This window comes from Phacochoerus africanus, chromosome 6 (assembly GCF_016906955.1).
Source record: "Phacochoerus africanus isolate WHEZ1 chromosome 6, ROS_Pafr_v1, whole genome shotgun sequence".
In the NCBI taxonomy this organism is placed as follows: domain Eukaryota; kingdom Metazoa; phylum Chordata; class Mammalia; order Artiodactyla; family Suidae; genus Phacochoerus; species Phacochoerus africanus.
The window spans coordinates 85,199,841-85,315,455 of record NC_062549.1 but is presented as its reverse complement, the minus strand read 5'-3'; the positions used below and the strand labels follow the sequence as shown (position 1 = coordinate 85,315,455).

The window sequence follows — 115,615 nt, the reverse complement described above, 5'->3', positions numbered from 1 at the left end:
GTTTACCAGAGGTCACATAAGACCTTATATCTGTTGCAAATTTGTCAGCAAGGAAAATAACTTGATATAATGAAGCTTTAAGTAAATTTAAGTGAGATAAGAGCTCTTAGGTAAACTGTTATATTTGGAGTAGATGGGCAATGGGACCCTACTGTACAGCATAGGGAAATGTGTGTGATTGGGTCACTTTGCTGTACAACAGAACTTGAAGAAACATTGTAAATCAACTATACCAAAATAATAATAATAATTTTAAAAATAAACAGAACAAAGAAAATCCAAAAAAAATTAAAAATCCTAATGGGGAAAAGAACCTGATGGCATCATAAAAAGTTAACAAAAGAGTGGATACTGAGTGAACTGGTGAATATGGTTATAATTTTTATGGCTTTTGTCTAGAATATTACCGATTTTGATGTGTGTCTTCTGATATAGGGAAGCCCTTCCCCTCAAGGTAATTATGACTTAAAGCAATTTGGTAAACTATGCCTGTGGTAGAATTGGAACATTTTTCTCTTCTCTCTGCCTCATCCCTCCAGAAACTAGAGACTCTTGGGTTCCAAGCAGCCTCATCAGCTGAATGAGAAAGACTGTCTCCTGGTATGTGAAGAAATCCCAGTATTTGGGGGCCCTCAAGAAGAGGGGACTCCAACAGGCAGAGTCTGATGTCAGACCTTGGCATGGCTTTCCTGACCTTGAGAAGCCTTTGAGGAATTCAGTGTGAGACTCCTGAGGAATTCCACCACACCCAGTTTGGAGGAGCCAATGTAGTTAATTGACCAGATTTATTTTACAAACAAATTTGTCTTGATTTGGCTGTGTTTGGTGGAGATGAGAGTAATTTTAGAAAAATATTGTTTCAGTGGATAGTAAATTCTAGTACTATTAATTGAAGTCTAGGAGTTCCCATCATGGCTCAGTGGTTAATGAACCCGACTAGTATCTATGAAGTTGCAGGTTTGATCCCTGGCCTCACTCGGTGGGTTAAGGATCCGGCGTTGCCGTGAGCTGTGGTGTAGGTTGCAGATGCAGCTCAGATCCTGGGTGTTGCTGTGGCTGTGGCTTAGGCCAGAGGCTACAGCTCTGATTCAACCCCTAGCCTGGGAACCTCCATGTGACACGGGTACAGCCCTAAAAAAGACACACACACACACAAAATTGAACTCTAGATTTATGTAAGTATTTTTGTTAGCCACACTTTTGCCCTGATGTTCAGGAGGAAAAGAAAATTCTGTAGTGGGGAGTTCCTGTTGTGGCTCAGCAGTAATGAGCCTAGTATCCCTGGCCTTGCTCAGTGGGTTAAGGATCCAGAATGGCCATGAGCTGTGGTGTAGGTCACAGATGCAGCTCAGATCCCCCATTGCTATGGCTGTGGTGTAGGCCAGTAGCTACAGCTCTGATTCAACCCCTAGCCTAGGAACTTCCATATGCTGTAGGTGCAGCCCTTTAAAAAAAAGAAAAGAAAAGATTCTCTAGCGAAGGTGTCACAGAATGTAACTACTCGTGATATGTAACATGCTTTAAATCTCTTGGTAAAAGCACATGTACAATGTTTAACAATTTGGTATAATGGATAAAACATTTAGCCTGGAAAATGTTTCCCCATTAACATACCTCTGAGCTTCTTAACAATATCCAATCAGTTTTTTTTCCCCAAGGTGGATAACCAAGCAAATATAAAGGAAGCCCAGCACTGAGGGACAAGATCTGGACCCAGGGCAGGCAATATTCACCCTGGCTTCAAGGAACACATATTTCGGTCTCCTGAAAGCTTTGTAATCAAAAAGGGAACTGATGAGAAAAATCCTCACATATGAAGGTATGGGGGAGATCATTCTGGCTTATACATGCTTTAACTTGGAATTTACCGGCCAGAATGACTTGTTTCCTGGCCTATTGAACATGCATTGTACATCTGCTTTGGCCATTGTGGGAGGGGGATGCTTTTGAAAGTCAAAACGGAGTAGCTGTAGTTCAGATATCCAAGGTTAAACTAGGTGGCCATTGTACATGATTTTAGACATGTTTCTATATTACTGAAAACAAATTTTCTGAACTGTATTGCAGTTTAGTATAAAAACCACAGGCAGGTGTAATATCTCAGAATGCAATTATTGCTCATATTTTGCTTAATTGTCATAATCTCCCCTGTGTTGTACCTGTTAGATGTCTTACATTTCATCTCTAGCCTGAGCAGAGGAAATCTGTTCAAGGACTGAGCAGCAACAATGGCCTCACTGCAACATGAGTCTAATTGCTGTGTCTACAGTGAGATGCCATTGTTATCTTCCTCTGGACTTCGATGGAAAATTGACCTGGCTAATGCGACCACGTGGGGATGACTGACAATGAGAGGGGAAGACTTACCATCTTCCTGTACCACTTGCCAATACGTCAGAAGGACCTCTGTTGGTAAACGTTACCATCTGACACGTCATACACTTTGCCAGGCTGAGTGCCCATGAGACCCCCTGGGTTATGCTGTGTGGAGTGGAATAGGCTAGCTTCTGGACCCACTAGTGGGATTAACTGCTTTTTTGGAGACCTCATGGGTCCACACTTGATGGCATTCAACATAACATGGGGCGAATGCTGACTCCTGGCTGGGCCACCAGAATGTTCTTTTAGAGCCAGGGCCTTCTGCATGGTGATGGCTCTGAGTTTGTGAAAACCAGGGATGGCCTTACCTTCTTTATAACAGGACAGGGGGCTCCTGCTATTGACGCCCTCTCTGTTGACCTGGTAAGTGCTTGCTCCAAAATGTGCCCATATCCTGGCAAGTGACTGTTCTTAGAAAACTAGATATTTTTCTCCTGATATTCTTTGGCTGCTGCTGTCTGTGTTGTTTTTGCGGTACCTGGTTGCAGTCCCCCCTACATACCTGACCATAGGGATACCTAAGAAGAGAAGCAGACCAAGATTATAAGGGTTGTGCAGGGTATGTAGGGGTCAAGTGTATGGTCAGGCCACCCAAGATGGCTGTTCTCTTGCTCTCTGAACATCCCCTGCCTCACCTACACCTTACTCACATACTTGCTCCCGCCCCAGCTAATGACTGACTGTTCTAATCTTTAGATCAGAACATCTTCACCATGATAGCTTATCAGAGGGCTGGAGAGGGGTGAACCCCTCTGCTAATTTCCCCAGTAACTGAGGAGCCAATTCCCTCCATAACTTGTAACTTCCCCAGGAGCAAAGACTGCTATCATGTCCTGCCCATGATACATGGTGACACATGGTGGGGTGTCACTCCAGGACCTTGCTTCAGACCCGTAAGATCCATCTGTCAGCTAAACTATTGATATATGTCTCTGTTGCTGACTCTGGGCTCTTCCCCCGGTCTCAAAGATGGGCAAGTACAGGGCTTGTAGGCGTGCAGGATGCAACCCAAGACTTCTATTCTAAATGATACTCTTGCCGGGAAGACCATCCTAGGTTGCAGGTTTTTTCCTTCAGGACCCTGATTATGCCATGCCGCTCCCTTCTGGCCTGCAATGTTTCTGTAGAGAAATCAGCCGATACTGGTATGGAGGTTCCTTTGTAATTATATCTCTGTTTTTCTCTTGCTGCCTTTAGAATCCTCTCTTTAACTTCTGACATTTTAATTATGTCTTGGTCTAGGTCATTTGGGTTCATCTTGTTGGGACCCTCCGTGCATTCTGTACTGGACACCTATTTCCTTCTTTAGGTTTGGGACATTTTTAGCCCTAATTTCTTCAAATATATTTTCAATCCCCTTTTCTCTCATCTCCAGCAGTATCCCTATAATGTGTAGATTTTCTCACTTTATATTATCCCATAGGTCTCATATATTGCTTTAATTTTTTTTTTCATTTGTCTGCTATTCTGATTGGGTGGTTTCTATTATTCTGTCTTCCAGATCACTTATTCAATCTTCTCCATTATTTAGTTTGCTATTTATTGCCTTTGGCTCAGCTTTCATCTTGGCAACTGAGTTGCCAACTGGCAACTGGCAATTTTGATTGGCTTTCCTTTTTTTTTCTTTTTTTAGCCACTCCATGACATATGGATTTCCTGGACCAGGGATCAGATCCAAGCCGCAGTTGCGACCTATGCTGCAAATGTGGCAACACTGGACCCTTTAACCCACTGGGCTGGGCTGGGGATCAAACCTGTATCCTGGCGAAGCAGAGATGCCATTGTGCCACAGTAGGAACTCCCTGAATGGCTCTTTATAGTTTCTAATTCCTATCAATAGGCTTTCTCAATTCCTTTGGTATTTTTATTACTTTTTTGAACTCAGGCTCTAATAGACTGAAGAAATTGGTTTCCTCATTCTTTCAGGAGAATTCTCTTGTTCTTTTCATTGTATTTCCTCTGCTCCATTTTACTGTATTTCTCTATGAATTTAGGAGAAACAGTTATCTATTGTTGTCTTGAAGGGCTGGGGTTTTTGTTTGTTTGTTTTGGCTTTTTAGGGTATAACCCGCAGCACATGGAGATTCCCAGGCTAGGGGTCAAATCGGAGCTGTAGCCACCAGCCTACACCACAGTTACAGCAATGCCAGATCCGAGCTGTGTCTGTGACCTACCCCACAGCTCACGGCAACACCAGATCCTTAACCCACTGAGTGAGGCCAGGGATTGAACCTGCATCCTCATGGACACTAGTCAGATTTGTTTCCACTGAGCCAAGAGTGGAACACCCATTAAAGGGCTGTTTTTATGTGGGAGTGTCCCTGTGTAGCCTGGTGAGTCTAATATTTTTGGTGTGAGGGCTCTTTTTAGTGTGGATGCCTGCCGCATCGTTCCTCAGTGTGTCCTGCTGTTCTCCCCTTCTTGGGGGTGTGATTGGTGATTGTGACCAGAGCCTGTGCTGGAATGTTAAGTGGAGACTCCTCTTTCTGTGGTTGTCAGAGCCCTGCTGGAGGCAGGGTCTGCTCCCCAGTTGTTGAAGCAGACACCCCTCGATCCGTTTCTGAGCTGCAGTGTGAGGTAGTCGGGATTGGAGTGCTCCTGGGAAAGGAGTCACTGTCTTCCTCCAAGGGAGCTGTCCACCAGGAAGCGCTCTGTGGTGGTGCCTGTCACCCCTTGTGCAGGCTCACAGAGTACACTGCTGTTGGCACTGCCCTTGGCCCCACTTCAGCCATGGGATTTCAGGCAGTCAGCCTCAGGCACTGTGCCCACAAAGCCAGCCAGTGCAGATCTGCTAAGGTTGCACCGCCCTTGAGATATGGCTTGGATTTCAGCCCACCTCTGTGTGGGCAACGCCCTGGTGCTTACATGTTCCCAGCATTTGTAGAAATGGAGCTTCGTGTGCTGTGAGCGCTCCAAGAATGAGGCTCCTCTGGCAGACCCTGCCCCTCCCTCCACACCCGCACTAACAATGGGGCTTCTGTGCAAACCTGGGCTCTGCCCTATCTGTACCCCTGGATACGGCCCTAACCACACTTCAACCCCTTTGAGATGTTTCTGTGCAGCCGGCCCCTGTCCTCTCCCCACGGTCTGTCTGCTGAGATGCAAATTTCAGCACCCAGTCCCCGCGTGCACCAGCAGACATGCGTCCTGGACTAGGGGTGCAGGGAGGTGGCCAGGATCGTCTATGCTGCTCTCTCTGCCATGCCTGCCACAAGCCTCCTGCTGCAGTCTCCTCTGAGCCTCTGAAGCCCCCTTTCTGTCAAGGCTGATCTCCTGACTGGTGCGGGGTCTTCCCAGGGAAAGGGAGCCTTTGCTCTTTCACCCCTCCCTCCCAGGGGCACAGGTCCCATCCTGATTCTTTTTTTTTTTTTTTCTTTTACCCTACACTGTTACGTGGTGATCTCTCTTACAGCTCTGGTTGTGTAAGGTCTTCTGCCAGTCTTCAGTAGATATTCTATGAGAATTGTTCCATGTGTACATGTGTTTTTCTTGTATTTGTGAGAGGTTGTGAGCTCCATGTCCTTCTGTTTCACCATCTTCATCTCCACCTGTCCTAACTGTATAAGGTGTTTTTTAATTCTTCAATGAATTTATTATATTTATAGTTGTACAATGATCACCACAATCCAGTTTTATAGGATTTCCATCCCACACCGCCAGCACATCCCCCACCCCCCAAACTTTCTCTTCCAGAGACCATAAGTTTTTCAATGTCTGTGAGTCAGTATCTGTTCTGCAAAGAAGTTCAGTCTGTCCTTTTCTCAGATTCCACATGTCACTGATAGCATTTGATGTTGGTGTCTCATTGTCTGACTGACTTCACTTGGCATGATAATTTCTAGGTCCATCCATGTTGCTAAAAATGCCTGTATTCCGTTCCTTTTAATGGCTGAGTACTATTCCATTGTGTATATGTACCACATCTTCTTGATCCACTCCTCCGTTGATGGACATTGAGGTTGTTTCCATGTCTTGGCTATTGAAAATAGTGCTGGAATGAACACTGGAGTACATGTGTCTTTGTGAGTCATGGTTTTCTCTGGATAGATGCCCAGGAGTGGGATTGCTGGATCAAATGGTAGTTCTATGTTTAGTTTTCTGAGGAATCTCTATACTGTTTTCCACAGTGGTTGGACCAATTTACAATCCCACCAACAGTGTACTAGGGTTCCTTTTTCTCCACCCCCTCTGCAGCACTTACTGTTTGTAGACTTTTTTGTGAGGGCCATTCTGGCTGGTGTAAGGTGATACCTCGTAGTGGTTTTGATGTGCATTTCTCTAATAATGAGTGATGCTGAACATCTTTTCATGTGGTTTTTGGCCATCCATACACAGAAATCAACTGCATTTCTATATACTAACAATGAAAGATCAGAAAGAGAATTTAGGAAAGCAATCCCATTTACCATGTCATCCCAAAGAATAAAATACCTAGGAGTAAACCTACCTAAAGAGACAAAAGATCTGTACTCTGAAAATTATAACACACTGATAAAGAAATCAAAGATGACACAAATACATGGAAAGACGAACCATGTTCTTGGATTGGAAGAGTCAATATTATCAAAATGACTATACTACCCAAGGCAATCTAGATTCAATGCAATCCCTATCAAATTACCAAGTATAAGGTTCTTAAGGATAGAATGACTGTGCTTCTGAGACCAAAGGCCAGCTCAGATTCCAGCACAAGGCGTGGTAGGAAGCACGAGAGCCACCTCCTGGTAAAACTTCATCCATCAAAAGTCAGCAACCAGGTTCTCTTCTGTTCTAAACAACCACTCTTTGCCCTGTTTTCCCCACTTCCCTTTTCATCCCTATAGCTGGTGTCTCCAACGATGGCTCATAATCCAACCCCTGAGCTCTCTCAGTTCTTGAGCATCACTGTCCAACAGAGCTTTTTGACATGAAGGAAATATTCTACATTTCCTCTGTCCACCACAAAAACCCCGACCCCCTGTGTGGCACTGAGTACTTGAAATGCGGCTAGAGTAAAGCTGTGTTTCTATTTAGTTTTAATTGCATTCAAGTAGCTACATGGGCTTAGTGGCTACTGTACTTGGACAACACGATAGTAAAGCAGTGGTTCTCAACCTTCTCTGTCCCCTAGATTCACCTTGGCAGGGATCTTTTCAGAATCCAGATGAGAAAGCCATGCCCCCAAACAATTAAATTGGAATTTCAGTATTTTTAAAGTTTTCTCTGGATATTTCAAACATTTGGCCAAAGTTAAGAACCATTGCTTTCAAAGCAGTGTTTGACAAACTATTGTGCATAAGAATCACCTGGGGATTTGTTTGTTTGTTTTTGTTTTTGTTTTTTTAGGGCTGCACCTGCAGCATATGGAGGTTCCCAGGCTAGGGGGCGAATCAAAGCTGCAGTCGCTGGCCTACGCTATAGCCACAGCAACACGGGATCCGAGCCTCATCTGTGACCTACACCACAGCTCACAGCATCACCAGATCCTTAACCCACTGAGCGAGGCCAGGGGCTCTCGTCCCCCTGACTCCCCGTGGACACTAGTCAAATTCATTTCCGCTGAGCCCAATGGGAACTCCTCAGAATCTTTTTAAAATGCAAATTCAGGAGTTTTCTTCGTGGCTCAGCGGTTAACAAACCCGACTAGGATCCATGAAGTTGTAGGTTCGATCCCTGTCCTCACTCAGTGGGTTAAGGATCCAGCATTGCTGTGAGCTGTGGTGTAGGTTGCAGACTCGGCTCAGATCTGGCATTGCAGCGGCTACAGCTCCGATTAGACCCCTAGCCTGGGAACCTCCATATGCCACAGAAGCAGTCCTAGAAAAAGGCCAAAAAAAAAAAAATTAGATGGGAGAGGGAGAAAGAAGGGTGCCTTCTGCTTCCCTTTCAAAAGTGAAACAAAATACTAGTGGAGAAAAAAGGAGACTCCAGGAGAATTTAGACAAAACTTCTTGGTTAAGTCATGTTTCCTTAAGTGCATTTTGTACACAGTATTACTCTCATATAAGATCTTCATTAACAAACAAGGATCTTCGTTCAGGTAAATCTGTGAAATACATTCGCTGATGACATCCTGGGACACACCTCGGACCTACTGAGTGTGGCAGGCTGAATAATGCTCCCCACCAAGTATGTCCGTGTCCTAATTTTCAGGACCTGTGACTATTTCTTTAGATGGCAAAAGGAGACTTCACAGATGTGGTTAAGGATCTTGAGAGATTTTTGTGGACCAAGCCCTGGGCCTTCACAAGTGTCCATGTAAGAAGGAAGCAGAGGGAAGTCTGCCTACATAGAGAGGAAGACAGCAATGGAGGTAGAGAGAGACCGGAAGATGCTACGCCTTTGGCTCTAAAGACAGAGGAAGGAGCCATGGACCACAGAATGCAGCTCTAGAGACTGGAGAAAGCTGGGGAAGAAAAGATGTTCTCCCTGTGAGGTGGCCTGGCCCCGCCGACACCATGGATTCTGCCCAGTGAAGCCATTTTGGACTTCTGATTTCCCGAACTACAAGATAATGATGCCTTGTTTCCAAGTCCCTACATTTGTGGTAATTTGTCACATCAGTCATAGGAAACAGATACATTGAGTTCTAGAACTCGGGGAAGGATAACAGAAAGCACAAGAATTAACATTCCCCGTACCTGGGTTGGAACCCTGCTCCTCAACTTAGTGACCTGGCTTCAGTTAAGACTTCTCCAATTCTGTTTTTTCATCCAAAAATCGGGGCTGAGAACTTCCTCGTGTTTAGTGTGAGTATTCAGCGAGAAGAGACGTGGCAGAAGGAACACGGTGAGTATTTAAATGTCGGTGCCCTTTTCCTTGCTGTTTTCTATTCAGAGGAACTGCCAGAAACTTGGCTCCGCCCAGGCAGTTCCTACTACTGAAGTCACACAAGGGTCCCCTGAGACACGGGGTGAGGTCACTGGGGGCCTTGCTCAGGACTGTGCATGCACCCTCTGTGCAAATATCCATCAAGAGAGGCTGATTCACGTGTTCCCATGCTCGAATACTGCTATGGTATTTGTCCACTACGATACACAATTAGATGCGGGCCTAGTGACAGCAATCATCCCTTAGCTCTTAGCTACTGTGGATTTATGTTAATTAATACAGGTTAATTTTACACATCAGCCAGACAGGGCTAAGGGAGTGCCCAGGTGTATCTGTGAGGGCGTTTCCAGAAGGGATCAGCATTTGAATTGGTGAAGTGAGTAAAGCCGATGGAGGTGGGGCGGGCCATCTGCTCTACTCACTTCACCAATTACTCACTTCACTCAACCAATCCGTCTGGGGCCCAAACAGAACAAGGTGGTAGAGGAAGGGGACATTCGTTCCCTGCGCGGGTGCAGGTGTCTATTTTCTGCCCTTGGACATCAGCGCTCCTGGTTCTCAGGCCGTGGGACATGGACTGAATTACATCACCAGCTTCCCTGGGCCTCAGCTTGCAGAGAGCAGATGGTAGGCCTTCTCAGCCTCCACGATCAGGGGAGTCAATTCCTGTAATAAATCTCTTGCTATACAGACCTATTCAATTCTATTGGTTCTCTTCTTCTGGAGAACCCTAATACCCCTATTAAATATAAAACATTCCCCTGGAAGGAAGACAAGGGGGCAAGGAGAGGATCCCTGCCGTCGTCTGAGAGGTCACTGTGACCGGACAGCTCTTCACGGACAAGCAGTGCTTATCGGGGCTGGAAGAACACAGAGCCTAGAAGTGTGCAGGGGCTATTGAAAGTTCTTCACAGCAACAAAGACTGCCCGTATGTGCTCACTTCAAAGAAGGTTAAATCCTCTGCCTTAAACATTTATTTATTTTTGTCTTTTTATGGCCGAACCCATGGCATATGGAGAGCCCCACGCTAGGAGTCAATCGGAGCTGTAGCTGCTGGCCTACACCACAGCACCTTGAGATCCGAGCCACATCTGTGACCTACACCACAGCTCATGGCAATGCCGGATCCTTAACCCACCGAGCGAGGCCAGGGATCAAACCCACAACCTCATGGATGCTAGCCGGGTTCACTTCCACTGAGCCAAAACGTGAACTCCTGCCTTAAAAGTTTAACTTCCGTCCTGTTCCGTATCCTCCTACAACTCTGCGATGTGTTTAGCTTCCAAATATGAGACTGAAAGGATTGAAGGTAAGATTTATTTCATTTCAGTATACTGTAGTAGCATAGAAATAATTTGTACATTTAAAAGATAACTCTTCTGTCATAAGAGAACAAGCTATAATTCAAGGACTGCAACCCTCACTGAAATAGCTCAGCTGGGAGAACATCAGACTTACGGACTGGAGGCCAGTTTCCTCACCGATGTGCTGGCTCTGGTCCATCAGCATTCACACTGAACTGAGCCCTCTCTCCCCGACTGTCAACCTTCTCAGTGGAACGACAAGGGGGCATGGCTTAAGAAATGCCAAGGAGCAGAAATCACCTGCACTGATCCCACCAGGAACTTCTAAAGGATGGGTTCTTTAAAGCAAGCTAGAGAATGAGCTCGGCAGTGAGTAGATTCTGGAAGAACAAAATCCTGGTCCCACCCCCTGTTCTCTGGAAGTGTGTCAGTGGCTCTCAAAGAATTCAGAGAAATGTGCTTTGAGGGAAACTACAGCTTTCTTGATTAGAATCTACACTTGATCTTAGCCAAAAGGCCGAGAAGCCATCTTGATTAGAATCTAAAAGGCACTTATGCACATTTTCACTTAGGAAATTGACTGAGTAATGAAGAGTAACAGTGAACCACTCTCTCATCCTGAGTGACCAACATTCTGGATGTAAAAGGGTGGGCAGCTGCACCTCCTCCATCAAGGCTGCTGGTTCTCATTCCAGCCGTGTTCACTGGTTTCACTGAAGGTTTTTAAAAAGCAGACTCCACATCACCCATTTCCACGCACACAGTCTTCAGTTGTGAATAATATTCAATGGTCACACGGCCATTCTCTCTGCCAAACCCTGAAAGGAAGAGAAGGGTGAGTATCGCTGCAGTCCAGACACAGTGATCCTTAATCAGGGTTGGAGAGGATGGCAGAGCTGAAAAGTCCTGGGATCGAGTCCCTAGCTGCCTGTACCAGCTGTGGAGCTAGACATGGGAACGTGACCCCTCAGTTGGCAGGGAAATATCCAGGTCTCCTTTCCTACCTGCAGAATTTTAACTTCCAGGATCTATACTCTAGGCTAAGGTCTAAAAATGTTCCGACTTTCTTACCAAGCATTAAAGCAGTCTCCACAACTACCAACCTGATGCCTTTGAAAGTCAGTGTCAACTTAAAACTCTCCAGAATTAATGAAACAGAGCTTGGTTCCTAGCCTGCACTGAAGCCTGTGTGTACAGTTCCTCTGGGTCCCCTGTAGGGACAAGGTGACTAAGAATGGCAGGAGAAATACCAGAGTTCCCATCGTGGTGCAGTGGAAATGAATCCAACTAGGAACCATGAGGTTGTGGGGTTCGATCCCTGGCCTCGCTCAGTGGGTTAAGGATCTGGCATTGCCGTGAGCTGTGGTGTAGGTCGCAGACGCGGCTCAGATCCCACATTGCTGTGGCTGTGGTGTAGGCTGGCAGTTGTAGCTCTGATTTGACCCCTAGCCTGGGAACCTCCATATGCCATGGGTGCAGTCTAAAAAACAAAACAAACAAACAAAAAAAGGCCAGGATAATAGAAAATGAAATACCAAATAAAAAACTGTCGATTAACATCCACCATCTCATCATCATTCATCAGTGCTTCCATGCTTGCCAACTCTGTGATGGCCGTAAGTATCTGCCAAGAGACTGGGGTTGGGACTCTCAGGATGATGCCTCTATAAGAAAGTCCAAACCACTTTTCATACAGAAGAACCAGTGAAATTGGCAACAAGCTCCAAAGAAAGGACTTCAAAGTAATGGCTACATTCTTGATGCCTCGAATCTTCTCCTAACAGACTAGACTTACACACTCGCCATGGTGAGAAGGTCTAGGACTGGTTTTATACTTACAGCAATCACAGATTGCAAGGAAAAAGTAACCCCCACCCACAAGACAAACCTCTTTGAGATGTACATCACTGTTCACAAGCCAGTCTACACATCAGAACCTTCTGGAGAACATTTGGAAAAAATAAGATGCTTGGCTTCCATTTCTAGAGACGAATACAATGTGCAAAGGAGGACCAGGAATTCATGTACTTTTCCAGATGATTCTGCTACACAGACAGGTTTTAGGAACCTGGTCTCTAAGGACTGAATTATGACCAGGGTCTCTGGAGATGGAGGTTTGCTTTCACAATTCCCAGCTCCTCACCTGACTTCTTATATCCTCCAAAGGGCAACTCCACAGGGCTGACATTATAGTTGTTAATGAAGCACATTCCAGCCTGAAGCTCAGCCACCACTCTGTGGGCACGCTGGATGTCCCTAGGAAGAAAGCAAAATGCATTGGTTATTCACAGTTCCTTTTGCTATGACTTTAATAGGAAAAGTGAGACTCACTTCTAAGGGTCTCAAAACATTGCCAATTGTTTCTTCAGAATATGTTTTAAAATCTTATGTCATCCAGGCAAAACAGATGAGGATTTGAATTTTATAGTCGCAACCAGAAGCATCTACAGATGCTTCAGCAATAAGGGTGTCAAAACAGTTCAGTGGGGAAAAAAAATAGTCTTTTCAACAAATAGTGTTGGAACGACTAGATATCCACATACAAAAAGAACGAAGGAAGATCCCTTTCTTGCACTATATACAAATATTAACTCAAATGGATCACTGACCTAAAATGTCAGAGTGAAAGCCATAAAACACTTTAAAGCAAACAGGAATAAATCTTTATTACCTTGGGTTAGACCAAACCTCTTAGACATTGCACCAGAGGTAACAGATAAAGAAAAAACAGAATTGTACTATCAAAATTACTAAGTTTGGTGCTGTAAATGAGACTATCAAAGTAAAAAGACAACTCATAAAAAGACAACTCATAGAAATGCAAATCAAAACTACAAGACGCTACTACACATCCACTAGGATGGCTAAAAATCAAAAGAACACACAATTACAACTGCTGCCTAGAATATGGAGAAACTGAAACCCTTACATGTTGCTATGGGAATGGGAAACTGTGCTGCCACTTTGGAAAAGAATTTAGCAGTTCCTCAAAAAGTTAACCACAGAGTTACCATATGATCCAGCAATTCCATTCCTGGGTAAATATATATATATAGCCAGCAGAAACAAAACATACAAATATCCACACGAAGACTCATATACAAATGCTTATAGGAGCCTTATAATAGCTGAAAAGTAAAAACAGCCCAAATGTCTATCAATGAGTGACAAAATGTGGTATATCTATACAACAGAATAGTACTCAGTAGTGGAAAGGAATGAAGTAGTGATACCTACTATAATATAAATGAACTCTGAAAAGAAGCCAGTCATGAAAGGTCACGTACTGTATGATTTCATTTACGTAAAATATTCAACCAAAGGCAAATCTATAAAGACATAAGGTAGGTTAGTAGTTGCCAGGGGCTGGGCAGGGATTGGGGGAGAATGCAGAGTGAATGGGAATTTCTTGGGATGATGGGAATGAATCCTTAAAATTAGATTATAATGACAGCTATACAACTCTGTAAATATACAAAAAACTACTTGTGCACTTTAAATGGGTGAACTGTTCAGCACGTGCATTTTCCCAACAAAGCTATTTAGGAGTTCCCATTGTGGGGAAGTGGTTAACTAGGAACCATGAGGTTGTGGGTTCGGTCCCTGCCCTTGCTCAGTGGGTTAAGGATCCGGCGTTGCCGTGAGCTGTGGTGTAGGTTGCAGACGAGGCTCGGATCCCGCGTTGCTGTGGCTCTGGCGTAGGCCGGTGGCTACAGCTCCGATTCGACCCCTAGCCTGGGAACCTCCATATGCCACGGGAGCGGCCCAAGAAATAGCTAAAAAGAAAAAAAAAAAAAAGCTATTTAAAAAGTTTATCCTCCTTTTTGGTTGGCCTATTCTGGTGGCACAGGAACATAAAAGACAACCCACTCAATCCTCGAATCACAAAAAGCAGCTCCTCAGAGAGCACTGTCATGGTGGGTACTTGTCATTATCTATTTGTCCAAACCAGAGAATGTACAACACCAAGAGTGAACCCTAAGGTCAACTATGGACTTTGGGTGATAATGATGTGTTCAGGTTGGCTCATCAGTTCTAAGAAATGTTCCACTCGGTGAGGGATGCAGATAAGAGGGGAAGCTGTGCATATGTGGGGGCAGGGTACTTGGGAAATCTGTACTTTTCACTCAGTTTTGCAGTGAACCTAAAACTGTTCTAAAAAATAAAGTCTATTTAAAAAAAAAAAAAGTAGCTCCTCACTCTTTTCTTCAGAACTCAGAAAGAAGCTATTATATCAGGTCCTCAAGGCAGACTTGAGTCTTCCTTCCCCTAGTTTCTGACCACAAAACTGCAAAAAAAAATTAACCTTGCATATCACCGAAAAAACAGTATAATCCCAGGTGTTAAGCAGTCTTAGAAAACTGCCTACTACAGCCAAAGCTAATCAGTTTGTTTACAGTCAGTCAATCTACAATATTTTCAAAGAAATTTTACTCTAAATCACTTTTTGCTTTTCTTATAGTAGTTAAAATTTATGAGCAAAGGTATTAATCACATTACTTATAATAACTGAAAACCATGTGTTATAATGCATTTCAATTAGAGATTACTACGAAGCCATTAAAAATCATGTCTTTGAAGAATACTGCCCAACATTTATAAGCTTGTAGGTTCTAAATTCCTCGACATGTATGTTTTTAACAGGCACCTAATATGATGCTTTGCATAGATCAGAACCTTAAATATTTATTCAATGAATGAATAAAAAAAGAGTAGACCTTTCAGCTTAAGGTAAACTTCAACAGCAGGGTTCTCTGGCTATTCAAGCCTAACTGCAAAATGCAACTTTGGCATCCTCTGACTTTAGCTGAAGCAAACAGAAACTGCTGATGGAAATGGAGTGATGGCCAACTCCAGGGAGGGAAATAAGATCAGTTAAGCAGATACTGCAGCCCCATCTCTTCAAAGCCGCACGAGGTGTCCTTCCCCACCTACCTGGTGAAGACACCGGCAGCTAGCCCGAAAGTGGTATCATTGGCTCTTTCCACAACCTCAGCTTCAGTGTCAAATGATAAAATGGACATAACTGGCCCAAAGATCTCTTCTTTCACACAGGTCATGTCATCTCTGCAGTTGGCTGCAAACATTATTAAAAAAAGCAAACATCAGTGAAGGAATTATTATTTCTGGCACATGGAAATTTCTTGTTCATTGTAAACGGCTTTAGAGAAATTTCAATGTGATGTTTCCAGTGTGAATATAAATCACAGTATCCTTTCTGCATGACTATTTAACACTATGTATTAAGGTCATGGCCTTTAGTTCTAATTCTACTCTGCTTGTTCGAAACAGCTACTGAAGTGAAGTGGACAAGGACGTAAGTACAAGGACTTCCATCGCAGCACTCCTTGTACGAGAAGCAGCAAAACAATATCCAAAACAGATGGAGTGAGCACGTGAACAGTACACATCCCAAGCATGAACTGCTATGCAGCCTCGAAAAGTAATGTTTTTGAAGAAAATTTAATAACTAAATGTAATATAAATAACTGCATGTATCTTCCCAATTTCTGCAAAAATGTTACACATTTTCACACTTTTTCACATTTTCTTAATGACTGTGATATACAGTTAGAATCAAGAACTACTTTTAAAAAAAGAAAATCCAATGTAAAAACATAAACTAAAAAATAATTGAAGGGGTGATCACTTTACATGAAAATGGACCTAAGTTTTTAAGTGCCTCATTCCCTAACATGATTAAATACACACTTGGCATTTTTAAATATGCATATATATATCTAAAGAAGCTCATATATTTATATTGCAATACTGAACCCCAGGGATTCGAGAGAGAGAGTGGTGCTTTTATCTGCGTGACAGCTCACCTCAGCGCTGGCAACCACTGCACAAAGGGAGAAGAGTGGTTTGCAAGGTTGTGTTACACACGTAAACAATGTGGAGGCAGAAAGCTGCTCAGGAACCCCCCTATAAACAGCAGCTTTACACTAGCCACAGCTAAAAACTAACTACTGACACGTCTAAGATGAAGACTCTAAAATCTCAAAAGAGGTGGATTGAAGCTTATGTGTACAAAGTAAGAACAGCACTCTGGTCATCTTTATGTTACCTTGTACTTTGAAGACAGTTTAGGTGTCCCCAAAGGTATAGTAAATAATTTTTAGAATGTAATAACGGTAGTTTATTACATTCTATATCTTTAAAAACTACTAATCCATATATAATTTTTAGGGAAATCATTAGCCAGAATATTTTAATTTTTTTTTTTTTTTTGTCTTTTGAAGGCCACACCCACAGCATATAGAGGTTCCCAGGCTAGGGGTCTAATCGGAGCTATAGCTACCGGCCTATACCACAGCCACAGCAATGAGGGATCCGAGCTGACCTACATCACAGCTCACGGCAATGCTGGATCCTTAACCCACTAAGTGAGGCCAGGGATCGAACCTGCAACCTCATGGTTCCTAGTGGGATTTGTTTCCACTGTGCCACGACAGGAACTCCTAGCCAGAATATTAAACTACTCAAGACAACACATCACCCAAGAGTCCCAGAATATAGCTTACACAGGCTAACAACACGGTGTGGCTCTTTGTGCAGTGAGTTCTATACTGGAGAGTCAAGAGGGATGAGGCGATAAAGCAGCAGCAGACATACAAAGAAAGGGAGGGCTCCTGCCCACAACAAAACACTCACTATATTCTAGCCCCATATCTCAGGTAAACAATCTAAAGATTGAGGCCCTGGAGTCATTCTCAAATTTTAACACATAGAAAAATGAACTGAGGACTTATCAACATGCAGATCACGAGGTTCCAGCCCCCAAGAGTTACATTTGGGGGTCTAGCATAGGGACCAGAAATCTGCCTTTTTAACAAGTTTTCTAAGTGATACTGATGCTGTGGACCACAAACCAGGCTTTCGGAATCACTTGAATGAAGTTAAGGTAGTGCTCCCTGTTCTCTGTGCGGGTTCATAGCTTGTTTAAAATTAATCTGTTTTCCCAATTGTAAAACATTCTCGATAGAACATCTGTAATATTCAGAAATGCACAAAATATAATAAAAAGAACCTTAATCCCAACATCCTGAGAAATCCACTATTAATATTACGATGCATACTCTGTTCCCTTTTTCCCATGGACGTATGTGGTTCTTAATAGATGACATAATAGCATACCCACTACTGTTTAACCTATACTTTCTATTTAAAAACATACCGTAAATCATCTCTCTTCTTTAATAGCTACAAGCTAATCCATGGCATGGACGCTAAATTCGCAGTCCCTAAAACATCAGTGGATCTTCTTTGGGCAAGGGCTTAAAGGTTAAACTGCATCACATATCAAGTGACACCACTATCAACCTCAAGGACAAAAATGAGCTGAATCTGTCTTCAAGATAAGGTGTAAGGAATTATACAACATAATTGCCTCTATATATAGTTTTTTAAAGCCAAGAAAACCAACAGTATTTTTATAGGAGATACTAACATACTTTATAAAACGACAGAGAAAAGTACATGACAACAACAGTGACACCGACAACAACGACATCTAGGAAAGTGTCACCCCGAGCAGAAGAGAAGGAGATGGGTGTGAGAACAGGAGGATGACTACAGACTTGACCAAACCCGATTTTTAAGATGGAAAATTATTATATCACATAATTTTTTAAAATGTTAATATAGTGTCTGACAAATTGGTTTTATAATATTGATGACCTATAGTTCAATGAAATGCACATTCTTTACCAACTTTCTTCAGAAATGAAATTCATTACTTAATTTTTAATCAAACATGCACGTTCATTTTTTTAAGCTCCTTGCTTCCAAATCAACAGCTTAAGTCCCAAGTAAACTGACACATACCATCGTCCAGGAGGAGGGGGCACACGGGAGAACATTTAGTGCTTAAATCTGAGTTGTGGGGACACGGTCTGCCAACCCTTGCTTTACACCATATACATAGTTTAGAAATATTTTTTTCTATCTGATATTTGATTCGAACTGTTAAAGCAGACATAAAGAGGACATACTTAACACACAAGGTCTCATGTAATACCCCTCCTTTAATTTGGGATCTTCGGGTACATATAGGTCTCCACCACATAACACTTTAGCACCCTGCCAGAAGAGAAAAAAGAATGCGTATTTTGTGTTACACGCACAACCTCAACATGCATGCACGAAATGCTACATGATTCCTGACAAATGCATACTTGGTCACTCCACTGCAGGTACCAAGCAGAATGATGCTCCCCAAAGGATAAGACCACAGGAAAAGGATATGGAGCAAGGAACCTAGGAGTAGCTACCCCTCTCCTCATCATCTCCTCTCTACTTGTTTCTCACCTGCTCCTTCGCCACTTTAACAAACCCAAGGATTCGCTCCAGATGTGGTCGGTTGATCAGGGGACCCATCCTTGTATCTTCCAGAAGGGGATCTCCAATTTTTATCCTTTGGGTCTGTTTCACCACTTCCTCTGTAAATTTATCAAGAATTTCCTTTTGCACAAATACCCTTGTACCATTACAACAAACCTGAAGAACAAACACAAATTTACATGTAGGTAAGGGGAGAAAAAGGAAAAGGGAAAAAAAAAAGTACAACAGCTTTACATTTAAGAGAGACAATGCTTTCGTTAAAGATTAGTTCTATTTCTAAAAATTATCACCACACTGAATAGGATCACACATGTAACTGTGGACATATTACCCTACAGGCACAAACTAGCTGCCCTTTGAGATAAAAGCTGTATCTTTGTTTTTGCTTATGTTTCTCTAAGGCAATTAACTGATCCATATGATCCACAGGACGTCTTCTATTTCCTCATTTCCGATGCTCAATTTGGCTGAATATTTTGAGAATAGGAGGTAAGAGTGAAAGGGACTAAAGAGTAAAAATAGGTTAGGAATTGAGTCCTTGAGTCTGAGAAAAACCCAGAGCATTTCACAGTCCATGTTTGTCTCTAAAACCACAAATAATGACTATTCAGATAGGAACATAAATATGAACATAAATACTGCTCAAATGCGATCAAAACCGGGTAAAAGAAAGTCCAAAACCAGATATCCAAGTACTCAGAGAAATTTAGTTTATGATAAAGGTGGAGTCTCAAGCCACTGAACAAGGATGACCTAGTAACAAACAGACCTACAACTGGTTAGCCATGTTGTATACAATCTCATACCATAAACAAGAACAGACCCAGAGCTCCCATCGTGGCTCAGCCAAAATGAACCCGACTAGTATCCACGACGATGTGGGTTCAATCCCTAGCCTTGCTCAGTGGGTTAAGGATCTGGCATTGCTGTGAGCGGTAGTGTAGACTGCAGACATAGCTCTGATCCCACGTGGCTGTGGCTGTGCTATAGGCTGGCAGCTGCAGTTCTGATTCGACCTCTAGCCTGGGAACTTCCATATGTAGCAACTGTGGCCTAAAAAAAAATCAATTACTAAGAGAAAATGTAGGTGAAATGTATAAATTAGGTATAGGAAAAGGTTTCCTACTACTCAAAATCTAGATGCAGGGGTTCCCATTGTGGCTCAGCAGTAACCAATGCAACTAGTATCCATGAGAACGCAAGTTCAATCCCTGGCCTTGCTCAGTGGGTTAAGGGTGTGGCGCTGCTGTTAGCTCTGCTGTAGATCACAGGCGAGACTTGGTTCCTGTGTTGCTGTGGCTGTGGCATAAGCCAGCAGCTGCAGCTCTGATTCGACCCCTAGCCTGGGTACCTCCATATACCACAGGTGTGGTCCTAAAAAGCGGAGGGGAAAAAAAAGTCTATATACAATGAAAGAAAAAAATGATAAATTTGACTACATAAAAGTAATAATCTTTTGCATGGCAAAGACGTCCTAAATACAGCCAGGGCAATAGACAAAACAGAAGAAAATAGTTGCAATGTACATTATAGATAAAGGGTACTATCACCAATATTTAAATAACTTCTAAAACTAAGGGAAAAATCAAAACTGATATATAATACACTAAAAAAAGCTAAATTTACTGTATGTGAATAAGAACAAAAACTCTAAAAAATTGAGGGAAATGACTAGAAGCTCAATATAAAAATGAACAAGGGACAATTCACACACACATATAAATAGTCCTTAAGCCTAAAAAAGATGTTCAATCTCATTCATAATTAGAAAACGGAAATGAACACTTCAATGAAATACCGTCTCTTACCTTGTGAGGAAATAGGTACACATACATTGTCGGCAGGAATGCAAGCTGATCCAACCCATTTGGAGGAGGATATGGCACTATCTTATAAAGTTATATATGCATTCACCATCACTGATCGTAAGGGAAATACAAGCAAAAACCTACAGTGAGATACTACTTCACATCTATTCTGAAGGCTACTATCAAAAAAACAAGATTATAGCAAGTATTGGCAAGGATGAGGAGAAACTGGAACCTTTGTGCATTGTTGGTGAGAATGTAAAATGGTACAGCTGCTGTAGAATACAGCATGGCAATTCCTTAAAACACTAAACACAGAATTATCCTATGATGCAGAAATTCTATTTCAGAGTATATACCCAAAAGAAGTGAAAGCAGGGGCTTTAGCAGGTGCATGTACACCAAAGTTCACAGCGACACTATCCACCACAGCCAAAGACAGCAATAACCTAAACATCCGCTGGCAGATGAATAGATAAAGACATTGTGGTACCCATGCACAATGGGATACTGGTCAGTCTTAAGAAGGAAGAAAATTCTGACACATGCCACAACATGGATACACTTTGAAGACCTTATGTAAAGAGAGATAAGCCAGACACAAAAGGACAAACCCTGTATGATCCCACTTATCTGAGATACCTAGAAGAGTCAAATTCATATAGATAGCAAGTAAAATAGCGGTTACCAGGGACTAGAGGAAGAGGCTAGAGGAAGTTATTGTCTGACGTGTACAGTCTCAGTCCTGTAAGATGAGATGAAGAGTGCCAGAGATGGAGAGTGCTGATGGTTGCACAGCAGTGTCAATGCACTTAATGCCACTGAACTGTATGCTTAAGGGTTAACAGGTCAGTTTTGTTAATATTTTACCACAAAAAAAAAAATAGGCCTAGGAAACTACATATGCATTTACCACGTCTAGAAATTGACTCTGAAAATATATTTACATCAATGTGAACACACACATGCATGAGGTTATGCGGGGAGCCGAGAAGATGCAAGGACTCAAAAAAAAAAAAAAAAAAGGACCTTGCCTGATGGCAGAAAAACCTGAAGGCAAGTTCCTAACCAAGGAAGGGAGCTCACCTGAAAGGTACATGCCGAAGGTGGGCCTCTGGACAGGATAAAAGCTCACCTGAACGGTACAAGCCGAAGGGGGGCTTCTTGTCAGGATAAAAAGCCTACCTGCACGGTACAAGCTGGGGGCAGGCCTCAGGTTACACAGCTCTCATTTTGATGTTGATGGGGAAGAATTGGGGCTTTCCTGGGAAAACAATTTCCATGTTTACACTGGAGAACCTGGATTGTTTCTCGGGTGACCTAGTCTTTTCTGCTGTTTTATTTGTTATTCAGTTTTCCTCAGTCTTTCCTGATTACTTGCTTATTATTCTTCTTTTCCATTCTTGTTTTCCTATGGTGATTTGTGATTTAACAAAATTACAACAATAATATAATAAGAATTTCATCCTGAAGGACTTTTCCCTATTCATATCCAACTTAATTAAAACATAGTGTTTATCTACTAATTAGTTATACAGTAAACTTTAGAGTTAGGATTTTAATGAGGTTCATAGAAGTTTGACATATATTATTCTTGGCCAAAAGACAACTAGCTATGAGTTACAGAAGCTTTTAAGTGATATCCAGTTAAGTTGGTTTATATTTCTTACACTGTCTCCCTGCCATAACGCTTTAAAGATAAGCACCAATCTAAAAACAAGATTTGTGAATGCCCAATTCTTGTGTCCGTGACCTCTTCAACTTGTGGAGACTTGCTGGCCATGGGATGATTTGTACTGAGTCTCCTCCTTTCCACATGATGTACTGTACCTAATTGCCCCTAAACTGTACCCACTAAATTTAGTTAAGACAAAGATGTTAGAACGTGATGTATAGCTGCTGTGCCATGTAAAAGTTAACCAATGTACTTTTAACACTGTGATGTAATCTGTAGCAAAAAGCTGTCTATATAATCAACCACTGTTGCCAATAAAATTTGAGCAGTCCAGCGCCCTGAAAGAAGGGACAAAGAGGCTGTCTCTGTTGCAAAAGCCGACGTCTGTCCCTCTTCTTTGGGAAAAAGTGTACACTCCCTGGCCGCCGGAGCTGGCCTCCAGCAACAAGGTTATTCACTGCAGCATCGTCTGTAATCACAAAATACTGGAAACAACTAAGTGCCCATCCAAAACAGAGTAGTTGAAAAAATTAACAGCGGTACAAAGAATTATACTATCTACACAGCTATAGAAAAGAAAGAAGATTTCTATGAAATGAAATGATTTTCAGGACATATTAGGTGAAGAAAGCAAAGAAGAGAGTATTTCTAATATGCTTTTAAGGAAAGGAAAAATAATATACAAGGACCTGCTCATCTATGTGAAAAGGAACAGGAAGGAAAAATGAGAAAGAGATTTGGCTGGATGGAGTGGATGGGAAGGAGGAGGGAACGGGAGTGGGGCAGAAGCAAAAGAAGAGTGACATTTCTGTGTGCCTTTTTGGTAAAATTCTGACATTCAGAACCAGGTTAATATTTCACTTAAAATAAATAAATTTGTTTAAGATCAGCAAAGATAGGGCAAAACAAACCCCAAGTGAAAAAAAAAATAGAAATTTTTTTTTTTGTCTTTTTGCCATTTCTAGGGCCGCTCTGGCAGCATATGGAGGTTCCCAGGCTAGGGGTCTAATCGGAGCTGTAGCTGCCAGCCTATGCCAGAGCCACGGCAACGCCAGATTCAAGCCGCATCTGCGACCTACACCACAGCCCATGGCAATGCTGGATCCTTAACCCATTGAGCAAGGCCAGGGATCAAACCCACAACCTCATGGTTCCTAGTTGGATTCATTAACCACTACGCCACAGCGGGAACTCCAAAATAAACTCATTTTTAAAAATGAGTATTATCTTTAAAAATGAGTATTATTGAAGGGGATGGTAAAGGAAAAACCAACTCATTAACTTCTTCTTCCTTTTTTTTTTCTTTTTAGGGCCAAACCTGCCTCATATGCAACGTGGGATCTGAGCCACGTCTGCAACTTACACCACAGCTCATGGCAATGCCAGATCCTTAACCCACTGAGCGAGGCCAGGGATTGAACCCATGTTCCCATGGATACTAACTGGGTTTGTTAACCACTGAGCCATGACGGGAAGTACAGCCAACCCATTAACTTCTGAACACAGAATTTTAACTATACCTTCAGGCTAAAGACAAAAAGAACTGTAAAAAAAAAAAAATGCTGAACTCTAGTTAAAAGGTTTATTTTTCATGGTAGTGTAGGTCCACAAATCTGAAACTATTATAAATAGATTCTAGGACTGAGAAATTTCATATACTGTGAGTAATGGAAGAAAAATGTCTCACTGTCAGAGAAGGAAACTATAAACATGGAAGAGAAGAGGCTAAATAAACCTTGCAGTATTGAACTGGCTGGAAATACGTGTATGAACTTGCAGTTATTAATACAGATGGATATAGAAATAGATATGTATGTATACATAGTACACATATGCCAATCATTTTTCCTGACGCTGGCCTCTGAGAAGACATAGAAACCATGATACCCTAGCAGAAACGAGCACACCTGGCACTTAGATCTTGGTTTCTAAATACCACTTACCTAACTGGAACCAAGCCTCCTTAGAGAAATGGCTGGTTCCAGACCTCCACCAGAGAGCTCCTTGCTGTGCCAGGAAATAAAGAAGTGCTCAGAGAATAATGAACATATCAAAATGTCACAAAAAGAGACTCCCGTTAACAGAATCTGCAATTATTTGAGCATCAAAATCAAGAATCATAGTAAGGGGAGTTCCCATGTGGCTTAGTGGTGAACGAACCTGACTAGTATCCATGAGGATGCAGGTTCGATCCCTGGCTTCGATCAGTGGGTTAAGGATCTGGCATTGCCATGAGCTGTGGTATAGGTCACAGGAGAGGCTCAGATCCAACACTGTTGCTGTGGCTGTGGTGTAGGCCAGTGGCTGCAGCTCCAATTTGATCCCTAGTCTGGAAACCTCCATATGCCACAGGTGTGGCCTTAAAAAAAAGACAGAAAAAAAAAAAAAAAGAATCATAGTAATGGATTATAACCCACAGAAGGAGATAAGAATCCATGGGTCCATGCTGATAGAAGTAAAGGAATTAAAAAAAAAAAAAAGAGAAAGAGAGAAGGGAAAGTCCTTTCTTACAATAGATAGTAACCAAATGTAGAAGGAATAATGGAAGCATAAAATCACCATTTGGTGACCACTAGGAAAAAATGTTTCCAGCAAACACCATTTATGAGTACTAAAACTTAGGTCAAAGTTTAATAAGGAACAAGATAGTTTCACCTTCCCTCCTGTAAGAGACTTATTAACCACAGAGGAAAAAAAAAGTAACTTTACAGTAAAGCCCCACCTTAAGCAAGTGATCAAAGTCAACACCACCACTGGAAAATATAAAACATCATTTTCGTAGTATTTGTTTTGCCAAAAATGCACAACCTGAATCTAATTTTTTTTTTTGTCTTTTTGCTATTTCTTGGGCCACTCTCACAGCATATGGAGGTTCCCAGGCTAGGGGTCGAATCAGAGCTATAGCTGCCAGCTTACGCCACAGCCACAGCAACTCAGGATCCGAGCCATGTCTGCAACCTACACCACAGCTCACGGCAACGCCGGATCGTTAACCCACTGAGCAAGGGCAGGGATCAAACCCGAAACCTCATGGTTCCTAGTCGGATTCATTAACCACTGCGCCACGATGGGAACTCCCGAATCTAATTTTTTCAAAAAACTAGAGAGACCCCAAATGAGGGACACTCCACAAAATACATGGCCTGTATTCTTCAAAAATACCAAGGTCCTGGAAGATAAGAATGACTTTAGAACTGTTCCAGATTAAATGAGTTTGAGGAGACAGGACAACTACATGTAATGCATCATCCTGGATTAGATCTTGGACCAGTTTAAAAAAAAAAGTCTTCTTTTGCTAAAAGGACATTAGTCAAACAGATGGTGAGATCTAAATAAAGGCTATAGGTTGAATAATAGTACTACATTAATATCAAGTTATTATTATTGAATTTACCTAGATATGTTGTGCTTATTTAAGAGAATGCACTTGTTTTTAGGATATACACTGGTGGAGGTCAGGGATCTCCTGTCTGTAACTTTCAAACAGTTCAGAAAAAAATAATATGCATATGTATGTGCAGACAAACAAAAGGAACAGTAAAGTTAATGAGATAAAATGTTAACATTTGAGGAGCCTCATTCTAAGGTACATGCAAATTCTTCGTACTATTTGTGCAACTTTTCTGTAAGTCTGAAATTATTTCAAAATAACAAGCCTTAAGACATGCTGTGAGATGAAATGATGGAGATTCCTTTCAAACCTTTTCCAGGTCAGGTACACACCTCGCCTTGCGTGAGGAAGTTGGCCATCAGCGCCCCCTTCACCGCATTCCCCATGTCACAATCTGAGAAGATGATCAGTGGAGATTTGCCTCCAAGTTCCAAAGTCACAGGTTTGATTCCTTTAGCTGACATCTCCATGATCTTCCAGAAGAAGAACAAAAGCATTCAGAAGTTTAACACAATTGAGATTGTACAAGATGTTAACTAAACCCTGACCCTCCAAAGTCACCTTGAACTTGGCCTGCAGCCTTGCTCTTCTCAACGTATTTTGTCGTTTACTTGAAATATTCTTTTCCAGAACACTGACGAGAACCCACAGAATTGCACCTGATATTCTGAAGAGGGAGTTCATTTAAAAAACACTGACAATTTACCTCATTGTCATGGGCAAAAACTCTTTTATATTACTATTATGTATTCAAGGCTGACAGAGCCCAGAGCACAAATTAAGGTCAAAACAATGAAAGTGAAATAACCTGAAAAAATACTCTTCCTTAGGAGGTTGGCTGCTATAGATGAGGAAAGTCACCAAATGGCATAAGTGGCAGCCCAGGGCCTCCCCTCTCAGACACAGGCAGGAGATGACGACTCCCATCCCCATTGGGCTGCTGTCATCACCCCAAGGGTGCCCCCTTCACCCCCTCACACTTTAAAGCACATTTGAGAGCCTTGCCCAGGAACACCTAGAGTCTCCCTCCCAATACAAGCTAGGTAAAATGAGAGGATGAGCCTCCAGCATACACCCTGGGGAGGCCTGACACGGCCACATCGAGATGCCACCTGTGTTCACCTACACAGGTTTATCTTCACCTTTGAGCCGGTGGGCACACTTCCAGTGAAGGAGATTTTGGCCACATCACGATGCTGACACAGAAGCTGGCCTGTGGCGGCCCCTCCCTGCACCACGTTGAAGAGCCCAGGAGGAGCGCCAGCCTCAGTATAGATTTCGGCCAGCAGCAAGGCGGACACAGGCGTGAAGGGAGAAGGTTTAAAGATCATGGCATTACCTGCATCACCAAAACACAAACACAGGGAGATCTGTTTGGTCATTCTTTCTCTTTTTTTTTAATTTATTTTTTATTTTTATTTTTTAGGGCCGCACCCTCGGCTGCGTCTGCAACCTACACCACAGCTCACAGTGACACCAGATCCTTAACCCCCTGAGTGAGGCCAGGGGTCAAATCCGCATCCTCATGGATGCTAGTCAGCTTCGCTAACCACTGAGCTAGGATGGGAACTTCAGAAAGATTTCTTAAGACTGGGAATCCTCTGAGGATAGGACCAGAGAACAAAGCAACAACTCTATTCCCCACCAAATGCTCGGCCAAAGATGCTATTATTAAGTAAACATCCTGTTCTTTCCACTTTGGTTTCTCTCATTAAACAGACTCCAAACTACATACTTGCACAGTCTCAACCATGGGTACCTTATACTTGCAGATCTGGACCGTTTTACATGTATTAATCTCATTTAACATTTGCAACAGCAGTGTGAAGTAAGCATGATTAGTCCCATTTTATAAAAGGTGAAACTGAAGACCAGAAAGCTTAATTTGATGAGAGGCCCCAAAGCTAGTAACTTAATTTTATTTCTCTATCACATAGGAATATGCAGGAAGACGAATATGAAGAGAAAAGAAAAAAAGCTGCATTTCAATACAATGTGTGAATAGCAAAGCTTTTTTAATCTGAGAGTTTTCTCCTAAGATACAGGATTCTTTTCCCACAGATAGCATGAGAAAACTTTCTGTCAATCAGCCGAAGCTTTTCTGAGGGAAACTTTATCATTTCTCTTAAGACACAAATGAAGGAGGTTTGCCTTCTGCTTCCTAAATGAAGTCAAACTCCTAAGTGCTACCCCCTACACAGAAATTCAGGTCCACAATCCTTATCCAGAGAAGAAGAAAACCTACCAGTAGCACAAAGCTAGTATATTCGACAGTAAAACATAAATAAATAAATAAGATCTCCAAGACCAAAATTAACTTTCTTTCTTCTATAAACAAAAACAAATTGGAGTTCCTGTTGTGGCTCAGCGGAAACGAACCTGACTGGTATTAATGAGGATGTGGGTTCAATCCCTGGCCTCGTTCCATGGGTCACAGATCTAGAGCTGCCGTGAGCTATAGTGTAGGTTGCAGACACAACTTAGATTCCGAGTTGCTGTGGCGTAGGCCAGCAGCTATAGCTCTGATTGGACCCCTAGCCTGGGAACTTCCATATGCCACGAGTGTGGCCCTAAAAAGCAAAAAAAAAAAAAAAAAAACCCAAAAAACCCCAAAAACAAATTAGATAAACAAAAATGGGAATACTGTAGACATGAGCTGTGTGTCTAACCTACAAACTTCCCAGGGGCAGACAGGAGGAAACCGTGCCCTCAGAGAAGAAGAGGTGCCCAGGTGGAGACGTATTCATTCTTACCACAGGCCAGCGCTGGAGCCGACTTCCAGCAGGCGATCTGAAAGGGGTAGTTCCACGCTCCGATTCCCACACACACCCCCAGTGGCTCTCTTCTGGTGTAACCAAAGGATCCGCCAGGGAGCTGAATGTGCTCTCCTAAGGGGACAGAAGAGAGTAGAGTGCAGTGCTGCCTATCCCAAGACTCCACCAGCACCTGGACTCCTGTCAGATGGGCCCCCTCGCTGCCCCCAGCACACTGAGCTCACTCCATCTCCGTTCTTCTGTTCATTCTAGTCATTCTGACACTGCTTCTGCATGTTCTCTCCACACAAAGAATCCCTTCTATCCTCCAAACCCATGTCCATTCAACTTGATGTAATTCTCTAAAAATTCACCAAGCATCCACTAGGTAACTTACTTGAAATTAACAGAAATGGGGGAAAGACAGAGGCTGAAGGGTCTGAGGACCCTGAAACCTCAGACTTCAGGCTCCCCACAGCCCTCCTGGGCCCTAGTAGACCATCCAACATGAACTGGTATAAACTTCCTATATGGCCAAAGAAAATTCCTTACCAAGTACATAAAATTAGTAAGTATGAATATACTCCCTGATTCTTGCAAGAACTGGTTTTTCAACAACTTGGACTACAGCTCAGGTACAAGGCTAGGTGCGTTATATACAACATCTCATTTAATTTTCATAATAACCAAGAAGATAGGGATTATCATTTCCATTTACATAAAGAGAGATAAACAAACTCCCAGGGTCATCCAAGTAGAGTGATGAACCCATGATTTTAACCTTAGGTCTGCCTTAATCCCAACTCTGTTCTTCTGTCTTCTTGTCATCTGGTCATAGAAGGACTTACCAGCCATGGATCCCGCCAAGCCTGCATAGTACTCCAGACACTGCCAGGAAGTGTCAATGTCCAATCGGGCCTCAAAGATGGACTTGCCATTGTTGATGGTCTCCACGGTGGCGATCTCGTCCTTCCGTTCCTTTGGGTGAAAGAGAAAACCAGATTTAAGACCTATTACCATATACCTCAATATAGTCAACATTCAAAACAGAATACATTGCCCAATCTTAAAAAATTAAAACAGCTTGCACTTTCAGTGAAAAAAAAAAGGAATGGCAGTGTGATATTTGGAAGAGAAATAAAAGCTTATTTCTAAGCAGCAGCTTTGTTCTCTGCCTCAAGTAACTGTCACAGATATAAGAGCAATACCTCACTTAGAAAAGGCATGGGGTTTTTTTGGTTTTTGTTTTTTTTTAGGGAATTTCCCAGGATAGAGGTCAAATCAGAACTGTAGCTGCCAGACCACACCACAGCCACAGCAACATGGGATGCAACCTACACCACAGCTCACAGCAACGCTGGATCTTTAACCCACTGAACGAAGCCAAGGATCAAACCTGCATCCTCATGGATCCTAGTTGGGTTCATTACCGCTGAGCCACAACGGGAACTCCAGAAAAGGCGTGTTTTGAGAAATATATGTGTATACCTATATTAATATGTATAGATATAGGTACATGTGTTTCTAGTCCCTAGAAAAATGACACAAAATAACCAAACACACAATTGACCTTTAAGAGGTTATACAAACCCATGGCTTTAATTCACCCAAAGAAATGCAGCATGTTAAAATTATAAGGTAATTATCTTTGAATGCTCAGTACTCATTAGTCTCTTTCCAAATACTGTTTCTAGTTGTAGTTTACACAACTCAGGGGCACTCAAGATGGTCCAGGGATGGACAAAAAGGTTTGGGAAATTAGATCTGGAAAAAAAAGCACTGAATAATGCCTTTTTTCCCCAAAGAAGATGAAAAATTGAATATGTGAGAAATAGATATTTGCTATTATGGGTCCAATTTAAAATAAACAATAGGGTCAAAATCTGAACATACATAAAAGCTGAATCAAACAACTGACAAGGAGCATTCTCTCACTAAAACAGATAAGGCTAACCAGAAGCAAAGTGAAATGGCAACAGAAATTAATATAAGCATTTATCCACAGTCCAAATCTCGAAATGACAGAAGGAGAAACATGAAAACCAGTATGAAATACAGGAAAGGACAGTTTGATAATGATATTTAGGCATATTCTACTTATACAAAGCCCAGAGGTATAAAGTGCTTTGATTCATTTATTCCACATTCGTTACTAAGAAAAAAGGATAGACCCAGTCTCTGTCTAAAGGAGCTCACTTAAAAAGGAAACTAGTAACTTCTAAATAAATTTTGCAATTATTAAATGTACATGTTCCTTCAAAATAATCTGGAAAGGACAATTTGAAAGAACAATCTGTTCATATTCAGACATGGTCTAAATTAAATTGCCTTCTATTTTATCTTACTTTTTGGCCACACCTGTGGCATGCAGACGTTCTCAGGCCAGGGATCAAACTCCTGCCACAGCAGCAACTCCTTATGACAACTACTTTCATAAGGAGACTGCAACTAAGAAAAGATTAGGACTTACCATTAAAATGGAGTTCCTGTCATGGCTCAGTGGTAACAAACCTGACTTGTATCCTTGAGGACTCAGATTTGATCCCTGGCCTCACTCAATGGGTTAAGGATCTGGCATTGCCACGAGCTGTGCTATAGCTTGCAGAGAGGCTCAGATCCTCTGTTGCTGTAGCTGTGGTGTAGGCTGGCAGCTGCAGCTCCAACTCCAATTAGACCCCTAGTCTGGGAACTTCCATAGGCTGTGGGTGCGGCCCTAAAAGACAAAAACAAAACAAAGCAAAAAAAAACAACTTTGTAATCTGGTAAAAAGCATCAAGAGTCAAAGTGAGAATGGAACATAAGACTAAAAAACAGGGAATTCCTGTCATGGTGTATCGGAAACAAATCTGACTAGGCGGCTACAGCTCCCATTTGACCCCTAGCCTGGGAACCTCCACATTCCACAGATGTGCTCCTTAAAAAACCAAAAAAAAAAAAAGCAAGATAAAGAGATCCAGAATTGATAGATGATAGAGTTAGTAGACAGGGATACTAAATGTTATCATAACTATATTTCATGTGTTGAAAAAGACAGAGAAAAACAAGAGCATATTAAGGAGCAACATGGAACATAAAAAAAAAAAGATTTTAAAGTTCAAGTTAAACTTCTAGAGATGAAAAATACACTGGATGGGATAAATAGTAGATTAGACACTACATAAGAAAAAGTGGTGAGATTGAGGCATTAACAATGGTAATAGTCAAAATAAAACACACAGGGGAAAAAAACTGGGGGATAAAATGAACAGGGCCTCAGTGAGCTGTGGAATAGTTTCAAGGAGGCTGACATATACGTAATTGGAGGCTCTGAAAAAGAGAAGATAGAAGAAAGGGGAGATAAAAATATCTGAAGAAATAATAGCCAAAATTTTCCCAAATTTAACTACATTATAAATTTACAAATTCAAGATCAATATGCTGCAAGCAAAAGAAATATAAAGAAAAATACATCAAAAGATAAAACTGCTTAAAACTAGTGATAGGAAGAAAAGTCTTAAAAGCAGACAGAGGGGAAAAAACACATTATTTACGGAGGAAGAAAAATAAGAATGACAGGAGATTTCTCTTCTGAAACAACACGAGCCAGAAGACAGTGGTTGCAACATCTTTAAATTACTAAAAGAAAAAACTGACAACCTAGAACTATTTGCACAGAATTCTTTCAACAATGAAAGCAAAATAAATATTTCTTCAGACCTACAAAAGATGAAAGAATATTACCAACAAACCTGCACTATAAAAAATGCTAGTGGAGTTCCCGTCGTGGCACAGCGGTTAACGAATCCGACTAGAAGCCATGAGGTTGCGGGTTTGATCCCTGGCCTTGCTCAGTGGGTTAAGGATCCTGCGTTGCCGTGAGCTGTGGTGTAGGTTGCAGATGAGGCTCGGAGCCCACGTTGCTGTGGCTGTGGCGTAAGCCGGCGGCTGCAGCTCCGATTCGACCCCTAGCCTGGGAACCTCCATATACCATGAGAGTGGCCCTAGAAAAGGCAAAAAGACAAAAAAATAAAAATAAAAAATAAAAAAATATTAAAAATCCTAGAGAAATTTCTTCAAGCAGAGGAAAAAAAAAAAAAAAACAGAAATTTGGGTCTACACAAAGAAATGAAGAGCACTAGAAATGGCAAAAATGTGGGTAAACATAAAATATTTTTAACTTAGGGGCATTCCCCTTGTGACTAGCATCCATAAGGATGAGTGTTTGATCCCTGGCCCCGCTCAGGGGGTTAAACATCTGGCGTTGCCGTGAGCTGGGGTGTAGGTTGCAGACACAGCTCAGATCTGGCATGACTGTGGCTGTGACATAACTTCAATTCGACCCCTAGCCTGAGGACTTCCATATGCCATGGGTGCGGCCCTAAAAAAATACATATATATTTTAACTTATTTTAAAATTCTTTTAAAAAGATAATTATGCTTAGTTAAAAAAAAAAATGGGGAGTTCTCGTCATGGCTCAGCAGTTAATGAACCCAACTAGCATCCATGAGGACGTGGGTTCAATCCCTGGCCTCGATCAGTGGGTTAAGGATCTGGTGTTGCTGTGAGCTGTGGTGTAGATCGCAGACACGGCTCAGATCCCGTGTTGCTGTGGCTGTGACTACAGCTCCGATTCAACCCCTAGCCCGGGAACCTCCGTATGCCTCGGTGGGGGGGCCTAAAAGACAAAAAAAAAAAGGAAAAGGAAAAGAACTGCAGATCATGATCAACCAGAAAAATCACTAAAAGAAACAATTGAGGGGAGTTCCCTGGTGGCTCAGTAGATTAAGGATCTGGCATTGTCATTGCTGTGGCATGGGTTCAACCCCTGATCCGGGAACTTCCGCATACCACGGGCACAGCCAAAAAAAAAAAAGGAAGCAATTGAGAGTTATGGCTGTAGGTTGTAATCAGAGGATGGGATTTGTTCAGTTGTGGAACACCTTTGGGTAAAAGCAGATCCAGGGAATGACTGTCAGACAAGAGCTTTACAGAAAAGCTGTAGTATATTTTTGACTGATAAAATAATACATAAATATTAAAGGAATGGAATGGGAAGTTGAAAGAAAAACAAAATAGCAGACAGAGTTGATTTCAGAACAAAATAATATTAGATACTATTCAAGATAAAGGAAAACAAGTTATTTTATAATGATAAAGGAGCCAATTCTTTTTTTTTTTTTTCTGTCTTTTTGCCCTTTCTTGGGCCGCTCCCGTGGCATATGGAGGTTCTCAGGCTAGAGGTCTAATCAGAGCTGCCAGAGCCACAGCAACGCAGGATTGGAGCCGAGTCTGCAACCCACACCACAGCTCACGGCAACACCAGACCTTAACCCACTGAGCAAGGGCAGGGATCGAACCCTCAACCTCATGGTTCCTAGTCAGATTTGTTAACCACTTGCCCCACGACGGGAACTCCATAAGGAGTCAATTCCTAAGAAGACATGACAATCCTAAATGCTCACGCCTAAGGAAAAAAATGAATGACAACTGAGAATAAAAAATTATAGCTTTGAGTTACCACTTTTGTTCTACCAAATTAAAAATAAAATTTTAATAGAGGAAAATACTTTGTTGGGAGAAAATTTTCCATGAGTATTTTGACATTACTGCATGGCCCAGGCTTTCTGAGCAAAGGACCCTGATTGCAAAGCAAAGGCCTTGGAAGGCAAAGATACTGTCTCCCTAAAGATAGAGGTCTCGGAGTTTCCATTGTGACTCAGCAAGTTAAGAACCCGACAGTGTCCACCAGGATGAGGGTTCGATCCCTGGCCTCGCTCAGTGGGTTTAGGATCCAGCAGCAAGCTGTGGCATGGTCACAGATGCGGCTCACATCTGGCAAGATGGCTGCAGCTGCAGCTCTGACTTGGCCCCTAGCCCGAGAATGTCTATATGCCACAGCTGGGGCCATTAAAAAAAAAAAGAAAGAGGGGAGTTCCTGTCGTGGCGCAGTGGTTAACGAATCCGGCTAGGAACCATGAGGTTGCGGGTTCGATCCCTGCCCTTGCTCAGTGGGTTAAGGATCCGGCGTTGCCCTGAGCCTGTGGTGTAGGTTGCAGACTCGGCTCGGATCCTGCGTTGCTGTGGCTCTGGCGCAGGCCAGTGGCTACAGCTCCAATTGGACCCCTAGCCTGGGAACCTCCGTATGCCGCAAGAGCAGCCCAAAGAAATAGCAAAAAGACAAAAAAAAAAAAAAGAAAGAAAGAAAGAAAGAGGTCTCTCTGGAGAGATATGGAGCTTATAGATTTATAGTCTCTCATTTCCTGTTCCTAGAGTGATCTGCTTACCTTCCAGAGTAATAAACCTAGGGACGCTTTCCCCTTAACTCTGGAGAGCTGCTTAATGAGTAACCTCTCTCTCTCCTGAGGAGAGAATGGGCAGATGTGCCTGCAGCCCCTAAACAAACTGAATCTTACCACTTTCAGGTTCCTCTCCTCTGGTGCAACCCACCGTATGTAACCATGTAACCAGAAAACATGTGGCTCTCTCTGCAGCACCCTGTGGGGGCTGGGGCTTGAAAATTGATGCTGAAGCATTGCTCTGGCTGCTGGATTTTGCTGTAATAAAATCTCTTTCCGTAATCCAGAAAGCTTCATGTCTCTCATCAGAATACATACATAACCTTGCAAGTGTGGTAACTCCCAGACCCTCAGCTTCTGAGTAACATTACTGATGAGGGATTGTGTTCCTTGCTTAGTATACCATGAACTTCAGGGTAGAAACCCCTGCCCATCTCTATTTTACAGTTGAGTTTACTAACATTAACTTCCCATCAATTTTGCAACACTCCTACCACTGAGAGATCTTCTTGATTTATATTTTGGTGTATATCCGCGGAATTTTCTAATTTTCTGTAATGACAGTCTGGTACTTTTACTTTTTTAAAACTTAAAAAACTTAACAAAGCTTAACTTTGTTTCTTAAGAGGGGAACATCAATGAATCTAGGAAATCTTCCAGGCAATTTGTGGCAGAAAATAAGCCTGAGAAAGAAAAATGAGCTTAAGAGTCATCAAGAGGAAAAAGTAAAAAGGAAGCAAGTACACACAGTCAAAATGAAAAGGAGACAAAAGGCACTCCAAAAAAGAAGGAAAAGGAGGAGTTCCCGTCGTGGTTCAGTGGTTAATGAATCCGACTAGGAATCTTGAGGTTGTGCGTTTGAGCCCTAGCCTCGCTCAGTGGGTTAAGGATCTGGCGTTGCCATGAGCTGTGGTGTAGGTCGAAGACCCGGCTCGGATCTGTGGCTTAAGCCAGTGGCTACAGCTCCGATTAGACCCCTGGCCTAGGGAGCCTCCACATGCCTCAGGTGCGGCCCTAGAAAAAGACAAAAAAAAAAAGAAGAAGGAACAAGAGCTCCTGCTGTGGTGAAACAGGATGGCAGCACGGTGCAGCACTGTGGGTTAAGAATCTGGTGTTGCCACAACTGCAGTTTAGGTTACAACCGAGGCTGGGATCTGATCCCTGTCTGGGAGCTCAATATGCCTAGAGGAGCCCACAGCAAAAAAAGGCAAAGAAAACCTGCCAGGGGAGACCTCACAAGGAGCTACGAGTCATTAGTTAATCACCGAATGAAAGCTTGTTGTACCCACCAAAGTGAGCATGTGAAAATGTTTCTCAATTTCATTAAAAGGTCATAGTGCATCAAAGTCTAACTGCAAATCATCACAAGGAACTCAAAGAGCAATTCAAGAGGGCTTTTCTGGAAGAGAGTAAATCAAAACATACCCTTATTATCCTGGCAGCCTCCAAAAGAATTCGGCAACGCTCCATGCCAGATTTCTGGCTCCATATTTTAAAGGCAGCCTTTGCATCTTGAACAGCCAAATTTACTTCCTTTTCTCCTGAACATGTGAAAGTAGCTATCACTCGACCTATAAGTACATGGAAAGTTAGTGTCATCGCAAATTGTGACCACACATTTTAAATAAAATACGGTGTATCCAATTTTCCTTTTAATGATCCCCTTGTTTTTAAATATAGTTTGATTTAGTGACAACCTATACCAGTAGTTCTTAACTCTTATTTAAGGGTCACTAAGCCTTTTAAGCGCCTAACAAAAGTTGCAGACTTCACAGAATTACAGAGATCTTGTTCCTTGCCTAGTACACCATGAACTTTGGAGTAAGAACCCCCGCCCTGCTCTATTTTACACTTGGGTTTACTTACATTAACTTCCTTTCAAATATTTTGCAACACTGCTTAGCAATGTTTGGGAATCTGAGAGGGCTTGCAAAAGCAAAACTGTACTCAGTCTCCTGGGTCATGAACGCTGATTTTTTTTTTTTTTTTTTGGTATTTTTAGGGCCGCACCCTCAGCATATGGAAGTTCCCAAGCTAGGGGTCAAATCAGAGCTGTAGCTGCCAGCCTAGGCCACAGCCACATCTGCCACCAACACCACAGCTCACAGCAACACTGGATCCTTAACCCACTGAGAGAGGCCAGGAATTGAACTGGTGTCCTTTTGGATACTAGTCAGGTTTGTTACCACTGAGCCACGATGGGAACTCCAAACCCTGATTTTAAATCACTGGTTTATGTTCTATACAAGTGATATACTACTACTGACACTTGACAAATATGGTTAATAAACAGAATATCAAGAAAAGATATTCCTAACAGAAGAAAACTCTTCTTAAATACAGGGGAAAAAAGGTCTCTTCTTATTTCAATTGTATTCCCTATCCCGATTTGGGGCAAAATATGAAATGATCAGTTTTTCTAGACCCAAATCCCAAGGGTTGTGACTGACTGTACCAAAAAGAATTCCCTAAGACGTCAAGTCAGCAGTTTCTTTTCCCCTCCCACAAGAAAACCTAGAACTCTGCTTTTTCCCAGAGATCTGACAAACCTGCAATTTGTTACAAATTTGAATAGCCAATTGGTAACGGCAGTGGCTAAGGATCTCACACAACTGTAGGGGATTAATATAAAGAGCAATTGTTCTTTCTTTTGCATCAACATGGAGGTGGGGGTCAAGAGGCGGTTTCCTCCTACCTAAAGGAGACCCTGATGATGTCTGCGACCCCTTCCTGCTGACAAGTCAGCGCTCTGCCCTTTAGTGTAACTGGTCAAACCTAAATTCCCCAGGCCTTTGCAATCCAGTTTTAAATCTCTCTGGCTACATGCCATTCCGGTTTTCGCAAACATTTACATTTCTCTCCCCATAAATATTCCATAAAACCCAGCAAAACAAACACAAAACAAAACCTCTCATTTGCTTTGTGATCTGAGGCCTGGCACAGTGCTTGGCACACATTAAACACTGGATAGAAGCAAGATTTCGTCCCCTCTTCTCAGTTCCGATTTATGTTCAGAAACGTTTTAACACTAGGAGACGGCAACAAAGTCCTCAGTCATGCTCATTAGAATCATCTGTGCGAGCACCTCCATTTTGGCACAAGCGTTTCTTTTCACCCCCGTCCTTCTAGAACTCCTCTACTACCGGCACCGTGGAAGACAGAACTGCAGTCCCAGCTTTAAAGTGTAATAATTAACAAAGACACCACCTCACGCACCTTTGTGGGCTCTCTGTTCAGGCCGTTGTAAAATTACCCATGACCCCGCCGCGCAACTCACCAGCTCTTCCAGTTTCCTAGACTCCCTTCCTGTCCGGGTGCAGATGCACTCGTGTTTTGCAAGCAGCGTTAGCTGCAGGCACACACATACAACTTTATACTCTACACCGTCAAGTGTCTGTGGTCAATAAACGTTTGCTGAATGCACCGAATGAAGGTTCAGGGCCTAGAACAGGTGCACCCCTCAGGCGGGGGAGCGTCAACCCCACCCGACCCTGCCCCTAACCCAGCCCGCATGGCGTCTACAGCCGGGCTACCCAGGCCCTGGCAGCCTGGTCTCCGTCCAGTTACCGGTTGCCGGCTCGAACGCCTTCTCGGTGCCGGAGGCGTCCACCGGATCCACGCGGGCCCCGCCGCGGTAATTAAGTGGCTGTGACACGATGAAGGTGCCAGTGCTCATCGCGGCGACCGGAGTGCGGAGAAGCGGAGAGAGAACGGCTAGACCAGCTCGGAGAAACATGCGAGGGAGGCGCGGGCACCAGTAGAGGGGCCGAGGGGAGGGGCGAGGCTTTGGGGGCGGGACCGAGAGACGGAAGGGGCTAGGGGCGGGGCCGTGGGAGGGGCAGGCCGCTCGAGGGCAGAGTTTGCGGAGGGGGCTGAGGGGCGTGGCAGGGCTAGGACTAGAGTTAGCCGGTCTCCTGGCAAGAGCCCGACCTTCCAGGGCGGAGTTTGGGAGGCTTTTGGGGACCTTCATTTGGGGCTCCTCCGTGGTGCAGGTCCGGTCCTCGCACAGCCGAAAGGATGGGTGACAACCAGAGTCTTACGCCCACTGACACGTGCACAGACGCACGCGCGCTTTCTCTCCCTCGCTCATTTTCACTTTCTTCTTCCAGATCAGTATTTGGAACCAGAGTTTTTTGGTACGTCACTGCATGTACTCATCCTTAAGATCCTACTCCTGATCCTTTCGACTAAAGAAAATGAAGAATTGGCGTGCTAGGAATTTTAACTTTGGTTACTTCACTCTTAAGCCGCCATTTCTTTATGTATATAATAGGACTTTTTAAAAGTTATTGTGAAAATGCAAACGAAGCACTCATTCAGGTTCCCTGCCTGGAATGTACATGATGTTCAATAAATGATCTGAGCACTTATTATTTGCTAAGCATTGCTCTAAGGCTCCTTATGAATATATTAAAATTACTTAATATTGTCTTTTTTGTTGTTGTTTTGTCTTTTGCCTTTTTGAGGGCAGCACCCACGGCATATGGAAGTTCCCAGGCTAGGGGTCTAAACGGAGCTGTTCCTGCTGGCCTACGCCAGAGCCACAGCAACATCAGATCCCAGTCGCATCTGCAAACCACACCACAGCTCACGGCAACACCGGATCCTTAACCCACTGAGCGAGGTCAGGGATGAACCCACAACCTCAAGGTTCTTAGTCAGATTCATTTAGGCTGAGCCTGTATGGGAACTCCTAAGTCTTTTTTTAAAAAAAGTTATGGTAAAGACCTAGGGAAGGACTGTCAAAGAAACATACAATATTGCCGTGTGAAACTGCTTTTTAAATTCTAAAAGAGCTGTGTGAATGCTATCAATGACAAATAGCACAAACCAAAGGCCTCATGAGAAGGTATGAGGAAAAAAGGCACTCTGTACAGCCACTTGGAGGGACTCCCAAGGTCGTGTCAGCTAAGGGAGCTTACACAAAAGCAATCCTGTTCTTTCATCAGACTGCACTCCCATGCATATGCTGCAAAGACTTCATGAACAGAAATTAATTGGCCATTTTTACATTTCATGATTTCCTGCAGGCATGTTTCTCTCCTAGGGGCTGCAGTCTTTCTCAATGTTCTTTTCTTTTCCTTTTATTTCCATGATATTAGGGAGGGTGATTTTCAGGTTTAAAATAGAAATAAATGACACTGGTCAGCTTTTCCAGAACCCTATGCCAATTTGTTAACCCTCTCAATGCTATGAAATTTGTAGGCCTTTGTCCTGTTGGGGAGATGGCTCAGATCTTCAGTGTCAGAAAATGAGACACATGAACACGGGGAGATCTAGACAAGGTTCTTTACTTCTGCAGAAGGGCGCGGGTGCTCAAAAAGCAGGGACAAAGAAGAAAAGACCCTCCCTATTTATCCCTAACACAGGTGATGTACCTGTCCCCTTCCCATTGGTCAGGTCAGGGTGCACCTTCTTCTCCATTGGCTAATCTGAAACAATTGTTACTGGGAGAGGAGGAAAAGAGGAGCGGGGGTGTCCCAGGAAGGCCTTTCAGCCAAACCCCCCAGCAAAATGGAGTAACCAAGATTTCCTTTGATAGAAAAGACATTATGTTACTTTCTACAGCCCTCAAATGGAAAGAGCATTATTCAAACTTAAAACAACCTGGGACCAAACTCAGCTACTACCTTTGTTATTGTTAGAGGTTAGAAGCAGACTTAAAACATATCATGAGTTGGTGAGGAGCAAAGTAGATTTCCAGGATCACTGGAGCAAGGATGGTCACTTGTGTGTACAGAGACCATACATCTCAAGGTTTTTATCCAGGAGGAGGAGGGAGCAATTCCTATTTATAATGTTCTGCCCCAACAAACGCATTTTGACATGTCAGATCATGATTCCTGCCTGATGTTCATTTTAGATATGCGGTCATGTCTGTTGATATAATTCATAAATTATAAAAAGGGCAAACCTCTGCCAAAATATTCAGCTCTTCCATTTGCCTATCACTGCTTTTATTATTAGTGTTATTAATATATATTATTGGCAAAACCCAACATGTAAAGAGACTTTATAGGTTGCAAAACCTTCACATTTATTTTCTCACTTAATGCTCATAAATCTGTGAGAGAAGATGGGATTAACACAGATCGAGGGAGTTCCCATTGTGGCTTAGCAGTAATGAATCTAGCTAATATCCATGAGCATGCGGGTTCGATCCCTGCCTTCGCTCAGTGGATTTAGGATCCAACGTTGCGGTGAACTGGTATAGGTGGCAGATATGGCTTGGATCCTGAGTTGCTGAGGCTGTGGCGTAGGCTGGCAGCTGCAGCTCCCGTTCGACCCCCCTAGCCTGGGAACTTCCATATGCCTCGGGTACAGCCCTAAAAAGAGACGAAACAAAAAATAAACAAACAAAAAAACACAGATTGAGTTAAAGAGCTCATATGTGACACTTTCATAAATATCTCAGTGGCAATTCTGCAAGATGGGTTTTATCATTCTTTGTGAAGCTGAGGTAAATAGCTAAGAAAGGTTGTAGAGCTTCCCCCCTCGTCCCCCAGAGGAGCTGGGATGGGAATTCAGCTCTGTGCAAGTCCAATGCATGTTTCTTCTCACTACACTGGGTCCAAATGTTGCTATCCGGGTCAAAACATCCCCATGAAAGTTGCTATCAGAATTCGCTCTTATTAGGCAGTCATCTATCAAAGAAAAGGCGGGGTTTGAAATCCAGAAAGCTGGTCCTGGGGAAAAGATTTAAGGGACCTCAAAAAAAAAAAAAAAAAAAAAAAAACTATAGGAGTTCCCGTCGTGGCGCAGTGGTTAACGAATCCGACTAGGAACCATGAGGTTGCGGGTTCGGTCCCTGCCCTTGCTCAGTGGGTTAACGATCTGGCATTGCCGTGAGCTGTGGTGTAGGTTGCAGACGCGGCTCGGATCCCGCGTTGCTGTGGCTCTGGCGCAGGCCAGTGGCTACAGCTCCGATTGGACCCCTAGCCTGGGAACCTCCATATGCCGCGGGAGCGGCCCAAAGAAATAGCAAAAAGACAAAAAAAAAAAGGGGACCTCTAAGTTTCCTGCGAGGAGCTTGTTTGCAATACTCCCAGAGCAACTGAGAAGCCACAGAGTGTGTCAGCCAGCTGTATAGGGGAAAGGTGAAAATTTAAAGAGACAGAGAAGAGCACACAGACAGACGGGTGTGCACACCCAGGATGGGTGCACAATGGATGGCAGAGGTTGGGGGGGGGCAGGAAAAGGGAGGAGCAGAATCATTGCTAAAGGAGGAGCAGATGCTGACAGAAACTGCCTATCTCGCAATTTGATTAAAGCCAAGCCCGGGTGCCGCTAAAGCCACCTCCATATCTGAATTTCCTTCCCCAGGGAACTGGAGGTGAAGATCAGCTAGATCCTATTCTTCCATCTCCAGGGCTCCCACAGGAGGGAGGCCTTGGGAACTGCCATGGTCCTTCACTTCACCTCACCCCCAAGTCATCTAGCTGCCAGGATGCTGCTCTGGTTTAATTTCATCATTAGTGGTATGCAATTCTTTGATATACCTTTCAGGAGGAAAAGAGAATATCTTTGGAGAGTAGCCAGCTCTCACTCCATCTTCTAGAACAATGTCAGAAACATACACACTTCACATTTTTTTTTTTCTTTTTAGGGCAGCATCTGCGGTATACGGAAGTTCCCAGACTAGATGTCAAATTGGCGCTATAGTTGCCAGCCTCAGTCACAGCCACAGTAACACCAGATCCAAGCCACATCTTTGACCTACACCACAGCTTGCAGCAATGCCTGATCCTTAACCCACTGAGTGAGACCAAGGATCAAACCTGCATCCTCAAAGATACCAGTCAGGCTCTTAACCCACTGAGCCACATCAGGAATTCCACACACACACTTTCTCTGTTCATGGATACAATAATATGTCTATTAGTCTTTTAAGTCTTTCAGTGAGGAGCCAGAAAAACATCCACACGAAAAGTGAAGGAAAAATTATTCAAAATCCTCTTCCTGCCCATATTTATGAGAAAGGACTTTCTCTTACAATAGTTCAGAGATTGGACTCCATTTTAAGCCCTGAGTATGCACATGTTCTTTATAAATAGAATATGATTTTCTCACCTGAGATCTAATGGCTTTCCTGATCTAGGCACCCTGACACTAGGATTCAGTCCTTGATGAATATTTGTTGAATAAGCAAATAAACAGTAATTCAGTCAGAGATGTTGAAAGAAATTTTCTAGTGGTAACTTTGTTTTTGTTTTTGTTTTTTTTTTTTAGGTGTGGCGTATGGAAGTGTCCAGGCTAGGGGTCTAATCTGAGCTACAGCTGCTGGCCTACACCACAGCCACAGCAACACAGGATCTGAGCCACATCTGCAACCTACACCACAGCTCATGGCAATGCCTTAACCCACCGAGTAAGGCCAGGGATGGAACCCACATCCTCATGGCTTCTAGTTGGGTTTGTTAACCACTGAGCCACGAAGGGAACTCCTCTAGGGGTAACTTCTTGAGAAAGGATATAAAGAAGGTAAGTTTTTGGAGATTGCCTCATTGAAAAAAAATTCATTCTCACCTCATTCATGACTGATGATCTATCTAGGTGATCTAGTATGTGGGATTAGGTAAGCACAGACTTCTGAGTTGAAAATAATTTTCATTTAGAATTTTGAAGTTAACACCCTATTATCTTCCAGTTTATAACATTACCATTGAGAAATCTGACATGTAGGTGGTTTTTCACCTGCCTTTCCATTTTTTGGAGGACGAGGAATTAGACATTGAGCATATACGAACCTGAATAGCAAAGAGTTCCCAGTCTGGTGAAGCGGGTTAAAAGAATCTTAACACGACATTGTAAATCAGTTATACTTCAATAAAATAATTTTTTAAAAAATAAATACTTTTCAGGAGTTCTAGTCATCTATTCATTTAACAGAATTTTATTGTGGGCCAGGCATGAAGTTCACAGTGATGAATAAAACAAATATGATCCCTATGCTCATGAACTAAGACTTAAGCATAGTAAGATAGAGAATAAGCAGATAAATATGCAATCACAAATTTGGAAAATGCTGTGATGTGTCTACAGAGGAGGTGATGATTAAGCCAAAACTGGAAGGAAAAATAGAAATTAGGAAAGGAAAGTGTTGAGGGCAGAGCATTTCTGACAGAGAGGGCTAAATGCATGAAATTCCTCAGATGGAGAAGAGACAAGCATAGTCTAGAAACTATCGATGACTTTGGGTGACAGCCAGTGTATTGCCAAGATGGATGAGAGTGGCTCAAGGTGAAGCTGAAGGATAAGCATCCAGTTATGGAAAGGAGTCTGGATTTTACCCTAAGAACAATGGGGCATCCATCAAAGGTGTAAAGCAAGGGAGTGACCTGATCCAGCAAAAATTTTTTAAAGCTCACCCTGTCTGCTCTGTGAATAAAGGATTGGAGGGAGCATCTCGGGAAGGAAGCAGAAGGATTCGGATGAGGCTCCAGTCACATCTTAGAGGATGGTCTGCTTTACTCAAAATCTACTCATCATGACACTTTATCCCATCTAAAAAATACCTGGGAGTTCCACTGTGGTACCGCAGAAATGAATCTGACTAGTATCCATGAGGATTTGGTTCGATCCCTGGCTTCCATCAGTGGGTTGGGGAGCCAGCATTGCCATGAGCTGCGGTGTAGATCACAGATGTAGCTTGAATCCCATGTTGCTGTGGCCGCGGTATAAGCCAGCAGCTGTAGCTCCCATTCAACTCTTAGCCTGGGAACTTCCATATGCCGAGGGTGTGGCCCTAAAAAGCAAAAAAATAAGAAATTAAAAAAAATAAAAGATACCTGGGAGTTCCCCCCTGTAATGCAGCAGAAACAAATCGGACTAGTATCCATGAGGACACAGGTTTGATCCCTGGCCTCACTCAGTGGGTTAAGGATCCTGTGTCGTATGAGCTGTGGTGTAGGCCAGTAGCTACAGCTCCAATTTGACCCCTAGCCTGGGAGCCTCCGTATGTTCTGGGTGCAGCCCTAACGACCAAAAAAAAAAAAAAAAAATTTACTATTTTTTAAGAAAGGGATAAGGTGTTGTAGACTGACGATATACCAATCTGAAAAGAGGACAGGTTTTACTTCTAAATGATGTCCCTGCATCCCCACACTGTGGCCTGATGACCTTGTTGGAATAAAATTTGCTAAGTAGACTGTGAAGTTAAGTATGTATGTTATAATCACTAGATTCATTTCATTTCCTCTTTATTTATTTATTTATTTACTTTGTCTTTTGTCTTTTTAAGGCCATGACTGCGCCATATGGAGGTTCCCAGGCTAGGGGTCGAGTTGGAGCTATAGCTGCTGGCCTACACAACAGGCACAACAATGTGGGATCAGAGCCATCTCCGTGATCTACACCACTGCTCAGGGCAACGCCAGATCCTTAACCCACTGAGCAAGGCCAGGGATCGAACCCATATCCTCATGAATACCAGTCAGGTTCGTTAACCACTGAGCCACGATGGGAACGCTGTCTTTTAAAAAGTAGATGTCATGTACAGCATGGTGACTGTAGTTACTAATACTGTGCTGTATATTTGAAGCTACTCATTAAGTGAGTAGATCTTAAAAGTTCTCATCACAAGAAAAAAAATTGTGTTGACTATGTGTGGTGATGGGTGTTAACTAGACTTTTTGTAGGTGATCATTTTCCAATATATACAAATATCAAATCAGTAATGTTGTACTCCTGAAACTACTAAAATGATATATGCCATTTATTTGTTTTTCAAAATAATAAAACAAAAATGTTCTTTTTTTCAGGAAAAATATAAATAAAATAAATATTAACAAAAAGAAGACAGGCTTTTTGAAAAACAGAGGGTGGGGCGATGGATAGCTAAGGGCATGTCATTCCCACCTCCTGGTCCTTAGCTAGCAAAGTCAGAGGAACAGCAGTTTCTGTTTAAGAGGACTGTGAATTACCATGTAATATCAGATGCATTTATGTAATTATATTTACCTTCATAGAAAGGCAGGTTTTCAGGTAATGTAGCTGGGGTATTCTGTGTCTCAGCAGATTAAACACAACTGGTATCCATAAGGATGGGGTTTGATCCCTGGATCTGCTCAGTGGGTTAAGAATCTGGTGCTTCTGTGGGCTGTGGTGTAGGTCACAGACTCTGCTCAGATCTGGCATTGCTGTGGCTGAGGTATAGGCTGGCAGCTGCAGCTCCAATTTGACCCCTAACCTGGGAACTTCCATATGTGGCCCTAAAAATCAAAAAATAAAAATAAAAAACCCAAGGCTGTAGTAAAGTCTAAGCAAAGGACAGGGGCTGCAGAGGACTTGGTGGAAGGAAAAGGGACACAGGGAGAAAGACGGGCTTGGCTGGATGGAAACAAGCAATAAGAAGACAGACACTGCTGGGCAACCAGCAGGAAAAGGGGTACACTTCCAGGTCCACCCACTCTCTTTCATTCTTATTTTTAAGGATGGTTGCCATGTAAAGGAAGAAACAAGCCCTTCTGATTTTGTTTTTGTCTTCTTGGAAGTATACTGAGGGGTTTGAGGAGTGGCAGAAGCATCTAGGAAGGGAAAAAGGTAAGGATACCTGCTGTGCATCTCTGAGATCTGTGCCTTAATGCTCAACCACAAGGAGCCTCCCACTGGCCCTATTCCAGTAGCCACTAGCCCTATTACAGAATCCCCTCAGCGTGGGGTCCACTCTGCAGGCGTCCCATCTGCCTTACAGTGGGCTAATGGCTCCAAAGAACCAGCACCTCATTCCCCTGAAGAGCCTGCAGGATAAATTCTCACCACTAGGTGGCACACACACATAAGCAGTGGGTTTAGCGGGAGGCGGGATAAAGGACAATTAGAAAAAGCAAACCTACAGAGCAAAGATGGAATTCAAGAATGAAGTCCACTTATTCAAACATCTATTGTATTTTTGAAATTTTGTCCACCAAGTGGATTTTTCTAATGCCCCTAAACTTGAAGATGGATGCTTGCTCATGATGTAAAGAAATACTCCTGCACTAGGTGGCAGCAAATAGCAAGATACAGAGAAAGAGAGGCTGAGGCCCCACCCTGGGCCAGGCTGCCCCCTCAAGCAGCTCAATTCTACCTTGAATGGCCTCTCTTGAGTCACTATCTATACCCCTTAATATTTGTATCCGACCCAAAGCCATTTCTCCCTTTTCACAGGCTTGCAGATTCTGGATTTTGTTCCATTGTCTATCTCCCTCACCACACAACTAGGACAAATTCTGAGTAGACTAAGCCAGGTAGGGTTGTCTTATTCTCCTTGGCATTGATGGACCTAGGAATGAGCCTGGAACCCAGATACAGCCAGTGGGCACTGGGAAGGCTGGGCATCATCTGGGAAAAGATTTCCTAGCTTTGAAAGAAAAAAAAAAAAAAAAGCCCCATGCAGGGGGAAAAAAAAAAAGATCCATGCAAAAAGACTTTTTCAGGCAGAGGGAAAAGTAAGTGCAAGGGCCCTGAGGCAGAATGTGCTCAGTGTACTGAGAACATCCTGGAAGTCCCTGTGTCAGGATCAGAGTGAAGGACAGAGAGAGGATGGGGGGGGGGCTGTTGTCAGAGAGTACAGAGGGATGGGGGGGAAGCGGGGGAGTGAATACATCTCATTGGGTCTCATAGAATCTTTGCAGAAACTTTGGATTTTACTGAATTAGGAAATGTTATAGGTTGAATAGTGTCCCTTGAAAAAAGTATGTTAGAATCCTAACCCTATTACCTCAGAATGTGGTAATTGCCATCCTTGTTTGAAGGCAGGGGTTTTGTTTTTACTAATTTTTGCTAACCCATCCCCCAAATCCTTCCAGACAGAATCAGTGGTTTCCTTTGCTCTGTGTAGCTACATATATGGCAACATACATCATAATCATTCATGTTGTTCATCCTTGGTCTTGAGGATAATGACTATGTATTATTAATCCTACACTTAGCCTGGTGCTGTTGAGTTGATCTTGACTGAGAAGAATTCCAATGGGGAGGTGATATTCATATTGCTAGAACTTTTGGAGTTCCCATTACGGTGCAGCAGAAATGAATCTGACTAGGAACCATGAGGTTGCAGGTGGGATCCCTGGCCTCGCTCAGTGGGTCAAGGATCCGGCGTTCCTGTGGCTGTGGTGTAGGCCAGCAGCTATAGCTCTGATTAGACCCCTAGCCTGGGAACCTCCATATGCTGCAGGTGTGGCCCTAGAAAAGACAAAAAAAAAAACTTTTAAGGATTGAATCTTACCAGAGTTAGAGATTACGACCTCTCTATATCTGTAGCTATGTAATTTTTGAGAGCAGGTCTAATAGTACTTGATGTTATTTTGAAATCTTCTGGGTGTTTTTATCTATATTGTATATCAATAAATCCTGTCTCCTGAAATAAGCAGGAAATTGGTTTATTATTTTTTATTGGAAGATAAGATTTTTAATTAAATTATCCTGTCAACAGGGGATACAACCAAGACTAGAAGGAAATGAAATTTGTTCATCTGAAAAATCTAGCTTTTTTTTTTAGGGCTGAACGCACAGCATATGGAGGTTCCCAGGCTTGGCTATAGCTGCCAGGCTACACCACAGCCATAGCAACACAGGATCTGAGCCACGTTTGCAATCTACACCAGAGCTCATGGCCACACTGAGTGAGGCCAGGGATTGAACCTACAACCTCATGGTTCCTAGTCGGACTCATTTCCGCTGTGCATGACAGGAATGCTAAAATTTTTACATTTTAAATATCACCCCTCAGTCAAGGGATATAAATGGAAATAGGGAAGCCAGTGGAATTTCCATTTTCCTGCCCAAGCTGACATTACTGTTTATATGAGTGTTCTTGGAGCAGCACTGTGAAAAAAAAGAGCGGAAATGCCATTTAGAAAATGTCACCAAATTTTTTGAAAAATCAAGTTATCTGAGTGCATATAGAAGGAAAAACATTGTTTCTTGTCTGGGCTACAATAATGAAACATATTCCTTACCATGAGTTGTCAAGAAGGTTTCAAAACCACTGCTCTAAAGTTATTGTCCCATTTCACTTAAAAGTGAATTTTTCTCTGGAAAAGAACAGCCTGTCACCAGCTCAAGCAGGTTTCAGGGTTTTTCAACCTGCTTGGTGTGACCTCTGTTTATGATTGAATTGACTGTCCAGCAAATGGATGCAGTAATTAATTATAAACCTAAAAATCACTTGTGTAAAAAATAACCATTGATTATATTCGTAAGCAGCCAGATGGCCTTGGATCCAAATATAACTTTCTGGATTAAAAAAATGTGGATAGCCTCCATCTTCAGAAATCAGCCATTCAAAATATCATCTCTTAGTAGATTTATGTTTATCCTCTCCCATATTCATCTGGTGACAGTTGGACGATTTCCTAATTGGTTTAATAATAATTTTAATATTTCTTCTGGAAGTCCCCTCTGTCGTGCAGTGGAAATGAATCCAACTAGTATCCATGAGGATGAGCGTTTGATCCCTGGCCTAGATCAGTGGGTCAGGTATCCGGCATTACCGAGAGCTGTGGTATGGGTCGCAGACTTGGCTCAGATCCCATGTTGCTGTGGCTGTGGTGTAGGCTGGCAGCTGTAGCTCCGATTTGACCCCTAGTCTGGGAACTTCCATGTGCCAGGATCTGGCCATAAAAAGCAAAAAAAGAGAGGGAAAAAGAGACAGTGATAGTCACTTAAATATACCCTCTGGGAAGGCCAGCTTATTTTACATGAAGACACTTCCTTCACATACAGGGTAACAAGTCCAGACAAGATTCCAGCTCACCAGTGGACCCAATGGAGTCAGCCTACTGGGTGCTGTCGTAGAAATATGGACCCTGAAACCTAAGGGTCTCTGGGTTCTTCCTGATTCTGACAGTTACTTGGATACATCATTTAACATCTCAGAACCTTATCTGTTACATAAAATCGGGACAATAAAAAGATAATCTATCTACCTTATAGGATTGCTGTGTTTGAAGTTGAAATGCTTTCAATATGTCAGGCATGATGTCAATTGCTTTACATAACAATCCATCAAAAACACTGTGAGGGAAAAACCCATGTAGCTGGTATGACTTGAACCAGTAATTTGTAGGTTAATCTAAAAAGTTAATCACAGGATCATGAAAAAAAAATATGTACCTCAGTTTTAATTTAAAACCTAACATTTAATTTAAAACATAATTCACTTTTGATATAGGGCCAAGGCTTTTTCCTTGAATATGACTCTACTGTTTGGAGTCCCATTGGGGTGTTTTGTTTTGTTTTGTTTGCATGCATCAAATCCAAAATGTATTTTTTTTTTGTCTTGTCTTTTTAGGGCCGCACCCTCGGCATATCACAGGCTAGGGGTCAAATCGGAGCTGTAGTCACCAGCCACAACCACAGCAATGTGGGACCCAAGCTGCATCAGCAACCTACATCACAGCTCATAACAACACTGGATCCTTAATCCACTGAGTGAGGCCAGGGACCTGCAACCTCATGGTTCCTAGTCAGATTCGTTTCCACAGCACCACGATGGGAACTCCTGTATCTTTTTGTTTGATTCATCATGACTGGCTCTCTTATTTCAAAGAATACTTTATTTTGTTTTCCATGCATAAAACATTTCCATCTCAAATACAGGTTACAAAAATTGGAAGAATTTAAACGGAACTTGTGATGACGAAAATGCCATGATTTATGGTGATGCTTTCCTAAAATAATTTTTTATGGAAGTATAGTTGATTTACAATGTTGTGTTAACTTCTGCTGTACAGCAAAGTGATTCAGTTATATATAAACACATAAAATAAAATGTTTTTAAGACCAAAATGTATTATTATCTTTGATTTCATTTTGGTTTCTTTAGAGTATTAATAACTAAAACACCAAGAAAGAATATGAGTGCTGAATTTTTCTAAATTTTTACTACTCTTTTCAGTCTCTGTTATTTTACCCACATATAAGTCCAACCAATTATTTTTGGCAACTTGCTTTTATTGAGTCACTCTATGCCATTCAAATCAGTTTTCAAGGACGAATTCTCCTTTTGCACCCATATTTTTTTAAATTTACATAACACTTAGTAAATGCATATAATTAAAAGTAACAAGTAAAACAAGTAATGTTCTACAATTCCCTGGTGAGAGCTAAGAGCTAAAGTGCGTTAAGCGCGGCTGAGAGCAGCCAGTATGCCTTGGGCATCTGGCAACAGGCTTTTCAGAGGGAACTAAGAGAATCTAGACAAAAATTCAGATCTAAGTGGATATTGGATAAGAGAATTTTAACTGGAGTATTAACCCCATTTTCCAGATGAGGCAACTGAGGCTCAGAAAGTTAAGAGATTGGCCCAGTTTTTATAAGTGACTCATATATGGAAAGTTCAAACTGAGATTCAAGGAAAAGAAATCTACCACCACCATGTCCAGGTCAGAGAAAACTTTTACGAAGAGGAGATGCCTGACCCAAGCTAAGAAGGAAACAGGAGAAAATCAGAACATTCCAGGCAGGCAGAGAAAAGTAGTAAAGTCTAAAAAGAATGTGAAAAATGCAGAACTTCAAAAATAAATCTACTTGACAACAGCCTAGGACGTATGTGAGATATGGATGAGGGTGGGGGATGGGAGAAGGGCGATCCAGACTAAGATGCTTTTTTCTACACTACGTAGGTTACTTACAGGCTACCGGGAGCCAGTAGATAACTCTTCTTGGAGGAGCAACATAATTAGATTTATATTTTAGAAAGATTACTGCCATTACAGGATGGATGAAGGAGTGACGCTAAGAGACCAGAATAAAGGAGACTACCTGGGAAGCTATTTCAGGGAAACTAAGCAACAGTGATGAGGACATGACTGAGTTAGTGCTAGTGATGTCCTCACATGGTCTTTTCTCCCCCACTGGATCTCCTCCCTTTATCCAACAAGTGTGGGTAAGAATAAGGGAGCAGTGTCACGGAAGGTAGTGTCCCTGCCATCCCCACTGCTGGCTTAAAATACAACTGTTCCTGATACTATTAGGTACCTGCCCATCTTTCAACACATTTGGGGGCTTGTGAGTGGGTTACAGCCATAAAAGGAGTGTGGGTAGTTAGGTGCCCATCTCTAGGTAGGGTTAAATATGCTTCTGTGGGCTAGTCTGGAAACCTATGAAAACATTATATGTTGTTGTTATAAGGTAAAATCGAAGGGCATGCTCCCCAAATGACAAATAAAATCAAACAAATGAATGGAAATGGTGGCATAAAATCAAAAAAGAAACCTGTAGCTTGATATCTCAGTAATCTGACTGTGAACCCACAATGGATGTATCTTTTTTTGTCTTTTTAGGGCTGTACCCATGGCATATGGAGGTTCCAAGGCTAGGAGTCAATTGGAACTGCAGCTGCTGACCTACGCCACAGCCACAGCAACTGGGGATCCAAGCCGCATCCGAGACACACACCACAACTCACAGCAAAGCTGGATCCCCAACCCACTGAGCGAGGCCAAGGATCAAAACTGCGTTGCCATGAATGCTAGTCAGACTTGCCTCTGCTGAGCCACGACGAGAACTTCCTGGGATATATTTTAAAGAATCCTCCACGCCACTAAAAAAAACTTCAATTATTTTCAGTTACCATGTTACCGGTACTAATGTTGATATTCTGAGACTTTCAGGTGGATATGGTGGGATTATGCTAATGACTAATTATATGACAGGCCATCGTTTCTGGCGCTGAAAATTGGAAATCTCAGAATGAGAATTAAGAGACATAAGCCAAATAAATTAAGTCAAAACTCTGTAGCCCTGAATTTAAGTGGTGCATAAGTTTCTGGTATAAACCCATGAGGTATTTTATCTTAAAACAACAACAACAAAACATATTACCTATCTTGGTCCACAAAAAAGGCCTAAAAACCTAGTAACCCAGTCTCAATGGGCACGCAGTGCTCTGACTGCAGTTTCCAAATACCATTTCCCAGTAAAAAGTCAGGCCTCCTTAGAGAAAGTGCTGCTTTCAGGTCAGGCAGGAAATGTGAGATGGCCCTGGGACATCTTATCATAGCAAAGATGCTACCAAGGAAAACTAGGGTCATGGCAAATAGACCCAGGAGCCAACCTAAAAAAACCTCTCACCAGCCATAAATGGGACAATATGAGCTTCCATAGGAAAAATAATTTCAGTGAATTGACGTGAATCAGGTATGTTTAAACCTATGAATTACTAATGTCACACACACACATACACAGACTGTTCGCCCCTGGAGGAGAGTACTGAACAATTCATTATTATGAAAACCAGATAATCAAGCATTTATTCTGCTTTTCCTAAAAAAATTTAACCCTAGGTAATCAAACAGTAATCAAACAGTAGATGAAGGCAAGTGTCTACCTATAGATACTAATAAATGGATACTAGGATTAGAAGTTCACAATTTTTCAAACCCTAATTAATTAGTAATAGTGACTAGCAAAAGAGACAACCAACAGTGTGTAAAACAGGCATGCAACCAGCAAAATCCAAACTGAGGGAAACTACACGGTAAATAATGTAGTTTCTTCAACAAGATAACAGCAAGGGGGGAAACAAAAGAGATGGTAGGGAACTAAAATGTGAGTGGACTTCAAACTAACCAACATCAGTGTCACCGTGGGTGGAATCTGTTAGAAGTGCAAATTCTCAAGCTCCCCAGTAGACTTAGAATCAGAAACTCTGGGTGGCCCAGCAGTCTGTGTTTTAACAAGCCATCTCGGTGACTTTGACGTATTCTAGTTTGAGAACCACTATGATAGACTAGAAGAGATTGACAATGCTTATCAACCAACTGCAATATGGCTATCTTACATAGCTCTTGATTTTAAAAAACAACTTTAAAAATTTGACATTTATAGACAATTATGCTATCAAGGAATTGTCAGTCTTTTAAAGTGAGAAAAAGGTATTGAGCTTAAATACATAAAGCCCTGAAATATTTATGAGTAAAAGAGACAACACCTAGGATTTGCTTTAGAGTAGTGTAAGAGGGAGAGAGGCAAGTGGGGGTGGACGTAAGATTGGACATGAGTTAATAATGCTGAAGATGAACAGCTGGTATCTGGGTGTTCTTTATACTATACCTTAAAAAAAAAAAACAAAACCTCTCATTTATTTTGGAGGTTTTTTCCATTCTAAAAAGTTTTAAAACTCAAAAGAAGGAATAAATTCAAGCAAAATAAAAAATTGTTTAACTTAAGTAGAATTAATCCAAAAAAGGAGCATATGGTGGTGCTCTTACTTGTACGGAAGGGCAGTATCAAAACACACAACTTAAGTTGAAGTGTGCTGAAAACCCTACTGCATACTAGTATGTGACAAAATGAGCCTGGTTTAGATGTAAGGGAATTTTGGGTGCTCATTAACCAACTGACCCTCCTAAACAGAATAACTTGCCAATGGGAGAAGAGGGACCACGATCTGGTCAAAGGCCTATGAGTACGTACACTTGCTTTCCAGTTTTCAAACTGGCTTAGATTTTGAAATGTTATCTGTTAATAAATTCAGGCTTACCTGCACTTCTTTTAAAGTTTACAACTAAGTATATTATGAGTATAACTTGAGTAGCCTAATTATAAATATTAATAATGCCTGATTTTTTTAACTGGAAAGGGGACATCCTACCCTTTACATAGTAGCCAAATCATGTGTTTTGAGAGCTGTTCAGAGGCTTCTCTGACTTGAAATGTCATCTCCATTAGTTCAGTGACGGTCTGAATTTAGTCACCCAAATGACGAGTCTTGAAAATTTTTCAGGGAAAATAACTTAAAAAATTAATTGTGAGGCTGCAGTAGTCCCCAATATCTCCTTGAACTTACATTCTTGTGGTGTGATAGCTTTATTTCCTCCGTACACATCTCTGCTACTGTGCCCTTTTAGAAATAGGGTGAATAGATGTTATCTCTTTTCCTTCTTCTTTTTTCTTTCTTTTTTCTTTTTTTTCTTTTTTTTTTTTTTTTGGCTTTTTAGGGCCACATGTGCAGCATGTGGAAGTTCCCAGGCTAAGTGTTTAATCAGAGCTGTAGCTGCTGGCCTACACCACAGCTCACAGCAACACCGGATCCTTAACCTACTGAGCAAGGCTAGGAATCAAACCCACGTCCTTATGGATACTAGTCAGATTTGTTACCGCTGAGCCACAAGGGGAACTCCCGTTCTCCCTCTTATTTATCCTCTTCTACTGAAATATACTTTATGAAAAATCTCATCCATAGAAATCTGATCAGAAAGCACCAGCTTCAAACCCTAAGGTGGTAGGATGAACTATATTATTTTCACTTTACCAAAGTGATGGCAGAATTTTGAGCGTGGTTTCTTCACTTATGTTCTCTTGTAGACAGTTCATCATTTTGTCATCACTGTTATCAGGGTCACCATTTCCTTCATTACCACCCTTTTTACTACTATTTTGCCTGGAATACTTAATGACATGAAGAAAAGACCATTAATTGTCATCACCATCCATTATCAGGCATCTTTTCTGATAAAGATACCCCTGAAATAGAGATTTCTGTTCCATTTCATCTGCTTTTAGTGAGCTTCTGCTGTCCTCCCACCTATGTGACAGCTTTGAGGAAACAAGAACAACAACAAAAAAGCCTGATCCCCCAACTTCAGAGCTAAGGAGATAAGGGAAACTGATGGGAAGAGACTCACCACCTACTACGGAGAGACTATAGAGAACATAGCATTTGAGGCCTGGACTGTATGGCTTTAGACTGCCTGGGCTCAAATCCTAACTTTGCCACTCAGTAAGCTATGGGATGCTGAGCAAGTTACTTAATCTTTCTGGCCTCAGTTCCTTCATCTGTTAAATGAGGGTAAGACTAGTAATTACCTCATGGGACTGTTCCAATCCTTAAACTAGATAATCCACAAAACATTTAAATTTCTCCATATATTTTATCAATTTCTGTGTTGACCTGTTTCCTATACCCTACACCTTGTCCCTGGTATTCTTTTTTTTTTTTGTCTTTTTGCCATTTCTTGGGCCGCTCCCGCGGCATATGGAGGTTCCCAGGCTAGGTGTCGAATCGGAGCTGTAGCTGCCAGCCTACACCAGAGCCACAGCAACGCAGGATCTGAGCCGCGTCTGCAACCTACACCACAGCTCACAGCAATGCTGGATCGTTAACCCACTGAGCAAGAGGCAGGGATTGAACCTGCAACCTCATGGTTCCTAGTAGGATTCGTTAACCACTGCACCACGACGAGAACCCCGCCCCTGGTATTCTTTTTTGTCCCTGAAATATATCCCTTAATAATTCAATTATCTGGGATTCTGTAGCTCTGAAAATACTGTCTCCAATTTTGCCCCCAAATTTATGGTTTAGCTGTGCATAAAACTCTATGCTGACAATTATTTTCTGAAGCTTTGAAAACATTATCCCATTATCTTCTGGATTTTATGCCACTGAGAAGTCTGGCTTAACAGTTGTTACACTGCAAATAATGTATCTTTCCACTGCCAGAATACATACATCTAAGGACACTACTGATAAATGTACATACTTATTCCTAGAGATATCACTCAACACCAGATTTCCAGTTCCATGGATTAGGGGGCAAGATCATAGTAAAAGCATCCTCTCATCCTTTACAAAGGAGCATGGCGGGAACTGAAGGCCACTGTGACCACAAGGAAGCTCTGCAAGATTAACCTCATATAACTATGACCTTGGCTCCAGGGGTCATCTAAGAGTGCCTTCCCAAGAGGCCAACAGACCGTACAAGGGTATGAAGGAAACTTCTGGGAACTCTCATTTTTGCACTCACTTGGATTACTGCTTTCCTATCCTTTCACGCTTTCCAGTTCCTATAACAGGACAACTCTATATTTTGAGCATATGAGGCAAGTATGATAAAATAGTACATTTAAAACATTACCCTTTCCTGGTCAATATTTACCTTCATGTTCAGATTACTAAAAATATGTACCTAGAAATATGGTAAAACAAAACAGATCTCTCTTTGTAGATGAAATAGCTAAAATTTTGGCCTCTTTATTCATCTTAGGTCATATATTTGGCTTGAAAAAAACAACAACAAATAGTTCCAATTAAGTTACATAAACTAAATTTTTCTTCCAGATCTCTAAATGCTCTCGAAAAGCCAAGTTCCATGGTACATGGCACACAGCACATACCTAAAAGTCAGTCCCACAGAATATTTGTGTAAGCAACATAAGAAATTTTTTCTCATTACATAAACATCACCTGAGCTTATCCAATCAACACATTTGTTTAAAAATATTAATCTGTGACCAAAAGCACTATCATGTTTGTTGGGTGCCATTCTCATTTGAATCATACCCAAAAAGCCCAGAAATAAAACTAGAAAGTGGCCCAAGTGCTAAGGCTGCCCGTGGCTCTTGCTACAAAATAGTTGCCAGTCTGATTTGAATGTCTAAAAAGAATGACAGGAATTCAGGGTTCTTCTTGATTTCAAGAGAACTTCCCAGAAGGAGGTGGAGGGCCAAGAAATCCACCTGCCTGCTTGGTGGCAGCTCGTGAAGGGGCGAGGCCAAGAATCTTCTGGATGTTCTGTAGAGGAAACAATACAAATTATGTTTTAATATGAGATATAGAGAAATGTGTTGAACATAGATCTCATATAAAGAGAAGCCATATAAATAAAAAGTACTGATATGATCTAAAATAGGATGATTACCACTATGTTACTTTTTAAAAGGCCTACAACGTTATGGAGATCACATAACAGTAAAAGCCCTCTTACCTGATGGAACCTTGAGCTACTAACCAAAGAAGCTGATTTTTTTCAAGTGTAAAATCAAAAAGAGGTCATCTTTTGTTTCAACACAAAGTATACACAGTACATTCAATGGCTACTTCTTGTAGCCAAGCCTCTTCTCTGAATGGAGGTCTTATGGCTGGATTTAGTCATTATTGCATGAAGTGAAGCTGAAACTAAAATATTCAGTTTCAATTTCTTGAAAGAAGCGAGAGAATTCAGAATCTTGCAAAGTAACCTGAGTCCAGAATCCTCCTGGATTTTTAGCACTTCCCTTCATCTTTTTCAGTTGTCTCACCTAAATTTAATAGTTTGGGGGTTTTCAGAAACTCAACTTTATGAAACTAGTTCTCATAAAAACAGCTTTTTTTTTTTTTTTTTTCCTGGTCCTACCTGCAGCATTTGGAAGTTTCCACCCAGGACGGCAACTGAAATTGCTGAAATTGCACCACAGCAGTGGCAATGCCAGATCCTTAATACACTGTGCCACAAGGGCACTCCAAACAACCATTTTTATACTCAGATTTCATTGTTACTATAACATTAAACTAAAGTAAATCATATAAATGCAACAAGAAGTAAAACCAGCACAAACAGTTGGGGATAAACAGAATTGGCTCTTGAAAGGCAATGACTCAACTCGTGGAAGCAGAGAGGTATAGGCGTCCTAAGGAGCAGTCAGGAGTGGATAGTGCAATGTGGGGAAGAATCAGTATGCCTTAAAGGGGGAAGGCAGAGGGCTTGTGAATGCAAAAAGGTTAAGGAAAGGTCAGTTAAGATTCTGCACAGCATTTGTAAGAGGTGAAAACTTTAAAGAGATCATCGAACTGTTCTCCCTCAATTCTTTCATAAAATATTTGAGAAATTACAATTAAAACTTGGAAGAGGAGGAAGGGCTATCCAATATTAAAGTTAAGAGGAGAGTTAGAATTAAAACCCATGTGTTTTGATTCTTAATCTAATGAGTTCTCTTACACAGTACTTCCTCTGTAAAGTTCTTCAGAACAAACTCTGCCACCTGGTAGGCAGGTTAACTTGTATGCATTCATTCAACAGTTATTGAACACCTACTGTGTACAAAGCACTATGAAAATATCTATATTCAGGCTCCTTATGAATGATGACTGCTTGAGGTAGGTGTTTATATTTCTAGAGATTACACTCTGTCAGAATATAACAGAATATTTAAATATGAAGACAATTTTTAAATTATATTTAACATAAAAATCATATTTAATTTTATTTAAATTTAAATTATATTTACTATAAAAAAAACTTTATTTGTGCAATCACTCACAATACTATGGATCATGTTTACTTTAAAAAGAAATCTGGGAGTTCCCGTCGTGGCACAGTGGTTAACGAATCCGACTGGGAACCATGAGGTTGCGGGTTCGGTCCCTGCCCTTGCTCAGTGGGTTAACGATCCGGCGTTGCCGTGAGCTGTGGTGTAGGTTGCAGACGCGGCTCGGATCCCGCGTTGCTGTGGCTCTGGCGTAGGCCGGTGGCTGCAGCTCTGATTCGTCCCTTAGCCTGGGAACCTCCATATGCCGCGGGAGCGGCCCAAGAAATAGCAACAACAACAACAACAACAAAAAAGAAATCTGGGGAGGTCCCATTGTGACTCAGTGGGTTAAGAACTGACTAGTGGGAGTACCCTTCATGGCTCAGCAGTTAATGATCCCAACTAGGATCCATGAGGATGTGGATTCGATCTCTGGCCTCGCTTAGTGGATTAAAGATCTGGCATTGCTGTGAGCTGTGGTATAGGTCGCAGACGCAGCTCAGATTGCGAGTTGCTATGGCTGTGGTGTAAGCTGGCAGCTGCAGCTCTGATTTGACCCCTAGCTTGGGAACTTCCATATGCTGTGGGTGGGGCCCTAAAAAAAAAAAAGAACCCGACTAGTATCCGTGATGATGCAGGTTCAATCCCTGGCCTCACTCAGTGTGTTAAGGATCCAGTGTTGCTGTGAGCTGTGGTATAGGTTACAGACACAGCTTGGATTTGGTGTTACTGTGGCTGTGGCGTAGGCTGGCAGCTGCAGCTCCAATTTGACCCCCTAGACTGGGAACTTCCATGTGCCGTGGGTAAGGCTCTTTAAAAAAAAAAAAAAAAAAAGAGAGAGAGAGAGAAAGAAGGAAATCTGGAGTTCCTGCTGGGAGGGAGGAAATCTAAAAACAAGAAAAAACAATCCTGGAGCGCCTATGGTGGTGCAGTAGAAATGAATCTGACTAGTATCCATGTGATGAGGGTTTGATCCCTGGCCCTACTCACTGGGTCAGGAATTGGTGTTGCTGTGAGCTGTGGTGTAGCTTGCAGACTTGGCGCAGATCCCATGTTGCTATGGCTGTGGCGAAGGCCAGCAGCTGTAGCTCCATTTCATCTCCTAGCCTGGGAACTTCCATATGCCACAGGTGTGGCCTTGAAAAGAAAAAAAAAGAAGAAAAACCAATCCTTAGTAGTTCAGGTTACTTCTCCTTAGTAAAGCTGAAGAATACTTGTATTACTTTCATAATAAAAATAGCTACTCCATACTCCCTCTTGAAATCCACTGCACAAAGCAATAAGATAAACGTTTTTATTTTATCAGTAAGTACTGACCAACTACAATACATCTGACATTAAGCTAGGCATGATGGGAAATCACTTTAAAGATAATATTTGAAATAATAAGACATTACAGAATTAGCTGCTGATAAACACATCTGTCTCGTTACATGTTTTTACCATAATACACTCTAGACAAAATATACAAGGCATCTTTGCTCAGTTTTTCTGACCAAAAGGGTCAATTAAGTGAGTCCTTATCATTTTAGAGATAAAGACCAGTATAAAAACCTCTGATGCCCTTTAAATTATAGGTACGGATTTAAAGACAAATGAAATGAAAATAGGAAATATTTTGAGAGGCAGACTTGAATGGGTAGAAAAGGCAGACTGAAAAGGTAGTCTCATTATGAACTAAAAACATATAAACGACTACTAGACACAAGCCACTGCTAGAGATGGAAAACAGCCCTAACAGCAACAACCACCACAACAACAAAAATGCTAAAACAACAGGCACTTTAGCAACCAAGGCTGAAGTTCATGGAAATCCAGGCAGTGCAATACTTTTCTTTCCCAGACACTTATGGTCAACTAATCGTCAACAAAGGAGGCAAGAATATAAAATGGGAAAAAGACAGTCTTTTCAGCAAGCGATGCTGGGAAAACTGGCAGCTGCATGTAAACCAGTGAAACTGGAACACACCCTCACACTATGCACAAAAATAAACTCAAAATGGCTTAAAGAGTTAAATGTAAGACAAGACACCATTAAACTCCTAGAAGAGAACATAGGCAAAACATTCTCTGACATCAACCTTACAGATGTTTTCTCAGGTCAGTCTCCCAAGGCAACAGAAATAAAAGCAAAAATAGACCAGTGCAATGAAATCAAACTGACAAGCTTTTGCACAGCAGAGGAAACCAAAAAAAAAAAAAAAGACAACTTATAGAATGGGAGAAAATAATTTCAAACCATGCAACAGACAAGGGCCTAATCTCTAAAACACACAAACAACTTACACAACTCAACAGCAAAAAAGCCAACAACCCAATGAAAAACGGGCAAAAGACCTGAACAGACATTTCTTCAAAGAAGACATACAGATGGTCAACAAGCACATGAAAAAAATGTTCAACTCACATCACTGACTATTAGAGAAATGCAAATCAAAACTACTATAAGGTACCACCTCACACCAGTCAGAATGGCCATCATTAATAAGTTCATAAATAACAAATGCTGGAGAGGGTATGGAGAAAAGGGAACCCTCCTGTACTGTTGGTGGGATTGTAAATTGGCATAACCACTATGGAAAATAGTATGGAGGTACCTTAGAAAACTATACATAGAACTACCATATACAACTCCACAATCCCACTCTTGGGCTTATATCTGGACAAAACTTTCCTTGCAGCCATATGTTCACTGCAGCACTATTCACAATAGCCAAGACATGGAAACAACCCAAATGTCCATCGACAGATGAATGGATGCAGAAGATGTGGTATATATACACAATGGAATACTACTCAGCCATAAAAAAAAACCAAAATTATGCCATTTGCAGCAACATGGATGGAAATAGAGAATCTCATACTAAGATAAGTCAGAAAGAGAAAGACAAATACCACATGATATCACTTATATCTAGAATTTAATATATGCCATAAATGAACCTTTCTACAGAAAAGAAAATCATGGACATGGAGAACAGACTTGTGGTGGCCAAGGGGGAGGGGGAGGAGTGGGATGGACTGGGAATCTGGGGTTAATAGATGCAAACTATTGCCTTTGGAATGGATAAGCAATGAGATCCTGCTGTATAGCACTGGGAACTATATCTAGTCACTTATGATGGAGCATGATAATGTGAGAAAAAAGAATGTATATATAATATGTATGTGTGACTGGGTCACCTTGCTGTACAGTAGAAAATTGACAGAACACTGTAAGCCAGCTATAATGGAAAAAATAAAAATCATTAAATACAAAATAAAAGCAAAAAAATACTTTTCTTTTTTTCCCCTTTTTTGGCTGCACCTGAGGCAAATGAAAGTTCCCAGGCCGGGGATCGAATCTGAGCCACATCTGGACTAGTGTCCATGAGGATGAGGGTTCGATCCCTGGTTTCATTCAGTGGATCATGGATCCAGCATGGCCATGAGCTATGGTGTAGGTCACAGATTTGGCTCGGATTCCACGTTGCTGTAGCTGTGGCGTAAGCCAGCAGCTACAACTCCAATTTGACTCCTAGCCAGGGAACTTCCATATGATGAGAATGCAGCCCTAAAAAGCAAAATAAATAAATAAAATTGAAATTTAAAATAGCGTATAAAAAATGCAAGTGTTCCTGCCGTGGCACAGGGGGTTAAGGATCTGACCGCAGCGGCTTGGGTCACTGCAGAGGTGCAGGTTTGATCCCTGGCCCAGCATAGTGGGTTAAAGAATCTGGTGGCCTAGGTTGCAGCTGTGGCTCAGATTCAACCCCTGGCCCAGGATCTTCCATATGCCGTGGGTGTGGCCAAAAAAAAAAAAGTATATAAAGAATGTAAGACTATATGGAAAAAAGTGGGAGGGACTGGAAGCTTGGGGTAAACAGATGCAGAATGTTGACTTCGGGATGGATTAGCAATGGGATCCTGCTGTGTAGCACTGGGAACTATGTCTAGTCACTTATGATGGAACATGTAATGTGAGAAAAAAGAATGTACACATGTAAGTGTAACTGGGTCACCACGCTGTACAGTAGGAAAAAATATATATATAAATAAATGATAAAAAAGGACTATATGGAAAAATAATCATTGTATTAATAACAGTTGTATATCCTTTTCTCGTTCCTTGCCTTCAACTTTTTTGAAATATTGCTAAACAGGATAATTTAAAATAAAGGCAAATATTTCCACAGGTGTAATCTCAAAGTGGTAGACACTGTTCTAAGCACCTCACATGTATATTCTCATTTAATCCTTATAACAACTCAGTGAAGCAGGCTTATTATTATCCTCACATGCAGATTTAAAAAAGGAGATCTAACTGTCAGGTAATTCAATAAATACTCACTGAGCTTCATACTATATAGCAGGTATGTTTGCATATGTTATCGCCTTTATATCTTTCAACACTCTTATCTATTAAACTTGACCTGACTGCTTCCTCAGTCTCTCAATTCTCCTCCAATTTTTCAGGCCTTCTTAATTAGGAAGATTTAGTTTAGAAATATGCATTTTGCTAAAAGACAGGAGTTTTAATTATGAGGATGATATAGAAGAACACTTAACAGAGAAGTAAAATGTAAGATATAATAAGGTCTTAGAAAAATATAAAACAATTATTTTGAATTTCTGTCTAGTCCTGTATAACAGGGTAACAACTGAAGAGTCAGAAGGGAAAAACAAAGGAAAAACATTTTCCCGTAATCATGCCTTCTTTTGGCAGGAAACCCAGAAAAATACCACTACAGGATTTGCGTTCCTTCCTCTCTGCAAAGGATAAGGACCGGTGATCAAGAAAAGGAAGTTGTTGGTTGCTAACTGGATATTTTGGGAAGACCCAGGTCACAGGCAATAAAATATTCTGCTAAATTTTATTCCTTAGTCATTTAGCTAAAATAACTCAGCCATGGCAGTCTTCTCTTCACTCTTCATTAGTTCCTCTAGCATCTGGCAACCAGCCTTCTTTTCCAATTGATTACAATTTCTCATCAAGTTCCCATAACATAATCTTTTTTTGTTGTTGTTGTTGTTGTTGCTATTTCTTGGGCCGCACCCGCGGCATATGGAGGTTCCCAGGCTAGGGGTTGAATTGGAGCTGTAGCCACCGGCCTATGCCAGAGCCACAGCAACGCAGGATCCGAGCCACGTCTGCAACCTACACCACAGCTCACGGCAACGCCGGATCGTTAACCCACTGAGCAAGGGCAGGGACCGAACCCACAACCTCATGGTTCCTAGTCGGATTCGTTAACCACTGCGCCACGATGGGAACTCCCCCATAACATAATCTTTACTTTATTCATAATGCTGTGTGTAAAATCCAATCACCTCAAATGGCCCCATCCAATAGTCCCAGGATTTTCACACTATATCAAAATAGGCTGTTTAGGAGAATAACACAGAGATTAAATATTTAATGATAGTACAATACTGGTATAGCTGAAATAGTACTGGGTTAGCAGTCAGAAGACTTGTTTTCCAGTACTAGCAAACTAGGCAAAGAAAACAATAAGCACTATCTTTTTACTTTACCAAATCTCAATTTTCCTTACATTTAAAAGAAGAGGGTTCGCCAGATGAATTGTTTTCAGATCCTTTAGCCACAGAATTCTCTCTTTAAACAAAATCTCATGTAAAAATCCAACACAGAAAATAGATAAAATAGTGTTGGGAATCTGAAGCCCCCTGCTGGGTCCTTCAAACTTCCTCACCAAGCACATTCAAGGAGCCACAGTCCTGTGTGGCTGTGGCTCTAACATCCTAGAATGTTTTAACAAATTATATTGCAGACTTCAACACATATTCTTGCATAGTGGAAATCAAAATTCTGAAAAGAAGATGAGCACATCAAATCTGCACCTGAGTAACCCCATTTCCTTTGTAAAGCTAAATGAATTTTTCAGTCCTGGGTTGTCCAAAGGCCTCTTTTGTAATTAAGGTCTCTTTTGAAGGGATTAGGGAATCAAGTGATGCTTTCAGTCAGTCAAGAAAAATGTTCTGAATTTTAGCTTTGTGTATGAAGACAAAAATTTTTTATACTTTTAAATCTCACAATGGATAGTAGAACCCAGCTGACACTGTGAGGGGTATCCAAAACTCAGAATGAAACCGTAGCCTTATTGGTCTGAAGAACCAAAGGACAGGATTTAGGTCAACTACAACACCTGAAAATCAAGGGGAAAAAATTTCTGGAAAATAGAGAGCTAACACTGGGTAGTTTAAAATTCTACATCTAAACTCCACCCATATCCCTGGTTGACTCTTAAACCATTCATGCATGAGACTTGCCTTCAGACAGCCGAGCTAAAACTAAAATAAGTGAGATTTCAGGTATTGCATACCACAAAGAAGAAAGACTTTGGAGTCTGAATGCCAACTTAATTGCACACTTAAACAAACAAAAAAATTCCCACTTATTAAAATAACAGAATCTAGAATCTCTACAGCCTATCATTCACAATGCCCAAGATATAATCCAAGACATACCAAGGAAAATACTAAAGGGAATAGGCAATAGATACAGTTCAACCTTGAGATGATCCAAACATTAGAATCAGTACAAAGAATGTGTAAAGCAGCTAAGTAACTATGCTTAAGGATATATAAAAAAAATATGTTTCATAATAAATGAACAAATAGGAAATCTCGGCAGGGAAAGAGAAAAGCCAAAATGAACCAAATGGAAATTCTGGAGCTAAAAAAATACTACAGTCAAAAATTTTAAATCACTGGATGAGTTTAGATGATGAAACAGGTGAAAGAGGAGTCAGTGAACTTGAAAACAAATTACTAGAAATTATCCTATCTAAAGAACACAGAGAAAAAAACTTTAAAAAACTGAACACTCAGGAGTTCCCGATGTGGCTCAGCACTTATGAACCTGACTAGTATCCATGAAGATGTGGGTTCAATCCCTGGCCTTGCTCAGTGGGTTAAGGATCTGGCATAGCCATAAGCTGTGGTGTAGGTTCCAGATAAGGCTTGGATTTGGCGAGGCTGTGGCACTATGCCTGTGGCAAAAGTCAGCAGCTACAACTCCAATTCGACACCTAGCCTGGGAACTTCCATAACACCACAACTGCAGCCCTAAAAAGACAAAAATAAATAAATAAATAAATAAAATTTAAAAATTGAACACTCAGTGTCCTATTGGACAATACCAATAAGACTATTGATCTTACATATATGTAAATGGAATCTTTAGAAGAAAGGATGGGGCAGAAAAAAATATATTTGAAGAAATAATTGCTGAAATTTTCTCAGATTTTATAAAAACAATAAGCTCCAGCAGGATAATTTTTAAAAAATATCCTAGGCACATCATACTCAAATTGCTAAAAACCAAACTTAAAGAAAAAAAACATCTGAAAGCAACCAGAGAAAAGTGACACATTATCTACAGGGATTCAAAGATATGAAGGACTTCTCATCAGAAACAATGAAAACAGTGGAAAGAAGATGATGATGATAGCGGAAAGGCATTTTAAAATGCTTAAAGGATTAAAAAAAAAGAGTCAACCTAGAATTCTATATCCCATGAAAATAACCTTCAAAAATAAATATAAAATATTTTTTGCTAAACGAAGATTAAGAGAATGTGCCACTAACAGACTTGCACTATAAGAAAGACATGGAAAAAAGCAGAGTAATCACTTAACGCTATACTGTGAGGCACAGACTGTCATTAAGCAGTGACATGCTTCATCTCCTGTTACATTCCACTAACAATTCTGAATTCTGGTCTCTATATTCATCCCACACTTTCAAGCCTCTATGATTTTTCTCATTCTATACTAATATTCTGATACGACTGGAAATCCCCATTCATCCTTCAAGATACAAATTAAATGGTCCCCTTATATAAAATCTTAGTTTCGAAGAACTAATTCTTGAAGCCGTTTTACTTTTACAGCACATTCCCCAACCCCCACCACCCCGCCCCATACCATTTTGTGCAAGCACATACACACAAAGGGCATCAATCACACTCTACTATTACTTAATGGGTCTGTCTTCCCACATAAACTGTGAGTTCCATAAGCGTATAGAGAAAATCACTTTTTTTGTTCTTACATTCTTAGAATTAAAGAAAAATTCCTGGCATAGTATGAGGACTTGAATCAATCTCCAGCAAGGACAGGAATATTCTTAATAAAGCCTTGAACTCACGCACTGAAATAATTCAAGGGGATCAGATTATGCTCATGCCTGAATAACCTGTTCTTCTCAGTAGTTATATCACTTTCTGAATCATGCATTCTCCGATTTGAAGTTAAATACTACAAATGAAAATACCTTACTTACAGATGAGCTATGCTGAAATTAAGTTCTAATCCTTAAATAATGTAACATAAATTAATAATGAGATGCAGGAGATGGCAGGCATCTATCTGGACCTTCTATCATTTTGATCACTTTAAGATATCCTGACATGACATAATTACAACCTGTTTTTACAGATATATAATAAGCCATACCAAAATTCCTTTTCCTGGGAAAGCCAAAAGGATGAGATAAAAAATAAAATTTACTTATTTTTATCACATACGTCTGCTGAAGGAGACATTGACAAATTCTCATCGATACTTCTTCAAGTTATAGTCATTACATCCATAAAGTTATATATCAAGATGCAGATGACAGGAGTTCTCGCTTTTGTTGCAGTGGGCTAAGGATCTGGTATTGCTGTAGCTGTGGCATAGGTTGAAGCTATGGCTGAATTAGATCCCTGGCCCGGGAATTTCCATATGCTGCAGATGTAGCCAAAAAAAAAAAAAGTTGCGGATAACAAAAGAAAAAAAAAGGTAAGAAACTCTTCCACTTTTCTCAGAACCATTAATCCTTTTTGCTTTCAAAGCAAAGAGAATTCTGTGCAAAGCTTTTACTATCACATAAATTTATAAGAATAGACCAGTTTTCCCTTAGTTATTTACCAGATTAGTTTGCTTGTATTTGCTCTAAGATTTAGAGCACTTTCTATAGAGAAGACGACTATTTATTCAATCACTACTGACTCACAATAAGAAAAGGAAAAGATAAAAAAGCATGTCTCTTAATTTTAGGAGTCAAGAAAATTTCCTTTTGTTCTTAAATTCCATCACTACCCCGGACTAACTTAACACCTCTGAAAAAAGCTGGCAGACCTACCATTTCCGTTGCTACAAATTCACACAAAGGAAATAGTGATATGAAGGTCAAGGCAGCTAATCACTGATCACTACATATTAAGGAAGTAAACAAAAGGAGAAAGATAAAATCAGGAAAGGTAATTAGATTTATTTTCAGTTAATATGACATATCACCATGTTTCAACCTGTGGGGAGAAAAAAACCAGTCCTATCTTGGGCTAAGAAAAAAACACTCATTTTAAAAATACTCCAAGGGTGGGGATAGGCGCTAATTGGTTAAAAAAAAAAAGTATCACCTTAAGAACAACTGTTAACTTTCCATACCACTGTCATCTGATTATCATAATGTGGTGAGTTTGTACACTAAACCCCTTTTCACCTTTGTGAAAACTGAGACTCTGAGAGGTTATAATTTCCCCAAAGACACTCAGCCAGTAAGTGGCTTAACAATCAAACTTTGGCGTTTTACCTCCAAATACTGTATTTCCTCAACAGTATAATTCATTCCTCCTTGCTCTCTACAATTTTAAAGATTCTGAAGTAGGAATGTGTCTTAAAATTTAGTATACGATCAGTATAGTTTCTGCTTCTCCTTGAAAAATAAGTTCTCTTATAGACAGGGGCAAAAATACCTTAATTCAGTCTAATATTATACCTCCATCTTAAGGGGGGGCATGTTATGATAGTCACATGACAATGATAAAGTTAGAAGTTTTCTTAAAGTGATACTTTTAAAATCTGTATCTATTTATTCATCTATTTATCTATTTAGCATGTGTGTGTGCGTGTGTGTGTGCTTGGGTTACTGTCATGATGTCATGAAGGGACTAGAGCTAGCTGATTTAATTACCCTACACCATTTAGTGAAAGAAGTGGATTTTGGTTAATACCATAGAGATGTTATTAACTGACACTTGCAAATGTAGTCATAATCTTTCACAGATAAAAGATATTAAAAACATAAATTCTGGGGAGTTCCGGTTGTGGCTCAGCAGCTTAAGAATCCAACTAGTATCCATGAAGAGGCAGGTTGGATCCCTGGCCTCGCTCACGGGGTTAAGGATCCGATGTGGCCTCAAGCTGCGGCATAGGTCACAGATGCGGCTCGGATCTGGCACTGCTATGGCTCTGATGTAGGTAGGCCAGCAGCTGCAGCTCCGATTTGCCCCCTAGCGTGGAAACCCATATGCCGTGGGTGAGGCCCTAAAAAAAAAAAAAAAAAAAAAAGAAAAGAAAAGAAAAAAATAAATAAATTCTGGAAAACTTGTGATAAAAATATCTACTCCAGCAATTAAACTGACACTTTAAAGATATTAATAAAATGTTTCTCACTCTCCTAGATGCTATATTCTAATTTACTGCGTGAAGCCTTCCCCATTAAAACAAGCAAAACCAGGAATTCCCTGGTGGCCTAGTGGTTAAATGATCCAGCGATGTCACTGCTGTGGCTCTGGTCACTGCTGTGGCATGGGTTCAATCCCTGGCCCAGGAATTTCCGCATGCTGGGGCACAGCAAAAAAGGAAAAAAAAAGAAAAGGAAGCAAAGCCACTCTACCATTGCTGGAGGTGAATAAAATACACTTTGTTCTTACACATTTAGCATAAACATCAACCCTGATTAAATGAAATTATGGTTTTCACTCACTGAAACAAAAGCATGAGAAATCACTTGTATTCTTTTGAAAATGATCTCAAGCTGGTGGTGAACTGAAGCTTTAAGATTAACAGTATTGGGCAACAGAAGAAAGGCTGGGGGAAAAATGTAATTGTAATGTATACACGTAAGGATAACCTGACCCCCTTGCTGTACAGTGGGAAAATTAAAAAAAAAGATTAACAGTATTGGGTAAAATAGTGAGTAGCTATGTAAACATTATGTTGATTCCTCAAAAAATTAAACATAGAATTACGGTATGTCCCAGCAATTCTACTGGTAGGTATCTATGCAAAAATAAGTGAAAACAGGAACTCAGACATTTATACAACCATGCTCACAGCATCATTACTCATAATAGCCAAAAAGAAGAAGCAGTCCGATTGTCCTTTGACAAACAAATAAACAAAATGTCGCAGATACATACAGTGGAATATCTATTCGCCCTTAAAAAAGAAAGGAAATTCTGACACATGCTACATGGATGAGCCTTGAAAACATGCCGGTCACAAAAAAAAGTAAGTATGATTCTACTTATACGAGGTCAAATTCACAGAGGAAGAATGTAGTATGGTAGCTGCCAGGGACTGAGGGGAGGGGGAAAAGATCTAGCATTCAGTGGCCACAAATTTTCGGTTTGGGAAGATGAAAAAGTTCTACAGATGGACAGTGGTGATGGTTGTACAACAATATACAGTATACTTAACGTCACAGAACTGTACAGTTAAAGATGGTTAAACAGTATATTTTATGTTATGTCTACCTTACCACAATAAACACAAAAGACTAAAAGCACTAGATTACTGAACACAGGAAACCAGAAAGTAGCTTCAGAGTATAACAAACGATTGCTTTGAGGATTCCTCAGGAAAACTACCATGGGCAGTTGGACTGACAAGTTTAAACCCTGAGATTAGTCATGACACATGTTTTGAGCTACTCCTCCATATTCCTTCACTCCAGGGGTTCAGATGACTCTGCCCACCTTATGACACCCATGCATTCCAAAAGACCTAATCATACAAGATGTGAAAAAAGTAGGAGTGACCCCAACCAAACACTTGCACTGAGATCTGAACAGACTTTAAAATTTCAAAGAGCAATTCATACAGGCCCTCCAGAGAAAATACTAATATCAGGCTTCTGACAGGGGTTCACTGTTTTCAAAAACACACCAATTCTATTAAGAATAATCATTTACCCCAGTGTATTCTTTTGACCCTCTCTCTAGCTTCTTAGTCTTTGAAAAAAAAAAGGTAGGCAACCCATGATCTCAAATGAATCCATGTTTTCATGTTTTCCCTCATAAAAATCATATTATAGTTGGCAAAGTAAAAGACAGCAAAGAAAGAATAAATAAGGTACACCAGTATCAACTGCAAATGTATCAACCCATGACTTAAATGTAAGGAATGAAACCTTCTTTACTAAAAGAAAACAAGGATGAATTTCTTTGTAATTTTGGAGTACTAAAGAACTTTCTAACCATGAACCAAAATCCAAAAAACAAAAGAGACTAATAAACCAAAAAAGAAAAAAAAATTCTAAAAACTTTGCATGGCAAAAACCACACTAAGAAAAACTGAAACAAAAATGATGATTTGCAAAAATTATTTGTAACATATCACACAAAGGGGCTAATCTCCTTAAAATCTAATTAATTAATAAAAATACCAAGAACCTAATAGCAAAATAGGCAAAAAACATAGTGTCTCACCCACCAAATAAAGAAAAAACTATATGAATAGCTCTTAGACAGTAGAGATGCTCAATCCAAATACAAATTAAAACTATAACGAGATAGCAATTCTTATCTATTAGATTGGTAAAACTCAAGTTTGACAATTTCTACAAGATGTTAGGGGAAACATGAATTTTCATACTTTGCTCTAGGGAGTAAAAAATGGTATGCTCAATTGGCCAAGTTTATAAGTTTATATTTAAGTGCAGTATCTACTGTTTGTTTCACATGAGCCTTCTTGGTGTAAACTTTCAAGTATATATAGACAATTGAGAACCCTTAAAAGAGTTGGAGAGGAAAGCAGAAGATGAAAATTACAAGTAGACAAAAAATCTTATAAGGCAGCATATGACCAATCACGATTCAAAAAAAACCAAAAAAAAAACAATTCATTAAGTTCTCTCAAAATTACGTTATGCTTCAGTGTATAACTGGAAACCAACTGGCCTATTTCTTTGCCTCATTGAGGGATTCATACTGCATTCTATAATCTGAAAGCCTCAATTTATGATGGCTGATTTCACAGGCATGTAGAGTTAACTACCATGTAACCTAAGATCCTAAAAGTAAATAAAACAACAAATTAAAATAAAGCATGGAAAGAGCAAGAGCAAGCAAGTATTTTAATGCAAAAAAAGAAACACACATTCCATAGTAATATTTCAAATGCTAAAGTTATTTCAGATTGGATATAAATTCATAATTCTCCAGTATACAAACTAACAAACAGTGGAAAACAGTACAGAAACTCTTTGCACCTAATTATAAAAGGAGGCCATTTCAGTGATTTTTTTTCCCAAGATTTTTATTATCTCAGGATACTTATACTATAGCCCTATATACTTTTTTCTCTTATTCAATGTATAGAACTGGATAAGTGGAAATTAACAATATGAGCATACATACGCCATGGCTGCAAACAAACACATTGAATTCTGTGTTTTTGTGCTGCCCCTTCCCTCTCCCCTTTTTTGTATTCAATAAGCAATTATGTCGTTAAGCTCTACCAGTCTAGTATCTGTAGATATTCCTACTTTTAACTTTGTAGCACATTTTATACCCTCTAGTTCTCAGAAATTAGCATGGCTGGTCTACTGGTTTCATAAATAAGGTGTTGCTGGAACACAGCCACACTCATTCACATACATATTGTCCAGGACTGTTTTCATGCCATACCGGCAGAGTTTGTAGCAGTCTCTGCCTGAACCTTCAGGGATTTGCAGACTGTGGCTGGCCTGCTGCCTGTTTCCTGTACATAAAGTTTTATTGGAACACAGCCACACTCATGCATTTACATATTGTCTAAGGCTGTTTTCATACTATAATGGCAGAGTTGAGTAGTTGTGACAGACACAATATGGTCTGAAAAGTAAATGTAAAAATATTTTATCATCTAGACACTTAGAGAAAAAGTTTGCTGATCACTGTATGACCATGGCAAACCTGATATAATTCACTGATACACATACACGTCATCAGATTTTTTTTTGGTCTTTTTAGGGCTGCACCCTCGGCATATGGAGGGTCCCAGCTTAGGGGCTGTAGCTGCTGGCCTACACCACAACCACAGCAATGTGGGATCCAGGTTGCTTCTGTGACCTACACCACAGCTCATGGTAACGCCAGGTCCTTAACCCACTAAGCGAGGCCAGGGATTGAACCTGTGTCCTCATGGTTACCAGTCAGATTGTTTCTGCTGAGCCACCACAGGAACTCCTTTTTTTTTTTCCTCATCAGATTTTTTGAAAGGAGTTTAAAGATCAGCTTGATGAACTTTCTCAATAATCATTTGTAACATTTATTTCATTAAAAAAAAAGTTTGATAGCCAAAAAGCACATGCGAAGATGTGCTTTCACTAATTATTAGTGAAATACAAATCAAAACTACAATGAGGTATCAAAACCTCCCACCAGGAGTTCCCGTTGTGGCACAGTGGTTAACGAATCCGACTAGGAACCATGAGGTTGCGGGTTCGGTCCCTGCCCTTGCTCAGTGGGTTAACGATCCGGCGTTGCCGTGAGCTGTGGTGTAGGTTGCAGACACAGCTCGGATCCTGCGTTGCTGTGGCTCTGGCGTAGGCTGGTGGCTACAGCTCCTATTAGACCCCTAGCCTGGGAACCTCCATATGCCGCGGGTGCGGCCCAAGAAATAGCAACAACAACAACAACAACAACAAAAGACAAAAAAAAAAAAAACCTCACACCAGTCAGAATGGCCATCATGAAAAAGTCCACAAACAATAAATGTTGGGGAGGGTATGGAGAAAAGGGAATTCTCCTATACTGTTGGTGGGATTTTTTTTTTTCTTTTTTAAAAAAGGCTTGCACCTGTGGCATATGGAAGTTCCCAGGCTAGGGGTCGAATTGGAGCTACAGCTGCCAGCTGCACCACAGCTGGGATCCTTAACCCAATGAGTGACGCCAGGGATCGAACCTGCATCCTCATAGATATTAGTGGCCACTAAGCCAAAACAGGAACTCCTTTCAAAAACAATTTTTTTTGGCTTGGTGGGAATGTAATTTTGTGTAGTACTATAGAGAACAGTATGGAGGTTCTTTAAAAAACTAAGTGTAGGAGTTCCCTTGTGGCTCAGCAGGTTAAGAATCTGGCATTGTTACTACTGTGGCTCTGGTTACAGCTGTGGTATGGGTCTGAGCCCTGGCCTAGGAACTTCCACATGCTGTGGGTGCAGCCAAAAAAACCAAAAACCCAAAAACCCACTAAATAGAGAACTAGCATATGATCCCACTCCTGGGTATATATCCAAGGAAAACTGTAATTTGAAAAGATACACGTATGCGGATGTTCACTGCAACATTATTTACAGTAGCCAAGACATGGAAGCAAATGTCCATCAACAGAAGAATGGGTACAGAAGTTGTGGTATATAGATATAATGTAATATTACTCAGCCATAAAAAAGAATGAAATATTTTATCTTCAGCAACACAGACGGCCCTGAGAGATTAGCATACTAAGTGCTAATCTTAGTATGAGCATACTAAATCAGACAAAGATAAATATCATATGATATCACTTACATGTAGAATCTAATAAAAATGATACAAAAGGAGTTCCCGTCGTGGCACAGTGGTTAACGAATCCGACTAGGAACCATGAGGTTGCGGGTTCGGTCCCTGCCCTTGCTCAGTGGGTTAACGATCCGGCGTTGCCTTGAGCTGTGGTGTAGGTTGCAAACGCGGCTCGGATCCTGCGTTGCTGTGGGTCTGGTGTAGGCCGGTGGCTACAGCTCCAATTCAACCCCTAGCCTGGGAAACTCCATATGCCGCGGGAGCGGCCGAAGAAATAGCAACAACAACAACAAAAAGACAAAAGACCAAAAAAAAAAAAAGATACAAAAGAACTTATTTATAAAACAGAAACAAATTCACAAATTTCAAAATCAAACTTGTGGTTACCAAAGGGGAAACTGTGGAGGGGAGGGATAAATTAGGAAGACGGGATTAACATATACATACTGCTGTATATAAAATAGATAACAAACAAGGACGTACTATATAGCACAGGGAAATCTACTAAACTATATGGGAAAAAAGAAATGGCTATATGTATAACTGACTTTGCTGTATACCTGAAACTAATACAACATTGTAAGTCAACTATACTGAATGAAATTTTTTTAAAATCCGATGTTAATGTAATTTTTGGAAAAGGATTTTTATTTTATCTATTTATTTATTTTTTGCTTTTTAGGGCCACACTGGCAGCATATGGATGTTTTCAGGCTAGGAGTCGAATCAGAGCTACAAGCTGCTGGACTATATACCACAGCCACAGCAATGCAGGATCCTTAACCCACTGAGCGAGGCCAGGGATCGAACCTGTAACCTCATGGTTCCTAGTCAGATTTGTTTCTGCTGCGCCACAGTGGGAATTCCCTAGGCTAAAATTTCTCTGTAAGCGTATCTGTGCTTCGTCTCACATGTTGAGATATATATAATTCTTTTATTCAAATTGAGTTTAATACATTTTCTAATTTTTACTGGAATTCACTTTATGAAGCATATTTCTCTATTTAGAAATTTGTTTCTTAATTTCCAAACATCTGGGGATTTTCAGGTATTTGTTCGTTTTATCCGCTTTCTAGATTAATTCCATTCTGATTTGGGAACTAGCTGAATACTGTTTGAATCCTATGACATGTTAAGATGGTTTCATTGCTAGTAATGATCAATTTTGCTAAGTACTTCATGGTTACTTGTAAAAAAAAAAACATTTATTTTGCAATTATTAGGTCCTGTTAGTTTTACATGTTAAGGTCTTCTATATCTTCTACATGTTGTTCAGGTCTTCTATATCTTCTATATGTCTAGTACCTTTTTAATCTGTTTGTTCTATCAATTACTAAAAGATGTTTATTAAAGCCTCAATATTAAAAAAAAAAAAACTTACAGGAGTTCCCTTCGTGACGCAGTGGTTAATGAATCCGACTAGGAACCGTGAGGTTGCAGGTTCGGTCCCTGCCCTTGCTCAGTAGGTTAACGATCCGGCGTTGCCGTGAGCTGTGGTGTAGGTTGCAAACGCAGCTCGGATCCCGAGTTGCTGTGGCTCTGGCATAGGCTGGGGGCTACAGCTCCGATTGGACCCCTAGCCTGGGAACCTCCATATGCCGTGGGAGCGGCCCAAAGAAATAGCAAAAAGACAAAAAAAAAAAAACTTACAGTTTCAGATGTTGATTTTGGTGATTTCTAGGTAACAATGACCAGGCAGCAGCGCAAATGGTACATCTAAAATCACTATTGTGAGCCATTACAAATAAAGTAGTAACATCTGTATGTAATTAAAATAGAATTCCTCTCTGTTAAAGTAGAATGTACATATCATTGTAGTTCATCAACTTTTTCTAGCTATAATTTTAATATTTCATATTCAATCAAGTTTAAGACAAATGTTCTAGTTATCGATGGACCTCTGTTAAACCAACAAAGAGATCTATGTTGTCACTGTCTTGGCTTTCACCTTTGGATAAGCAAAAATGCTAAAGCATTTCAAAAAATGTAGTAGACACCTCAGCTATACAAGAATACAACTTCCTGGTGGACATACACATTCAGCTGCCCCACAAGCACCTGAAACAGCATGTCTTCTAACCAACCTACTCTTCTTTCCTCTATTCCCACCCTCCATTTGGTCACCAAAGTCATAATGTAGAAACCACCTTAGTGTCTCCTTTCTCTCTTGCATTAAATCAATCACTAAGATCTGCTGATTTACCCCTATGCATTTCTCAACTTTGTCCCCTCCTTTGCATCCCTTTCCTCACTGTAACAGTTTAGACCATGTTGGCTTTTAGCTAGACTACAGTAATAGTCTCTGGTACTTCTGCATCTGGTCATGTCCCACTCACATCTATCCTACAAAATGCAGTAAGTGTCAGAAAGTGATCCCAGGAAGCCCTTCAAACTTAGTTATATTTAATATGCAAAAGAAGAAGGCAGGAGGCATCCAGATAGAAGGAAGGCATTCACAGAAAGTCTAAGTCTGGTGAGTGGAACATGGAACCTGTTAGGCAAGTCAGAATGGCTAGAGTGTTGCATGAGGTAAGAGATGAGGCAGGGAAAAATTAAGTGGTAAGATCATAAAGATCTTTGTGAGCTTTAAACTATGATTCCATTTCCTATTGATTCCAACGTGCCAGACCAACCAAAAAAACCTGCTGCTATACACAGCGTTCAGAAGGAGAGGAGTTCCCGTTGTGGCACAGCGGAAATGAATCTGACTACGAACCATGAGGTTGCAGGTTCGATCCCTGGCCTTGCTCAGTGGGTTAGGGATCCCACGTTGCTGTGGCTGTGGTGTAGGCTGGCAGCTGCAGCTCCGATGTGACTGACCCCTATCCTAGAAACCATACGCAGCGGGCGCGGCCCTAAAAAGCAAATTTAAAAAAATAAAGTAAAAAAAAGGAGAAAAACAACTCTGAAGGTCTCATTTATGTAACAAACACTGAAATGATCAACACATTCATATTTATTGCATGTGTCAGCCTCCCAACTACAATGCCTGCTGAATGGCAGTATGCTCAAAACCTGAATCAAGCTCTGAAATATCAACGGTTCTTGAGCCAGAGACTTTAATTAACCTCTTTTACTTTTAAAAATCCAATCTCAATGCACAACATGGATGCAACTAGAGATTCTCATACTAAGTGAATTAAGTCAGAGAGAGAAAGACAAATGCCACATGATATCACTTATAAGTGTAATCTAAAATATGGTACAAATGCACCTATCTACAGAATAAAAAAAGACTCACACACATGGAGAACAGACTTGTGACTGCCAGGGCCAGGGTGGGGAATGGAATGGACTGGGAGTTTGAGATTAGCAGATGAAAACTATTACATTTAGAATAGATAAACAAGGTTCTCCTGTATAGCACAGGACTATATCCAGTCTCTTGGGACAGACCATGATGGAAAAGAATATTTAAAAAAGAATGTATATATATGTATGACCAAGTCACTTTGCTGTACAGCAGAAATTGGCACAACATTGTAAATCAACTATATTTTAATTAAAAAAAAAAATCCCATCTTAAAAATCACTTCATTCTTTCAAAGTTTCTGCCTGAATCATTCCCCACTAATTAAATGTCATGCTTCTCTTCTAGGCTCTCAAAACCCTATACCACTCTTTCTTTTTCACTATCAGCGTTTGATCATGTTGCTCGAATGTAAATTCTACAACTAGACTTCATCTCAACAGTGAATAACTTAATTAAAAAAAAAAAAAACAGTGAATAACTTAAAGTCACCTGAAGTGCCAAAAGGCACTAGTGTATAATAAATATACACTAATAAATAAAGAAGAAATGAGTGAGAAGACAAACCCCACTCTTTACTTTTCTACCTTTAAATAGCTGCAATAAAGAACAAACTTGGAGCTCCTGTCCTGGCGGAGTGGAAACAAATCTGACTAGGAACCATGAGGATGTGGGTTTGATCCCTGGCCTTGCTCAGTGAGTTAAGGATCCAGTGTTGCCGTGAGCTGTGGTGTGGGTCCCAGACGTGGCTCGGCTCTGGCGTTGCTGTGGCTCTGGTGGAGGCTGGTAGCTACAGCTCCAATTAGACTCTTAGCCTGGGAACATCCACATGCCATAGGTGTGGCCCTAAAAGGAGAAAAAGACAAAAAACAAAACAAAACAAACCGAGAACTTTAAAAATGGGATGTGGAAACAGTGTTTGATTTTATGGCTACTTCCCATTCCTTCGGATGAGTAATTTAAACCAACACACATTTAAAGCAGTCTTAGATAATACACTGGAATTCTAAATTTTTTAATTTTTTTTTTTTTTTTTTTTTTTTTTTGCTTTTTAGGGCAACACCTGCGGTGGCATATGGATGTTTCCAGGCTAGGGATCCAATCAGAGCTGCAGCTGCCAGCCTACACCACAGCCACAGCAACGACAGATCTGAGCCACATCTGGAACCTACACCACAGCTCATGGCAATGCCAGATCCTTAACCCAATGAGTGAGGCCAGGGATTGAACCCGTGTCCTCAGGATACTAGTTGGCTTTGTTACCACTAAGCCATGATGGGAACTCCAATATACTGAAATTCTAAATCAAGTAACTGAAAGATCTCAGTAGCAAGAGGTAGATTCTTTCAGTATTACAGAAGTAGACTAATTTACAGCATGACAGCAAGGAAGGATATACACCTTAAATAATGGATGTGGTCACTCACCTGTCGAATTGACATGGTACAGAGAATATACAGGAAGATGAAGGAACAGTCTGTGGTGTCATCTCCCAGCAGATTTCTATGAGACAGTCCTTGGATGTAGGAAAGGGGGGTGAAAGGGAGCTTTGCCACCACTCTACCATCAAATCTAAAAAGGAAAAAACAAAGAACAGTTATTTTTGGAAGACTGACAAGCTTCTTAGTTTCAGAGAAGAATCTGGGACAGAAATAGAACTTTAAGTCCCTTGATCTCTAAAAAACAAAGAAAGGGTGACATTCTAAAAAGAGACTTGCAGTACAGGGATATAAAGAAGGGCCTAGATTTTTTTCCAATCAACCTTTTTCTAAACTAATGGTTCTTAAATTTTTTCAGGATCCCTTAACACTGAAAAATTATTATGGGCCATAAAATGGTTTTGTCTAGAGATTACATCAATATTTATTGTTTTATAAATTAAAAACTGAGAAATGTTAAAATATTTACCAAATCACTTAAAAGGTAGCAATTTTCATTATATGTTAACACAAGTATTTTTATAGAAAATAACTATATTGTGGTTGTAAAGAGCTTCTTATACAGCTGAACTCCAAAGAATACTGACATGTTCTCTATATATGCATGACTATCCACTTACTACTTTCAACTGCCTTCCTAGCATATATTTACATAGGAAAGAGCTCAATCACAAAATGTCATTACTTGGATATGACAAAAATACTTTAAAATCTACTTGAAGTAATCTTTCCCTTCTACTAACCTTACAAAAGCAAAACAAAAATAATAACTTTTCCAGGAAGAAATATTCTCATTTGCTCACAAGAAGTATGATACACAGTTGTTCCAATATTTTCTTGTTATATGCTATAAACAGTATGCTTTCTAGGTATGCTACTCTACTACCCTCTGTTGGAGTTAAATTGCGAAAAGAGGGCTGGAATAAATAGAGCCCAAAGTGTTTACCTCTCCTATTGCTAACATACACACCCAACAAATTTATCTTAGATTGTCTTCATGCTCCTTGCTATTTTAAATTTGAAACTGTAACCAAAAAGAAAGCCTTCTACAACTAATAAATAAATCCAGTAAAGTTTCAGGATAGAAATCAACATTCCTATATACCAACAATGAATGACCTGAAAAAAAAAAATCCCATTTACAATGGAATCAAAAACAATAATATACTTAGGGATAAACTTATTCAAGGAAGCAAAAAAGATATATACACTCAAAAGTATAAGACACTGATAAAGAAACTGAAGAAAACACAAAATATATGGAAAGATATCCATGGTCAAGGCTGGAAGAATTAATATTGCTAAAATGTCCATACTGTCCAAAGCCATCTATAGATTCAATACAGTCTCCGTCAAAACTCTACTTTTCACAAAGATAGAAAAAAACCAATACTAAAACTAATATGGAATAAAAAAAGATCCTAAATAAAGCAATCCTGAGAAAGAACAAAGCTAGAGGCATCAAAGGTCCTGATTTCAAACTATATCACAAAACTACAGTAATCAAACCAATATGGTACTGACATAAAAGCAGACATGTAGACCAATGGAGTAGAATGGAAAGCCCAGAAGTAAACCCACACATATACAGTCAAATAATATTTGACAAGGAAGCCCAGAATACTCAATGGGGAAAAGGATAGCTTCTTCAATAAATGGTGCAAGAAAACTGGATATTCACATGCAGAAGAATGATACTTAGACCCCTATCATATACCACTCATAAAAATTAACTCAAAATGGATTAAGGACTTAAAAATGATACCAAAAGTACAAGCAAAAAAAAAAAAAATCAATAAATGTGACTCATCAAATGAAAAAGATTCTGGGGAGTTCCCATTTTGGCTCAGTGGGTCATGAACCTGACAAGAAACCATGAAGATGTGGGTTTGATCTCTGGCCTCAGTCAGTGGGTTAAGGATCCAGCACTGCTGTGAACTGTGGTGTAGGTCACAGATGCAGCTCAGATCTGGCATTGCTGGGGCTGTGGCACAGGCCAGCAGATGCAGCTCCGATTCAACCCCATAGCCTGGGACCTTCCATATGCTGCAGGTGTAGCCCTAAAAAACAAAAAAATAAAAAAAAATTTAAAAAGCAGGCTTCTGCACAGCAAAAGAAATAGCAAAATGAAAAGGCAAACTATGGTGTGGGAGAAAATATTTGCAAACTATATATCTAATAAGGGGTTAATATACAAAACATACACGGGATTCATACAACTCAACAGCAAATAATAACAACATGGTTATTATTAGCAGTGGTTAACGAGTCTGTCTAGGATCCATGAGGTTGTGCATTGGATCCCTGGCCCTTGCTGAGTGGGTTAAGGATCCGGCATTGCTGTGAGCTGTGGGGTGTAGATTGCAGACGTGGCTCAGATCCCTCATTGCTGTGGCTCTGACGTAGGTTGGCAGCTACAGCTCCAATTAGACCCCTAGCCTGGGAACCTCCATATGCCGCAGATGTGGCCCTAGAAAAGACAAAACAAACAACACAACAACAACAACAACATTAATAATAACAACAATAATAATCCAATTAAAAAGTGGGCAAGGGATCTAAATACACATTTTTCCAAATAAGACATACAAACGGCCAAGAAGTACATGAAAAGGTAGTCAACATCACTAACCATAGGGAAATGTAAAGCAAAACCTCACACCTGTTGGAATGACTATTATCAAAAGGACAAGAGACAACAAATGCCAGCAAGGATGTAGAGAAAAGAGAATCCTTGTGTACCTCTGGTGGGAATGTAAATTGGTATAGTAACTATGGAAAACAGTATGGATGTATCTCAAAAGATTAAAAACAGAACCACCATATGACCCAGAAATCCCATGTCTAGGTACTTATCCAAAGGAACTGAAATAAACTACTATCTCAAAGAGATCTGTACTTCTCTATCACCGCAGTATTGTTCATAATAGCCAAGATATGGAAATAACCTAAGCATCCACCGACAGCTGAATGGATAAAGAAAATGTAATATATATATTGTACATAAACGATGGAATATTTTTCAGAAATAAAAAAAGGAAATCTCGCCATTTGTGACAATATGGATGAAACTTCAGGGCACTATGTTAAGTAAAACAAGTCTGACAGAGAAGGACAAATACTGTACAATATTACTTAAATGTGTAATTTGAAAAAGCTGAACTCAGGGAGTTCCCACTGTGGCTCAGCAATAACAAATCTGACTAGTACCCATGAGGATATGGGTTCAATCCCTAGCCTCGCTCAATGGGTTAAGGATCTGGCGCTGCCATGTGCTGTGGTGTAGGTCACAGATGCAGCTCAGATCTGGCATTGCTGTGGCTGTGGCATAGGCCAGCAGCTGTAGCTCTGATTCACCCCCTAGCCTGGGAACCTCCATATACCACAAGTGCAGCCCTAAAAAAAGCAAAAAAATAAAAATAAATAAAATAGTTGACCTTGGAAATAGACAATTAAATTGGTGGTTACCAGAGGAGGAATGGGGAAAGGTTGGTCAAAGGGTATAAACCTCCAGTTTTAAAATGAGTAAGTTCTAGGTATCTAATGTACAGCATGGTAATTATAGTTAATACTGTATTATATGCCTGAAAGTTGCTAAGAGAGTAAATTTTACATGTTCTCACCACTACCACCACAAAATGATATTTACGTGAGATAAAGGATCTGTTTACTAACCATATTGTTGTGATCATTTTGCAATATATATGGGTATCAAATTGTCACTCTGTATACCTTAAACATACACAATATTCTATACTATGTATCAATTAAGTATCTCAATAAAGCTGGAAAAAGCTTTTTAAAAAAGAAAAAAATTTTATGTCCTATGTTATTCATTTATGTGAAACTGAACATTTACCGTGCATGAGACCTTAAATCAGCCACAAACGTGGAGGAAAAAAAATTCCTTTGAATTCATTTTTCCAGGAGACTAAAAGATGGCCTTAGGAATAGCTAAGTGAATTGGTGCCTAGCCTAATAATGAAAATAACTAAGGAGGAGTTCCCGTCATGGCACAGCAGAAACGAATCTGACTAGGAACCAGGAGGCTGCGGGTTTGATCCCTGACCTTGCTTAGTGGGTCAAGGATCCGGCGTTGCCGTGAGCTTTGGTGTAGGTCGAAGACGTAGCTTGGATCTGGTATTGCTGTGGCCCTGGTGTAGGCCGGCGGCTACAGCTCCAATTAGACCCCTAGCCTGGGAACCTCCTCCATATGCCACAGGTGCGGCCCTTAAAAAGTAAAAACAACAACAACAACAAAAACAAAAAGAAAAAGGAGGAGAGAGATGGCGTATAATAGGTCAGTTATTTCTTCAAGTGTACTTATTCTGCAATTCTAGAGAGCAGGACCACTACTCATGAACAGAACAACAGGGAAGCTTATTTTGGCTCAGTAAAAGCAACCACTTTTAAACCCTAAAAACTACTCAACAAAACTGTATTATTATCTCAGAAACCCTTAAGCCTCTCATCATTAAAAGTAATTAGAAAGAGGATGGAAAATTATCTGCTACAGTATATTGGAGAGATTTCTGTATTAGCACAGAAGCAATGTGTTAAATGACTTTTAAGATTGCTTCTAATTCAAAGATTATACTGTTTCAGATTTATGGAAATGATCCAGGAAGAGAAACCAAAGGGAAATAGCTAAATCTGGTGCCTCCTATGGCTTCTCTGGCAATCTAGGAGCTCAAATCCTTCCTTTTTTTTTTTTTTTCTTTTGTCATTTTAGGGCCGCATCCTAGGCATATGGAGATTCCCAGGCTAGGGGTCCAATCAGAGCTGTTGCTGCTGGCCTACGCCAGAGCCACAGCAACACCAGATCCGAGCCATGTCTGCAACCTATACCACAGCTCACAGCAATACCAGATCCTTAACCCACTGAACGAGGCCAGGGATTGAACCCAAAACCTCATGGTTCCTAGTCAGATTAGTTTCCACTGTGCCACTATGGGAGCTCCCCAAATCCTTTCTATTTTAGTCTAATCTGACTTCTCAATAACTTTTAAGACTGAAATAGACATTAGAGGAGCTCCTTGGCAGCCTAGCGGTTAAGGATCCAGCATTGTCACTGCTGTAGCTCGAGTCATTGCTGTGATGAGGGTCCAATCCCTTACCTGGAACTTCTGCATGCCATGAGTATGGCAAAAAAATAAATAAATAAAAAACAAAAATGGAGTTCCTGTCATGGGGCAGTGGAAATCAATCTGACTAGGAGCCACAAGGTTGCGGGTTCGATCCATGGCCTCATTCAGTGGGTTGAGGATCCGGCATTGCCGTGAGCTATGGTATAGATCACATTATGTGTCTTGGATCTAGCGTTGCTGTGGCTGTTGGGTAGACGCCCCCAACCTGGGAACCTCCATACGCCGCAGGTGCGGCCCTAAAAGGACAAAAGACAAAAAAAATAAATAAAAATAAAAATAAATACAATGGATTTTAGACATAATGCATTCCATTTTACAATAAACAGATGATCAAGGTGAAACTAAGAGACATTTTGGTAAAGAATGAATATTGTTCAATACAATCAAAATATGTACTAGACATTGAATTTCATATGCCCATTTATAAAAATAGATATATAGCCTTTAACTTCTAGGTACTCACAGTCTTAGTCACAAATATATACATATATAACTGTTCAGGACACAAAGAACAGAATAAAAACATGGATACGGCCTAGCAATTGTGCTCTTTGGTATCAATCCAAAGGAGTTGAAAACATGTTCACACACAAAAACCTGTACACAGGAGTTCCCATTGTGGTGCAGTGGAAATGAATCTGATTAGTATCCATGAGGATGCGGGTTCGATCTCTGTACTCCCGCTCAGTAGGTTAAGGATTCAGTGTTGCTGTGAGCAGTGGTATAGGTTGCAGATGCAACACAGATCCCTCATTGCTGTGGCTGTGGTGTAGGCCAGCAGCTGTAGCTCCTATTTGACCCCTGGCCTGGGAATTTCCATATGCCATGGATGCAACCCTACAAACAAACAAAAAAACCAAAAACCTGCATACGGATGTTTATAGAAGCATTATTCATAACTGTAAACTGCTGAACCTACAATGGCACTTCATTATCACCCAAAGTCCATAGTTTAATTAGGGTTCACTCTTGGATTTTAATAAACATATAGCAACATGTTATCACCACTAATTAACATACAGAACAGTTTTACACTAAAAATTCTACGTGCTCTGCTTATTCATCCCTCCCTCACATCTAACCCCTGGCAACCACTGATCTTTTTACTGTCTCCATAGTTTTGTCTTTTCTAGAATGTTATATATACTATGTAAGATTTTCAGGTTGATTTCTTTCACTTAGTAATATGCATTTAAGGTTCCTCTTTGCATGCCCAAGCCCACTTCTTTTTATCAATGAATAATATTCCACCATTTAGACAAGCCACAGTTTATCCATTTACCCATTTAAGAACATCTTGGTTCCTTCCAAATTATGACAATTATCAATAAAGCTGCCGTAAACATCTGTGTACAGGTTTCTTTCTGCATGAACATAAGTTTTCAACTCATTTGGGTTCACCTTGACTTTTTGTTTTGTTTTTCATGGCCTAACCTCGCATATGGAGGTTCCCAGGCTAGGGGTCTAATTGGAGTTACAGCTGCCAGCCTACACCACAGCCACATCGACATCAGATCCAAGCTGCATCTACAACTTACAGCACAGCTCATGGCAACACAAGACCCTTAACCCACTAGGCAAGGCCAGGGATCGAATCCACAACCTTATAGTTCCCAGTTGGATTCATTTCTGTTGCGCCATGGTGGGAACTCCCATTTTTACTTTTTATTCTACATTGTTTGAATTTTTTAGAAGTATTTGTATATTACTAGTATAAGAAAATTCCTTTTTTTTTTTTTTTTTGGAGTTCCCTAGTGGTCTAGCAGTTAAGGATGTGACATTGTCACTGCTATGGCTCAGGTTACTGCTATGGCTCCCCAGGCCCACATGCTGTGGGTATGGCCAAAAAAAAAACAAGAAAAAAAAAGAAAGAAAATTCTTTTTTTAAACTTTTATTCTGAAACATACTCCTGGCTAAGACCTACTGCATAAGCTTTAGGAAGCTACTTGATATATAATAAGTCATTTCAAATCATTGGGGAAAATATGTATTATTTATTCACTACCTGATATTGACAATGGCCAAGAATTTAGTAAAGCTGAAAATGAAGAAATTAAACAAAATTTAAATATAAAAAATAGAAAGAAAAAAATTTAGGAGTTCCCGTCATAACTCAGGGGAAAAAAATCTGACTAGTATCCATGAGGATGCTGGTTTGATCCCTGGCCTTGCTCAGTGGGTTAAGGATCTGGCGTTGCCATGAGCTGTGGTGTAGGTTGCAGACGCAGCTTGGATCTGATGTTGCTGAGGCTGTGGTATGCAGGCCGGCAGCTGTAGCTCTGATTTGACCCCTAGCATAGGAACCTCCATGTGCCACGGGTAGGGCCCTAAAAAAAAAAAAGAGACACACAAAAAAATTTATAAAACCCAGTATGAGGAAGGCATCATTTATAAAACAGAAGAGTAACAAATTAGACATAAAAATTAATATTTTCCATATAGCTCCAAAAAGAGAGTTTAATAGTCTCAAAACATAACAAATTCTTAGAAATAGAAAATAAAGGAAAAACGTAAGTATATGAAAAGATGCTAAATCTCACAAAAAATGTAAATTGTAAAAGAAATATTATTTTTCAACTATTAGATTTACAAATATTAAACAGATATATAATTCCTAGTGATGACAAGTATATGGAGAAAGAATCACTCACAAGTACTGGGGGGTAATAATCTAAAAATATAAATTAATAAAACCTTTCTAGAGAACAATTTCTATCAAAATTTTAACCAAGCAATACTTCTATGATATACCTGAGGAAAATAAGTATACACTGGTGTACAAACTATCTTGAATATTCTATGTGAAGATTAATAGAAGATTATATAAAAGTTAGGGTGCATCCACTCAATGGAATACTTACGACATTAAAAATGATTATGTAAGAGTTACATTATTGTATTTAAAAAATTATCACAGGTTACAAAATAATCATCTAGGGGTATGAAAATTAATATATACAAATATCTGTTTGTACACAGAGTGAAAAAGTACAAATCTTGAAGGACATTTACTCTATTTGAGGAAGGCAGAGTGATTTTTACTTTATATTTTATACATTTATTTATTATTGGAATTTCTCCAGAAATAATGTATTATTTCAATAATTAGAGGAAAAAAGTAACGAAAAAGGTTCCACCTTGGGGGAAAATAATATATTTGAAGCAGATGCCCCTTTCATACAGCAATATGTTCACAAATAACATTAAGAAAGGAAATCACATGAGTACAAAGCCACACTACTACTGGTAGAAATGGCCACCATCCTTTCTTTTTTTTTAAATTGAGGTACAGCTGATTTACAATATTACATAAGTTTTAGGTGTTCAACATAATGATTCACAATTTTTAAAGATTATATTCCATTTAGAGTTATTATAAAAGATTGGCTATATTCCCCACAGTTACTTCTTAGTCAGTCTATTTCATTAGAACCCATCTGTACATAAGACCAAGGAATAAAATCAAATGTTGAACTTTAAACAAAGGAAGGATTCAAATTTGCTGTAGTTATCACATAGCAAAGCCAAGACCAGTAAGAATAACTATACACACACATCACTAACCTATAAAAATATTATTTAAAAAAATAAGCAGTTAAGCATCAAATTTTAAAAATATGGATGAGTAGGGAGTTTCCATCATGGCTCAGCAGTAACCAACCTGACTAGTATCCATAAGGACACGGGTTTGATCCCTGGCCTCGTTCAGTGGGTTAAGGATCTGGCATTGCCATGAGCTGTGATGTAAGTCGCAGATGTGGTTCAGATCCCAGGTTGCTGTAGCTGTGGTGTTGGCCAGCAGCTACAGCTCTGACTTAACCCCTAGCCTGGGAACTTCCATATGCCATGGGGTGCAACCCTAAATAGCTTTAAAAAAAAAAAAAAAAAAGAGTATTTAGCCAGCTCTGTACTGTCCAGAATGTGACAAACTTATGAATATTTGAGTTACACCAATGAAACTTACTAGTTAACTATAAAACCTTTCAGTGGTTTGTCTGATAATCCATGGTGATATATACCTAAGAAATGAGAGACAGTATAGCAGTGAAAAGAGAATACTGAGTTTAGAATTAGAAATTAGAAATTATGAGACTTCTAGATCCCTTGGGCAAGTTATTTACTCTTCCAAAGGTTTGTTTCAGCTCTAAAGATCTATGATTTTAGCAGTCATCAGTTAAGTGGAAATTCTGCATTAAAACCATTTTGGACATTCTCTCTAGTCCTTCACCAGGGTAAAAATAACCACTTCCTTTTTTTCTGCCTACTATACTTCACAGACACATATCTGTAACATCCATCCATGTATTTATTTATTTGTCTTTTCTCCCCATAAAATTTCGATATTACTGAGGGCAGAAAACATATCTTATTTGTTATATTCTAATACTTAGAATGCCTGGCAAAAGTAGGCCCTTAACAGGTAGGGAGAGAATTGACTGGAGGTAGGGGCAAGACGTGGGTACAAAGAGAGGGAGAGACAGAGAGGAAAGCAGCAGGGGAGGAAGAGTAGAAGAGAGGGAAGGAAAAGAGTGACTGAGGAGGATTCTAATAGACATGGGACAGACCAGGTGAGCTTTGAAAAGCGATAAATGACTGCTTGTTGTTTTTGGATATGTTCTCAGCTTCTCTCAAAAGCAGTCTCTCACAATCACTCAGGCCTACTATATGCTGGTTTAGACAATAATAACTTACCTTATCATTAAACAAGATTATAGTGGTTAAGGCTCTATTTTAAGAGCCAAAGCATCTCTATATGACTACCTTCATTTTGAAGCAGGATGCTAGTAAGGAACTTAAAAACCCAAGGATATATTAAACTCTTTTTAGAGGCCCCATAATACTAAGTCATTACCTTATACGTAAGATATCCCCAATATTAAGAGGGTGAAAAAATTATCATAATTGTATTCTATCAAAATTAAATTCCTCTTGATTTTGATAATTGGATTGAGGTTAATTAAGAGAATGTTCATGTTCTTAGGAAATACACACTTTAGTAATTATGGGTAAAGAGGTATGAAGCCTGTAACAAACCCCTGAATGATTAAGAAAAATACACAAAAAAATGTATGAATGAGTACACATATGATATGGAGAAACAGAAAAAAGGATACCAAGTGAGGCAAAATGTTATCAACTGTGAACCTGGATAATGGATATACTATTCTTAATACTTCTGCAAATTTGAACCATCAAAACAAAATATTACCAAAAAAAGTTAATTGCTCACATATACACACACATACAGCAGTAGTTAGATAAAACCATATAAAAGGATACTCACATGGAATTAAACATTCCCATCAGGGCAGTAAAACAAAAGCCAATTGCAAACATGGATTTCATTCGAACCTATAAGGAGACCAACGAATTGTCATTTCACACTAAAGAAAAACCACCACTAAAGCATACCCCAAAAGTTTTGGTTTCATTTCATTTTTATAAGGTGCTCCTTGGCAAAAACTTGTTAACTGGCTAACCCACCCTCCACCTTTAAGGCCTCTTGTCCTTGCCATTTTCTGAGGAATAGTATTGGGGTGGCCATGTGGACCCAATTCTGGCCAATGAGTTACAAACACATGTACTAACCAGAATTTTAAAAAGGACACACCTTTCAGCTAGAGATGATCATACTAAGTGAAGTAAGTCAGAAAGAGAAAGACAGAAATACCAAATGAACCTATCTACAGAACAGAAACAGACTCACAGACATGGAGAACAGACTTGTTGTTGCCAAGAGGGGTGGAATGGGAGGAGGGACAGGGATGGACTGGGAGTTGGTAGTTCTATTACATTTAGAATGGATAAACAACAAAGTCCTCCTGTATGGCACAGGGAACGATATCTGATCTCCTGGGACAGATCATGTTAAAAAAAGAATGTTAAAAAAAAAGAAATGTGTATATATATATATATATATATATATATATATATATATAAATATATATATATGACTGAGTCACTTTGCTGTACAGCAGAAATTGGCACAACATTGTAAATCAACTATATTTTAATTAAAAAAAAAAAGATGCGAGGGGACAAATTTGGCTAGCATCCCTTTAGACCTTTTGCCCATTTTTCTTGCCTAGAATGAAAAACATAATGCCTGACAGTAAAACATCATCAAACAACTATGAGCTAAGGAAGGCTAACCTGAGTCCTTAATGACATGACCATGCCCAGGACTACCAATCTCTGCACCTCTTGAGCAAATAAAAAAGACTTTCATATGTTTGAGTCACTGCTAGGTATTTTGTTACCTGTAGCTAACACCTATCTTAATTACTTATGCCATAAAAGTATAAATAAACAGGGAGTTTCCGTTGTGGCTCAGCAGGTTACCAACCCGACTAGTATCCATATGGATGCAGGTTCGCTCCCTGGCCTCACTCAGTGGGTTAAGGATCTGGCGTTTTGGTGAGCTATAGTGTAGGTGGCAGATGCGGCTCAGATACCATGTTGCTGTGGCTGTCAATTCGACCCCTAGCCTGGGAACTTCCATAGGCCATGGGTGCAGCCCTAAAAAAGGCAAAAAAAAAAGTATAAATAAACAAAAGAACATAAACACATAAGATTTTATTAATCAGCAATTTTTTATTTTTTGTTAAATATACAGAAATTAACTAGAAAAATTAGTCAAGCAGGAGTTCCCGTCGTGGCGCAGTGGTTAACGAATCTGACTAGGAACTATGAGGTTGCGGGTTCGATTCCTGGCATTGCTCAGTGAGTTAAGGATCCGGCGTTGCTGTGAGCTGTGGTATAGGTTGCAGACATGGCTCGGATCCCACGTTGCTGTGGCCCTGGTGTAGGCTGGCAGCTACAGCTCCAATTCAACCCCTAGCCTGGGAACCTCCATATGCCATGGGAGTGGCCCAAGAAATGGCAAAAAAACAAAAGACAAAAAAAAAGAAAAAAAAGAAAAATTAGTCAAGCAATATAATTAGCCTCAGAAAGACGTGCTTAAACAAACTCTACTTTTTATAAATAAAATAACTGTAAAAAAATGAGTAAATGGCTAATAAAATCACTTTTCCTTTAAAAAAGAAAATTGCTTTTTCTTTTAAAAAGAAAATCAGGAGTTCCCGTCGTGGCTCAGTGGTTAAGGAATCTGACTAGGAACCATGAGGTTGCGGGTTCCATCCCCGGCCTTGCTCAGTGGGTTAAGGATCCGGCATTGTCGTGAGCTGTGGTGTAGGTCGCAGACGCGGCTCGGATCCCACGTTGCCTGGCTCTGGCATAGGCTGGTGGCTACAGCTCCGATTAGACCCCTAGCCTGGGAACCTCCATATGCCGCAGGAGCAGCCCAAGAAATGGCAAAAAAAAAAGACAAGAAAAAAAAGAAAATCACTTTTCCTTTCTGTCTGCCTGACCCTTAGAACCAAAAGCCTCTTAAAGAATAAAGGCCACAGTTCATTCCCTTCTGGTGCACTGAGTTAAGGATCTGGTGTTGTCGCTGCAGCAGTCTGCATCACTGCTGTGGTGCGAGTTTGATCTGTGGCCCAGGAACTTCCGCAAGTGCAGCTAATCATAATCATAATGGCCAACTCCTATGTTGGGATTACAGGTCACCATAAAGCCAAAGACTCATGAATAACATGAGGAAGAAAAAGAAAGTCAGCTACTTTATTTGAAAACCTAAGGGGGAAGCTAATAAAAACTGTGTGAAAGGGACCAATTATGACCTCTGCGACAGCCTAAAAAAGCTATTCATTCATATTACTTACAAGAAGCTTCAGCCCAGTAAGCATATGTTCACTTCTATATGGTCCAGGAACAACCATGATATTATTTATAGCTTTCATAAACTATAAATTTCTGAAATGATAAGCAGAGTGTACTTGATGCAAATCACAGTCTTTTTCTAAAAACATGTGGTTTATGACAAAGTTATATTTAAGACTCTTACCATTGATAGATCTCTATTGTTATTCTTCAGTTTTTCTTCTTGCCTCTCTGCAAAGAATTAATCAACTGGTCAATATACACAGTGCTGAGCACAAAGCAAATGTTAAACTGTCACTGACTGGTATAACTTAATAATAAGCTGAATACCTAGAATATACTTAGGTTTCAGACATTAATTACCCATCTCATATTTTCTCCCTCCCTTTCGGTTTCTTTTAGAGAGCACGGAGTCTAAAAATCAAAAGCTAATTAAGATGACTTTAAGACTCAAGTTCTTTCATATTACAGTTTAGTCAATCTAAAAATAAGCATAGTTTCATAGTTAAGTTACTTAGAAAGCTAGACAATTTGACATATATTTCAAGAAAATTGTTATATACACAAAACCAAAAGTGCTAAAGAAGTCTCAGCAGCACATTAATGCACTTATTTACTGTACTCCATCAACATAAGGGACTTCACTGTTGTACCTATGAAGGAACTGAGGCCCAAGAAAGGAAAAGTGACTTCTCAGAGACCACGCAAGTGTTTTATGGCAAAGCCAGGGCTAGAATCCAAGTTTATTAACTCCTAACCTAATGATCTCTCTATATATTATGCTTTTGCTTTCTTTGATCATGTAACTTTACCACCAGGATCAATTTATTTTTCGACAAATATTTATTGATTACCTACTACATGCCAAGCACTTTTCTGAGCGCAAGAGAGAAATGAATGAACAAAACACACATGAATCTGCACCCTCATAGGAAGAGATGAAATAAAAATGTAATACCATTTACAATTAAAAATATTCAGTTGGAATATATTAAACTGGTGTTAAAGGCTGGCAAATTCAGGAAAGTAAAGAAAAGGAAGAAGAACAGGCCTACAGGAACTGCAGACTAGATTGCAGTTTCCAAACAGTACATGGTGTAATATAAGATCTCTTTTCCTGAAGGCTCCTATCCAGTTTGTTCTCCCTGAGATGAAAGGATACAGGCAGGAGAGAGTGGGGATAGTGAAGATACACGGAAGAACATGAGGAAAATGAGATGGAGCTCAGGTGTATCCAGGGGTTGGAGCTCCTTTTCTACCTGAGCAGTCAGTTCTCTTACAATGCAATAAGTACTTAAAATTGGGAGTTTGAGGATCAGGGTTAAGAGTTGACTAAAAGGTAAAGAAGCATAAAACAAGTAGAAGGGGGAAAGGACTGCCACTGAGACATGAAAAGACGGATAGAAAAGCATCTATGCTAGAAACCTTGGTGCATCCTTGACTCCCTACTCTCTTGTCCAATCAAACACCAAGTCCTATCAATTATACTTCATAAATAATTTATGAAATCCACCTCCTCACCTCCTCCTTACTATACTTCCTTCCTTCCTTAGGATTTCTCACATCTCTTACTCTATTACTTCAGCTCTCCTAACAGGTTTCACTGCCTCCAAACTTGTTCCCTCAAATCTACCTTCCACATAAATCCATGTCAAATCTACCTAAAAGGCAAAACTGAACACAATTACGGCTTAAAACACAGCTTAAAACACAGCTTAAAATCGTTCCATGGATTTTTATCCTTAGAAGATCTTTTCTTTTTCTTTCTTTTTTTTTCTTTTCTTTTTTTTTTTTTTTTTTTTTGTCTTTTGTCTTTTTAGGGCTGCACCTGCGGCATATGGAAGTTTCCAGGCTAGGGGTCTAATCCACACTGTTGCTATCGGCCTACACCAGAGCCACAGCAACTCCAGATCCGAGCCGTGTCTGCGACCTATACCACAGCTCATGGCAATGCCGGATCCTTAACCCACTGAGCAAGGTCAGGGATTGAACCCGCAACATTATGGTTCCTAGTCGGATTCGTTTCTGCTGCACCACAACGGAAACTCCAGAAGATCATGTTTCAATACCACTTGCTAGTCCTGTATCTGGCCCCTGCTTACTTCTGCAGCCACATCCCCAACCATTCCCATCAACTTTTACGTTCTTACAACACCAAACAACTTTAAATTCCTCTACATGTGATGCTTTTCTCTTGATTTAGTCTTTGTTCATAAAGTCTCTTTTACCTTGGGTGACCAGCTGTCCCAGTTTTCCCCAACTGTTCCAGTTTTTGCTCTGAAAACCTCACATCCTAAGAAACTCCTCAGTTCTAGAAAATTGGGATTGTTGGTTATCCTACCTCCACCTTGAATGTTTTATCCTACCCTATCCAATCCTTTCCTGGCTAGCCTGTACTCAACTTTGAAGCATCAGCTCTTGTGTCACCTTCTTTTGAAAATCGTAATTCCTTAAGCAACACTATTCTAAAGAACCTTCTACGATCATGAAAATATCCTATATCTGTGCTGGCAATGCAGTAGTCATTAGCTACATACAGTTACCAAGCAATGAAATGTGGTTAGTATGATTGAGGAACTGAAATTCTAACTTTATTTAACTTTAATTAATTTACAATTTAAACAGTCAAATGTAGCTAGAGGCTGCTATAAGGACAATGCAGTCTTAGCCACTGGATTTAAAGTCTTTATTTTATGCTTCCAAAATATTCCAAGCACACCTCTCTCACTATACTTATTGAAATTTTACCTTCTGTTATAATGCTTATGTTCTCAACAACCCAACTAGAAAGTAGGCTCTTAGAGGACAAGGACTACCTATGCCTTCTTCTTCTTTGTTTACTCAGTAACCAGCATGTATTTAGTTGCTCAGTATTGTAGTATATGCTCAATATTGCCTCATGAATGAATTAGGAATATAATAAGAGCTGATACAAAAACACATTATACCAAAAATCCCTTTCAAAGGATTTCAGAAGTCCTTTATAATAAAGCTGATGGCCTGAAGAGGCACAAAAAGCCTAAAAGGCTGAGAGTACAATAAAGTGACATCGTTCTTCTGAAGTTTGACTCTACTTTTGTCAATTATGTCCAAACAGAAACTTTAACCATAGTGTCAAGGGAGATTATATGTATACAGAGCTTAACAAGAATACAACAGCATAGCTCTATGATACATCCCAATACTGCTGTGCCTAAAGAGTTCTCAATTCAAACTGTTTTTAAGTGCCCACCATATAAGTAAGTTTTAGTTGTGTTTTAAGTTAATGTTCATTTGGATTTGGAGGGGGTAAAAGAAACAGAGTCAGGTTTCTTAGATGTTTGCTTTCACTCCTCACTTGTTCTGAAAGACTCATGGCATAGCACCATCAGCCACTCAAGATGTAGCTAGATGGTATGGTAGAAGAAATTAAAGCTAATTCTCAGCACAGGTATTTTACTCATGGATAATTAAAAGATAGCTGTGCCTGTGGAAACCTGAAAAGTATGTATTATGTGTTCCAGTGATCTCATCATTCACTAGGGACCATTCTCAATAGAACAGAATCAAAAAGATACTATATAAAAAGGTAAATTTGGTTAAAAAGACAAAAACAAATCAAAGGTCTCTGTAAAAAAAAAAAAAAGGGCAGGGAGAAAAAAGTGAAAGAGGATAAAGGAACACACTAAACAGATAATATATTTAAACAGGGAATTATTATACAGTTGCCCCTTGAACAATGCACATTTGAATTGCATAGGTCCACTCATACATGGATATTTTTCAATACTCCACATTCTGTGGTTGGTTGAATCCAGGGACGCATAGGAACCCCAGATATGAGGGCTGGCTGTAAATCACACATAGATTAACCCCCATGTTGTTCAAGGGTCAACTACACATGCAAAGTTCCATCTGAAATGAACCTGAACTATTTAGCTGATACGAAATGCTAAGATGCCTCAAGAAGCATAAACACTACAAAAGACAAGGAATTTAATATTAAAAGTCCTAGACAGTGTAAGAGTCTTCAGAAATCCAAAAAAAAAAAAAAAAAAAGCCCATTTGGGAAAGAGCAAATCTGATCAAATGGAAATGTAACCAATAGGGAAGCAATTTCAGGTACTCCCCAAGTTATGAACAACACACTTGTAAATATCCCCATGAAGCCACAGCTAGGTTTACATACCTCCATTTCTTCCCATTAACCCCCCAAACTGATGGTACCTTTAAATAATTGCTGGGAGAAATGCCTAATCTGAAGTCTTTCCATTATCATTTTTCTCTTATCCCAGTTCAGTTAATTCCATCTCAGATGCTCTATTCTCCCTCTCTCTCCCAAGACCCACATTACCTTTTACCCTCTTTTTTTCTTTCGGGTCTTAGAAAAGTATTAAACTCCTTCTTTATTTCTCTTCCATTGCAACTACCAAACCCTGACTCTAATAATTGCTAAGCAAAGATCTATTCTATTAATTCTCACTATTTAAAATGTAAGATTCAAGTTTTGTAAGGATATTCTGTTAAGACACGGTAAGAAATGAAACATTTAAGTCCTTAAAAGTTCTTAAAACACCCTTTAGAGTTTCTATCATATTCTGTTAGGGTGACAACAGGAGGGTGAAAATGTTTCTAAAACCTTCTATACCTCCCTTGAAGATCTTGAATTTAAAGATGAATACAGCTGTAAATAAATATTATGTGTCATTCAGTGTTCACTTGTCCTGTGTGAACTATCCTTTGCTGTATGACATCTAGAAGCTCAGGATTTAATACTGAGGACAAGCTTACCTCATTTCCTCCATTTGAAAGGAATTCTATACACCCATTTACTACTTAACTTTTGGAATACAACCTCCGTGAAATTTGAAGAAATTTCATGGAGAGAAGAAACTGGAAGTATGAAAAAGATACATTTATATTCTAGAATGATTTATTATCCAAAATGACAGACAAAAGGAAAAATTAAAATTCTAGAGGGGAACACACCAACTAAAAAGAGGCTGTATTTTTATAGCTACCGAATAAACTAATAGCAATGATGACATTCATTCTGACCACAGAATGAACAAACCTCAAGCCAATCTGTTACATATTTTTATTTGACAGCAGTAGGCTTTTACAAGACAATATAATTTAACCAAGAAGGAAAACCTAATTTATCTTAGTCAATAACCAGTGTCTTTTCTGTCAAAGAACATAAATCAATGAAAGGACTCAGGAGGCAGCTGGGTAGTCTGATCCAACTGATCAGTTTGGGAGATGGGGAACATTTTCAAATAAGGAAGAGATGATCAAAGCAGCAGATGCCGCTCTACAGATTAAATGAGTTAGGTATATATTCTATATTCTTAGTTGTACTGAATGGAAGACCAATTAACAACATGCCTTTAAAATTTCATGTATGTTAGGAGAAGCAAAATTTAAGTGAAATGACTGATACAGCCTTCTTTTATGGAAAGTCCAAACAGCATAGATAAAGGCCTAGAATAAATATATAAATTCAGGGCCCCAAATAAATTTCAAAAATGTCTGCCCACATTTCCAAGTCACCAAGAAAGGAGATACATATCCCATTTAGCAAATGCCTGCCCTCCTTTTGCTGGCCACCTTCTGGGGAATATCTGCCTCTCACCACAGTCTTTGTTGAGGTTCAACCTTAGGAGGATTCCTAACACCCCCTGTCCTGCCACAATGGACCAAAAAGGTAACCCAATCCATGGTCTTTCCCATGACCTATGGCATTAAAAAGACGAATTGAGTTAACTGGATTCCTTCTTCCAGGAATTTGAAAAAGTAAATCATTTAATAACAGGAACAGAAGCAGAAAAACAATAATATAGTATTGGCTCTCAAACTTTAGTTTGTCTGAGATTTACCTGGGCAGCTTATTAAAAAGGCAGGCTCCCGGGTTTCATGTCTAGAAACTCTGTTTCAGTAAAGCCTGGGAGTAAGACTCAGAACCCTTTATTTATAACAAGTATCTCAAGCAGCGGTGACACAGGTATCCTGGAGAGCACTTTATGAATAGTACCAAGATAGAAAGAACCACAGGACACAAGCCAAAGTTAGGTGCAGACAAAAACTAAATGCTAGGAAAGCACCGCAGAGAAAGTAGGAAAGCTCAACAACAGAAGTACTGAGAATTAACAACGGAGCCCAAAGGGTCTGGCTTTATCTCAGGGCTTGTTCTGCCTGCAGCACTTGCTTTCACACAGTTCTTGCTTTCCTGTCACCAATCAATTCAGCTTTTCCTAAATTCTGGATCACATATATCCTTAAATTCCTCATTACTTGAGGTAACTTGACAGCAGCCAAAAGAACTAAATAAATGAAATTCATACATCAGGCCTTCCCATTGTGGTGCAGCGGAAACGAATCCGACCAGGAACCATGAGGTTGCAGGTTTGGTCCCTAGCCTTGCTCAGTGGGTTAAGGATCTGGCGTTGCCTTGAGCTGTGGTGTAGGTTGCAGACAAGGCTCAGATCCCAAGTTGCTGTGGCTGTGCCTTAGGCCAGCAGCTGTAGCTCTTATTAGACCCCTAGCCTGGGCAACTCCATATGCCATGTGTGTGGTCCTAAAAATAAATAAACAAACAAACAAATAAATAAATAAAATTCATACGTCAAAAGTAGTTTCTCTTCTATGAGAAGGAAATGTAAAATAATGAAAATATCTGCTCCTGAAATTAAGAATGAGAAACATAAAATCTTCAGACACTTCACTTTCAAATTTAATGGCTCTATCCAAGATCATTCTTGAAGCTCTTGGAAAGAGCTTCACCTAGTGATATCAACCTTTCGCTTCTCTGAAACACTGAATATGCTGTTCCCTCCCCAGTTACTGAGAACTCGCTTCTTTCAGGGCAGCAGTATCACTCTTTATTTATAGTCCACCCACTACTACATTTGATTTTGTAAAGAAGCCCAAGTGCGGAATCTAAGCAAAGGGAAAGTAAGAGTTGCAACAATCACAAAATGGTAGATAGGGGCAGTATACAAAAACCCATTTAAGTGGTCTTATAAAGTTGCTGGGGGTGAAAAGCAAATCTGACTCTAATAGCAGCCAGTTCAAAGCAGGGGCTGGAGGGAACCATCAGTTCAAGCATAGTGTCAATAAGCTAACAATAAATCAGTATTTATGAGAATCAATGCTTTTTTGACATTGAAAAACTACTAGAAAGTTTCCATATTTTTTTGTCAAAGGAGTATCACCTTGTACACAAGGTTTTCAAAAACATTCCACAGTAGTACTACAATAAATTTTATCTGGCTGAGTTTTTCATAACATGCCCAATGGTGCAAATGCCAAGGTGAAACGGAAAAGCAATTTTGTCAAGTCCAAAATACTACAAGTTTAGGTTTACAAATTTCTGATCATCTAGCTTAATTTAAGAGTAAAATTTATAATCTACAGAATGGACAGGATGGGAGTTCCCATCATGGCACAGTGGAAACGAATCCGACTAGGAACCATGAGGTTTCAGGTGCAATCCCTGGCCTCGCTCAGCGGGTTAGGGATCTGGCATTGCTGTGAGCTGTGGTGTAGGTTGCAGACTCGGCTTGGATCCTGCATTGCTGTGGTGTAGGCTGGCAGCTGTAGCTCCAATTAGACCCCTACCCTGGGAATCTCCATAATGCCACAGGTGCAGCCCTAAAAAACAAAAACAAACAAACAAAAAGAATGGATAGGATGTTTGTCCTTCAAGCAACTCCTAATAAATACTGTCTTATAACCAGTTAAAATTTTGATAAGCAACTCTTCATAAATATGTATTTTTTTACCTTCTGATGACATTTTGGCATTTTGGTGAGCGAACAATTCAAGGTTGCATTCCATGTTAAAATAATTTGAGTGTAAGATACCTTGTGTTGTCAATTTAAGGGCAGGGGATAATATGTACCCACCCCCTTTTTTTTTAAGACTGCACCTGTGGCACAGGGAAGTTTCCAGGCTAGGTTGAATCTGAGCTGAAGTTGCTGGGCTACACCACAGCCAGAGCAACATGAGATCCGAGCCATGTCTGCGACCTACGCCAAAGCTTGCAGCAACACCAGATTCTTAACCCACTGAGCAAGGCCAGGGGATCAAACCCACATCCTCAGAGACAACATCAGGTCCTAAACCCGTGGAGCCACACTGGGAACTCCTGCTTTCTATTTTTGTATCTTGCCTATCCTTTACAGCAAAGACACTTGAAAGAACTGCCCATGTTCAATGTCTTTACTTCCTCACCATGCATTATCTCCCTAATCTATATAATCTGGCTCTGTCCCCTTATCATGCCACTGAAATTATTTTTGCTAAATCACTGATTGTCACCATTATGCCTCTCAGATATTTAACACCCACCCTATGACCCTTCCTGTCCTCTGAAACTCTCCCTTCAACTTCTGTGATGCAACTCCTTTCCAACTTCTCTGGCAATACTTTTTCAGAGCTCTATTTCTACTATCCCTTAAATTTCATTGTTTCAAGACTCTCTCCATCCTCAGCACTTTGCTTTTCTTACTTATCTGGTCTCCCTGTGTGATCTCATTTACCTCATGGGCTCAATTACAACTTATAAGCATATAATTCTAAAATCTATTTGTAGCTTTATCTCTCTTCCAGCTCCAAACTAAACATCCAACAGTGTACCAAATATTTCCATCCTATTATAACACAGGCACTACAACTCCAACATGTTCAAAACAGAAATCCTCTTCTCTTCTTCCTCATGCCAATCTGCTACTCCTCTGATATTTCCTCTCCTAATCAGAAATCTGGGCTTCTTCCCAAATTTACTCCTCTCTATGTAGCATACACCAAAATAAAGTCATTAAGTCCTATTATATCTACCTCCTCTATATCCACTGACTCTGTACCACCTACTCCCTTTCCCATTGTCATTGGCCAAGTTCAGGTTCTTGCCATTTTTATGCCTAGGATACTTTAAAAAGTCTTTGAACTTCCCTGCCTCTAGAATGATGCCCTCTCTGATTTCAATCTTCCAACCTATTGTCAGACTTGCCTTCCTTAAAATCTGTTTTCAAACTTCTGTTTAAATCCCTTAATGGTAATGGGAAGCCTTCAGGATATGAGTTAACCTCCTTACCTTAGATTAACTGATAAAGACCTTTATGAACTAGGCCCTACTTATTTCTCTAGCCTCATCTGCTAATATTCCACACACCTCTTCTTTTATTTGTTATACTAAACTGTTTATAGATCCAGGTATATACCTTGCTATTTGGTCCCTCTGTGCCTTTGCATATGCCTATCCTTCTGCCTAGAAAATACAGGGCTTAAAAAGGTGGATTCTAAAGTTATAAATGACCAGGTTCAAACCCCTTCTCTACCACTGACTTAATCCTATCATACCACTAAATGACCAAAAGGAAGTTACTTAAGCTTCAATTTTCTCATCTCTAAAAATGAGGTTAAGGAGTTCCCTCATGTTGGAAATGAATCCGAATCCGACTAGGGACCATGAGGTTGCAGTATGATCCCTGGCCTTGCTCCATGGGTTAAGGATCCAGGGTTGCTATGAGCTGTGGTGTAGGTCAAAGACGAGTCTTGGATCCCGTGTTGCTGTAGCTCTGTCGTAGGCCCCCAACAACAGCTCCAATTGGACCCCAAGCCTGGGAACTTCCATATGCCGTGGGTACAGCCCTAAAAAGACAAAAGACAAAAAAATAAATAAAATAAAAATGAGGTTAACACTGTTCACTACCACATACGATTGTTAAGAGAATTAAAAAAATACATGCAAAGTACTTACTTCAGTGTGTTGCAGATGTTAAGGATTCAATAAATAGTGACCAGTATTTTATTTACTTATATTTTATTCAGTTAATTTACAGTAAAGCTTCAAGATTTAACCATTACCTCTTGGAGAAAACCTGATCCCCTAGGTTGGCTTGGATATTCTTTTTCTTTACCTTAATGACACTTAGAATTTATCTCTACAAAAGTACTTATCACACTGTACTGATCTGTTTCCCTCTCTAGGGAATTCTGTCTTTTAAAGACAGAAATTTTTTCTACTTTGTTTCTCTAATGCCTCCCAGGTGATTCACATCCAGAGTAGACATACAGTAGCATCTTGCCATGGACCTAAAAGAGTGTGCCACTTAGAACACATCTGATACCCAGGAGCTCCTGCCATGGCTCAGTGGAAATGAATCTGACTAGTATCCATGAAGATGCAGGTTCGATCCCTAGCTTTGCTCAGTGGGTTAAGGATCCGGCATTGCCATAAGCTGTGGTATAGGTTGCAGACATGGCTTGGATTTGGCATTGCTGTGGCTGTGGTGTAGGCCAGTAGCTGCGGCTCTGATTCGACCCCTAGCCTGGGAACTTCCATATGCTGCAGACAAAAAAAATAATAATAATAATCTGATACCCCTAACGCTAAACTGAAGAGCTTTAACCAGAATAGGACACTGGTAGAGTCTAGCCTGGTAGAGTTCTCTCCTAAGATTTAATAGCAGTGTCCTAGGAATACAGACATAGCTGCTAAACCAAATACACAATTTCACAACAATTTTTTCCTGATTTTAGAATCAGGAAGCATCATAAAGTATAAATACAAATCATATGTAGTCGTTTATAAACTGTCTTTTTAGAAAAGAATTACGTTCTGTAATTAAATTCTAAATTACACTGAAAAATCAAAGACATATAATTATTTTTCAGACTAGGTAAAATTACTCAGCAGATAATTTCCTACGCCTTGGTGGAGTTCCATCACCAGTAAGGAAGCCATGGCAACAATAAACACAAGTACCTCAGACTTAATTGGATATAATCATCTCAGATAAGAAAAACAATACGTTTTTATAAACTATGCCAAGAACCTTCAGCCAAGTTCAAAAGTCATGACTGTTAACATCATTTTACTACACTCAAATTTCAAAGCTAAGAGCAAAAAACAAGCAACTGCTTGAACTTGCCCTATAAAATAGTGGAGAAAACCAAGTAAAATAATGTATACAAGCACTGTAAACCATAAACCTATAAACAAACATGAGTTACTACTAATAATAACTTTTATAGTTTCATCATCCAAGAATTTTTCCCCAGGAAAATCTCAATATTGTGTATACCAGCAACTCGTCTTACCTATTTTCTTTTTTTGTTGCCGACCAGCTGACTCCGTTATTGTTTCTTTCTTCTTTTCCACTGTAAACAACATAGTAACTTGTAAAAATTAATTATGCAGTACACTAAGGGAACAAAGGTTGCTTCATCACAGCTGAATCAATGAAAGCTTACAAGAAAGTTACACACAATGAGTTTGATTATGATCATGATTAAGTTAACTTTAACTTAGTAAAAAGCTAGACAAAATTCTAAGACTAAAACAGTTATATTGTAAATATTTTTAATCAAATACCCATAAAAGACTTTATAAAGACAAAGTCATTATCAAAACTGAAATGGGCCAGGATGGCGACCACCTGGAGAACTCATGCCAAAGAATATTCCCTGGGTCTTCCGCCACCGTGTCCTTGCCCCCAGTGACCACAACCAACCCTCGCCTCACCAGAAGACCCCATAAGACCCACAGAGTGGCCTTGTCTTATGCTGATGTTCTCTGAATCCTTGATGTTCAACATGAGAAACCAAGGCGCAGGTGATAGAACCAGGATGGCTCTTAACAACACTGAGCCTCAGCTGATAAGACACTCTAGTGACTGGCATTATCCTCAGAGATTTTGCAGCCTGAAAATGAATGATCAATGATCAGTTCAAGAAGGAAACCTTAGCACAAAGATGTGTGGCATCCTGGTGTTGAGACTTGGAGAGATCAATGTGATAAGCAAGTTTTCAAGAAAACCTACTCTGATTAAAACTGATGATTACATGGGACTTATGGCAAAATAACTAATTTGTATTATGTGGACTTTTATGAGGTTCCCTGGTTTGTCCCTTAAGACAGAACTGGGAAGTAGGGACAGCTACCCCAACAAGCCTACAGGATTAGGCCTGTCATTGCTGATGCCCTTTCTACCTGCTGTTCTGGATACCAGATGCTTTTCTCTGCTATTTTGACAGTTGGTAAGACATGTTTCTTGATTCTTTTCATCATCCTTCTGGGCCTATTCCTGAACTTTTGACATTTGCTGCTGCTTAAAGACAGCAAGGCTGTTGGTGAAACAGCTGCTGCTTGTGTTAACTGATCTATGAATCTATGACAAAACACTGTGGTCTAGAGAAAGTGAGTGTAGAATTAAACATGGCCCATTTAATAAGAAAAAGAAAAAAAAAACTGAAATGATTTTCAAACCACTGGTTGAGGGTTATTGCCTTATAAAGTATCTAAACACAATTTTAAAATTCTGCTCTCTGATGATTAATTGTAGTTCCATTCTCATATTCACTACAGAAGGTGGAAATTCATTCATTCAGTTATTGGCTGCCTAACAGGCACTGTTCTAGGTAAATAAAAAGATAAACATGACCCTTGCCCTCTAAAAAACAAGCTAGTGAGGGCAGATAATCAAATAACAATTATAGTTCAGGCAACTGGCAAGATAAATACATGCACAGGGTAGGAAGATCAGGAAAGCCAAAAAAAACCTAAGACCAACTTTTTCTGAGGCTTTTCAATTAATATGAATAATAGTAAGATTCTGAAGAATAGTGTAACATTTATATTTTACATTTACTATCTTTAATCACCTATGAATAGATTAGCAATAGATATACCAAAAATTACTTTTACTTTATTAACATTATCTGTTTCTTATATTATCTTAGTATACTTCCTTTACTAGCAAACAGTAGAGTACATATATTATTTCTAAAAGCTGCATTAAAGAGAACTGGCAGGTAGGAATCTTTCCCCTAGTATATTAAGACTGCTGCCTAAATTCTAAAAGCAGAATTGGTATTACTGGTAGTTCCCGTTGTGGCTCAGTGGTAACAAGGCTGACTAGTATCCATGAGGATGCAGGTTCGATCCCTGGCCTCACTCAGTGCATTAAGGATCTGGCATTTGTCATGAGCTATGGTGTAGGTTGCAGGTGAGGCTCAGATCTGGTGTTGCTGTGGCTGTGGTGTAGGCTGGCAGCTGTAGCTCCAATTCAACCCCTAGCCTGGGAACTTCCATATGCTTCAGGTGTAGCCCTAAAAAGCCAAAAAAAAAAAAGGACAAAAGGACAAAAAAGAAGGCTAGAGTATAGAAACATAAGATGATACTATGAAAATTAACCTGGTCTTCTAGCAAACTAGATTGAAACTAGTTAAATCTTTTCTAAGGTTAATAAAAATTACCTTTCTTTTAACCTCATAAAGTTGCAAAGAAACTCTTTTTGCTGATACATATTCACCAGAACTTCACCCCATAAGAAATGGAGATAGCAGAGTTGACAAAAAATAAAAGATGTCTACTATTAAATACTTTTTTCCCCATGACCTGGTAATTGCTGCATTCTGAATTCTAGTGTTCTCAGTTTATAGATTATCCTAAAAGCTTTATCCTATTCCACTGTAAACAAAAGAAACACTTTATACTTTGTACTTAATAAATGTTTTCAAATAATTAATTTTGTTACAAGAATCCAATTACCTATAATACTTTACTCTTTCTCATTTATTAAAGTGTTCTTTCACTGTCTATATTATAAAAGTAACAATGGAAGAAGTCTCACTGACATTTAGAGCACACTCATGAGTCTAGAGATCACCTGAATCAAAACTTGGTACATTTTAGAAAAAACCTTTCAGGAAATTTCCACTGTGGCTCAGTGGTAACAAACCCAACTAGTATGTATGAGGATGCTGGTTTGATCCCTGGCCTCACCCAGTGGGTTAAGGATCCAGCGTTGCCACGAAGTACGATGTAGTTCACAGACGCAGCTTGGATCCTGAGTTGCCATGGCTGTGGTATAGGCCAGCAGCTGTAGCTTTCATTCAACCCCTAGGCTGAGAATTTCCATGTGCTGTGGGTGTGGCCCTAAAAAGCCAAACAACAACAGTAGACATATACAGTGTGCACATACAAGGTGAGAGAAGAAAGTATTCAAATCAATAAATATTGAATAGACATTTACCATGTGCCAGCCACTCTTCTAGGTACATGAGGCACATCAATCATAAAAAAGAACCCTGCCATGGTGAAGCATTCATTCTAGCAGGTGAATGAAACAAACAAATAGAAAACAGATCAGGATAAGAGAGATGAGGAGCATCAATGGTAGAGGAGGAGGGCTGATTAAACAGGGTGGTCAAGTTAAGACTCACTAAGGTGAGCTCTGAACAAAGATATGAAGATGATATGAAGAGCAGGTAAGCCGCTATCATAGAGAATATGCTAGGTAGAGGGGATAGTCATTAGAAAGGTTCTAGCATAGGAGTGAGGCCAACATATAGTGAGGAACAGCAAGCACATCAGTAGGGATGGAGTAGAGTGAATGAGAGGGAAAGAATATCAGAATCATAAGAGGAAAGCTCTGTAGCCACTGCGAAAACGTTGACTTTTCCTCTGAGTAAAAATGGGACACCATCACAGGGGTGTGAGCAGAGGAGAGACATGATCTGATGCACTTTTAAAAGGGTAGTTCTGGTTACTATCTTGGGAACAGACTATAGGGAAACAGGGACACTTGTCGGAGGTTATTACAATAACTCACGCAAAGGATGACGGTGGCTTGGACTATGGTAGTTATCAGTGAAGGTGATGTAAAATGGTCAGATTGTGGCTATATCTGAAGGCAGCCCAACAGTACTGGATATGGACTGTGAGAGAAGAATCAAAGATTCTTACACAAGGATTATGTCCTGACAACGGGAAGGACAGAATTACCATTGGTCAAGACTGTGAAGGCTACCAATGTTAACAGGCTTGGAAGTGACGAACAAGTGTTCAGTTGGACAGGTTGGGTCTGAGATGTATATCAGACATTCCAGCAGAATTAACAAGTCGACAGTTGGACATGTGAATACAACATTCAGGAGAGTGGGCTAAGGATATAAATTTGGGAGTCACTGACAAGTAAAGCACGTGAATGACTTCACCAAAGGAGTGAGTAGAGAGGAAAAAAAATAAATTTTGGGTTACTCTTTTTTTTGTCTTTTTTGCTATTTCTTGGGCCGCTCCCACGGCATATGGAGGTTCCCAGGCTAGGGGTTGAATCGGAGCTGTAGCCACCGGCCTACGCCAGAGCCACAGCAACGCGGGATCCGAGCCGCGTCTGCAGCCTACACCACAGCTCACGGCAACACCGGATCGTTAACCCACTGAGCAAGGGCAGGGACCGAACCCGCAACCTCATGGTTCCTAGTCGGATTCGTTAACCACTGCGCCACGACAGGAACTCCTTGGGTTACCCTCTATAGCAGGAGGTCAAGAACAGGATCAACAAGGAAACTGAAAAGAAAAAAAAAAAAAAGACCAACCAACAAGATAAGAGCAAAATCAAAAGCCAAATGAAGAAAGCATAGCAAGGTTTCTAGCTTGTACCACTGGAAGCAAGGAGATTCTGCTCACCAAACAGGGAAATCCTGGGAAAGGATCACATGAGTGAAGGTAAGATAATAAGCTTGGTTTTTAAATATGCTGAAGTGCTCTATCAACACTGAATAAGTAAATAAGTAAACCACAATTTAAAAGGTTTGAATTTGGCTTCTAATTCTTTGTTTGCTCTGTGACATTAATGTGTCATTTAACTTTTCTGAGTCTCAATCTTCTTTTCTTTAAAGGGAGAATAACTGACCACAAACAGTTGCTATGTGGATATTGGAAATGGGATATTGTAAGAACAAAAATTTCAAACACTTATGAAGACATAAAGAAAAATCATAGAATAAAGTCCTAAGATGAGGTAGAAGACTGAAAGCCAAATCAAGCCTATGAAGAACCATTCATTCTACATCGCTTAGTAGCCCCCTCAGCTGTATCCTATAGAATTCCTGTTTTATTTCAAAAACAACAAACTCAACTTGTTCTTAACCCTTTCTTCAAATACTCGTTCAACCATCATACCTAACTGAAAGCCGGCTTATCCCCAAGACAATCGTACTGACCCACTGTTTTCCAAACACGCCCTACTGATTAAAATTTCCATATTTCTGTACATATGCTATTTCCTTTGCCTGGAATTCCCTCCCCCATCTAGTCCTCTACCCAAGTTCTAACTATCCAAGAAGGACTGCAGGGCCATCTGCATCACAACGGCTTCCATGGCCCCTCACAAACGAATGGGATCTCTTTAGAACCACCACAGCACATTAAGTATCCCTCAGGTCCTTTGCTCTGCTGATGTTTATATTACATATTTTGCATCTAAAGAGACTTCAGGTTGGATTCACCTTTGTATCTCTATAAAGTTCTTGTTGTTTTTGTTTGTTTGCTTTTTAGGGCCACACCCGAGGCATGTGGAGGTTCCAATCAGAGCTAGGGGTCCAATAGGAGCTACAGCTGCAGGCCTATACCACAGCTCACAGCAATGAGGGGTCCTTAACTCAATGAGCGAGGCCAGGGATCAAACCCACAACCTCATGGTTCCCAGTCGGATTCCTTTCCGCTGCGCCACAACAGGAACTCCACTATAAGGTTTTTATATCAGTTGGTGCTACTAAAACATGTACTGTGAACAGCCACTCAGCGAGCTTGATGTGTTGCAACTATTTCTAAAGGATGTTGCCATACTCACATTTTTTACTCTGTTTTTCCACTTCTGCCTTCAGTCTCTTGTACTTGTCTGTCCTGTAAACCAGGACCCAAGTTATACCTGAAATATTAGAAGCAACAGGCTAATAAAGAAATGTTTGGAACAATTACAACAGCCTTTATTGGTGGTTACTGTTGGATAAGAATGCTTTTCAACTTTTTGCCTTATATTCAGCAATAATTAACTTTTTTCAAATGTGAAGATAACCTACTTCACACCCAAAACAACTGTGACATTTTATGAAGGTGCTTCCACAGAAATCCAAGTGAAATCTACTCTACGCCAAAGAAACCTCGGCAATCGATTCCACACTATCCCTTTGGCTCCTGGAGGAAAGATTCCCTGGAGTAGAGGAGACAAACCCCCACCCCCGCCCCTGCCAAAGGAAGCAAGGCTCGCGACCTTGGTGGCGCGAGGGACCTTGGGCCCGGGATCCTTCCCCCACCCCAGGAACTGAGCAAACGTCAGAGAAGCGGCCGCTCTCACCCTCGGCGAGCAGAGCCGTGCACACGGAGATAAAAACGATGAGCAGTGTGTCCGCGAACATGGTGCTCATCTCGCGCTTCCGTCCCTGCACTCCCACCCGCTAGGGGGGAAGCGCTCGAGAGCCAGGGAAAGCAAAATGTACACGACTCCTAGACTTCAGGACCACCGAGTTACACACCGACTCTGACAGACGGGAAGTAACACTTCCGCTTCCTGCGCGCAGCGCCGGAAGTGCTCGCGCGGGCTTGTTGCGTAGCCGCGAGAATACAGATGAAACGGAGCTTCAAGTGTCGGGGGCTGAGGGGGGCTGTCGCTGACGCCGAATCTCGCGAGAGTTGCAATTGGCGCAGCTGGGACCGTGTTGCCTCCGTGGGATCTGGCTCCTTAGCTTTTGGTTGTGGTTGTTGTGGGTGTGCTCCTTCTTCTCGCTCGAAATCCGCTTGTTTGGACTTGTCCGAATTTCTGCCTCAGCCCCACACCTAAGGCCAAGTAGGTAGTTCAGCCAAGTTTTGTGTAAAGTGGAGAAATTGACTTTCGAATTTTCCGAAATTCGGTGCCAGGCCACGGATTTGGGGCTGGGGCCGCGAACATCAATGAGTCATGGGCATCTGGCTTCCAGGCACTCACGTCCTAGCGAAGGAGAGAAACTGGTACATACAGTGTGATTAGGGTATTATACAGGTATATCCAGAATGCTGCGGTGACCCAGTTGAGGGGTTGGTCAGAGAAAGCTAGTGAAAGGGATTGAAGCAGTCAGTGACCCTACACTGTGTTGTTGAAGAACAATGCTTAGAAGCAAGTTCAATGACATCTTTACTACAAGCTGCCGGATTCCTTTTTTTTTTTTTTTTTTTTTTTTGCTTTTTAGGGCTGCACTAGCAGCCTATGGAGGTTCCCAAGCTAGGGGTCCAATCGGAGCTATAAATGCCACCCTACACCAGAGCCACAGCAACGCTAGATCCGAGCCGCGGCTGGGACCTACGCCACAGCTCATGGCAACACCGGATCCCTTAACCCACTGATCGAGGCCAGGGATCGTACCCGCAACCTCATGGTGTTCCTAGTTGGATTCGTTTCCGCTGCGCCACGATGGGAACTCCAGCCTTTTATTTTTTTAATTTTTAATTTATTTTTTTAATTTTAGGACTGCACCTGCAGCATATGGAAGTTCTAGGCTAGGGGTCCAGGCAGAGCTGTGGTGTAGGTCCTCATGGTTCCTAGTCGGATTCGTTTCCACTGCGCCACAACAGGAACTCCCAGACTCCTTTATCTTATATCTTATCTCTCACTTGTATTAATTTTTAGGTTTCAAGCTTTTCTCCATGAAGACCACCCTCCAAAAATTCACTGTCCTTCTGTAATTTCTATGACTACTACAGGGCTTTTGCCCTGGGACTTCCTTTCACTATTTTCTAGGGTCTGAGTCACTATTTCCTGGACCCATATCTTCTTTCTGCCTTAGTTTATACTTTTTTTGTGTGATTTTAGGCAAATTATTTCACTGCACTCTGCCTTGGTTTCTTTTAATGTAAAATGACTTAATAGTACCTAAATCCAAAAGTTGTTTTTGTTCTTTTTAAGATTGTTCCCGTTGTGGCTCAGCAGGTTAAGAACCTGACATAGTGTCCCATGAGGATGAGGGTTTGATCCCTGGCCTCCCTCATTGGGTTCAGCCTGGATCCGGTGTTGCTGTTGCTGTGGCTGTGGCGCAAGCAGCAGCTACAGCTCCAACTCAACCCCTAACCTGGAAACTTCCATATGCTGCAGGTGCAGCCTTTAGTAAAACAAAAAAAAAAAAAAGATTATTTAAGTAAAGTATATTGAATGGTACCTGGTTCATAGAAAGGTCACCATAAGTGTCTATTATTATTACCAGATTTTTTTTTTTTTTAATTTAGGGCCGCACCTGTGGCATATGGAAGTTCCCCAGCTAGGGGGTCAAATCAGAGCTGCAGCTGCCCGTCTACACTACAGCCTCAGCAACACAGGATCTGAGCCATATCTGTGACCTACACCACAGCTCAGCAACGCCAGATCCTTTAACCCACTGAGGCCAGGGATCAAACCCGCATCCTCATGGATGCTAGTCTGTCTCCTAACCCACTGAACCACAATGGGAACTCCCTATTAGTAGTTGTTATTAAACCCGCTACCACATGATTCTTGAGCTAATTTTTTCTGATTTTCCCTGTGATCTTGCTTTCTTTAATAGCTTCAGTTAGCATCTATCCACTGATAATTCATGAAATAATATCTGTGGCCCAAATGTCTTTTCTTATTTTAGGACCTACTATTTAACTGCCAGCTGAGCATCTCCATTTGGATATCCCAAACTGAACCTACCCAGTTCTTTCACCGAAACTCCAATTTTGCTCTTCTTCCATTATTCTCTTAATAAGTAACTCCATCATCTGCCTGATGTTTCAAGCCAGAAATACATGAACTATTCTTTTTTGTTGTTGTTGTTGTTGTTGTTGTTGTTGTTGTTGTTGTTGCTATTTCTTGGGCCGCTCCTGCGGCATATGGAGGTTCCCAGGCTAGGGGTTGAATCGGAGCTGTAGCCACCGGCCTACGCCAGAGCCACAGCAACGCAGGATCCGAGCCTCGTCTGCAACCTACACCACAGCTCATGGCAATGCCGGATCGTTAACCCACTGAGCAAGGCCAGGGACCGAACCCGAAACCTCATGGTTCCTAGTCGGATTCGTTAACCACTGCGCCACGACGGGAACTCCCATGAACTATTCTTAATAACTCCCTCTTCTTTATTGTACATGTTTAATCACCAAGTTTGAGAAGTTCTTCCTTCTTATCTATTCTTCCATGTTTTTCAATACCCTTTAGCACACTTTAAGTCACCATTGCCTTCCTTTGTTATTTTGTTTGTTTTTGTTTTTGCTCTCTCTCTCCCCCTCAGCACTGAGGTTTATTTCTTGCCACAGCTTTACCTGGGCCTTGGAGAGCCACCTCCCATGTTAACAGTGTTCGAAAGATGCTTACATCTCAGGAAAGTGTGATTTTGGAGGCTCTGAAAGGCCATCCTGTAACTCAATAGGTCTGTAATCTGCACACTGAGATTAACTGGAAAGAATTAAGGCAGGGACTATGGGGGACTTTCATCATCATTCCTGGGAAAATTCATACATGGGGACTTATACATCTTTGCCACATCCATTCCAAGAGTCCCATTAATAATTCATTGTACAGGTGTTTGGCTGCATCTACCATTGCCTTCCTTGTGATACAGCCTTCTAAGTGGTTGGTCTCCAGTTATATACCCAGCTTTGTCCCCTCCAGGCCATTCTTTTCATGTAGCCATTAATGATCTTTCTCAAATACAAAGGAGATTGGATATGGGGAATTTGGAAGAGGAAGGAGTTGAGGCCAATGCCCAGATTTTCTTCTGAGACACCTGACAACATTCTCATCAGAGAAAACAGGAGAGGAGTCAGGTTTTTAGGGGTAGATAATTTTTTTTTTCCCCACAAGGCTATTAAGACTAGATGAAGACCTTCAGAAATTCTAAGCACTTAAAAAATTATGAAGCTACTTCCCAAAATATAATTAAAAATAAAACTAATACTAAAGTGAAAATGAGTTCCCACTGTGGTACAATGGGTTAAGAATCAGACTGCAGAAGTTAAATGTCGTGGCTCAAATGAATCTGACTAGTAACCGTGAGGACACAGGTTCGATCCCTGGCCTCACTCAGTGGACTAAGGTTCCAGCATTGCTGTGAGCTGTAGTGTAGGTCACAGACGCAACTCGGATCTGGTGTTTCTGTGGCTGCGGTGTAGGCTAGCAGCTGCAGGTCCGATTCAACCCCCTAGCCTGGGAACCTCCATAGAGGTGGTTGAGGCCCTAAAAAAAAAAAAAAAAAAAAAAAAATCAGACTGCAGGTGACTTATGTTGCTTCAGAGGCACAGGTTGGATCTCCAGCCCAGTGCAGTGGGTTAAAGGATCCTGCATTGCCACAGCTGTGGTGTAGGTCACAGTTGTGGCTTGGATTTGATCCCCGGCCCAGAAACTTCCATATGCCACAGGTGCAACTGGGGGAAAAAAAAAAAAACTTAATACACAGCTACAATAATCAAAACCATGATACTGACAGGAAAAGCTGAAAAATTGGATTTGGCAATGATTTATTAGATGTGACACTGAGAAATTGGGCAACAACAACAAAAATCAATAAATTGGACTTCAAAGTTAAAAATTTTGTGCATGAAAGGATAAACAGTGAAAAAGACAACTTGTAAAATTGGAGAAAATATTTGCAAAGCATATCTGACAGGGGATTAAAATCCAGAGTATTTAAAGAACATGTACAACTCAAAAACACGAACCAAAAGAAGACCCAATACAAAAATGGGGCTTGTGGAGTTCCTGCCATGGCTCAGTGGTTAACGAATCCGACTAGGAACCATGAGGTTTCGGGTTTGACCCCTGGCCTCGCTCAGTGGATTAAGGATCCAGTGTTGCTGTGACCTGTGGTATAGGTTGCAGATGCGGCTCAGATACCGCATTGCTGTGGCTGTGGTATAGACTGGTGGCTACAGCTCTGATTCAACCCCTAGCCTGGGAATCTCCATATGCTGTGGGTGCGGGCCTAGAAAAAGATAAAAAAAAATAAGAAAAAAAAAAAAAGAACCAAAAATGGGGCTTGAGGGAGTTCTCTGTTTGCTTAGTGGTTAAGGACTCAGCATTATTATTGCTTGGCTTGAGTTCAGTCCCTGGCCTGGAAACATTTGCATGCTGAGGGGGAGGATAAAAAAAGGGTGGGGAGGGACTTGAATAGACATTTCTCCAAAGAAGATATACATATGGCCAATAAGGACATGAATGGATGCTCAGCATCACTAATCATTAGAGAAATACCCATCAAAACTATAAGATAGCACTTTATACCCAGTAGAATGGCAATTACAGTAAAAAAAATCCCCCCCAAACAAAAAGCAAAACCAGAAAATAGCATGTTGTCAAAGATGTAGAGAAACTCTGGAACACTTGTGCATTGCTGGGGGAGTGTAAAATGATGCAACCACTGAGGAAAATAGTATGGTGGGTGTTCCCCCTTGTGGCTCAGTGGTAATGAACCCAACTAGTATCCATGAGGATGCAGGTTCAATCCCTGGTCTTTCTCAGTGAGTTAAGGATCCAGCATTTCTGTGAGCTGTGGTGTAGGTCACAGACCCAGCTCAGATCCCACATTGCTGTGGCTATGGTGTAGGCCAGCAGTTGTGGCTCTGATTTGAACCCTAGCCTGGGAACATCCATATTCCATGGGTACAACCCTAAAAAGACAAAAAAAGAAAAGAAAGAAAATAGTACCATGAATTAAACCCATGCACCTACAGCCAACTAATCTATGACAAAGGAGGCAAGAGTATACAATGGAGAAAGGACAGCTTGTTCAATAAGTGGTGCTGGGAAAACTGGACAGCCACATGGAAGAGTGAAATTAGAACACTCTCTAACATCATACACAAAAATAAACTCCAAATGGATTAAAGACCTAGATATAAGACCAGACACTATCAAACTCTTAGAGGAAAACATAGGCCAAACACTCTCAGACGTAAACAACAGCAATATCTTCTCAGATCCCCCTCTTAGAATATTGACAATAAAAACAAAAATAAACAAATGGGACCTAATCAATCTTCAAAGTTTCTGCACAGCAAAGGAAACCCTAAACAACACGAAAAGACAACCCACAGAATGGGAGAAAATCTTTGCAAGTGAATCAACTGACAAGGGATTCATCTCCAAAATTTATAAACACCTTCTGCAGCTCCATAACAAAAAAACAAACAATCCCATCAAAATATGGGCAGAGGATCTAAACAGAAAGTTCTCCAAAGAAAACATACAGATGGCCAAAAAACATAAGAAAAGATGTTCAACATCACTCATTATTAGAGAAATGCAAATCAAAACCACTACGAGGTACCACCTTACACCAGCCAGAATGGCCCTCACAAAAAAGTCTACAAACAATAAGTGCTGCAGAGGGGGTGGAGAAAAAGGAACCCTAGTACACTGTTGGTGGGATTGTAAATTGGTCCAACCACTGTGGAAAACAGTATAGAGATTCCTCAGAAAACTAAACATAGAACTACCATTTGATCCAGCAATCCCACTCCTGGGCATCTATCCAGACAAAACAATGACTCGCAAAGACACATGTAATCCAATGTTCATTGCAGCACTATTTTCAATAGCCAAAAACATGGAAACAACCTAAATGTCCATTGACAGAGGAGTTGATCAAGAGGTTGTGGTACATATACACAATGGAATATTACTCAGCCATTAAAAGGAACGAAATACTGGCATTTTTAGCAACATGGATGGACCTAGAAACTATCATGCTAAGTGAAGTCAGCCATACAATGAGACACCAACATCAAATGTTTTCACTGACATGTGGAATCTGAAAAAAGAACAGACTGAATTTCTTTGCAGAACAGATACTGACTCAGACATTGAAAAATTTATGGTCTCTGGAGGAGACAGTTTGGGGGGTGGGGGGATGTGCTTGGGCTGTGGGATGGAAATCCTGTGCAATCATATTGTTATGATCATTATACAACTACAGATGTGATAAATTCATTTGAGTAATAAAAAAAAATGAAAAGACATAAAGCCCAAAAAG

The 115,615-nt window shown here is 40.5% G+C and overlaps 2 protein-coding genes across 2 annotated transcripts; both read right to left on the bottom strand.

Moving 5' to 3' along the window:
* Nucleotides 1–10,491: 10,491 nt before the first annotated feature.
* Nucleotides 10,492–38,527, bottom strand: ALDH9A1 (aldehyde dehydrogenase 9 family member A1). The gene is made up of 11 exons (XM_047784025.1): nt 38,311–38,527; nt 36,169–36,314; nt 29,316–29,445; nt 28,468–28,602; nt 26,857–27,053; nt 26,047–26,187; nt 18,808–18,996; nt 18,492–18,579; nt 15,430–15,571; nt 12,638–12,750; nt 10,492–11,312 (listed from the first exon to the last, which is right to left on the bottom strand). The coding sequence occupies exons 1-11, from the start codon at nt 38,477–38,479 to the stop codon at nt 11,218–11,220; spliced, it is 1,545 nt and encodes a 514-aa protein (XP_047639981.1). The 5' UTR covers nt 38,480–38,527; the 3' UTR covers nt 10,492–11,217.
* Nucleotides 38,528–56,671: 18,144 nt separating this feature from the next.
* TMCO1 (transmembrane and coiled-coil domains 1) lies at nt 56,672–109,229 on the bottom strand. The gene is made up of 7 exons (XM_047784024.1): nt 108,961–109,229; nt 108,457–108,534; nt 102,920–102,979; nt 92,019–92,065; nt 89,397–89,464; nt 78,953–79,097; nt 56,672–57,244 (listed from the first exon to the last, which is right to left on the bottom strand). Exons 1-7 carry the CDS (start codon nt 109,028–109,030, stop codon nt 57,146–57,148), a joined length of 567 nt encoding a protein of 188 aa, XP_047639980.1. The 5' UTR covers nt 109,031–109,229; the 3' UTR covers nt 56,672–57,145.
* Nucleotides 109,230–115,615: the final 6,386 nt, after the last annotated feature.

Bases quoted from the DNA above. Each gene is read 5' to 3' on its own strand.
- ALDH9A1 (XM_047784025.1), bottom strand. From the start codon at position 38,479: ATGTTTCTCCGAGCTGGTCTAGCCGTTCTCTCTCCGCTTCTCCGCACT. The intron at 36,315-38,310 runs GTAACTGGACGG...ATGTACTTATAG, and splicing joins GGCGTTCGAGCCGGCAACCG to GTCGAGTGATAGCTACTTTC. The intron at 27,054-28,467 runs GTAAGAATGAAT...TTGGTGATGCAG, and splicing joins GGCTCCAGCGCTGGCCTGTG to GTAATGCCATGATCTTTAAA.
- TMCO1 (XM_047784024.1), bottom strand. From the start codon at position 109,030: ATGAGCACCATGTTCGCGGACACACTGCTCATCGTTTTTATCTCCGTG. The intron at 89,465-92,018 runs GTAAGAGTCTTA...GTCTCCTTATAG, and splicing joins ACAATAGAGATCTATCAATG to GTTCGAATGAAATCCATGTT. The intron at 57,245-78,952 runs GTGAGTGACCAC...TTTCCTCTACAG, and splicing joins GTACCATGTCAATTCGACAG to AACATCCAGAAGATTCTTGG.